Below are 140,668 nucleotides of genomic sequence, written 5' to 3' on the forward strand. Positions count from 1 at the left end.
TGTAAAAAATATAGTGATTAGTAAACTGATTAGCTTCACATGTTGTTAATGTGGTAACACCTTACACTTAATATCAGTTTGTCCTTGAATTCTTTGGTACTTTATAGAATTTTTATACCTTCAAAAACATTGGTATTTTGTCAGTGATGAACACGTGAAATGTAAGTTTTATATGTTATTATTGACGACTTTATGTGGTGCTACTTAAAAATGAATAAGCACACATTAATTTGAATGCACTTTGCTTTATTCTACAGTTACTTTGGAGACAAAGGAGAACCAATAGAGAAGATCCCAAAGGTCTTAGGTGGCCGTCTGTGAGTTTCACTCCTCATCTAGCCCTTTCTGTGATGAAGAATGATAAGAAAGCAAACAATGAGAGACAGATTAGTGACTGAGGACTAACAACACTCAAATGTGTCGGACAATAAGTACACCAGTAGTTGCTGCCTTAAAACTAATATTCCCATCGATCCATTCATTCGCTTCCGCTTATCCTGTATCAAGGTCGCGGGGGGCTGGAGCCCACCCCAGCTGTCTCATGGTGAGAGGCGAGGTACACTGGTACAGGTTGCCAGTCTGTCACAGAGCTAACACATAGACACAGACGACCATTCACACTTACATTCACTCCCGCATTCACACCTATGGGTAATTTAGAGTTTCCAATTAACCTGCCCCACTAACTGCATGTCTTTGGATGGTGGGAGGAAGCCAGAGAACCGGGAGAGAACCCACGCAAGCACAGGGAGAACATGCAAACTCCACACAGAAAGACACCGGCGTGATGGTGGAATTAAACTCAGGACCTTCTTGCTGTGAGGCAACAGTGCTAACCACTGTTATATTAAAATACATATTAGCTGAATAGAAAAGACTTTTAGTCACTGAGAAGCATAGGCTTCCATAGTTGAGTGTAGCTGATGAGCGTCTCTACTTATCATTTCATTCTATGCTAATATTTATAACCTGCCTAGCTAAAAAGTTACAGCTAAGCCAAAAATGTGTTTTTATCTCTACTTTTATCGTAGATATCATTTTACTCAAAAGACATTTATTTTATTTTCATGTTTAAATTCTAAATACCAGCAATGATCTTACATTCAACAAATTCACTGAAAATACTGCAAGTAGCAACAACAGTGAGAGCTGGGCTTAAAATTCAGTTATGACACTGATGAAGATTAAGTATTGCTTTGTCTGCCGATGTTCTTGAGTTTGGGATATTTGGGGCACTTTTGGGAAATTTGTAAAATCCTCCACCCGTCAAATACATCTTAACCTTCCTTATTCTGTTATTCTTTGTTATATAATATTATACATTATATATAATAGTCCTCAATTCATCATATCAGTGTCTACCTCAAGAAGAATTTATTGTTTTGACATTTAAACTGATATTTTATTCAACTATTCTAATCTACAAGATTAATATTTCGATTTCAGAATATTATTGATTTTTTTTCAAGAATGTATTCTCTGCAAATGAAAATGGTCAATGTTATTAAATCATAGGGGTGGGGGGGGGGAAATCGATACTGTGTAGTATCGTGATATTTTGTTTGCTAATAATGTATCGATACAGGGACAGCAGAAATCGATATTTTGTTACAAAAATAGGTTTTTGTGCTCTGACTTCAGAGCATGTTGATCCTTTTTCTGAGCAAGAATCCTGACATTCCTTCACTGTCCAAATGTGTTTAAGTTTTTTTTGGCAGCAATAAACATGACAGTTTACTTATTTTAATTTAAGACATGTTTTATTTTAATTAAGTTTAAAACTTTTTTATTTAATGTAAAATTATATTTTGTTTTAATTTACTTTCAAATTCTTCAGTTGCTGAATGGGCTGCATAGTTTTCATAAATTGCATAGTTCAGAATAGCTATAATTGTACCAGATGGTTGCATTCAGTTAAGTTGGACTAGACTGTAATACAAACCGTTCAGTTTGTCAACAATAAAACTGACTGAAATGATAGAAAGACTGAGTGCGAGACTTTGATATTAGATAAAATGAATATTGATAAAGTTTACCTTTATGTACCGAATCTGAATATCGCAAAATATTTTTAAAAATTGCAATAATATCGTATCGTGCGTTAAGTATTGTGATAATATCGTATCGTGGGATGTATGGTGATTCCCACCTCTATTAAATCACACTGCAAAATCTAACCAATAAGGCAAAGCTTGAGAATAAATAAGTAAAATAAGCAAATAACATAAATCAGCAGGACTCTCTATGATGACATCACAACATTGATCGCTGTCCAGTGCACTGATATCAGAGAATAACAACCACTTGGCAAAAACAACATCAGAGCGTGGGTCAGGATTCTGTTATTGCATCATGTCGGCTTGGACAAAATCAACACGAATGTTTCATGAGACCAGAAATGTAGCTGAAAAATCTTGAAAAGCTTGTCCACATTTAAGGCTCAAGGCGTGTCTTTAACTCACTGAGTTAGCTAATTCCAAATCTGAATTATGATGCTATAACTGGAAATTTAGATGTTTTTGTTTGTTTTGTTGTTGTTGTTTTTTTAATTTGTTGTTTTTTAAGAAGGTAGAAATATGGCTAAGTAAAGCAACACAGACAATATGTTAGCAAGCTTCATTCACTGCATAAGAGGACAAATTAGTATCTGTCCAAAAGCTGGAAATATATAAACACACAAATTAATCACGAGGTCTTTAAAAAGAACTATACATATATTTAGTGGATGGCAGGAGATAGCTTAAAGCTGTTTGTTACATCCAACCTCTGCCCTTTTTATGACTCATATCTGTTATATTTTTTATTTTTTAGCCTCGTAAAAAACAAACATGTAAAACTACATATTTTTAGTGAAAACTGTCACCTGAATGAGACAAATGAAGAAGGCTTCTGTGAGATGATAAAATAATAATAATACTAATAAAATAAACTTGCACCACTAACCAACCTCTAATGTAAATGCCACTAAAACAAACCATACAACTCAAAATAAATGGATTTTTAAAGCATCGCTTCGAATGTGTTTATTGTGTCCTTTTTTAATGAGCCATTTTACAAATTGCAGAATAAAAACAACTTGAAATTAATCGTGTTGAACTGATAATGACGCGGTGAGTTATCATGAACATCATAACAGGGGTTGAAAACTAGAGAAGCCGCTTACCTTAGAGCCCACGTCACGACTCTTGGCACGCAGCTTGTTGACCTGAGACTCAGCAATATCAGCTCTCTCTTCAGCCTCGTCCAGCTCGTGCTGCAGTTTACGGAACTTGCTCAGGTGAGTATTGGCCTGCTCTTCCTACAGGATTAAAAAACAACACAGTCCACAATATTAAGAGGCATGGGGGAGTCGACGTTTCTTGAAGCCACACATCGTAAAATAAAAGGTGTCGGCACAGATGTAGCCAAAATGTTTGTGTTGCAGCAAAAATATGATATGGTATGTATCGAACAGCTATGTTTAAAACTGCAAAAACTTAAAGTATATGTATGGGAAGGAATATTTAGGTTAAAAGAAAGAGGAAAAATCAAAGTTAGAGACAACTTTGTTAGGAATAAACTCACAGCCTCCTCTGCAGCTCTCTTGTAGGCTTTGACTTTGAGCTGGAGTTTGTCAACCAGATCCTGCAGACGCAGAATATTCTTGCGGTCCTCCTCAGTCTGAGTACGCCATGGAGACAGATGAGAGAAAATAATGAACCTTTGTAATATTTCCGAAAACTCTGTGGGAATTATTTTGTTAATCTGTGTATAAAGGGGCAGGATAAGAGGACTCCTATGACTGAAAATGTATGTTTGCCTAAGATAAAGCAGCACGTCTAATATTTTATGTGAAGTAACAGGAACACAGACCCCTTTACTCATATCACACAACTATACATTAAATGTGCTATTAACTTCCTGTTGCTGAAACTGAAACACAGTAAAGGTAAAAATGTGAAGATATTAAATTCTTTAATAAGAGTCACACCCTGGACTTGCTGCTGACGTTAAGGAAACTTGAATCAATGTCCAAAATTAACTATAGCAGGTTTTCATTTGTGTAGATTTCACAATAATAATAATTGATTTGAGAAATTACTGACTGAGTCAATTATCTTAAAGTATATGAATATATATGAATATTAATTATTTAAGTACTCAAAATGTCTAAAAAAAAAGACCTGGTATGTGAGCTCCTTAATGCGTCGCTCGTATTTACGGATTCCCTTCACTGCCTCGCTGCTTTTCTTCTGCTCCGACTCCACCTCATTCTCAAGCTCCCTCACCTGAAAAGATGCAAAAATCATTTTCTACAAAGACTCTGGTCCACCACAAATTTTAAAGCTGCTTACATTAAGTATAAACATTTATTACAATTTTAGTAAAAACACATCAACTAAAAGACAGTAAACTAAATTAAGTTAAAAAAAATACCTGTGATTTTTCACATTTGTGTACTTGTGATTCTTACCCTGGCCTCGAGCTTCTGCACCTGCTTCTTGCCTCCCTTCATGGCGATCTGCTCAGCTTCATCCAGGCGGTGCTGCAGGTCTTTGATGGTTTGCTCCATGTTCTTCTTCATTCGCTCCAGATGAGCGCTGGTGTCCTGCTCCTTCTTCAGCTCCTCTGCCATCATGGCAGCATCAGTGATGGCCTTCTTGGCCTTCTCCTCTGCATTCCTGCACTCCTGCACTGCCTCCTCCACTTCAGTTTGAAGCTGGGATGTATCAGCCTCCAGCTTCTTCTTTTGGTTTATCAGGCCGGTGTTCTGTATATTATTAAGGTATGCAATGCAAGAATATGAGAAAAAGTGTCCATCTGCACTTTAGAAAAAGTATTCATACATCTGCATGGTTGCAGTAAACAGAACTCACCTGTGAGTGCAGTAGCTGCACTCGCTCACTGACATCCAGCAGCTCTTGCTCTGCAAGTTTGCGGCTTCTCTCCGTTTGCTCCAGAGCTGCTCTCAGCTCCTCCAGTTCAGCCTGAAGAAGGTTGTTGCGTCGCTCAACAATGGCAATGTTCTCTTTAAGGTCATCATTGGCCCGAACAGAGTCATCCAGCTGAATTTGGCAATCCTAGATGAGATAACATTATTCACATTAAAATTTATACCCAGTTTGAATGTAAAACATCTGAAAATTCCTTCACTTTTTTTAGTTTACCTTCATATGTGCATGGACGGCCTTAAGCTGTTTCTGGGCCTCGGCTGCCTGCCTGTTGGCCTGGCTTAGCTGGATCTCCATTTCATTCAGGTCTCCTTCCATTTTCTTCTTCAGCCGCAGAGCCTCATTCCTGCTGCGACACTCAGCTTCAAGAGAGCTCTGCAGGGTGTCGATGGTCCTCTGCAGGTTTCTTTTGCACTGCTCCATCTCTTCATCCTTCTCGGCCAGTTTGCGTTCAATATCAGCTTTAATTTGATTGAACTCAAGCTGGGCTCTTAGAATCTTACCCTCTTCATGCTCAAGAGAGGCCTAGTGGGCAAGAAGTTGCAGAATTACACATAATGGCAGTTAGTTTTACTTAAAAATGTCTTATTAATTATTCGGAGCGTGTACCTCAGCTTCCTCGAGAGCAGACTGAATCTCACTCTTCTCCTGTTCCAGTTGTTTCCGTAACTTTTCCAGTTCATGGATACTTTTGCCACTCTCACCAAGTTGCTCAGTGATGTCAGAAATCTCCTCTATGGGATGTCAAACACTGCGATTAGGATGACTTTAAAGTTTAATGCTGTGTCTACAGATCTTGTGCACAAACACCACCAGCAGACCCTACCCTGTAAATTCTTGTTCTCTCTCTTCATGGTCTCCAGATGATCCAGAGCTTCCTCATATGAGTTCTTCAGTTTGAAAAGCTCAGTGCTCAGAGCCCTTGCTTCCTTTTGGGAGCTCTCCAGCTCGCACTGAGACTCCTCATACTTCTGCTTCCACTCAGAAAGAACCTGCAGTGTAACAAAGGCCAACAATAAGTCTGTGTTTGCCAGATTGATTATTCCAATGGACTTATTCCAATATTAGAAATAGTGCTGAAGGAAAGACAGCATTTATAACATTCACATTCACTCTTAACAATTGTGCTCAGAAGGGGGCAGCCTGTTGTGGATTTTTAAAACTACCACACGCTGCATGTGTGTTTATATTCTGCTTAAATAACCCCTGTGGGTGCTGAGATTGTTTCTAGTGTAAGGCTTTAGAAGCCACCTTGCATATTGATACTTTTGTCACAAACACTTCAGTGTGTTTCACCTTGTCAAAGTTTCTTTGTTTCTTGTCCAGAGCAGCGGCAGCAGCATTAGACCTCTCTACATCCACCATGAGATCTTCAATCTCATTCTGCAGCCTGTGTTTGGTCTTCTCCAGAGAGGAACATTTAGCATTCACTGCTTCAACAGCCTCCTCAGCCTCCTGCAGACGCTGAGCCAGCTTTTTCCTTAAGAAATCATCATTCAGAGCTGTTTAATTAAAATGCAGCTGTGTGGTGGATAACTAAACTGTGAATTCAACTGCTACAAGTAGCTGCTTGGTCATCCAACAGACAAACTTTTTGTTCGTCTTACATTTTAGTAGGAACATAATACAAACAAAAAGCTGATCTGATAGACGAACGGTAAAGTTTCTTTAGGATAATAAACCATCTATTTAAATTTCAGACTCTTACTTGGCCTCTTCTAGTTCTTCGGTCCTCTGGATGGCATCAGTTTCATACTTTGCCCTCCACTGAGCCACCTCAGTGTTGGCTTTGGACATGCCACGCTGTAGTTCAGCTTTAGCCTCCTGCTCCTCCTCATACTGCTCCCTGAGCAGGTCACAGTCATGGCGAGCAGACTGCACTGCATGGGCCAGAGCACTTTTTGCCTGTTAAAAGAAAGTTATATGAAGAGGTGACACTTTTTAGGAAATAACCGTCTGGTGCTGTCAGCCGGCAGCACCAGACGGCACCAGTGAAACTTTATTTCACCTTGGTCTCCTCTTCCAGTTGTCTCTTTAGATCCTCAATCTGCTGAGTGTAGGACATTTTCCCTCTTGTGAGTTGAGACACCAAGGAATCCTTATCCTCCAGCTGCCTCGAGAGCTCACCTAATGTTATGGTAAATGTAGATTGTTATTGTTAAGACCCAAAGAACACAAAAATCCTTGTCTGATTTCAGAATAACAATTGAGTTTTTCAGGTTTAAACACTTTTATACAAAATTGAAGTGGATAGTGTTTTCTATCATACAAACCAAGTACATGTAGGTTGTAGTAAAGGAAAAATATACCATTTTCTGTTTGAAGTTTTGCTTTCTGCATGTTGAAGTCACTGATGCAGCGCTGAGCCTCTTCAAACTTTGTCTTGTACTCATTCATTTGATCTTCCAGAGTCCTGCATGCTTTCTCTAGATTAGTCTGAAATTCAACACAAATGTTCAATATGCATGTATTAAATCTATGTCAACATGGCTATGTTAACATTGGAGAAAAAAAATTACCAAATAATGTGATTTTAGCACACCTTTGTCTTCACAATATGTTCCATATTGGAGACCACATCATCCAGCTCTAGTCTGAGCTCACTCTTCTCCTTCTCCAGTTTCTGCTTGACTCTCTGCAGGTTGTCAATCTGCTCTCCCAGCTCAGCAACACTGTCGGCTTGTTTCTTCCTGAGTGTGGCAGTAGTGGCTTCGTGGTGCAGAGTGGCCTCTTCGAGGTCTCTGCGCAGTTTCTGGAACTCGGCCTCCCTCTTCTTGTTCATCTCAATCTGGGCAGCTGTGGCTCCTCCAGCCTCCTCCAACCTCTCACTGATCTCCTCCAGCTCTCTGGCCAGGTCAGCTCTCTGCTTCTCCACCTTGGCTCGAGCAGCTCTCTCTGCTTCGAGCTCTTCCTCCAGCTCCTCAATACGGGCCTAGATCACAGCCAAAATCACTGTTAAAGACTTTCTCACTAATAAGTGTTAAACTAGTTTTGATAGCATCACATATTAGTAAGTCATTACCTGAAGCTCTTTCAGTTTCTTTTGAAGCTGAATGGCAATGGCCTGCTCATCTTCAATTTTATTATTAAGCTGGCTGAGCTCAAAGTCCTTCCTGTGGGGAAGAAGGAAGGGCCACTTATAGCACTACTTATATAGCTTTACTTAATTTGTTTGGAACTTTTAGGATGTGAACGTGCTTACTTTTTCAAATGCTCCTCAAGTTGTTGCTTGTCATTCTCAAGGTCCATGAGACTCTCTTGGGTCAGTTTCAGGTCTCCTTCCAGCTTTCGCTTTGCTCTTTCAAGATCCATCCTAATCTTCTTTTCTTGTTCCAGAGAACCCTCAAGCTGAATGTTATTAGAAAGAAGCAAACTAATGTCTCCATAATACAAAGGAAAATGGTTCACCAATCAAAAAGTTAAGCTAAAGTGGATAAGTTCATTATAATTCTTACATCATCCACTTGCTGCTCCAGCTTAGCCTTGGCCTTGGTCAGAGTGTTGACTTTGTCTTCCTCACTCTGCAGGTCATCCAGAGTTTGCTGATGAGCTTCCTGTAAAGCTTTCTTTTCCTTGGTCAGCTTGGCAATGATCTCATCTAAAGCAGCCATCTCTTCAACAAGGTTCTTGACCTGTTGCAGGTAAATGATGGTATTACAAATTCTGTGCACAGCTTAGACACATGACTCTTTTTCATACCCTTGTTGTCAGAAATAGAAATATCAAATTAGTCATACCTTGTTCTCAGTGGCATGCTTCTCTTTCTCCACTTTAGCTAGAGTTAACTCTAAGTCATCGATGTCTTTCTTCAGCTCGGTGCACTCGTCCTCCAGCTTCCTCTTCTTAGCAGTCAGTTCTGCATTCATCTCCTCCTCATCCTCCAGCCTCTCAGAGAGCTCTTTGGCTTTTGCTTCCATCTGAATTTTGTGTTTGATCAGCCCCTCACATCTTTCCTCGGCATCTGCAAGATTATCTTGCTCCTAATATTTGATGATATTCATTAGCGTATAAGATACAATATCCCTGGTTGAGTGTATAAGGAATATTGTGATTAGACTTACAGCCTGAACTTGGAGCTGCAGGTCATTCTTCTCTTGGAGAAGAGTCACCATTTTCTCCTCTAGTTCCTTTCTTCGAGCTTCAGATTTTGCATAAGCTTCTTTGAGTTTTAGGAATTCTTCCTTCATGTTGGCCATCTCCTTTTCTGCCTCAGCAGATCTCAGCAGAGGTTTGATCTTGAAGAAAAGCTTCATCCAGGGCCAATTCTTAACCCCCATGAAGGCACGTATGTTCCACTGGATCACAAGAAGTGCATCCCTGTCAAAGATCAACCATTAGTACAACCATACTCATTATGATCAATAACAGTTTTTTTGCTCCTTTCAGCTTATTTATATTTAAGTCTGTCTGACCTCCTTTCAACAATCTTCTGGAATTCCACTCTTGCGAGCAGACCTCTTGATCGAGCCTGGATTCCCGTGATTATGAGGGATAAACGGTCATCTCTCATCTCTTCAAGTTGGCCAAGAAGACCAGCTTTAAAGAATACCTTTAAGAAGCACGAATGACATTAATATATTAGTGTTGAAGAGTTGAATTACTTTTACTTTTTACCAGATATTTCAAAATCTATCAGATAGATAGATAGATGTGTTTCTGACTTTTTTGATACCTTAGTGTGACCAAACTTATACTGGTTGTGATCAATATCCAAAGACCCAAGAAGTTTCTCTGCTCCTTTCTTGCTGTCGATGAACTGGCCCTCAGGGATAGCAGCAGGATTCAGGATGCGATATCTGTAAAATCACAGGTGTAAGTGTCTAGGAGCTTAGTATTACAATTTTTGAAGGAATTGTATAATATGTGATCCTTTTCTTCTTTAAATAAACATCAGTTAACCCAAAAGCTCGTCATAGACACCTCAGCTTCACTACTGGAACTTCAACATTATGCACTCCACACTGTATATAAATGCCACTTGTTTTGCACATATTCAACTCTGTATATTTTATATATTCTATTATTATTATTATTATTATTATTTTATTTTATTTTTTTACTATTTAATTTGTAAAAATGTGTATATACACACACACACACACACACACACACACACACACACACACACACACACACGTAGGAAAATATTTAGTATACACATCCAGAAATGCATACACTATTATATATTGTACATATATTTATTAGTTTCAGGTTGGCCATTCTTGTATTTTGCTCGTTTGTGTTGTTGTGTTTGCACATCTCTGTTGCTTGTGGGGCTCGCACACAAGAATTTCACTCGCATGTGCTGTGCCAGTGTGCCTGCACATGTGATGTGACAATAAAAAGTGATTTGATTTGATTTGAAGCTCTTTGAGATTAAAATCTCTCTTTGAAGAGACACATGACCAAGAAGTGGAATGTAATACCTCTGCTTGAAATCTCCATAGAGGATCCTGTTGGGGAAACCCTTTCTGCAGATCCTGATGCCTTCCAGCACACCGTTACAGCGCAGCTGGTGCATCACCAGAGGGTTCTCCATGGCCCCTGGAGTCTTGGTCTCGTTGGGGATGATGCAGCGTACAAAGTGAGGGTGAGTTGACCTCAAGTTGGTCATCAGCTTGTTCAGGTTCTCCTGATAGCACATCATAGAGAAAAGAATTGCCATTGTCCTTCAAAATACATTACAATTCGAAATGACTTTTAAGGTCCTAAATTCAGGAATAATGTTTCTATTAACCAATCTATAACATGTACAGTTATACTGATATTACCCTGTGCAAAGCTGATACAGTTTGGAAGGAAGAACCTTTCTTCTTGGTTCCACCTTTGCCCTTCCCACCAGATTCAGCTGTAAGATACAGTTGTTATTTGTGGGAAAGTGGGCAGGGGAAGGTTGGGCCAGTAGCTTATTACATGATGCTTTAATAATCACTTGTAAACTAAGATGCTAGTAATTTTTTAAAACCTACCCGAGTCAGCTCCTGCATAATTTGCAAAGAGAGTTGCAAGAAGTTTGACGGTCGACTTTTGGTACAATGCCACAACAGTCTCATTCAGAGGATCCTTGTTCTTCACCAACCAGTTGTTGATATTATAATCAACAGTTCCAGCGTAGTGAACCAGGGCAAAGTGAGCCTCTGGTTTTCCTTTGACAACTCTGGGCTTCTGGAAGTTGCTGGATTTTCCCAGGTGGTTGTCATAGAGCTTAGCTTTAAAGGTGGCATCACTGGCTTTGGGGAACATGCACTCCTCTTCAAGGATGGACATGATACCCATGGGCTAAAGGACAGAAAGTATAAGTGTTTGTTAAAGACTATATTTGCATTAGTTTTAGCTGAACATGTAATTGTACAGTGTTTCACCTTTTCAATCAGGTCGATACAGGCCTGCAGATCCATGCCAAAGTCAATGAAAGTCCATTCAATGCCCTCTTTCTTGTACTCTTCCTGCTCCAGTACAAACATGTGGTGGTTGAAAAACTGTTGCAGTTTTTCGTTGGTGAAGTTGATGCACAGCTGCTCAAAGGTGTTGAACTGTAAATAAAGTGACAACAGTATACTTGTTGTTATTACTAGTGTTTGTCCTGTCTGTGTTATTTCTTTTGTTGTTGTTGTTGTTGTTGAATTGAGGATTCTTACATCAAAGATCTCAAATCCAGCAATGTCAAGCACACCAATGAAGTACTGGCGGGGCTGTTTGGTGTCCAGGGACTGGTTAATCCTCACCACCATCCACAGAAACATCTTCTCATACACTGCTTTAGCCAGTGCACCCATAGCATAGTACACCTAATGCAGAAATCCCCCTGTAGCTTTAGAATTTACAGATAAACCCATAATGTAAACCTTATTCAGCTGTTGATCATCTTATTACCTGCTGTACATTTTGTCCTTTGGTGACCCACTCGTTTCCTACTTTGACTCTTGGGTGACAGAGACCTTTGATGAGGTCAGCAGAGTTCAGGCCCATCAGATAAGCGGATTTGTCCGCATCTGAAGAAAAAACATGCAAATTTAATTCTTTCAATGTAAGCATCAGATACAGACACGTTTAACTTTCAGGCTTTGAAAGAGCTCCTCTCACCTTCTGTGCCATCAGCCTCTGCCTGCTCTTCACGCTGCTTGTTCTTGAATTTCATGTTCCCATAGTGCATGATGGCACCAGTCAGCTTGTAAATGCTATTCTTTTCTTCTTGAGTAAAGCCCAGCACATCAAAGGCATCCTAAATTAGAAAAGGGGTGTTTCTTACTTATTTTTACATAGTATCAGAGTGTACAGTGTAGAGTTACAGGGAAGATCCAGGGATAACATGGTATTTGCTCTCTGAGCCTTCAAAATCCTGCATTAAACTCGGACTGTCATCTGACATCAGATATTTAATCCAGTCTGTTCAAGTTGTATTCGCTCACATTTCATGATTCAATGACACTCTGTTATAAATACTCCTAAAAGAAATGTAAAGTTAAAGCTGACATCTGGAGTGAAAATTTTTTGTGTGTTATTTGAATTTACAGCCTGTGAGGTTTAAATGTAGAATACCCAAAGTATTAATTGAACTAATATGACTTAATAGCGGCACAGGTGCAGATTATTGTTGCATTTCTACTCACATCAGTGGCCATTAGCTCTTCAGCATCATTGATTGAGGCTACTGTTGTCTCTCCTTGAGAGATGAAGGCATAATCATAAGGGTTGTTGGTGATGAGCAGCATCTCTGAAAGGAGAACCAAAGTTGGATTTTTCATTTTAGTTCTACAGGAGTGTTGTTGCTGGTTCTCGAAACTCAGGTTTTTATTTACCGAGAAGCTCGGGCTTCCTTTGAGACAAGATCTGATAGAAGATGTGATAATCTCTCTCAGCCTTGAGCTGAAAGGTGACACGGGACTTTTCCAGCAGATCTGTAAACATGTTTGCATTATGTAGATAGCTGATCATTGCGAACATAGAAATAAATTGGATGAAAGCACAGGAAAGGGACTTACATGTCTCTATGTCAGCAGAGGCCAACTTCCCACTGGCTGCAAAGTGAATTCGGATAAATTTACCCTGCAATGTACGAAGGAAAAAAAACATTAAGAGCCTTGGGCAGTGTCAGAATATTACTGTATACCTGGAGTATTTAGGAACCACATTATACTTTCAGAAGTATGACAACTTCACCAAGCTGTGAAACATGGTAACTGCAGGTAGTGACGGAAGTGTAACTAGTAAAGTGATAAAGGTGAGCCGCCCCACATAGATTTCAATCCTGAAAATCTGGGATAAGGGTAACACTCCAAGCATGAGTTTCTTTCTGCCTGATTACTGACTAGTCTAAACTCAAGACAAATAGATACAGTACAAGCCTAAGCATAAAAAAACAATCAAATGAGTTACTGTTATCAACAAAACTTTACAAATCTGGAGGAGTTGTCATTCCTGATGGTTTTGGCATTCCCAAAGGCCTCTAATGCCGGGTTAGCCTGGATGATTTGATCCTCCAGAGTACCCTAAGAAAAAAAAAGCAAAACCTTTATTCAAAACACTTACACTGCAGGAAAAGCTCTACATCCTGTAAATTGAAGATTCAAACCTTCTTCTCAGAGCCTGTATCCTTTTTCCCACTTCCAGCTGCAATGCTGGCAAAGTACTGGATGACTCTCTTGGTGTTGACAGTTTTCCCAGCACCAGATTCTCCACTGAAAACACAAATAGAATGATCAAACAAACAGGACACATTATTCTTCTGGCTGTTCCCTGCACGTCCAGTATATCCACCATCCCTCCTGCGCACATGTTCAAACCATCTTAGTCTCGCCTCTTTAACTTTGTCTCCAAGCTGCTTAGCTTGAGCTGTGCTCATTTCTAATCTCGGCCATCCTGGTCATTCCCAAAGAAAATCTTCGCATTGTCAACTCTGCCACCTAAAACTATTCACCATACCATACATCATAGCAGGTCCTTTTCATCCATCCTTTTCACTCTTGCTGCAATCCTTCTGTCACAAATCGCCCCTGGCTCTTGTCTCCACCCACCCTGCCTGCACTCTGTTGTTCGCCTCTCCTGTACACAAAAACATTGCTTTGGATGGTTGACCCCAGGTATTTAAATTCATCTGCCTTCGCTATCTCTTCTCCTTGCATGTTCACCTTTCCGCCTGTCTCGCTCTCATTCACCCACACCTCTCCAGACTTTCTTCCAAAGGCTCCCACTTTCACTACAGATGACAGTGTTGCCTGCAAACGTTACAGTCAGCCTGTCCCTCACCAAAGCAAGCCAGAATGGACTCAGACCCTATTCCCGTTGCCTCGCCTAGAACTCAAGTAGACAATCCAGTCATCTCTATAATAAGCCACCCTCTCTCACTGTACTTGATTTGTCTATGGCAACAAGTGAAAAGCGCTATATGAGTTCATTAGAATATGTAATACGTATTAACTGTTTTAGAGATATTAGCGACATTTTAAAGCCTTCTTTTGAATTTCTTCCCTATTAAATTAATGAAATGATGCCAACATTAAACCTTTCCAATATACCATACTAAGATCTTCTGTTCAAGGACTTCATTTACATACTAAACTGACAAAGCACCACTTAAGCTAATATTCCTGTGGTTAAGTAGACCATCGAGCATGTCAGCAAAAACTGAAAGGTTTCCAGATGCCACTTAGTACAATTCTCACTGTATGATTTACTGTAATTACCAAGATCAAACATACAGAGTCAAAATGAATGACTTACGTGATGAGAATTGACTGATTTTCTCTGTCTGTAAAAGAGCAGGACATATAAGTATTTTAGGACAACTCTTACTACAAAATCTTATTTTAATTTCAACATGCTTCAACAATGGAAGGTAAATTACCAGTTAGCATGTACTGATAGGCATTGTCAGAGATGGAGAAGATATGAGGAGGAGCTTCACTCCTCTTCTTTCCTCTGTAGGCAACGACCACCTCCTGGTTGTAGACTGGCAGCCACTTGTAGGGATTGACAGTCACACAGAACAACCCAGAGTAGGTCTGATAGTTGGTGAAAAGAGAAGAGCAAAGTGTTAAACACGTAGAATTTGTGGGAGGGCAGTTAGTGTGTTGTGCTGTCAGCTCACGTAGATCATCCACGCTGCGTAACGCTCTTTGAGGTTATACAGCACAGCTGGTTCATGGAGGAAGGTGAACATCGCCATGTCTTCAATTTTATCGAACTTTGGCGGGTTCTGAGGGTGCACATCGCACTCCTTCACTGTGACAGTCTGCAAAAAAGGACACAGTAGGTCTTAATATGGACTTATTTCCAAAATATTGTAGGAAGGAGATCTATCAGTCTAGGATGAATTATGCCAAACAGTTTGAGAGGAAAAGAAGAAAAGCACAAAACGAAGAAAAGCATGTATAACCCAGTTAAGTCGGTTCGGTGAACAGGAGTACACTGGAGGACTGCTGTACCTTTGACAAACATAATTAATTATGGCTATCCACTTTGATGTGACAGTACAAAATTGGCTTGTTAAAAAGGTTGCAAAAGTACCCATTCATTACATAAATGCACTCATGGTTGGACTGGCTCTTGTCTAGTCTTATTGTTGACTCAAAGCTTTATCCGTTTCATGTCTTAGAGTTAACCAGCTAGTCTGGAAGTTCTTAATGCAGATCCTCGCAGCTGCAAGGCTACAGTGTGAACTTGTTGGAGTCTTTTAAATCCACTTTGTATAAGAACCTTAACATTTAAGGAAAAAATAAATATTTTACATATTTTCTTTGTGTGTGTGTGTTTTAGCCAAACAGAGGCTGTAAAATAGTAAATGTCTTATATAACACTTTTTTACTTCAGCATTCAAAGCCTCATTCACCGATTAATACAAGCACTTTTTCTACACCCAAGAAAAATCTAACTTTCACACACATCCATACTCCTGTGAACACATCAGAGAGCAGCTTGGCGTTCAGTATGCCCAGGGATATTTAGGCATGCATACTGGAGACTGGAGCAGCCAGGGACCAAAAGCCAACCTTCCAATTAGTAGATGACCTGCCCTACCTCCTGAGCTACAGCCACTGTATGCTGATATTGCATCTCAAAATATAGAAGAAATTATGTAAAGCTGTACCTTTTACTACTTGGTCCTAAAAATGGTACACATAATTACCTTGAGGTGTCAAAGTTTATCCTAAGTGGAAAAAGGTTGATTGAAATATATTTTTATTGTACTCTTGCTTCTGAGTGTGTTTGACAAAATAAACAAAATTCAGCTGTTGAGCTCAGCTGTGTCATGGAGAAAAAGACTGTTCTGGTTGTATCTATACTACATTTGTTAGAGGAAAAATAAGTTCACACCATTTTGGTCTTAGTTAGGAAACCAGCTGTATGAAGAGCAGCTGTGCCAACAAATCACTCACCTTCCCTTTCTCAGTCTGAGCAGTGACTTTGTCCCCATCACGGCTGGTGATCGAAGCCTTCACATATTCATCACTGGGGTCAGGAACAAAACACTCCTTCTTCATGTCAAACGGGCGAGTCTGGGCCTCCAGACGCTCCCTGTCTGACTTCCTCAGGTAAGGGGCCGCTGCCCCAAATTCTTTCATGGCAGCATCACCCATTTTTCACCTTGTGTACAACAAAAAGGAACAAATTACTTATGCTGCAGATAAAGATTTTTCTTTTCCTAAAATTTTTACATAACGTTATATTTCCATTTTTCTCCAGTGTCCATTTGGACACACGCTTACCTTTATCCTTACTGAGAAGACTGAGGTGTACTGGTCCTGAGGAAAGATATAATGGAAAATGGTGAGACTGGTCTGCAGCACAGATAAGCCTATAGCATCAAGATCTAATTTCTCTGTTTGTGAGCACCCGTCCTCACGCCTTACCTTGAGATAGAACGGTGACCTGTTGGAGTTTCACCATGAGTTCTCCTTATAAGCAAAGCCCCTCTGCCAAATATGGAGGAGGGCTTTAAGGCCCTGGAATGTTTTTGTGTCTGGTTGGGCTGGGAGTTAGTGAAGGGAGGTGGTTAATGAGTGGTGGAGGGTAATATAGAAATCAGCGGGATAGAGTCTTATCAGTGATGGAGTCTCCCAACGAGGCCATATTAGGAGCTCCGTGCATGCAGTGCCGTGATTAATCATAGGTATCCTCAAGCAGCCAGGGGACCACAATTCAATCTTTAAATAGACATGGGGAGGAATTCCTCTGTCATCATCCCTTAAGTGTGCTTGTGTTGCAGGAACAATACATGTCGTACCGAACAGAGGCATCCTCATTTAAGACAGGCAGAACTAGCACAGGGTGAAGAATGTTTAAATGTATTTAAATGATGTGTCAATTACACAGATCCTGCAGGGGTCTAAAAACTCTTACCAAAAATGTATTTTATTAAAACCTTAAGATGTGTATATATTCATCATAGGACAGATACTAACAAAAAGCTGTTCTTTCTGCACATCACTGTTATACATGGTGATTAAATAAAATTAGATAAAAAATACAAAGATCAAGAAATCTTTATTAAGGCCCTGCCCACACATACATGAGATTTTCAAAAAAAATTTGTCCTGTCATCAACTTTTCTAGAATATTTTAGACTTTTTGGATGAACTCTTGTACTTGGCGTGCTCTTAGTAGTGCTATTCTTTTTTTTTTTTTTTTAAATAAAAAAGGAATTAGAAAACCCCCCCTGTTTTAAAACCCCCTATGTATGTCTGTGGAAGTGTAGTGTAAGACAAGTAGATGACAACACTGAATTTATCTTTTTTTTTTTTTTTGCTAAAATTCAGAGTGGAGTTGATTTAAGTGAGTTATTATGTATCAGTTTTGTTTGTTTGTGTATTCTTTGAATAATTTAATCTGATATGATCAGAAATAAGTGAGTTACAGATTGAAACGTAAGTAAGTCAGCTTGAAACCCAAGGTAGTTGTAGTGTCTAAAACCCAACTATAAACTAGGTGTGAAAAAAATAAAAATAATAATAAGTAGTAATAGTAACTAATAATAATAACTTTAACAATGAAAACTAACTGAAGCAAAATTTTGTACTTACGAAATATAGGTAATTTAGCAATTTAAAACAATTATTGTGTAGTTTGTAGTATCTGCTATAAAACTAGCAAAACAAATATGTGATGCAGCCAGAAGTAGTTTTTATGTTTTATCTATTTTTCTAAAGATTGTGCAAATTTACAAAAACACCCTTAGATAACAATAATTACGAAACCCACCAAAAACAAACGCTAACTGCAATAAAAACTAAAAACTGAAACAACAGTGGAAACAGAAATGAGAAAAAATGAAAATAACCCCAAATAAAGCCTTAGTGAAAAATGTGTAACCATGTAATCCCTGCTTAGAGCAAAAAAGCATCCTTTGAATATTTTCCCATCCCAAGGATGTTGCTGAAACACAAAAGACGGCGCACAACGTATCTGGGGAGATATTTTAGAGAAGTACGTTATGTATGGTTCTCAATTACTCTAGGAGCTTAGGGAAAGGCATCGTATTGTGTGTAGTTATCACAGAATGAGCTTTGTGGTAACAAAAACAGACATCACATACTGAGTAAGTCGGTCTAAATAAAGAGCATAAGCATTTGAGCTCAACTAGGCAACAAGGGCGGAGTAACACAGACAGAGGTCTGCCACAGGTGACATGCTTGAGATTCATTGAAAGGCAATGATGACACCACACCAGAGGGCTCAGCATCGCACTGAATCGGTCGTGTTGTGCAAAGGTTACTGTAAAAGGCACCTCCCATTATCAGGCAGCAGCTAGCAAAAGCTGGCCCCATGGTTACAGCCCCGTTTAAATGGCATTGTAACTTTGAGGACAAAGATAACTGTGTGAAATTCCTGCCGAGAATGCGGCACTTTGATCGAGAAGAACAGCCACGGCTTTCAGGGTGCTGCTATTGCTTGCAGCCAGGAACAACTGTAGCAGATGATGGTCTCACACTGATCTCAGTCTCACATAAATCTCCTGAGAGTGACAGATATTATCCCACAGCCTATCAAGTGAGAATGGCCCTGCTTCTTTGTGGAGTCGGAGCTTAACTGCCTTCAACATTGTAGCACGATTTACTTTAGGTCATAATAATGATATGATATGTACAATAACAAAGAAAAAAAGAATGCATTAAAACTCTGTTAAGTATAAGACCTGCTGATATATAGTCCCATTAAATGTCATCTGTATAACTTTAACAATATAATACTGTTTAATAATGTGCAACTTACACACATGCATACATTATGCATAGCACTCATCACAGCCAGCCACTAGCACCAGTAATAACAGCTCCTTGAAAGGTTAAGAGATAAAAGGAGGGTCAACAGCTGCTGACAAGAGCTGAGATTATTTCCATTCTGATAACTTCCCCGGCCCTCTTATTGACAGCTGGCATCAGCTGGAAGTGAGCGATTCCATGCCCTGCTAAAGAGCAAGTGGAGATAACATCAACCTAAAGGTCAAACGTCACTGAAATATTTCTTTATGTCACAACAAATACACATTGTCACCACATACACTTAATTAAATACAAGGTTGGCCTTGGGCCCAGAGGACGTCCACACGACAGGCAGCTATTGTTACAAACTGTATCAGTGAGTATTATGATTTTTTAAAAGAAAAAAGCCCACTTACATAAAAACAATGTTTTTAATGTGCTTTACTCTGTATTTCACTGTAGAGTATTTATAAAAGTGCTGTGTAAATAAAGTTATCACTGCCATTGTGGATTAGTTTTGCAGTCTGTCTAGATCTGGAACCAGGAATGTTTGGAAGAATTTCAACAATGAAAGATCAGATGAAATTAGAAGATTAAAAAATGAGAAGATTCTATTGAGAACTTCAAGGTACAGTCTAATATATGGCTTCATATGTGGTCTAATTACAGAAGCAGGGAATTGCTGTGTCATTCATGGCTTGTTTTATTCACTCGAGCGTGAGCGCCGATATCTTGTTAATGACACTGATAATCTTCAGCGCATGCTGTGCTGTATGTGGTGTGAGCAGAGGTGTGAATGTGCTTTCATTAGCTCATAGACAAACTTCTGTACCTGTGAGCCCAAACAAGGAGTTAAAGATATGGGATGTAATAAGAGAAGACAAAGGGCTCCCTAAATTTCACACAAAGGGATTCTGGGGCCTCCCTCTCCTCCCTCCTCCTCTCCTGCCTCATATCAATATTTAGTCTCCAGCGGAAACAACAACCACTAAGACCTGACAGCAGCACCAAGGCAAAGCTCTAGACAGGTAAGATTAGCAGTTTCTGTAAATGATAAAAGCAATGGTGCCTCTACACCATTGCAACTATTAGGGATCAGAAACAGCTGCATTTTCAAATATTATGTTCAAGACACTGTAAAAAAAAATACATTAATTGATTAAAAAGTAAATAAACCAACAGAGTCGAACCTGCTAGATTAAGCATGAAGATCCTGACATGCAGTTTGTATTGCATCCCATTGTGTTTATCTTTCTGTCGATGTTTGCTTGTTAATCCTCTGGAATTCTCCCCAGGCCTTTGGAACAGACAGACCTGGGCAAGGATTCACTGACCAGCTGCAAGTGATTACAGGCAGTATTACAGTAGGTCCAAGTATGAGCACTGGTTTATGTTTGACCTTGAGGTCCAGGCTCTTGGGCTTTCTTGACCTCTATTTTAAGAACATGAATTTTGTTTTTTCTCTCGCCTCTTTTATTTATCATCACTATCTCACTATTTAACTTTTCTATTCTTTCCTACTTCTTCACTCGACTTCTAATTTTCCCATTTAGGCCTAGAGCTTGATATATGCCAGTGCTTTGGATTTTACACCATAGCACATGTGTTAGCGTGACATAAAGCTTTCCAGTAAAGAACTACAGACCTACATTACTTGCTTTTAATGCTATTGCAATAGCCAATATTTTGCGAGTGTAGACAACTGCTGTTTCCTTGTTTTCACAGCGCTGACAGAATCTGTTCTGAAGCCTCTCCTTATCGCATTTTATTAAAAGTGATTATTGTTTATGGTGTATTCCCCTCAGCATGGTCTGGTCACTTTCACTATTATAGATTTAACTGAACACTTGTCTGCATTTGTAATTGTACACTGGTGTGCTCTAATCCAGTGTACAATTACAAATGCAGACAACAAAGCTGAGAAGTCGAGATTAACCCATCCCCAACCACACCCAGGTGCTTTCAGCTGTTGGACTGACCCGAAGCAATTCTCCCATTTATCATTTATCATATATCTATCTACAGTAGCTTGTGAAGCCTTGTGGATGGGCCTGTGTCTAGAATCCAACTGGGATGTGTCATGAAACCTAAATGTGTTAACTACCAGCCACTATCCCATACCTGACTCATGGTTTATGTTATAATCTACTTCTAAGATACTTATTTACTGTAAATGCAAGTGAAGGGAGGACGCCTTCAAATGTATTTGACATCAATATTTTTTAGCATCTAGAACATTGTAGCTGCATTTTCACCATTAATAGGTATATCTACAATTTTATGTTTTTAACTACCAGTTAATGTACTACTGCATTATATTGCATGTGTTAGAGGTCATTCAAGTCTTGTACAATTTGTCATGAACCCACTTTGAGAAAAACAGAACGAATACAATGTTGTGCAACAGCTTAATGAGATTTTATTAGCACTGCAGGCTGTAAATAGTGATAGTTGAGGGGATCTATAACACACAGCAGACAAAGGGGTTTCTGTTGACTCCAAAGCTTCACTCCTCATCAAACCCTTTCTGTAGCAGCCGGGGGAGGTTGGAAAAGAAGAAGAGAAACAGCTGTCAGGGCTCCAGATTAGTGCAGCTTTAGTGCAACAAAGCAACTATATATATATATAATTACAAAGTGATATCAACTGACAGAACACATACTCTATCTGTGCTAAAGAACGAACAGCAGAGCAGCAAAAGAGTTAAATGCAGCCACTAGAGGGCAGCACGTGTCAGGGTCAGATGCTGCAAAGTGCATGTGTCAAACCTTGGATCCGACATCGCGGCTCTTGGCACGAAGCTTGTTGACCTGAGACTCAGCGATGTCAGCTCTCTCTTCAGCCTCCTCCAGCTCATGCTGCATCTTGCGGAACTTGCCAAGATGAACATTGGCCTGTTCTTCCTGTTAAGGTTAATGAAACAAACCTGAGTATTTGGAGACAGAAGACGACACCACGTGTAGACTTCACCTCAAACATTACCACACTTACAGCCTCCTCTGCAGATCTTTTGTAGGCTTTAACTTTCAGCTGCAGCTTGTCCACTAGATCTTGAAGCCGCACGATGTTCTTGCGATCTTCTTCAGTCTGTGGAAATGAGAAACAAGGTTACACATTTGGCCTGTGAATGACTGGCAACCTGTTTAGGGTTTACTCTGTAAGGGCTCTGTCAATCACTCCCATAACCCTAAAGCAGATAAGTAGTGAAGAAAATAAATGGATGGATGGTTTCAAACTTACAAAAAATGCTTAATTCAACCTGGGAAAAGGATGCTGATAGTTTCCACAAACCTGGTAGGTGAGTTCCTTGATGCGACGTTCATATTTACGCACCCCCTTCACAGCATCACTGCTTTTCTTCTGCTCCATTTCCACCTCATTTTCAAGCTCCCTTACCTGGTTGGGGACATGAAATACAGATAACTCTCCAAAGAATTTCTTTCAAGAATTGAAAAATTTAATTTCCCAGAAATAACACAGATATGTAAAAGAAGTGCTCACCCTGGCCTCGAGCTTCTGCACCTGCTTCTTGCCTCCCTTCATGGCGATCTGCTCAGCTTCATCCAGGCGGTGCTGCAGGTCTTTGATGGTTTGCTCCATGTTCTTCTTCATTCGCTCCAGATGAGCGCTGGTGTCCTGCTCCTTCTTCAGCTCCTCTGCCATCATGGCAGCATCAGTGATGGCCTTCTTGGCCTTCTCCTCTGCATTCCTGCACTCCTGCACTGCCTCCTCCACTTCAGTTTGAAGCTGGGATGTATCAGCCTCCAGCTTCTTCTTTTGGTTTATCAGGCTGGTGTTCTGCATACAATAAACAAAGACAAATGATGTCGTATGATATGCAGTACCTTTGGTCAGCAATTTAATATGAACCTTTCTGTCTGTGTCACCTGTGAGTGCAGTAGCTGCACCCTCTCTGTAACATCCAGCAGCTCTTGCTCTGCAAGTTTGCGGCTTCTCTCTGTTTGCTCCAGAGCTGCTCTCAGCTCCTCCACTTCAGCCTGAAGCAGGGTGTTGCGTCGCTCAACAATGACAATGTTTTCCTTCATATCATCACTGGCTCGCAGAGAGTCGTCCAGCTGAAGTTGTGTGTCCTAGAAAAATGTTTGATCCTCTGGTTATAAATAATCCATTACAGAAATAGAAACATGAGAAATAATTACTTTTTAGTTTACCTTCAGATGGGCATGGACGGCCTTAAGTTGTTTCTGGGCCTCGGCTGCCTGCCTGTTGGCCTGGCTTAGCTGGATCTCCATCTCATTCAGGTCTCCTTCCATTTTCTTCTTCAGCCGCAGAGCCTCATTCCTGCTGCGAGTCTCAGCTTCAAGAGAGCTCTGCAGGGTGTCGATGGTCCTCTGGAGGTTTCTCTTGCTCTGCTCCATCTCTTCATCCTTCTCGGCCAGTTTACGCTCCATGTCAGCCTTGATTTGGTTGAACTCAAGCTGAGCTCTTAGAATCTTGCCCTCCTCGTGCTCAAGAGAACCCTAAGACGGTCGTGAAATCACATTTTGAACTGTTCTTTTTAAAGTTATAAATATATATACATAAGAGACTGGAGGATATTAGGTTTTAGTCGCACCTCTGCTTCCTCAAGGGCAGACTGAATCTCACTCTTTTCTTGCTCCAGCTGCTTACGGACCTTCTCCAACTCATGAATGGTTTTTCCCCCCTCACCAAGTTGCTCAGTGAGGTCAGAGATTTCCTCTGTGTATGAAAGTAGTTGTGTTCAGTGTACTTTTCTTTTGTACCTGTATGTGTGTGTGTGCATGTGTTGTGAATGTGCGTTCAGTTACCCTGAAGATTCTTGTTCTCTCTCTTCATGGTCTCCAAATGTTCAAGAGACTCTTCATAAGAGTTCTTCAGTTTGAAGAGCTCAGTGCTGAGAGACCTGGCCTCCTTCTGGGAGCTCTCCAGCTCACACTGACACTCCTCAAACTTCTGTTTCCACTCAGAAAGAATCTGAGATAGACATTGAGATAGAAATGGTATGAATTTAGGCTTAAATCACTGACCTCTCCATAGTTTCCCCTGTATCTGCACTGTAACAACTCTTTGACAAAGCAAGAGGTAGTTATTTGTCACAGACATGCCAGGTTTATAGTTCAACATGAAGAACAGAAAGCATGATTTTAATGATTAATGTGTTTGCAGTAGTTTAACGATAAAATATGAAAAATACTTTGTCAAAGTTTCTTTGCTTCTTGTCCAGAGCAGCGGCAGCAGCATTAGACCTCTCTACATCCACCATGAGATCTTCAATCTCATTCTGCAGCCTGTGTTTGGTCTTCTCCAGAGAGGAGCATTTAGCATTCACTGCTTCAACAGCCTCCTCAGCGTCCTGCAGACGCTGAGCCAGCTTCTTTCTAAAAGTGAAACACAACTGTTTTTATATTTTGGGCCATTATTTAGTTATTGAACATTTGTACTCTGTAGCCTTCTATAGATATAAAAATCTATCGAAGGCTTGCAGACGTACGTATGTTTATGCTTGCTTCCAATTACATATTAGAAGCTTGTTTTATTTTGTTTTTGCCTGAAAGGGAGCTTCAGGAACAACACTTTCCTTTCAGAAAATGTTAGATTTTACATTTGTTCAGGTGACCACAAGAAGTCAACTATGTACGCGGCATTTTTTAACTTTCGAATATAACCAACTAGTATTGTTGTTTTTCTGTCATTCTGGGCCAACGACACCCAGCAAAGGACACCACGTGCACTGTGGACATTGGGGTGTATGCTCATTACTTGAACTCCTTGATCAAAACGGCTCAAATCAAAACATTGAAGACGTAATTATCGTCATCACAGCTGTCGCCACTCAGCAAAATCTTCTGCACCAGCGTTGGTATTGGAGAAAAAAAAAAAGCTACAAAAAAATTCCAACTGTTTTCAAAGTTTCCTCCAGAAGGTCTCGCCTTATCACGTATACCTTCTCTACCTATCATCTGGAAATCTCAGAGCTTCTGTACTGATACATTATTGAAATGGCACTGAAGATCAAACACTCGTGTCTTCAACCCATCCATGGTACCCGCGCAGCAGGTTGTAAAAATTGGGACGTGCACAACATGCCATGCCACCATTTGATAGCAAAAAAGGTATAAAAAGGCCTTAAAGCAGGTGGTCCTATCTTTACTGTTCTTCTTTTGAGCTCTTTATCATATTTCACAGTTTAGATTAATATTCTTGTTTGTATTTAACTTACTTGGCCTCTTCTAGTTCTTCAGTCCTCTGGATGGCATCAGTTTCATACTTGGTTCTCCACTGAGCCACCTCAGAGTTGGCCTTGGACATGCCACGCTGCAGTTCAGCTTTAGCTTCCTGCTCCTCCTCATACTGCTCCCTGAGCAGGTCACAGTCATGGCGAGAAGACTGCACTGCATGGGCTAATGCATTCTTGGCCTGGATGGATATATATATATATAATATGTGTATAATGGGGGCAATTATCTTGCAGCTTGGGTTTTTATTTTTAATTTATTTGGATCTATACTAGTTTTGCATACCTTTATTTCCTCTTCTAGCTGTCTCTTTATATCTTCAAGTTGTTGGTTATAGGAATTCTTTCCTCTAGTCAGCTGAGAAACGAGAGATTCTTTCTCTTCCATCTGTCTTAAAAGCTCATCTGCAGAGGTTCAAGTTCATTATATTCCATTGTTTTGTATTAAATGCGTATGACATTTTAAGTGAACACAGGATAATACAAACCATTCTCTGCTTGAAGCTTGGCTTTCTGAGTGGTTAAGTCACTAAGGGATCGTTGATATTCATCACACTTGGTCCTGTATTCATTCATTTGATCCTCCAAAGTTCTGCAGGTCTTTTCCAGTGTAGTCTAAATATAACAGTTCACAGACAGTCTAGATGTTAATCTGTTATTTGAAGTGACCAACCACATTTTTAAACTTACCTTAGACTTTACAGTTTGTTCCATATTGGAGACCACATCATCCAGCTCCAGTCTGAGCTCACTCTTCTCCTTCTCCAGTTTCTGCTTGACTCTCTGCAGGTTGTCAATCTGCTCTCCCAGCTCAGCAACACTGTCGGCTTGTTTCTTCCTGAGTGTGGCAGTAGTGGCTTCGTGGTGCAGAGTGGCCTCTTCGAGGTCTCTGCGCAGTTTCTGGAACTCGGCCTCCCTCTTCTTGTTCATCTCAATCTGGGCAGCTGTGGCTCCTCCAGCCTCCTCCAACCTCTCACTGATCTCCTCCAGCTCTCTGGCCAGGTCAGCTCTCTGCTTCTCCACCTTGGCTCGAGCAGCTCTCTCTGCTTCGAGCTCTTCCTCCAGCTCCTCTACACGAGCCTGGTGTGAGAATAACATGTTGAAATGAGTCAGTACTTTAAAAAATACAGTTAAGACAAAAAACAGTGCACATTTTGTCACCTGTAGCTCTTTCAGTTTCTTTTGCAGTTGAATAATGATGGCCTGTTCATCTTCAACTTTGCTGTTCAGCTGGCTGATTTCAAAGTCTTTCCTGCAGCATTTTTTCTTGTCAGTGTTAGGCAACAAAACAGTGTACATGGTATTCAGTGATGATACTGACTGAACAATGTTGAGATGAATGCTTACTTTTTCAGACGCTCCTCCAGCTGTTGCTTGTCATTTTCAAGATCCATCACAGACTCCTGGGTCAACTTTAGATCTCCCTCTAGCTTCCTCTTAGCTCTCTCGAGGTCCATTCGAATCTTTTTCTCTTGCTCAAGAGATCCTTCAAGCTTATGGCAAAACGAAATATTATTGCATTTCTGAATAGCTTAATCCCCAATATAGTGTCATCTAAGTAGCATAATTTCAAAAAGTTTATATTTTACATCATCCACTTGCTGCTCCAGCTTAGCCTTGGCCTTGGTCAGAGTGTTGACTTTGTCTTCCTCACTTTGCAGGTCATCCAGAGTTTGCTGATGAGCTTCCTGTAAAGCTTTCTTTTCCTTGGTCAGCTTGGCAATGATCTCATCTAAAGCAGCCATCTCTTCAACAAGGTTCTTGACCTGTTGCAGGTAAATGATGGTATTACAAATTCTGTGCACAGCTTAGACACATGACTCTTTTTCATACCCTTGTTGTCAGAAATAGAAATATCAAATTAGTCATACCTTGTTCTCAGTGGCATGCTTCTCTTTCTCCACTTTAGCTAGAGTTAACTCTAAGTCATCGATGTCTTTCTTCAGCTCGGTGCACTCGTCCTCCAGCTTCCTCTTCTTAGCAGTCAGTTCTGCATTCATCTCCTCCTCATCCTCCAGCCTCTCTGTCAGCTCTTTGATTTTGGCTTCCAGCTGAATCTTGCTCTTGATCAGCCCCTCACATCTTTCTTCAGCATCACATAGATTGTCTTGTTCCTACCAAATAGAATTCTTGTTAGTGCTCACTTTAATGACACATTTAAAGCAATATATAACTATGGTGTCATTCTTACTGCTTGAACTTGGAGCTGCAGGTCATTCTTCTCTTGGAGAAGAGTCACCATTTTCTCCTCTAGTTCCTTTCTTCGAGCTTCAGATTTTGCATAAGCTTCTTTGAGTTTTAGGAATTCTTCCTTCATGTTGGCCATCTCCTTTTCTGCCTCAGCAGATCTCAGCAGAGGTTTGATCTTGAAGAAAAGCTTCATCCAGGGCCAATTCTTAACCCCCATGAAGGCACGTATGTTCCACTGGATTACTAATAAAGCATCTCTAGAAGTTTTTTCAAGTAAATTAGGGATTCAGTTAAGCATAAAATCACAAAACAATAACTACTGAATGTTTAATGACCAGTATCACGTGGCTGTAGAAGATACCTGCGTTCCACCATCTTCTGATACTCAATGCGAGACAAAAGACCACGGGATCTGGCTTGAATCGCTGTGATGATTTTGGAAAGACGCTCATCTCTCATCTCCTCAAGCAGACCCAGCAAGCCAGCCTTGAAGAACACCTAACAACAGCAATGGGTTTTAAGGTTGCAAAATTCTGTTTTTATTTTTGGACATTTTTACTGATATGAGTAACACCTGAGAAGATACCTTTGTATGCCCAAACTTGTATTGGTTGTGATCAATATCCAAAGACCCAAGAAGTTTCTCTGCTCCTTTCCTACTGTCTATGAACTGGCCTTCGGGAATGGCAGCAGGATTCAGGATGCGATATCTAGAAAATGATGTAAACTTGTGCTTATAGTGCAGTGGAAATGCTATCAAAGTTTTGAGATACCCCTACTGAAAGTAGAATGAAGCACACGAGTGTTTTTCATATTCTCTAGTCTAAGGTGTCTAATATATCAGATTTCTTCTTGTATAAAAATATTTTACTGCATAATTAGTAAAAGCAAAAACTTCAATACTCTGAACTCATGTAATTTCATAATAGAATGTCTGATTCTTTCTGAATTGGTGTGAGAGTCAACAAGAGGTCTTTAAACATGTCTGAAAAACAGAATGTGAATTTCTTAATGTATTAGGTAAATTTACTACTTTCAAATATTTTTAAGTATGAAAATCTGTGCTTTTAATGTACTCATATACTTTTCAACTTTTTATTCTTTTTGAAAACTTGACGACATGATGATTATTGCTCATTTGGAAGCATTTTTCTTTATAGTTTTTCAAGAAATTGAGTACGGGTTTGCACTAAAGAGCTTAAAGCTAGCAACTTAGGTAACTCACCTAGCTTCTCCAAACTAAATGAGTTTTTCAATTTTTCAATCTTCAAAGACTTACCATGGATATTTTAGAAATACATCTGTAAAGATTGTGGCTCATTGGGGTTGGTTTAAATTACAAATGAAACGTACTTTAATGTGAAAAAAAATTCATCTAACCAGTTACTCATGAGCTCCTATCAGTCAAAGCCTATATGGTGCCCTTTCCAACAATCTTTTACAGTTTTGTTTTGGGATTTTTTTTTTGTTAATTTAGGCTGCATATCACAATATCTGTCAATGTAAATATTTTTGCAGTAAAATATTTTACACAAGCACTAGTATTGTTCTTGACAGCACTAACAAGATCCCATTTCATATATTAGACATTTTAGACAGTATGAAAAATTGTTTGTTTTTCTTGTGGTCTGGGTATCTCGCATGTGGGAGCATTTCCAACCTGTGATCTTAATGAGGTAATACCTCTGCTTGAAATCTCCATAGAGGATCCTGTTGGGGAAACCCTTTCTGCAGATCCTGATGCCTTCCAGCACACCGTTACAGCGCAGCTGGTGCATCACCAGAGGGTTCTCCATGGCCCCTGGAGTCTTGGTCTCGTTGGGGATGATGCAGCGTACAAAGTGAGGGTGAGTCGACCTCAAGTTGGTCATCAGCTTGTTCAGGTTCTCCTTTAATGAGGTAAAACAGATATTTAGAAATACTAATGATAGTTGCATGTAAAAACCATTTAGTCCAAGAAATCTAAAACATAAGCAGTACCCTGTGAAGAGCAGACACTGTCTGAAAGGAGGATCCTTTTTTCTTCTTCTCTTTTTTTCCCTCGACAGCTTCAGACATAGCTGTTGAGAAAATATGTGTTGTTAGTACTAGACAAGAAACCCTACAAATATCTTCAAACTAGATATTCAGCCAGGTGTACCTGAGTCAGCTCCTGCATAATTTGCAAACAGAGTTGCAAGAAGTTTGAGGGTAGACTTTTGGTACAATGCCACAACAGTCTCATTCAGAGGATCCTTGTTCTTCACCAACCAGTTGTTGATATTATAATCAACAGTTCCAGCGTAGTGAACCAGGGCAAAGTGAGCCTCTGGTTTTCCTTTGACAACTCTGGGCTTCTGGAAGTTGCTGGATTTTCCCAGGTGGTTGTCATAGAGCTTAGCTTTAAAGGTGGCATCACTGGCTTTGGGGAACATGCACTCCTCTTCAAGGATGGACATGATACCCATGGGCTGCAATTTATGAGTGAAAGGGCAAAATATGAGTTTTGTTTTTTTTTTTAAATACCATATTTGAGCTGAACATGTAATAGTTCAGGGTCTCACCTTTTCAATCAGGTCGATACAGGCCTGCAGATCCATGCCAAAGTCAATGAAAGTCCATTCGATGCCCTCTTTCTTGTACTCTTCCTGCTCCAGTACAAACATGTGGTGGTTGAAAAACTGTTGCAGTTTTTCATTGGTGAAGTTGATGCACATCTGCTCAAAGGTGTTGAACTGTAAAGAAAGAAAGAAAGAAAATGTATTCAATTTTAATCATTCTGTACATATTATGTTGGGAGAGATGCAGTTTACTGTGATTACTCACATCAAAGATTTCAAATCCGGCAATGTCCAGCACCCCTATGAAGTACTGGCGAGGCTGCCTGGTCTCCAGTGACTGGTTGATTCGCATTACCATCCACAGGAACATCCTCTCATAAACAGCTTTTGATAGAGCACCAACAGCATAGTTCACCTGTGGAATGGGAACACAAGGACCATACAAGAAGCCACAAAGCAAGGAGGGTGTATTCCTCATTTTTGAATCTAAATCTAACCATTTAAAGATAACTGTATTGAAATATGCCTTCTCTTATTCTCTGACCTGGGCCACATTTTGTCCTTTGGTGACCCACTCGTTTCCTACTTTGACTCTTGGGTGACAGAGACCTTTGATGAGGTCGGCAGAGTTCAGGCCCATCAGATATGCAACTTTGTCAGCATCTGAAGAAAAAATAGAATACTTTGATTGGTTTGATTCTGTGCCAAAGTGCCAAACAGAACCACACTGTACCTTCAGTGCCATCAGCCTCTGCCTGCTCCTCTCGCTGCTTCTGCTTGAATTTCATGTTACCATAGTGCATGATGGCACCAGTCAGCTTGTACACAGAGTTCTTTTCCTCTTGCGTAAAGCCCAATACATCAAAGGCACTCTGTAGAACAGCATACAATAATGTCTCAACATCCTTAAAGTGAAAATATCACTTTAAGTAATCGGTCCAAAACTTCTACGGTGCTCTATAAGACCAACACCTGGACTTATTAAATGAGAGGTTATAAAATAGCAATAAGTGAGAGCCTGACATCTGTTGCCATGAGTTCCTCAGCGTCATCAATGGAGGCCACTTGGGTTTCCCCCTGTGAGATGAAGGCATAGTCATAGGGATTATTGGTGATCAGCAGCATCTCTGGAAGACACATGAATGAATGAAAAAAGGTGATAAAGGTGGGCATGTGACAATATAGAACCTATGTTTTATATTTTTTTATACCGTTCCATGCACTAACCCAAGATTTCAGGCTTTTTGTTGGACAGAATCTGGTAGAAGATGTGGTAATCTCTCTCTGCCTTGAGCTGGAAGATCACACGAGACTTCTCCAGAAGGTCTGACAAACGTGAAGTAGAAGGTATTTGTGTTAAATATACTGTGTGACTGTTTGACAAAATAAATATTATATAAGTGTTGAAAGAATGTTTGTTCTTACATGTTTCGATATCAGCAGAGGCTACTTTTCCCCTGGTATCAAAGTGAATTCGGATAAATTTACCCTGAAAAGATAATATTTGCATTTAAAAACCTTCCTCTTACTGACTAATTCCATAGAAACATAATATTCACAATACTCATGTTTCAGTTTTAAAATATTTGCCACTCACAAATCTGGAGGAGTTGTCATTCCTAATGGTCTTGGCATTGCCAAAGGCCTCCAGAGCAGGGTTAGCCTGGATAATTTGATCCTCCAGGGTGCCCTGTCATAAAGGAACACTGTGGTTGTTAAATGTGTGAATATTTAGAGGTTATCTCTTTTTTCTTTTTCTTTTTCTTTTAATTAAGAATCTCTGCTAGCAGATTATATGAAATCAGGAGAAACGTTTGTAGTCTTTGCAGGTCTTAAGCCATCATCATTGATGAGAAGCAATCCAAGCCTGTCACCCTGGTTAAAAGTGAAAAATTCTTTTGGTTAGTGTCAATTAGAATATCTATTTCTCTACTTGTTGTCCATGGTTACCCTGAAGAACAATTTTAAAAAGCCTAACATGTTTTGATAACATAGTGTTTGAGGTACTTTGCATTTGCATTGATGAGCTCTTGGACCTAAGACAGAGTTTACTGCTTACCTTGTCCTTGACATTTGTGTCCTTCTTAACACTTCCAGCCGCAATACTTGCAAAATACTGGATTACTCGCTTTGTGTTGACGGTCTTTCCTGCACCAGATTCTCCACTGTAATTGCAAAGTCACTCATCAATACGTAAATGCACCATATTGTAGAATAATGTTGTGTTGTGTATCCAAGACTTTACATACGTGATCAGAATTGACTGATTTTCACGGTCTGCAAAAAAGTACGTTTGCAAAGGTTATGTCAGTATATGTCCCAAAACTTAAACCAAACTGTATCTATTAATATCCATCTGTACCTGCCAGCATGTACTGGTAGGCATTGTCAGAGATGGAGAAGATATGAGGAGGTGCTTCACTCCTCTTCTTTCCTCTGTAGGCAAGAACCACCTCCTGATTGTAGACTGGCAGCCATTTGTAGGGGTTGACAGTCACGCAGAACAACCCAGAGTAGGTCTGAGAATATAAAGAAAACCATTGCTGTTAAGGCATAAATGCATTTCTATTTCTAATTTAAAACTTTTTGTTTGGATTTGCTTCAGGCTTTGGACATGCCGCTCATTTGATGGTAACTCCTAGAACATTGTTGTGTCTAGATTCAAGATTCAAGGTCTTTATTGTCAATGCAGTGTACTAAAATGCCACTTCACCCCAAGCCCCCCGTGGTGCATTTATAAGAATATAAAAAACATATCTAAAAACAGATATGAGACTAGAAATTACAAATAAGTAATAACTCACTAAATTTGGGTAAAGTTAAGAGATAAAAAGTACTATTACTAACTATATCTATGCACAATAAACAAAGACAGGACAGAGGCAATATGAAGTGGCCATGTGCAATTATAGTAAAGTGAGATGATTGTGCAGTAGGAATGAATACCAGGTTCAAGTTATGAGTCAGGATATTGTACACAAGACAGGACGAAGACGTGCAAGATGCAAAATGTGCAAATATAGTATAGTTTAGATGTGTTCAGTAACTATGTGACTGAGGTGTGCAAATAAGCGTATTGTTCCTAGTTTGTAGTAGATTTGTGGAAGTTTTTGAGTTTTTTGGTGAGTATTGTAAGGTGTTTTTAAAAGTGTTTGTGTTTATCAGTCCTTTGGTGGTAGTGAGTTGAGGGCTTTGACTGCTTGGGGGGGAAAGCTCTTGCTTCTATGTTAACATTTTAAGTACATTCCTAGTTAATGGAATACAGTATTTGCTAAAGTTAGAAAAAATGAAGCTTCTGAATATTTCTGCCAGCCCCCAATATCAAGCTTAACCACAGTTCATAGGTCATCTTCGTGCCAACGTTCCCCAGCCGATCGCTTATTGCTTCCCTACAGTTCTTACACATCTGCTATCCTCTTTGCAACCCACTTATATGCAATCTCTTCAGTTTCATGCTGTGTCTGATTTAATCAATGCCATCTCATTCCTGTTCTTTTCAGAACATTTTGCTGCTCCTCATCTGGTGAAAGCACCAGATGTAAATGACTGCAAATAGGTTTTACCAGGTTTTCCTTGTTTTTGACTTGCTAACTACTCACATAGATCATCCATGCTGCATAACGCTCTTTGAGATTAAACAGCACAGCTGGTTCATGGAGGAAGGTCAGCATGGCCATGTCTTCAATCTTGTCAAACTTTGGAGGATTTTGTTGCAGAATCTGCGAGTCTTTGACAGTCACAGTCTGGAAGGAAGAAAATAGAATGTGTTTTGATGATTTGGGTTATGAAACCAAACATTAACCTCCTGTTGTCTGTGTTACCTGCTTGTTCTGCCCTGTTATTGTCAGCATTACTTGTGTAGTGTTACAGTGCATACCACAGGCTGTCATTGCCAGATGGCAGCAATACCTCGCTTCATCACTCAGCTGCTCTGTGCTGTGAGCGGAGACTTTAATTGCACTAGTAGACAGGCTTCCATTTGAACTTGTCCTGACACTCACTTAAGGACAACACTTTAAATCATTCATAGATTTACACTCAGATTATCACTTTCTCCCAGACATGCACTCATATGCACTCACATCTAATGTGTTTCCTGTGCTGCTCTAACTGACCTGGTTACTGGAGTGGCTCCAGTTCATCAAAATCACCTGATAGATTTAGTTTTATGGTACAGAGTGGTGTACTGAACGACCAAGTGGACCAGGCAATCGATTGCCTACCACTACAGTATGTAAGGTAGGCTAAGTAAGATTATATTTGACTTAACCGCAATCTCACTGTGCAAACAAAATGCTAAAAACAGCAACGAACTAACCTTCCCATTCTGGGTCTCTACAGTGACCTTGTCTCCATCTCGGCTGGTGATGGTTGCCTTCACAAACTCTTCTACTGGATCAGGGACAAAGCATTCCTTCTTAATGTCAAAAGGACGCGTCGAGGCCTCCATACGTTCCTTCTCCGACTTCCTTAGGTACTGGGCAGCCGCCCCAAACACAGACATCTCTGCATCCCCCATCACAGCACTAATATACATGCAAAGAGTTGGTTCAGAGCTTGATACTTTTTCTTTCTTTTCTTTAAAAATTTACTGCACTCCATACTTATGCAAATGAAAATCTAACTTATTTTCTTTGTCCAAACCATATATAGAATTTCCACTGATGGAAATATATAATTGCCATATAATTGACTCTGTAATATAAGTTGTTATAAAAAGAAAGATCATTTACCAGTGGGTTCAGCTCAGATGACAAGTGAGCTCAGACTTCACTGTATGAAATGATGATTCACCTGCAGTAACCAGAGAAAAAGAGTGTTTAATGAGATTCTGCAACATCCTTTTGGGTCATGTAAATGGACTGGATCTTATGAAGTGCTTTTCTACAATACTTAAGCACTTAAAGTGCTGAATACAACGTGTCTCAGTCACCCAAGTATTTTTTCTACATCTTAGTGCTTTCTATCTAACATTCACACTCAGATGGGAGCAACTCGGGGTTTAGTCTCTTGCCCACTTTGGCATGTAGCAGCCAGGGATCGAACCAGTAACCTTCTAGATTAGTAGATAACCTACCACAGAGGTGGGACCAAGTCATTGTTTTGCAAGTCTCAAGTAAGTCTCAAGTCTTTATCCTCAAGTCTCAAGTCAAGTCTCAAGTAATGTCAGGCAAGTCAGAGTCGAGTCTCAAGTCACTGGTGTAAAAGTCCAAGTCAAGTCACAAGTCTGAAACTTTGAATTTCAAGTCCTTTCGAGTCTTTAAAAAAAAAAAAAAATAACGAAAAAATAATGTTGCAGTTATGCTAAATGTAAATATTAGACCATGTAATTTTAAAATCTGTGTTTTTCTCAACACATGACAAAATAGTGAACTTAGAAAATATACACAAATTGTGAAATTGCACCTCTTTAAAATGCAGCTCAATTAAAGCTAGCTCCAAGAATAATTTTCACCGACAGTTCTGAGATAAGCTGCATGTTATTCTTGGATGCGGTTGTAGGACCGGCTTTAAAATCGCATGACAAAAATATCATACATAAATAAATGATATTTTTTTAAAAAATATCATTTAAAAAAAAAAACTGCATCACCAACGTAGCCTGGACAACATTTGCTAGTTAGATGAAGTCAGCTATCTCATCGTAGCATATTTATATGCATATTTATAATCATACGGTTCTTGGAGTGAGTGCATACACTCATGAAGTTTAGTAACTTCAGGTCACTGCAACAAGCCCAGGTACAGTTTACCGACGGATGGGTGCAGGACCTTGAAATGCACCGTGTAGAACGAAAGACCATCGTACGTATCATAAGTTTACCAGTCTCACAAATCGTCATCATAAATACACATTCCTTAACCGTTTATTAATAGGACCTTTGAGCTCAATGGTAATTAATTAGCAGTGGAAATAATTTCTGGTAGCGTCACAGAAATGTAGCAGTGACAATAATACTGTATGCTGTAATCGTACTGGGCAATTAGTGATACAAAAAACCTGTTTTATCCTGTGAATAAAAGTATATGTTTTTGTCAATGTACCATAATAACAGAAGCGAAACGCAATATTGTGTCAGGACAATTCACTATTTATGCACAATAAATAAAGGAGCATAGCGCGACAATTTCTGTTCAGCGCCAGACTTGCTTGTAACCTATATCACCAATTATGTTATGAAAAATGACGCATTAACTACAACAGCAGACTGACCTTTGTGGAAATGCTTGGAGCAGACTAACCTGTGAGCTGGAGGGTTCTGGGACGTTATATTTGATCTTTGAATGGCTGCAATCCAGGCCATCCGTCACGTCTTTGTTACTTCGGAAACATGGCTCGAACAATTTCTCCTCAATGACGTAATCCGATAACAACCGATCTCTTTACCCGTCGGCTTCCCGTGGCTGTCATGCGACCGGCTATTTGCAGTTAGTAATACAACAGCTTCTTGACATTTTTGTGTTTCTATTTATGGCTGTGTGACTGATTTTAATTGAAAGCCTGCATGCGCTAGTACCGCTTGCCACGAGTTCCCAGAATCCTTTGCGGTTCTACCCGTGAATGACGTCACATTTTCAATCTCTATATAATATGCATGTTAAATTTTATATTTGGGGTAAAATATCAAGTCTTTTCAAGTAAACCGGTTCAAGTCCAATTCAAGTCCCAAGTCATTGGTGTAAAAGTCCAAGTCAAGTCACAAGTCTTAGAACATTTTTTCAAGTCAAGTCTAAAGTCATAAAATTAATGACTCGAGTCTGACTCGAGTCCAAGTCATGTGACTCGAGTCCACACCTCTGACCTACCACAGCCATACAAAGTACACCAGTCCAGTGTTAGCTAAGTGTTAAATAGGACCAGGAGACCTTATAACACCACATTTAAACCTGTTTAGTTTAGACAATGGGAAAATAAACTATGATAACAGCATGCAAAGTATAACCAGACTTACAGAGGCCAGGTGAAGAGAAAGCAGCTGGTAGACCTGCAGGCAAAGCTGGGATCAAATATATAACCCCAGATAACCCTACCTTACAAGGCCAAGGGCACCACCCTGACCTGATAACACACACACACACTTGGTAACCACCATCATTTTCATCACTTATGACAGGGCTCTCCATGGTCATGAGATGATGTCTGGCTGCCCTCTCTGCTTGTTTGTCTCCACCTCTCATGTCCAAATAATGTGATTTTTGGGAACACCGCCAGGAACTTTCTGCAGCATAACTCATCTGTGACTCACCCAAACATAGCTTCTCTATCTCTAATTCTGCCACACTTTTTTCCTGTCATCTCTTGCACTGAATTCTTCTTCCAAGTGGGGACTGGTCATGGATGGAAACCAGATTCCATTTACTGCCTGGGCAGAAGGGGAGAAAAGGACAGAATGACACTTGAAAGGCACAAATTGCCACCTTATTTACTTATAGTCTACAATGACTCAGTCATTTTTGCCATGGGCAGTGCACTTCCATAGCTTGGACTTTTCTCCTTGTCAGCAGTCCAACTTTCAGCAGCCCACAGAGCAGATGGAATCTTAGCAAAACATTATACAGTTTTCACCCAGTTAGGCACAGTTTGCAGGTTGTCTTAAACACATGTTTGTGTTACACACGAGACACAATAATAAAGGAAGTTTAAAAATACATCACAGATGTCATTTCTAAAATACAACTCAGACCCGTTCACACTTGTCGCGAATGATGTTCATAAAGACTCGTTACAGCTGATGCACTTCAGAGTGCACAGCTCTGCACACAAGGTTGATACCAGCGACTGAAAACAATCTAAGGGAAAGTAATTTCAGATTAAATGTGGGCCAATAACCATGTTAAGCTGAAATAGTTTCACATGGAATGACAGGCAATTTGAAAACAGACCTGCTATAGTATGAGACTAATATATGTCGGACTTTCAGATACTCAGGAAAGTGTGTCCTTTCACATTTTTCTCAAATTTGTTCATGTTTTAGCTTTTAGAATTATATTGGATCAGTAAAAAGTGAAATTGGATAGTATTAAGTCAATTAAAGATTGAGACATGCATTGCTAAAGACTTGAGCCACCCCGTTTGTTTTAACACTTTGCTTATTTTTTTGTTATTTTAAAGGCTCGTCGTGAGCAACAGGTTTTTAGGCTTTCTGGAGGTTTAGACTGCTTTGTTAGTTTTTTTCAGTCAAGTCATTGTAACAGACTATTTTCAAAGGAAAGTTATTTGTTGTTGTTGTTGTTGTTGTTAAGCCGCTGAAGACTGACCTATGAATCATTCAAAGCATACAAAAGGCACCTAGCTCAAGGTGATTTCCAGTGAGCTATTAGCTGATCCACTCTGCAGTCCCACCTGGAAAGTGTCCGATTGGTAACAGCTTCATTTTTCAGTCTGACAATGATCCCAAACACACTCCCAATGCAGTAAAAACATTGGATAGAAAAAACACGCAATGAACACTATCAGTCATAGATCGGCTTTAATCTTGTGCATGACACTGTATACATCTTTTTTGGTCTTTACATTTCCAACACAGCCCCGTGGGATTAAAAAGCTTTTCCAAGCCCTGAACATTCTGTTTTTTGTTTTGTGGAGTGTGGAGTGAATCTGGTTTTGACAGATACAACTGTTTCAAAAGATTTGTGAGATTGTGTGAGAACAATTAGAAGTTCATATAGTGCCAAATCACAACAGCAGTCAACTAAACATGCTTTATATTGTAAGGTAAAGACTTGACAAAGCCAATCAAAGGGGCACAGAGAGATTGATTTACAGCCTAAACTCCAGGAATTAAATGACCCCCTTTGATTCTAGGTGAGGTTGTTTTTCTGGGAAGAGGTTGGATTTAGTTTGGTGATTCAGTAGTGGTCAGTGTTTTGGAATGACTCACTGAACCAAAGCTTGTACTGATGGTGAACAATTGACAGACGACTTGGAGCCATGGGCTTCTAATACACTTTCTAATAACAGTTTTATTTTTTCAGTTATTATACAGGAAGTTCCACTTTTGATTTTACATGTGGTTGAATCTTCTTCACACTCACAGTTTGTAGATTATGAATCCTTATAGATGATGATTATACTGTAAAGAGAGAAAGCGGGAGCGAGAATGACATTTGTATATATGAAATTAAAACTTGAAAATATTTAGAATGTTTAAGCATGAGCAAAATTACATTCAAATAAAATTTTCAAATATGTCTAATTAAATTCTGAGTACACTGAAAGATGTTTGAACATTAACCTGTGACTGATAGTAATACTGAAATCATCCACAGGATAGCCTTCTGAACACTTGGATTTTAAAACTGCAATCCTGAAATGTTCTGTTTCTTAGTTTAATTTGAAAACATTTTGACACCTGGCCATATGCAAATCAATGCCAACAGAGGAGGCTAAGATAACCTTTATTAGTCCCACACGTGGGAAATTTGTTAAACTTTGCTATACTGCATCACCACCTCAAGGATTTTAGTTCCATTCTTATTGCAAGTACAAAAACATATTTCTGAGAGTATTGGTTGTATTAATGATATTGTGTCTGTCAGTTCAGGCAGGGTATTATTAGATGCTATTCTTGGTAGCAAATTCTTACACCCATCACACCTCACTGAAGTGATTTGTTGGTCTATTTAAAGCCTCTCACAGCTGCATTCATTCTATGAAATTCACCCCACCCCAAACTTCCTCTGCTGTAGTCAGACTGTTTTTGTAATCACCACAAACAGATCAAATGGATTTTACAAAGACAGACTTTCATTTTAAGTTTATGATTCAGTCACTATAGAGCAAAAATAGGTGATTTTTTTTTTTTTTTTTGAAGACACCCACCTGGCGACCTGTGCAGCTGCTTTGCGACTGAGTTGCCCAAAGCCTGAGAGTGACCAGTGAAATAATTCAATAGAATCACCGAGCATACACAGATATATCTTAATCACAAGGAGGTTGCTTCCTATTTTTGCTCAAATCACACTAACTGCAATCGTTCCCAGTCAAGCTTTGCAAGTATTACTTTTTAATTTATAAACTCCAGATCTGACAGATGCTGAAAAAAACAAGCAAAAAAAACTACCCCGACCCCCCCACCACATTAAAAACAATCACCAAAGCAGGGGACAACTACGCTCTCTTGACCTGTGTAGTGCACTCTATGTAGTATTTTGCATTGTAGTAACTGTAGACTGGGATTTCTAATCGATTTAAAGGTTTCAAGCGTATCTGAGACCAGAAGCTTTGAAGTTTTCCGACTCCCATTTTGCAATAGGAAAGGATATTGATTCATCCATTCTGGAGAGTGTCCTGTATATTTTAGACAGTAATTTGGGGGTTTTGAGATAAAGGAATTGTACCACATTTTCTTGTTTGCAATTTCACTTGATTAGGCTTAAATTTCGTTTTCAAAATAGATTTACTTTTTTGACATTCAACAAATCCAGTTTTGATAATCCATATTGTTTAACTAATGTATCAAATAGAATAAAGTCTATTCTGTAATTGGCTAATGGGTTCTGGGTCAAGACAGTTTAACTACAGCCAGCTTGAAGGCCTGTGGTACATAGCCGATCATTAGAGATAGGTTGATCATATTTAAGATCGAAGCATTAATTAATGGCAGGACTTCTTTGAGCAGTTTTGTACGAATGGGGTCTAAAAGACCCGTTGATGGTTTGGAAGAAGTAATTATTGAAGTTAACTCAGAAAGATCAATTGGAGAAAAAGACTAAATGAATATCAATGGTGCTGAAAGTAGCTGTAGATAATATTACATCTGTGAGATGATTATTAGTAATTTTTTCTCTAATGGTTAAAATTGTATTTTTGAAATTCATGAAGTCATTACTAGTTAATGTTGAAGGGATGGTTGGCTCAACAGAGCTCTGACTTTTTGTCAGCCTGGCTACAGTGCTGAAGAGAAACCGAGGGTTGTTCTTATTTTCTTCAATCAGTGATGAATAGTAAGATGTTCTGTCTTTGTGGAGGGCAGCAAACTATTTCTCCAGGCTAAATGATGATCTTCTAAATTTGTGATACACCATTTCCTTTCCAGATTACGAGTCATCTGCTTTAAGCTACGTGTTTGAAAATTATACCACAGAGTCAAGTACTTCTGATTTGAAGCCTTATTTTTCACAGGATCTAGTATTTAGAGTCATACGAGGTGTGGAGGCAAAGTTATAAGCAAGATAATCAACCTCTGTGGGAGTAGCATTCAGGTAGCTGCTCTGTGTTGGTACAGGGCATTGAAGATGATAAAAGTGAGTGGATTATATTCTTAAACTTAGTTACAGCGCTTTCAGAAAGGTATCTACTGTGATGAAGTCTACAGTCTGACATTAAAGACATTAAATTTAGTGACCTGCGATTGACGTAACCGAGTGTCATTACTGCCAACATGAATTATAATTTTATTGGAGGATGATTTTACAAAACCAGTTTGGTCAGGATATATTAAAAGGGGGTTATCTTCACTAATCTTTTTGAGAGAGCTTTGCAGATTATTTTAAGTGATATTGGGCGATAGCTGGTAGGAAATACAGGGTCTTCCTGGTTTTAGCAGGGGACAAATTTTGGTAGAATTCATATTTAGTGGTAGTGTGCCATTTTCCTTGATTTCCTGCAACATTCCATGGAATACTGGTGCCAGAATTGTCCAAAATTCTTTGTAGAAATCTGCTTGAAATCCATCTGGACCTGGAGCCTTATTATTGGGTAAACAGTGGCTTCCTGGAGTTTTCCTCATGTCAGTGGTAAATCCAGTGCTATTGCTTGACTGTCTAATAATTTCAGAAGGTTTATGTCAAGAAACATCAAGAAACTGATCAATTTCGTCATTGGATGGGTTTACAGAAGTGAATATAAAGTCTTGTAAAAGTCTCTGAAGGTGTTATTTATTCTTTTAGGGTCATATACTGTGTTCCCAGATAAGTCCTTGGTCGTTTTTTCTTTCTTTATTTTCACTTTCTCTGGTTCACTTAAGATCAACCTGATTTATTACCATGTTCAAATATTTGCAAGAAAAGATTTCATATTAAAATTTTCTGTTAATAATTTTATTTAATTCTAGATTTGCTGTATGTATTTTGTTCAGCATTTCCTGTCACAGGCAGGAGACAGACTTCTTCTAAGGATTTGATGATTTCTTCTAATTCCTGAATACATTTGTTTACTCTTTTCTTTTTATCTCATGAGAATGAAATTGTTTTACCTCTCATCACAGCTTTCCCTGCTTCCCAGAGAACAGATGCTGATGTTCCAGGCACATCTTCACCGTCTAAGCCCAAAAATATTCCTGACAACTCTGTCAGGACCTCCTGCCTTTAGCCTCACTAAAACAAAGCTGACACATCCACAGGATTCAAAGAACGAATGAATGAGTGAATGAATCTTTAAATTTGTCTGCTTGATATACTCAGCTAATCATATGCACATCAACCGTTCAAGAGCAGTTATTTCAACTCACGAGGACAATGCCTGGCTTTAGACTGCCACATTCATGTCACTTCTAGTTCCTATGAAGTAATCACAAGGTTAGGGTTCAAATCCCTTACAGACCACAGAAAAAATTCTTTTTCCACTTGACTGTACTCTAAATGATAAATATCGCCATGAATTTGTTACAAATATAACATGGAAACTTAAATTTTATGGAAACTTCTTTTTAGCGTTATTCTAATTTCTTAAAGGATATTTGCCTTTTTCCAAGCCGCCGTTTATGGTCAAATGTAATAACTCATTATGGTTATTTTTCATTGCATTTTCACTGTGTAACAATTGATTGTTTGTATCTTCCTTTAAATGCCAATTTACATAAATATATGTAAGAATGTATTCTTAATGACTTGTAAATTATGAAAAAGTGAGAAAAAGTAAGGCAAACACTAGTTCAACTTCAGCTGATATCTCTTGAAAACAAAATACAGATTTTCCAAAACCTCTATGTTTTATGTTGAACACATTCTGTTGATGGCATCAGTCAGATTTGAAACACTGAAAAAATCAACCAAAATCTGCAGTCTGGCTTTGTGAAGTCGTTGCTGTTTAAGTTGACTAGTTCAAGATTAGTTGCTGACTTTTTAATAATAGCACTGTGAATGCAGAATGGTGGAGTCATTTTGGTATATGTCAGTTTCTGTGCACCTTGCACCTTTGAAATCCTACTGCAGGAATGAACACCTGAATGTAGAAGATCCTCTACTACTATAATCATCATCATTAATAAATGTAAACTAAATCTGTTATATTGAAAATATGGTGGTAATTACTAGCAGTCTTCTACTCTGTTGGTGTTCTTTTAAGTACTTTCTAACCACCACACACATTCACACTCTGATGGATCCACTGGGGACAGTATGGCATTCAATTTCCTTAGCCAAAGACATTTTGACATGTGGACTGAAGAAGCTGAAGAGTGAACCACCTACCTTCCAACTGGTGGAACCCACCCGAGCCACAACCGCTCGCTGAGCTTGCTGAAGGTTAGCAAGAGATTGTGGGTTGGGTTAAAACGTGAACTTGAGAGTGAACTTAAACAACTACTTCTTACTAGCTTACAACTGCTTCCTTCTCTCACTTCAACCTGGTTGCGGCAGATGGCCGCCCCTCCCTGAGCCTGGTTCTGTCGGAGGTTTCTTCCTGTTAAAAGTTTAAAAGTTTTTCCTTCCCACTGTCACCAAAGTGCTTGCTCATAGGGGGTCATGTGATTGTTGGGTTTTTCTCTGTGTGTATTATTGTAGGGTCTACCTTACAATATAAAGCCCCTTGAGGTGACTGTTATTGTGGTTTGGGGCTGTATAAATAAAATTGAATTGAATTGAATTACAACTAAGGTATGCTGAAAAGCATACAACAGCATTAGCACGCAACACAGAGAACCTTGAAGCAGATGGACTACAGCAGCTGAAGGCCACAATAGAAGATTGGAGAAAAATTGCAAGAAATGATTTGTTTCAATATCTGCTGCAGCACTCAGAGTGTTGGGTCAGAACTTGGTGTGACCAACATGAAAGCAGAGCTTCCTCATATCAATGGTTCAGGCTGCTGATGGGGTAACACACCATGTCACAAAGACCAAATCATCTTAGACTGTTTACTTGAACATGACAGTGAGTTCACTCCACTCAAATATCCTCCACAGTCACCAGATCTCAATCCAATAGAGCACCTTTGGCATGTGACATCAGAATGTACCAAAACATCTGAGGAATGTTTCCAGCAACTCTTTGAATTCATGCCATAATCAATTAAAGTAGTTCTGAAGTCAAAAGAGAGTCCAACCTAGTACTATCAATATATAACCAATGAATTGACAGGTGAGTGTATACCAGGGGTGGGCAACTCCAGGCCTCGAGGGCCGGTGTCCCTGCAGGTTTTAGATGTGTCCTTGAACCAACACAGCTGATTTAAATGGCTAAATTAGCTCCTGAAGTTCTCCAGAGGCCTGGTAACGAACTAATCATGTGATTCAGGTGTGTTGACCCAAGGTGAGATCTAAAACCTGCAGGACAGCGGCCCTCGGAGCCTGGAATTGCCCACCCCTGGTGTATACAATAATTTAATTGTTTATTAACAGTAATTGTTTATTACAATTTATTTCACTATTAATGTACCATGTATTAACAGTGTTAACAAACAGAACATACTCACATCATCATGTTCATTAAATCCTTTAGTGACCCCTCATGAATGATGCTATCACTCAGAACATTTATTTACTCCTCTGAAGTGAACCATTCAGAGTCAAGCATACTTTTTTAGTTACTAGTATACTAAGTTTAAAGTAGCCTATCAATAGAATGTAGCGCTCACCTTTGTCCTGTCATTGTTTATGTATTAAGCATGTGTGCACTTTAATAACTGCCGGTGTGATAGATTAATAATAGACCTTTTATTTGCTACCTTGCCTGACCCCGCTGCTTTCCACTGCATGAGCAGACTGGATGAACTGTTAGAGCCTGTGTACTGTCCACACTATCAGTAGCATTCTCCACCTGATAGCAGGTGGAGAGATAAAGGCTTGCTTTTACAAGAACAGATCTGAGCCATGCACAGAAGATATAGTCATAGAAGAAAAAATATCCACCACAACTACACGGAGAGGCTAAAGCGGTTATTGTCAGGCTGGTATAATGTTACTTTTTGAACTACAAAGGACAATACAAAATGAGTTTAGTTAGTAAAAAAATAAAGTAAAAAACATAAAATTATATGTTAAAGTATGAAAGAGGACTCCAGCATGTCTGACCCTGTCTGTCCTTTCTGGCTTTCCAGTTTGGAACATTTTCAGCAGCAGGACAGGGCAGAGGAGATCAGGTCAGCAGCTGTTTGTGTTGCCAGTCAGTCTTTAAGGGGGATTAGAGGCGAGATCCCACAGCTGACAGCTTCGATGACTGCCACACAGATAGCCAACCCTTTAATGGATCCGGAAGTGGGAGAGGCAGCACAGCATTACTAGCTTTCTATCACATCAAAGAGAAATTCAGAGTCACACAGTACAGAACAAGCTTGACAGATGTAGGAAGCGAAAGGTTTCAAAGATTCTGGAAAGAAAATTACCTAGAGATGTGTCCAGAGACACCATAACAATGGCCAAAACACTTGTGAATGACTTAGCCAAGTTGGGAAATGTAGTTCCAATGAAAACAATCACTCCAACCTTGCAGAGGGATGGAGTGCGAGGTTGCACTTCACTTGGCTGCTGGTTTAGCTCACTGGGATGAGCGGGTGACCATATGCTGCCTTGCAGAGAGCAGCCGGCCTAGGTTTGGTTCCAACCTGTTGCCGTTTGCAGCATATCTTCCCTTTCTCTCTCCCTCTGTTTTCCTGAGAAGAGGGAGCATAATCTCATCAAGGTGCAAGGAATCGTGAAGAAGAAAGCTATGTGAAGATTTTGAAAGAAAACCCCAAGCAGTCAGCAGGATAACTGGGTCTGGGTCATAATTTTGTCCAACATGCTGACCCATAATGCTCCCTTTGAAGAACTATTTTCATAAGTTAACATTATTAACTGGGAGCTTACTTGAAGACATATAAGAGACAAGTGTCAGTTGACTATTTTTTTATTTATTTTTTTTGCTGGATAACAATTATTATAAGTTCAATCAGAAAGATCTGTGGTCACACATCTGTCTGCTTTCCAGGTTTTTGGTGGCTAATTTAAGTTTTACATCACTTTCCCACTCTGTCAAGCTCACTGTGGACATCACTGGTCTAGTCCAATCATCTTTCTCCCTGCGTTCTCAAGGCCAATCAGCCTCCACTCCCCATACTTTAAATCTGTCATTCTGCCTTGCAGATGCCTTCATGCAACCCACCTCCTCCCCATCTCCTCCTTACCTTACAAGTTACTCAGGCTCCATCCAAGCCTCCATCTTCATCTCCACCACCAGCATCTAGACTCCACTGGGTCCTGCTCTAACTCCTATCATTCTGCTGTGTTGGGCCGTCAGAGTTTAACTGCCAAATAGATTAATTGAAATCTGTATATCAATAAATCATGTTCAATTCTGTCTCCTTTTCAGGAGTGACTGTTGGCATCAGAGGGGTACTGAAACTTGTTTCTGCCACTGAACAAAGTTTTTTTTGACATGCATAACTCGAAATTTTGAAGGTATCTCTAAATCCCCCACTGTTCTGTCTGCTCTACAGTTGTACCTACATGATGCCTCCATTACTTTGTGTTGTCGACTCTGTGGTCTGCTACAGCTGAACACAGGATTGTCACACCAGAGGATCGCAGCAATGGCATCCTGGTAAACAGGAGCATGACTCATTGTCACAATGATATCACCAGATTTTGAAAAGCAACTACGAGTATTGAGATTGAAAAGGAAGAATGTGACCATTGACTTACTATGGTCTGACTGGTCTGATCACTGGTGTGTGCCTGCATGTAAATGTAAGTGTAAGTGTGTGTGTGTGTGTGTGTGTGTGTGTGTGTGTGTGTGTGTGTGTGTGTGTGTGTGTGTGTGTGTGTGTGTGTGTGTGTGTCATAGGGACATTTATAGTCATATTTTTTATAGTCATCCTTTGGGGGCACAAACCAAGTTTACTTGGTGATGGCTTGTTTGAGTTCAGGTTATGTTTAGGGTCCATACTGTCCATTACTTGTTACATGAAAGTGACTATGACTATTACACCGGTTGCAGTAAACTGTTATGTCTCAGCTGATCCACAGAGTGGCAGGGTTTTTGTTCACCCCCAATTCAAAAGCATACACTATACATATAAGTTCTAATATATTATATATAAATGTACCTGTCCACTGGTCGATCACATGAGCATGTGGAGGCAGGGAGTTCATAGCACAAGCATGCTCCCATCCTATTATAAGATTGTGCTTTGCATTATTAAATATAATGTGTTTTATTTATCCATTATATTTCTAAACATGAAGAAGTCACAAGCAAAGTGAGACCACACCACAGCACATGTTTAAACAAGGACATAAAAAAAAACATGTATGCATTATTGTAGGGTCTACCTTACAATATAAAGCCCCTTGAGGTGACTGTTGCTGTGCTTTGGCTATATAAATACACTGAACAAAAATATAAATGCAACACCTTTGTTACTGCTCCCATTCCCCATGGGATGGACGTAGAGACCTAAAATTCATTCCAGATACACAATATAACCATCCCTCCCAAACTGGTCACAAATCAGTCCAAATGTGTGGTAGTGGGCACATCTGCTATATTGAGATAATCCATCCCACCTCACAGGTGTGCCACATCAGGATGCTGATCTGACATCATGAGTAGTGCACAGGTGTACCTCAGACTGCCCACAACAAAAGGCCACCCTGGAATGTGCAGTTTTGTCTCACAGCAAAATGCCACAGATGCCACAAGCAATGAGGGAGCGTGCAATTGGCATGCTGACAGCAGGAATGTCAACCAGATCTGTCGCCCGTGCATTGAATGTTCATTTCTCAACCATAAGCCGTCTCCACAGGCGTTTCAGAGAATATGGCAGCACATCCAACCGGCCTCACAACCGCAGACCTCGTGTAACCACACCAGCCCAGGACCTCCACATCCAGCAGGTTCACCTCCAAGATCGTCTGAGACCAGCCACCCAGACAGCTGCTGGAACAATTGGTTTGCACAACCAAACAATTTCTGCACAAACTGTCAGAAACCGTCTCAGGGACGCTCAACTGCATGCCCGTCGTCCTCATCGGGGTCTTGACCTGACTCCAGCTCGTCGCCGTAACAGACTTGTGTGGGCAAATGCTCACATTCGATGGCGTCTGGCACGTTGGAGAGGTGTGCGCTTCACGGATGAATCATGGTTCACATTGTTCAGGGCAGATGGCAGCTGAGAATGTCCCAGTTCTTGCATGGCCAGCATACTCACCGGACATGTCACCCATTGAGCATGTTCGGGATGTGCTTGACCGGCGTATACGACAGCGTGTACCAGTTCCCACGAATATCCAACAACCTCGCACAGCCATTGAAGTGGAGTGGACCAACATTCCACAGGCCACAATTGACAATCTGATAGACTCCATGCGACCATGTGTTGCACTGCATGAGGCAAATGGTGGTCACACCAGATACTGACCGGTTCTGGGTCCTCAGACCCCCAATAGCGCAAAAAACTGCACATTCCAGGGTGGCCTTTTGTTGTGGGCAGTCTGAGGTACACCTGTGCACTACTCATGATGTCAGATCAGCATCCTGATGTGGCACACCTGTGAGGTGGGATGGATTATCTCAATATAGCAGATGTGCCCACTACCACACATTTGGACTGATTTGTGACCACTGTTTGGGAGGGATGGTTATATTGTGTATCTGGAATGAATTTTAGGTCTCTACATCCATCCCATGGGGAATGGGAGCAAAAACAAAAGTGTTGCGTTTATATTTTTGTTCAGTGTAGATGGACCATGACAATCTCAAAACAACATTTCTCCATATTTAATTTTAGGCTAATGTTGATTGTCCAATAATGCGTATTCAAATACAAATAGCCTTCAACAGATCGTTCTGCAGTCAAAACTCCAGTTCTCCAAACTGAATATTAAAAAAGCGTAGCTCTAACAACAAGATAATGGTTCTCATTGACTCTCAATAATCCACATTTTTTTAAGACGCGTGGGGTGGGGGATTCTTTCAAGTAAAAAAAAGCTTTTCCTGTAGATGTCAGCAGCACTACAATAATGAAATCCAAGCACAGAGGGTCTCTGTATTGCTCTTGGGAGTGCTGTTGCGCTACAGACAGCGCTACACTGAATCTTACAAACGCTGTTGTTTGCAATCATGTGGAAATCATCTGACGATGGTGGAGCTGCTCAGGATAGAAGTAACAATGCAGATGAATGGTCAAATAATAAGTTAAAGAAAGATGAACCTGATTTCATCATCATTTCAACTGCTGTAACAAAAGAATTTGCCACATCTCAGATAAAGTATTTTTCAATTATTCACTCATATTTGTTCATGCTGAATATGTACATTATTTGATTTGATTTTATTGATTGATTAGCATTCAAATTCAAATCTCAGTGAAAACAGTGAGAAAAAAAAAACAAAAAACAGTGAAAACAGAACAAAAATCTACCATAAAGAAAGAAAGCATGAGACAAGGCTAATCAAAAGGTATTGGTTGAAGCATTTGCTTATTACGCCAACCCTTTTCACAAAATATCTTTTTGTATGCAGCTCCTGTACACAGGGCTTGAAGAAAATAATAAAACAAAGCAAAAACAAAACAAAACAAACAAACAAACAAACAAACAAACAAAACAAAGAAAAAAAAAACTTTCCACCTTAGATAAGTAACTACATCAAAGTAAAGAATTAAGAGGTTGTTGTTTTTTTTTCTCCTTTTTGTTCTTTTCATTCTTGATTTATATATTTTTCTAATACTCTATTTTTAAACATGTTTTTAAACAAGGAAAATGAACTACACCTTTTTAAATCACTGTCATAACTATTTATTCACCCTATACTATAAAGACACATCTCCTGGATGCACTGGTACGCATCTTCAGTGATGTATCCTAGGGTCATCAGGTGTTTCGGGTCTCACAACATCATACACCCTCGCCCAGGCGACCCAGCCGGGGGTGATCAGGCCCCGACTTGCGTACCAGTAGCTACCCACGGATCAGCCCTCTTAATCCACAGCCACCTTGTGGCTTTCTCTGCCGCTTCACTCACAGCCTGGATGGCCCTCTTCTTGGCTGCCCCAGCCACGCCCAGCCGGCCTAGAACTTTGCAGAGTGATCATCCTGCAAAGCCCCTACAACCCACTTCTATGGGCTCATAGAAAGTCTTCCAGCCCCTTCCCCTGCACTCTTGCACTAGTTCCTGGTACTTTCCTCGTTTCCTTTCATTAGCCTCCTCAATCCGCTCTTCCCAGGGCACTGTGAGTTCCAGCATGATCAGCTGTTTTGAGGCCTCAGAAATAATTATCAAGTCTGGCCGGAGTGATGTTTCTGCAATGTTCTGAGGAAACTTTAGTTGTTTACCCAGGTCAGCCTGTAGCTGCCAATCAGAGGCTGTGTTGAGAAGGCCAGTTGTCAAATGTGGGCGCCCCTGGGGTTTCTCTCCAGCCTTAATAAAAGAGATTGCCTTCCTCGGAGCATGATGATGCTTGCTGATGCTGATTGCTGAGGCAATCTTTTCAGCAACTACTCTGAGCACCTGGTCGTGCCGCCAACGATACCGACCATCGGCCAGGGCCCTTGGGCAGCTGCTAAGGAGGTGTTCTAGGGTCCCTCTTCCAGAGCACAGGGGACAGGCAGGTGTCTCGCTCTTTCCCCACAAATGGAGGTTTGCTGGGCTTGGCAGAGTGTCGTATACTGCCTGCACTAGGAATCGGATCCGGTGGAAGTCTGCCTGCATGATGTTTGCCCAGGTGACCTTGCGCTGCAAGGTGCTCTCCCACCTTGTCCATGCTCCCTGCCGCTTAAGGCCTACAGCTCTGCTTACTCGCTCCTCCTCCACACCTGCTCGGACCTCTTCCTGGAGTAGCTGGTGTCTCTCCTTTCCCTGTGCCCTGCTGACCTGGGCCTTTGGGATGTACCCCAAGCCTGCTCCCCCTGTTGCTAAGACCCCCATTAGTGTTTTCTGCCTTAGGCGTGACTCCGCCACCTCAACTGCCTTCTCAGCCTTCCACTTTCTTCCTGTCCTTACCTCAATGCCTGCTGATGCCACCTTGCAGTCTTTAGAATCTCTGTACTGTAGGGCTTCTCGTGTGCGAGCCACCTTGAACTCTTCTGTGAGACCACTGAAGGGTAACTGCACGCTGTTGCTTGTCCCATACAAGGCAGCGCTGGTGAGACTGCGGGGAAGTCCCAGCCACTTACGAAGAAAGCCACTGATCTTTCTTTCAAGGGATTCCACAGTAGTTATTGGAACTGTATAGACAAGCAAGGGCCACAGGATTCGGGGCAGGATGGAATGCTGGTAGATCCAGGCTTTAAATCTTCCAGGCAAGCCGGACTTATCCACCTTAATAAGCCACGCTCCCAGCTCCTCATTTGCCTTCTGGATAGCAGTAGAGCCTTTCAGGCTGGAGTCAAAGAGTTTCCCCAAGCTCTTAACTGGTTGTTCCGTTATGGATGGAATAATGGTTCCTGAAATTGAGAACCGGAACTTGTCCGTCACCTTGCCCTTCTTCAGTACCATCGATCTTGACTTGGAAGGTTTAAAACTCATCCTTGCCCATGAGATGAGTCTCTCAAGACCTTGCAAGATCCACCTACACCTGGGAACTGATGATGTTGTAATGGTGAGGTCATCCATATAGGCTCTGATAGGGGGCTGACGAACACCTGACCTTGTTAACGGCCCTCTGCACTCCACCTCCGCAGCCTTTACCACCATGTTCATTGCCAGGGCAAAGAGCGTAACTGAGATGGTACAGCCTGTTATTATACCTTTTTGGAGTCGGTGCCAGTCTGAAGTAACTGCCCTAGAAGTGACCCTAAGCCTGAAATTGGCGTAATAGTCCAGGATTAGGTCCTTGATCTTGCTGGGGACGTGGTGGAGGTGCAAAGCATGCTCAACCAGTTTGTGTGGGATCGACCCATACGCATTAGTTAGGTCCAGCCACAATACAGCTAGGTCGCCTCTGTTCTCATGTGCTTCTCTTATAAGGTGTGTAACTACACCAGTGTGCTCTAGGCAACCAGGAACTCCTGGGATTCCCCCCTTCTGAACTGATGGATCAATGTAATTGTTTCTAAGGAGAAACTCGGTCAATCTCCGGGAGACAACGCTAAAAAACACCTTCCCCTCCACGCTCAATAGCGAGATACTCCGAAACTGGTTTATGTTTTTCGAATCCTCCTCTTTGGGAATCCAGACTCCCTCTGCGCACCTCCACTGATCAGCAACTCTCCCTCTCCGCCATATCACCTTTAAGATCTTCCACAGGTGGCGGAGCAGCTCTGGGCAGCGCTTATAGACAAGGTAGGGTACGCCACTGGGACCTGGGGAGGATGCTGAGCGGGCTGCTTTGATGACCTCACACACCTCCTTCAAACTTGGCTCCGTCAACTTGAACTCTACTGATGGTGGGGCAGGGTTGATGAGAGCTTTGTTTGGTCCCAAGTCTTGTTCCCTCAATGGGTCACTCGTGGTCTCATGAAGGAAGTTATTCACCTCCTCTGCTGAGCACTCCAACTGCCCGCTTCGCTTGACCCCAAGCAATTGTTTGGAAAATCGAAAGGGATCAGCAATGAAAGCTGCACGTTTCCTGGCTCTCTCTCTTCCTCGCCTCCTGTGCCATTCTGCTCTACGGAGGGTAATCAGCTTCTTCCGCAAGATGTTATGCAGCTCCTCTAAAGCTTGCTTCTCCTCCGCATCAGCGTTCTTGAACTGCTTCTTAAGGCTCCTAAGCTCCTGGCGTAGTTGATGAATCTTCATGGCCCTGCGGTTCATGGTGTAAGGGGTCTTGTTGTTACACTTCTCGATCAGGCCGAACCTTTCTGAGGCGTAGCTGACTATGATGGTGGTCATTGTTTTAAGCCTGCTGTCGGCACCTCTTTTGGCCACAGCTTGTATGATGTTGGAGACATCCTCATCAAACTTCTGCCACTCGCTCTGGCTGCTGGCTGGGGGCCACTTAATCCGCTGTTGTGGAACTACACTGCTTGGATTGGAAGAGTCCTGTGCATGGAGGGACTGGGCTCTGTGGGGTGCCTCCTGGCCGGGCTCCTCCTGCGTCTCACCAGGTTCAGGACCTGTGCGTTGCACCTCACTCTGCCGCTCCAAACATTTCATTCTAGCCTGATGGACCTTTAGGCCACGCTGGTTCTTGCACAGCTTGCCGCAGATACATGTCTTACTCGTAGTCCTTTCCATTGCATTAGTCGTTAACCTGTTCATTGTAAATAATTCGTATCCTTCCAGTCCCATTTCACTAACTTTCTCATTATCGAGCCATGTTTCTGATATTGCAATTATATTAAACTTTTTTAACTTACTTAAACATTCTGTAATTTTAGAAAAATTTTTATACAGGCTTCTACTATTGAAAAGTATGACCGACAATGCATTTGCCATTTTAATATTCACATTGAATTGGTCATCTGTATAGTACTCACAAGTATTATTGGTGTTATTGTAGAAGTGGGTATCTGGGTCAATGCTACTTTCAGGGTCATTCATGTTGTGCTCTGCATAGTTAAACGTTTTGAAGTTCGTTTTCTCAGCGTGTGTGGCAAAATAACCACCTTGACAGTCCTTTTCATAATCAAAGTCTTCCTCTTCAATATCTCCGAATGGAAACCTATAATCTGTGTCCAAACTTGTCATTTATGTGTTTTTGTTGTTGTTGTTTCCATTGTTTTTGAGCCATAAGGCCAGAAATACTTTCCATACCCATTGTTCATTATCCAATCGTCACTTTTCCAATAGATTCCATAGCAGATTCCTGATTATTTATATTGCTCTAAGTCTTTGAGTTCTCTTATCATCACAACTTTCACTTCTTCGGGATTGCCATTTAGTCTTATCATTACTTTGCAGTTCCTCGTCCATGTCGCTTGTATCTTATTTTGTTTTCTCAGGATGCGTGCCTGTCTTGCAATTTCAGCAGTCTTTTTCGTTAAATGTTCATTTAAATACACACCAGTCCCTTTTAGCTTCTTACCCTGTTTCAGTAACTCAATCTTTGTTTTGCGACTCACAAACCGAAGAATGATTGCTGGCTTTGTTTTACTGTCTTTTCTGGGGAGCGTGTGGCATGCTGCAATATGATGGCTCTGAATACTTACATTCTTCATTTGAAGGAATTTTATCACTTGCTGTTCAAGCGTTTGCTGCTCCTCTACCGGGGCATCTTCACCGTCTTTACCTCCGCCAGCTGTTACTCTGGCGTAGGTTCGGTGTTGCGTCTCCAGACCACTTATGATTAAATCATCCATTCTTGTGTATTGTTCAAGGTCCTCGATTCGCCGTTCCAAGTCGTCTATTTTCTTGTCCTTGTCCTTTATGAGGTTTTTTAGTTGTTTTATTTCATCCATTAGGTCATGTAGCATACCTTGTTGTTTAGCCACTTTGCTCAGTTCATCAGACATGAAATTAAGCGATTTCCTAATCTCCTCCAACTCCTCTTCAACTCCTGGGTTTGCTTTTTTAGGTGGCATTTTGAAAATGATGAGATTGGTATTTCCTTTTAGCCAAAATATTGAACAGTGCAGAGAGATGCGGCAGTCTGTGTAAAATTATACACCTGTAAATCAGACGGTGTTACAGTGTAACAACACATAACACAGAAACACACACACTAATAGAGACATTAGTTTAGGTAATACAATGAGAGTAAATAAAAATACTGAACATATTTCAGTGGCTGATTGAGTTCTCATCATTTTTTTCATGCTTACAAAAACTATAAAACTATAGTTTTATATATAGTTGAAGCTTTCTATTTTAATTGTTTATCCATTCATCGGAGCTTATCCACTATTCATTGCTTCTAGCAGACTAATCTTAATGATGCATTGGTGTTGTCTTGACATAGGCTGTCCAGCTTCATTGGAGGATTGCACTGGACCATTGGTTCAGTACAGGAGGCAGGACTGACAGTAGGCACCAATCTTGAACAAGGGCTTAAAAAAGAACATGCTGAAAGAGTTACAGTGACATAAAAAGACAGAGGGGGAATACTGTGGCCTGTAACGATACTCCTAGAACACAAACACGTTTTGTAACTTACTCAGCACACTAAACATAGTCTTGGTCAGGTATCAAAAAGTGTGATTCAGATCCTTTCATGTCATGGATTTCCTCAACAAAGCCTGCTCATAAGATGCTGGTTACAGTTATGTAATGTATTTCCCAAAATATTGAATTTATCAGAACTAATTTTCTATGAAGTCTACATTGAAGACAAAGCTATTGACTGTAAGTAATTAATGCAACAACACTGAGACTGCTAAGCAGGAAAGATCTAGTGCTGCTTAAAATGAAAGTGAAGTTTACAGAATGGCATACAGTTGATATGTAGTATGAATATAACTGAAAATTAATCTGACTAAAAAGCAAAACAGCTATATATTTAAAAAGTAAACAAAAACAAAGACTTAATAACAACCAATGCAGATGAAATTATAAGAAAAAAATAAGAAAAACTGGACTTATTTAGAGCATGCTAAAACAGCACAACAGTACAACGTAACAACAACAACAACAATAACAATAATAATAATAATAATAGTGCCATTTATTGGTATGATGTAAGAGCCACTAAGAGTTGAAGGATCACTGTGTATAACAGAAATTGTTACAGAGAGAGCTCTGTGGACTTTAAGTGACTGGGTGCTGAGAGGACAGAAGTGCCTTGGTCAATTTGGCTCAATTAAAGAAACTAAATGAAACAGAATGACAGCAGACCGCGGAGAGCAAGAAAGGACAGCAAGTGATTGACAGAGACAGACTTCTACAGCAGCTGAGCCTCAGCTCAGATACAGTACAAAGGTTATAGCTATTAATACACCAGGACACATACAAACACACACATAATGTGACACATTTAATTTAATTGATGTCACTTCTGGTTCATGACGCTGCTCAAGTCAGCATTGCTCAGTTTACTCTCACCCTTTAACTTTGCTTTGCATTAATGTGAATAATCTGAAACCCCATGATATCCATTTTACTGTCAAGGAATCCATGTCAGTGGTTCGACCTTCAGCTACTCCAATATGAGCAATGTGACACGGGTAAGAGCACACTATGTACATATTGGGTGGTTGTGAATGACAAGAGCACTGAGGGAGAAGCTACTGTTACACTGAAGATAGCAGAAGAGTATTCTGGAGCTACAACTATGGGATGTCTCTGAGTGTCACAGCTGGGTTGACACTGCATTTTTGAAGAATCAGTGCAGGCGTGACCAGTGACAAACGCACAGTCTCACAGTCGCATGGCAGGAAACCAGGAAGGAGAGAACTTCTTCAACAGAAGCTCACTCAGCTCTGAACTAAAGCTGTGAATGGAGAACAGCAAACTTCCCTGACTCAGTAGAAGTGCCTGCTGGACTGAAGAATTTTAGGGCTGGATTTCATGGGTTGTCAAACGCCAATTGTCAATTCATTCATACATACCCCTGGAAGTAAATACTAACGTCACAGCAGCTAACATTAGTGGACTTTTATCACACCCCTAAGCAACAGTGGATTTCTGGAGGATCAATCATCATTAATAATCATGCTCCAATGGATCTAATCTTTGAAAACTGCAGTTTGTTTCCCTAAATTCAGTGACTTTATTGTGCATTTGCATTTGTCTGGTCATTGCTACTATCTCCTGGACTACATAAGATGGTGAATTCTTCTTGTTTCTTCTTGAATTCTTCTGCAAATGTAATGTGTGGTTAGCGTTACATGCATTCTGTAGAGGATTACAGATTCATCACATGAAACAGTGAACACTGTTGGGTCTGAGGTGGATAATCTGCACAAACACAGCGAGCAGCAGGTGGCTTTTGTATATTGTTTGAAATTCAGTCAGCATTTTGGTCCAAATGTTCCTCAGCACAGTCCTTGTAGTCCTGACAGACCTGGCAGCCAGGTTTATGGGTACCACCTTGTTCCGGCGGCACTTCCACCTGTTGTTGTCAGCACTGGTGATGTTCGGTCCCATGCTGAGTCTTTGGGTGTCTCACCACAGCATCTTTGCCAAGAAGAATCACTTCCTCTACAGGTGAGACTGCTTCCTGTTACACTTCCTGTCAACTTTGTTCTGTCCTGATATTTAATATTTCATATTCAGTCGATATAATTTCTTCTTCCATCACGTCCTGTCTCCACTGCTCTCATCTCTGTTCTCCTTCTTCCAGGATGTTCTTGCACTCTGGTTGGGGTTGGACCTGCATCTTTGTTGGCTCTTTTGTTTTCCTCCTCTCCTTTTCCGTCCGTCGTTCCCTGTCTCTCTCCATCCGCCACCTCTCACGGCTTGCGGTGGCCGGTGGACTATGGCTTGGTTTTTGCAAACTCTTGGACCTCCTGGAGAATGCCACAGGAAGCTGCTATGAACCTTTAGAAGCTGGAACAGTGGTCACAAATGGCCAGACTCTGCTGGTGCTGCGAGAGGGGGAGAGCAAGTCTGAGTGTCTGAAAGCTGGAATGCTGTGGAGGGGATATGAGGTTTCTGAAGACATTTTCCTTCTCTGCCTTTGCTGCCTGCTGCTGGTAGAGGAAACAGCTGTGTTTGGACCTTATTTGAGCCTTGGGGGAATCTCAGATGCCCCACTGAGAATCCTCTTTCTGTTCTGTGTTCTTCTGCTCTGGCTCTGGATCTTCTTGTTGCTCTGTCTCTTAGCTTACTTTCCTCAGTTCCCCACCCAGCTGCTGGGGGGTGCTCTTGGCTGTCTCAGCTGGAGAGGACTATATCAGGGCTGGTACCGCCTGGGGCCCAGCTGGTACTGCCCCGGGAGGCCTGGTTTGGGACTACTTAACATAAAGGCTGTTGGTAATGACGTGGAGGATGCACAACTGAAACAACCAAATCACGATCACTGCAATTAACTTAAAAAACAAACAAACAAACATTTGAGAACTAACTGTAAAATAAATTGAATTCCAAACAAACAGATGTACAGTGTGGGTTATCAGACCTCTTAATTCTTTCATGTCAAATATGTTTATTTACCTTTTCTGTTACATACAACCGATGATTCACATCTGCTCTTCCTTTGAAAGCTAGAATTGTGTGACAGCCAAATCAACCCAGCACTGGAAAGACAAATGGAGAACACAGAAGCAGATTTACAGAGACATTAATTTGGTCGAGTTTGCTCACTTTCTGTTTTGTCCAGATTTTTTGCTGTGGACTTCAAGGCAATGAAGAAGTGCCAAAAGCTACAGTCCTGTCACTTGTAGCCAGAGGTGGCAAAATATAGACATTCTGTTCTAAAGCAGAAGTGCAGTTCTTTATCATAGCGAGACTATCTCTGCACTCTGTTACATATTCCATATGTACGGGGTATGACCCCCATTGGCCGCGGCGTTACACCCCGTACATATGGAATATGTAATGAAGTGGAGAGATAGTCTCTCACTCAGAGATGTTACAATGTAACCGTACAATAGTTGCATTAAAAAAATACTCCAGTAAAAGTTGAAGAGTAGTGATTAAACTTCTTTACTCAAGTACAAGAGAAAAAGAAAGTGAAAAGCAGCTCCTTGAAGGACAATTCTACTAACCATTTTTATGCATAGATAACTGGACCTGCCGCTATATTAATATAATATTAAAATGATATTAGTACATGAGAATACACATATTAGTCAAATCTAAATTCTAATGAATGCACCCAGCTTGAATCTGTTGTTTAGGACACAATAAGTAAAATATTTTTTTCTTTTAAAGAATGTAAAGTGAGATTTGGCAAGTGGGGGAACACTAAGATCTGTTGTACTGGCTCAACGTGGGGAAAATGCTAACACTCACAATAATTTCGAATGTAAGCTTGAGCATTAGTAGACAAATTGTGATCAGCTTAGCTGCTGCTCTTTGTGGATTTAAACGACTGACTTCAACATGTGTTTCACAGCCATCTCGGTGGAGTTTCATTTCTTACACTAACAGTATACTGGATGTTGCCTTTATACTAGACAGGTGGATGAATTCATTCAGTGAATGAATCTAAGCATCATCAGCTTAAATGCAAATCCATCATCTACACTACATGTAACCTAACACTGACAACTACAGCCACTGAGTATCAGGCTAACACAGTGTTTTACTGTAAATTCACCAGATTGATGCAAGCTAACCTGTTTATCCTGCACATAACTACCCTGAATGTTCATGAAACATTTGATGAACACATAATTAGTGCATGGTACAGTAGTACCATTTGCTCCAGTTCTTCTTGTTCTTGTCCCCACGCTTTGTCAGATGCTGACCAAGTCTGTAGGGGCTACTTTGGGGTTTAAAGTTAAAAAACCAGGCTGTGAGACCACGCGTGGAAATATCATAAACAAACATAAAGTACCTGCAAAGCTGTGTGCCATGGGTCCTTGATGTCATATATACTGTTTTGTATATTTTGTTTTTCAGGACATTTCACAGTATAAAAAATAAATATTTTATCAAAATACATCATATACTGATAAAATATGGGATTCAAAATGATAAAATCACAGATAACCTTTGAATATTATTTTGTGTGCAGTTTGTTACAGAATGTGTCGCTAGACAAAGCTCCAGCTGACTTTTTTTTTTTCGGGGAGATAAAAGAAAGAGCGTTAACTTCACTCAGAGATGGAGAAAGATGTAAGAAAAGAAAGGACAGGAGAGGAAGACGAGAGGTTATGTTTAAGGGTAAGAACTGCTCAGTGAAACATGGTAAATTCCAGTCTGTGTTTTTGGTGATGTTTGTCGAGCTGATAGAAATGTTGTAGAAAAATTATGTTGTGTAGAAATGTTACACTCTTTGTGCTCATTTCTCTTTAGCGCAAGCTAGATCCTGACTACAATATCACTGGTGTCGCCCACTTTTATACTTTTATACTTTAATAATCGCTATAAATGATACAGTTGAACCTAAAGTAAGGAGCCTGTTTTGAAGACGTAAGGAGTAGGTAGTATAGATATTTGTGTTAAAATGTAGGGAGTAAAAGTGTAAAGAATTTTTAAAAAAAATGAAAAAAATGAATACTCAAATGAAGTACAGATACCTGAAAATTCTACTTAAGTAGAGGAACAAAGTATTTGTAGGCTACTTGTTTGTTATTTTTAACAAGTAGAATAGTATAAACATGAACAGTAGCAGTAAATCAGACCAGATGACCAAGCAAACTTTAAACCAAGCCATTTTTACAGGGAATGTTTTTCACTGGAAGAAAGTCTAGTCTCACTAACATCTGGCTGTTAGTGAGAGTTCATAGTTCATAGTTCCGAATTCCATGACTTTATTTCTCCTGCTGACAGTTTTTTTTTTATCTTGTGCTCATTTAATAGATATAACTTCTATTTGATTTTAACTTGTGCTAATGCATGATCACTTTATCTAAAATATATTTAATAGTCTTTGATGGGAGTGAAAAAGGGAAAGAACTGTCAAAATAACTTGACTTGGTGTGAAGGCTTAAATACAACATTCAGACTGTTGGAGGTCAAAACAAGCTTACGTGAGGCAATTTAAAGTCAAAGCTCAGTATAACCAAAGCCAAAGGAATCAGGCAGGTGAACAAAAAACGATGGCACAAAGCATCGTCTGGAATAGGGTTACGGGGCTCCGTAGGCCTTGGGAGAGAGCTCCGGGGAAAGAATCTGGTGATCAGGCCTTGGCCCTTAGGGTGTAACCGGTTTCTGCTTCACTCTGCTCTAACAGGCCAGCCCAAATAAACTGCTCCACTCTGCATAGGGGTGCAGGGTGGATAAAGAAATCACAATTTTTATTCAGAGTGCCAGTAGATTTTCTTTGTGTACAGGCTGTAATCACCTGCTCTGGTGTTTACTGCTCTTTGTAGGTTTATGTATATGTATCTGTTTAAAATTATACTAAGGCTTAGGATTCACCCCTATTCATTGTTAGAGGTGTGTAAAATTCTTACACTTGCTCGCTGATAATTTCGCAATTAGCCCTTCAAAAATGGTTAATACTGGGTCAAAAAACAAGACAGAAGAGAGAGATTAAGGCGATTGAGGCCTCCAGCTGTGGATCCAAAACAAATGGCAACCTCGGGAGCCAACTCTTATATTCCTCTAGTTAAGTTTCCTTCCTTGTACAGAGGGTACATTTCTTTTCTACTTTTTTCTAACTGGCCCACCTTGTGTGACTCACAGGTGTCCTGACATATGTAAGATTTATTTATATTATGCTTTTCAAGAACAAAATGCACCTATACAGTTCATGGATGTAGCAACCCAGCAAACTACTATTTATTGATGACTTATCACACCACCCTCTAGTCCAAATACGGTTACCAACACTACTGTAGCCATATTGGTAACATTATGACTTAAAGTGAGTAATATCGATGTTTCTTCGCCCATCTTCTGTATACAATAAATAGTTTAAGAAGACAACTGAATGTTTTCTTAACTTATAACAGCATTTTTATTATTGCTGTATATTTTAATACTTTCCTTCCAGTATTGGCTGTAAAGACAAACTCAAGAGACATTTTTCCACCTTAATTCATTTTATTGATAAAACATCTCCAGAAAGAAAATATATACAAAACTTCAGCCATCAAAGAGCAGTTGATGGCTGCCTCGAAGTCTGACATCAAATCAGCCGTTAAAGTCCTCACACAGTTTTCACAGCACTCGAACATGTTGGGAGTTTGTCTCGTTCATCTAGCACATAGAAAGATTGTGAGCTTCTTGTTTGAAAAACAGATAACGTTTCCAATTGATGTGTTTTTCTGTAGGGTGTAAACTCAGTTTTCAACTCTTCCTAAATGAGTTCAATAATCTATCAGAAATTTTTCTAAAAGACAGGAATTCCTTCATTTAAAAAAAAAAAAAAAAAAAAAGATGAGAAGGATCGATGCTGTGTATGTACAAAGCAATTCTAATGATCATCCTGGACTCACAGGAAGTACATGACAAAAGACAATAAAGGCATGGTTTTCATTTTTGTTTGCAGATGTCAATCTCAACGTTGCTGAATGTGCATCTGCTGGTCATTCCATCACCAAATAACTACAGTTGGTTCCTCAGTGGCATAATTCAGTGGTGGTGGATGACACTCAAGTCTGCAGTACTACAGCTTCTGAGCGCTGGTCAGCTGCAGCACCTCAGATGGTATAAACTACAGAGCACTGAATAATGACTGACCTGCTGTTTGTTGCTAACATGCTAACTGTTACAGCCAAGTCTGTGAATATTTTAGGTGTTTAAAGAGGAACGTGTTTGTATTATCAGTCTTAGTGAGAACTGACACAGGAAATGAAAGCTGGCCACTAGAAGGTGTCAGTGTGTTGTTAAGATTTTGGGGATAAAAAACCAAAAACGTTTTTTAAAAATGAAAAATTTCAGGGGGGGTGGGGGACATTATCAAGAGAATGAGGGGATGGGGGAGTCAACAGAGTCCAGAGCCTCCCAGTGACAATTCATCATGGCATCATAGAGCTCCTCACTGCGCTGCATGAAATCTTTGTTCCACAGGTCGACGTCACACTCGGGAATGGGCTCTAGAAAAAAGAAACCACAATGCAAATCCCCACTCTGTGAGTGTCTCCGACATTTCTCTGGATAGATTTTTTCCCCTAATGTTATGTGACTCAGCCTTACCTTCTGCATTATCCTCATCTAGGTCTTCAGCCTCCACATGGCTCTGCTGCAGAATGACATCAGGGATTAGAACTACTTTCGCAAACATGGAAATAAATCTGAAAACTGCCTGGATGTGATAATACATGGCACTAATTAACACAATATAAACACGGACAATGTGTCAGCTGTGCTATGTGTACTGGGTGTATACAGTGAACATGTTTCAGTGAACATTTTCACTTGGCAGTGACAACAGTTTGCAGTCAGTTAACTCAGCAGTGTCACTTGTCCTGTCTACACTGAAGCTGCTTTGTTCAATTGGCCCATTCTGGGTAAAGAGAGCTGGTGTTTGGATGAATTACTTGTGAGCATTCTATATAACATGATAAATGATGTAAATGAGAATCTTAAACTTTTGGAAGGAAGCCGATTGTTCTTTAGCAAAGGTTAGCAGTTTCTCACGCTAAAAGTCATTTTGCTAAGCTTTGCTAACTTCCTGAAATGTCAGGGTTCCTTTAAGCACTGGTGTGAAAGTGTTCCCCTTACCTCTACGGCTCCTGACATGTCTGTGGACATTGGTGGCATCCCCATGGGAGGTGGTGGCATCATGTGACCTGGTGGTGGGTATCCATAGGCTCCGTAACCGTAGTTGTAGCCACTGTTGTAGCCGCTGCCATAGCCGCTGTTGTAGCCGGTACTGTTGTAGCCACCATACTGGTCGTAGCCCCCCCACTGAGAATAGTAACCCTGGCTTCCACCACTATGGCTGCCATAGTAACCAGACTGAGTCTGGTTGTAGTTGCTCTGGTAATTCTGGCCCTGGCCCCCGTGGTAGCTGCTCATCTTCTGGCTGTAAAACAACAAAAAGAACAATTTTTGGTTTGTTTGAAGGTTATCTGATGAAAGATCTTCATGAATGAACATGTCTCAGAGGAGCCTGGATGGATTTAAAGGTGTAGACATATGCTGAAACAGTAAACTGGACTATACTTTTGTTACAGACAAATCAAATATAAATCAGTCATATGGTAATGGTAGAAAGTACACCTAAGTAAGCTTTTGGATATCTATATAATAAACCTAACCGGGTCCTTAGCAGGTGTTAAAGTTTAGGTAAACACTACATCAAACCAGTAACACATGGCATACTGCATCATGTCAGTTAGCAAAAACAGAGCCAAAATACTGGTGGTGGTCAGAGGGCCCGGTGGCGCCAGTGTCCGGCAGCCTCGCCTCTGTCAGTACGTCCCAGGGCAGCTGTGGCTACAATGTAGCTGCCATCACCAGTGTGTGAATGTGTGTGTGAATGGGTGGATGACTGAATGTAGTGTGAAGCACTTTGGGGTCCTTAGGAACTAGAAAAGCGCTATACAAATACAGGCCATTTACCAAAATGCAGGTCTGGACTTTGACTGGTCCCCTCCTGGGAAGATGTCTTGAATATTTTAAACTTGTGAATAATCTTTGTCACTGGAGAATGACTGACTTCAGAATGTTTTGAAGTGGCCTTCTAACCTTTCCCAGACTGATGCGCAACAATAACTGCTTCCCTAAGACCTTCTTAGCTTTGTGTTAAAACACACATGAACTCTCCAGACCAGCAAACTGCCAAAACATCTGCTTTTACAGAGGTGGTCACACTTAACTACATCTATTTGATTATTATCATAGTTCTTTGTAAATTATGAGAGTATAATATATTGTTGGTCATCTCAGGTTGCATTTACTCATTTTAAGACTTGCTATTATGTTATTATGTCCTAAATCTTGAAATTGAAAGAGGGTCTACTTTCATTTTACATGACTGTATTTTTCCAGTCAGGCTGACTTTGAGGCAGATTGAATTTTAAAGTGTGAATTTTAGTTCAGTCTTTTGGTTACTAAAAGACTATCAAATAAGACCTGATAATAATAAAAACCCCAGGTTTCTCTTTCTCTTGTCCTGCTAGCCCTCAGTGAAGCCTTCACCAGCACTGACCCTGTGCTACAATCATCCTAGGCTCTGGTCACTCACCTCTTTTCCCTCTCTATGGTTATAAAGCACTCTGCATTTAACAATTGGTCATTATTAAACTCTGACTCTCTTATTCAGAGTGTTTTTTATCCCACCTCCCACTGCTTTTCTCTGTCCTCTCAGTCTAACCGACTGTAGTAGATGGCCCTCCCTGAGCTTGGTTCTGCCAGAGTTCTCCTTCCTGTTAAAAAGGTTTTTTTTCCTTTCCATCATCAAGTGCTTGCTCATAGGCCATCACATGAATGTTGGGGTGTTCCTCTCCATTATTGTAGAATCTTTGCCTACCAATATACAATCACTTGTGGTGAGTTTTGTTGTGGTTTGGCGCCAAGTAAATAAAACTGAGTTCAGGTGAATCCAAATTCCTCTGTCCTATTTTCTTTGGCACTTTCTGTATTCTATTCTCTCTTATCCTTGTCTGGGTCTTACCTCTTTGCAACAGCAATACTGAGCCTGAGTGGCTTTCCTCCCAGCATTGTACCCTGGCACTCCTCGATCGCCTTCTTCTGCTCGCTCTCCTCTCCAAACTTGACAAAGCCATAGCCTCTGCAAGTCAGAGAACAGTTACGCCTCCTTTGCACCGCCAACGCACACTCCATACTTGGCATTTAATAGCCACTTATAATGAGAAACAGAATATAATGGGTATTATTATGGTAGAACTGAAACTTGTTGTTTTACTTTTAACATGAGGTAGCATCACTTGAATTGTGAGTTGCTCTTGCTTAGCCTATATGGGGAAAACAATAGTTTTAGCATTAAGACGGCAAGAAAACATTTCTTCAGCCTTTTTTTTTTTCGAAAATAGATGAAGATGCACTGATGGTCAACGTCCATAGCACTGCTATCCAAATCATTATTATAGCACAGAAAACAGAAAAAAAAAATTACAGTATACTCTTACAACATTCATACAAGAAGGCAATACATCATACTATAGGAAGAAATACAAAATTCACAGTCAAACAGAATAATACTGCTGCCGCTGTCACGTGCACCTCAATGAGCTGACGTACCTTGAGTATCCATACTGGTCGGTGACTACTTTGGCTCCTTTGCATGAAGGGTACTTCTTAAAAACTTGATGCAGCTGGAAGTCATCTATCTCAGAAGCCAAGTCGCCCACGAAAACTGAGAACTCTGGCCTGAGAGAAGCAAGATCAAATATTCTTACTCAGTATGATAGACTGATATACTGATATGTTGACTGCTTTAGCCCACATGCCACTTAATAAGGACTGTTATGCAAGTTATCCTTCGTATTTAAACAGGAAGTGTATTGGAAGCTGGATAATTTACGGAACAACTTTGTTCAGTTTTAGATCATAAAATTGTAATTGCCCATTTCCTGACCCCCTCCCATGATGCATGTCACCCTCAGCTTTCACTGTTTATACAATGAGGGCCAGAAGTTTATGGACAACATTTCTTTGGTCACGTTGCTTCTACACATCACCACAGTGGATTTTAAATTAAGCAATCAAAATGTGATTGACGTGGAGGCTTTCAGCTTTAATTCGAGGTGTTCAAGTGAAGTGTTGTGTTAATCGCTTATGAATTACAACCATTTTACTATATACCTATAGTATCAATTTTAAAATCCTAGATGACTTCCTTCTTGAGTTATTGCATTCACCAGATTTTTTGACCTCAAGGTCAAGGTCAGAGGGCTTAATTTGAAACTCCTACGGTGCTTCGTTCTCAGGGTGGGTGGCCCATGTTGCCCGCCCACCCACCTGGCAAGGTGATGGCAACACCCCAGCAGCCTTTTATGGCTGAGGGTAAAACAAAATAAATCAATAGAAAACTGTTATTGTCCAAAAATGTATGGACCTGTATGCCACTGCTGCATGTCATTAACTTCTATCTTCTCTCTGTTCTCATTTATTTTTTGCCCCGATTGCCGTCCGTTGTTTTCGTTCCTCTTTTCTGTGCCGTCTCTTCCTCCAGCTAGGCAAGTTAGCTGGAGGAACTAAATTCTACAGAAAACTGCCTCCAAAAGTTTGGCGTTATGTAGCAAACAAAGACTGAATGGAAGTAAAGCCTTACCCTGCTTCTGGCCGTTTCCCATAGGTGGCATAGTTTAGCTTAAACTTCCGGGGCTGCACAAAGGAAGAGAAAGAACACACACTAAGCTAGGCAGACACACCAAAGACATGTAGTATAGCACTGATATTGCTGGAAATAAAAAGTGGAGTTACTATGGTTGTTATTTGGGTTTACATACCTCCACCACCCAGACCAGCCTTTAGCCCATTCCTCAGTTAGTTCCTACCAGAGACTCTATTCACCAGCTTCAAACAAAGTACATTCATGTACAAGCCTCTTAGCCACCTTCAGCAGCAGATACAGCCCAGTGAACAGGGGAGCCCAGTAGCTTGGCCAGCCCACGGGGCCAAAAGCATTTCAAACCAAGGAGCAAGCAGCTAAAGCTCACAACTTCCCAAACCACTTGGAACTGAAATTTGAAAGATGGGATGCCTTTTTTTGTCTTGCATCACCAGACTTAACTGGACCAGCCGTCTCTGCAGTTAGTATGAGACAGCTGCACTTAACATGATGTTTAACTAGTTTTGCTTCTTGATAAAACTGGTTTAAACTGACAGGGAAATCCTCACAGTGACAGCACTAAGAGCAACAAAAATCTGGTGTGTTCACAGAGACAATAACAACAGGATGTTAAACTGACTCCTAAGCACCTAACACTGTGTTTCTGTCCTAACAAAGCAGGACCAAGACTAGTTGAGCTCCACTATCCACAGATCAACAGTTAAGTACTGTTTGATAATTCTACTGAAAAAGGAAGGCGGTATTACATGTCAACAATATTTTTGTATTTATGATGAAATAATAATGATGAATAATATATGTGAGTAAATATCAACTGCACTACAGAACTGACCGGGTTTGATCCAGGAACCAGTTTCCCGTTGAGTCTCTGGACACACCGCTCCACACTCGCTTCATCTGCCAGCTCCACAAAACAGTATCCTGCTGAACCGCTGCACAAGAGAACAGAACCGGTAGCTACTTTTAGTGTTGAACGAGAAAGAGGCGGGAAAAACGCAGACAGATCAGGCATAACATTATGACCACTAACATATGAAGTGAATAGCACTCATTATCTTTTCATCATGGCACCTGTTGGTGGGTGATATATTAGGGAGCCACTGAACATTTTGTCCTCAAAGTTGATGTGTTACAAGCAGGAGAAATGGGCAACGCTTAGAAATTGAGAGAGTGGAGTAATGCTTTGTGCGATATTCTTCGGGGAAACTTTGGGTCCTGCCATCCATGTGAATGTCTCTTTGACACTTGCCGCCTATCTAATGAGTGCTGCAGACCGTGTGCAACCTTTCATGGTAACTCTTTTTCCTGATGGCTGTGTGGCTATTTCAGGAGGATAATGCGCCCTGATAACAGGAACACAGCAATGAATTTGAGGTGTTCACTTGGCTCCCAAATTCCCCAGATGTCAATCCAATCAAGCATCTGTGGGATGTGCTGGACAAACAAGTCTAAGTTCTGCAAGTTGTGAGGTGTGGCCTCCATCATTTAAAGGATCTGTTGGTAACATCTTGGTGCAGATACCACAGCAGAACTTCAGTGGTCTAGCGGAGTTAATACATATACATTTAGGCTGATGCATATATCCTACCCTGTTATCCTGTGAGTGATGATCTTGACCCCAAATGGAGACTCTCCCATAGCACTAAAGGCCTGTTTGATGAAGTTCTCATCCATATATGGGTCGAGCTACACACAAATACAAAGAAACATCATATGCACCACATTAGGTTCTGTGCAATATAATACAATGCATGTTTATGATTTACTGTATGTTATTACGCAGTAATACAGTACAATGCAACAAAGCATGGCTCTTTGTTCTAAGGCTACGTTCACACTTTAGGTGAAAGCGCATCAAATGCGACTTTTTTGACCCTATGCGACATACCATGACCCACCGATCATGGTATGACAGTGTGAACAGCACAAATCCAATATTATCAAATCCGATCTGGGTCACTCTCGTATGTGGTGCTGAATCCGATACATATCTGATGTTTTAGAAAGCGACTGCTGTTTGAACGGTCATGTCGCATTAAATCCATCTTTTACGTCACTGACACAAGACAGACGCCAATTATCAGCGCCAGAGAAGACATGTGAACGCTTCCTGCCCATCCAGTGTAGAGGTCAGTGAAACTGTTGGGAAGACAACGTGAACATTTTATTTGTATAATCTGCAGATTCTGATAGAAATCTGCAACTATCCTTTGAAGCACCGCTCCTCTAAAACAGCGATAAGGATCATTATTAGGCCAAGTGTAAATAACAAAATAACTTTATAACTTAAAGCAAAATTGGGAAACGTAAAGCCGGAAACAAGTCTTTACATTAAGGGCCATCAGTCAAACAATACTGTTGCTCTGGGTCTAAACAGAGCGCGTTGTGTGTGACGTCTTCTTTTGCGCACGCGGGCCGCTTTGAGGGTTAACACTAGAGCGCGTTTGCTGTCACTTTTTATTTGTAGTGTGAACAAGCAGACAAAAAAAATCAGATTTGATCAAAAAATCGGAATTGAGCATCAAGACCTGCAGTGTGAACGTAGCCTAACTGATACTTGTTTCTACTACAGAAGCTACTACAGAATATTTAGTAAAAATAACCAAACGCACACAAATTAAACCTCATTTTAGCATTCCTATGTAATTAAGCGGTTTCGAAATCACATGAGAAAATGCACAACTAACATGACTGACAAAAAGCGACACATTTGGGATTTTGATGTCGCCCAAACCCAAGGCAAAAGTCACAACGCACAACCAATAAAACTGATTAAACTTCCTATAATTTATAATCTTGATAATCTCTTTCTGCTATTTGCACTTTTTTTTTACTGTAAATTTCCGAGTTAATTTGTAAATTTTTGTAGTAACCTGTAAATTGTAAATACTGTAAAACCTTTTTCTGTCATTTAATGGTCGGGCATTGCACAGCTACAAGCATTTCACCCCCATGTCATACTGTGTATGGTTGTGTGTGTGTGTGTGACAAATAAAATTTGAATTTGATCGATCATCTGTGTGTCTTTAGCACAGGCACAGCGCGCCTCCAGACCGAGGTTGTTTTTTTTGTTTGGTTTTTTTTTTCAAACTAAAAAAAAAAATAAAATTGTCCTTTCGCTTAACCCTATACCAACTTTGAGTTTAGAGAATAATTTTGTGTGTGGCACTTTTTACGGCTTAATCTGTTAATCTTTGTTGGCGTTATATTTAAACTTTAATGATTAGCTCGCATCACTTGCTAAAGCTCGCCACAATACGAGGAGGAGCCTGGCCACAGACAATAACATTAGAGTTGTTTGATGACTTATCGTCGTTAATCGTTAATATGTGGTATTATTGAATTATGTTACACCAAATCTTTTCAAACTGTGTACACTGGAAGACAGTTTAGTCCAACATTTTACAAGTAGTAGGTTACCATAACTCAACCTAGCTAGCAGTCGCCACACATAGCTAAGCTAAGATCACACACAGAAACATGGATTTCAAACATACATCACCCATCCAGAGACTCGTCTGTCTGTTGAACATCATGGATGCGAGATAAGATGGTAAGAGTATATATTCGTGGTACAAAAAGCAAATGTTTTGTTTAAAGTTATCTACACGGTCACACTGGACACGTCCATTCGTTGTTCCACTTCCGCCTTAGCCAGCAGACGTGTGCTCCGGTCTTTTCAAATTAAAAGTCTCACTCGAAACTATTGTAGCTGGCGTAGACCATAGGTCGAAATAGTCAGAATTGGGAAATAAGTCAAATTAATAATCACACAAATACATGTGCCTTGATTAATTTATATTGACATTTGGTAGCATTTCGAGGTCTACAAGGTGAAAATAAATATATCAAGGCGTCGGACATGTGTGATATGGACGCATTGCGCAGGCCAAAAGTTGGTCCTCATAAAAAAATATTGTCACACTTTCCTCGCTGGAATATTTTATATTTTATTTCCACAACTGTATTTATTACAAATCCGTCCGAGTTAACTTGACATGCAGCTTAAAAATAACCAGGTTCCACCGAGATTTGAACTCGGATCGCTGGATTCAGAGTCCAGAGTGCTAACCATTACACCATGGAACCACCACGCCTGAAACCACCGATGTATTCAAACACTTTGTCTTCTATCTGAATTTCTTATGTTATTAAGACTCTACAAAAGTGCTATTTTTATATCATGCTTGAACCGTTTCAGTGCTACCATGTGTCTGCTACAGTAATATCAAAGACTACGCAGCCCATTCCTTCATGCACACATATGCTTTATTGAGAATTCACAGCAAAAGAATGATTAATCACTCACAGAGCAAACCACCTGACAGTAACCCTCACTCCATAGCCTTTAAATAGCACACCAACTTTCATTAATTGCTTCTGATTTAGTTGTCCACTACCCTTTCATGTAAAAAGCCCCAGACGACACTGGAATAAATATGCCACCCAGCTTCCAAATTCAAAGAAACAGTTTATTATTATTGCCCTTATGTGCTGGTTAGAGGCAGAGTGAGTGGTCAGGTTAACCACACAACTGATTTGACCTCTGTATGGCTGGAACCAGAACGATTTAAACAGGTGTCAGAGTCCTATAGAAGACACAGTATTTAAAACCAGTAAACTGAAGTGACTATCAACTCATTGCTACCCCACTCCAATAATAAGTCATTTGTTATTAGTTTTATTTTGAATAAAATGTGAATCCCCTGTCCGAACCAAATGCAAATTGAGCCTACTCTTGTTAGAAAGGCAGGGACAGCCAGATAACCACACAGAATAAAACAAAACAAATTCAAGATGAGTAGGCTCTGTCTATATTGTATTCAAATTCCCACCCCTGGTCGGAAGTGTGAACACTGGTTTACATGCATTTCATCTGAAGCATTGCAGCTGAATACGTCACATCAGAATGGAAGGACTCTGGTAAATTTCCAAAAGTTACACCATTTGGTAACATTTGGTCAACTGATTATCGTTTCTAAAAGTGTCCGACAGGAGCAGGACATTGCGACTACTAAAGCACCCACTGTGCTCAAGGCTTAAGGAACTGAATACACCATTTAAGCAAAAGTTACAGGTGTCTATGAGCATGGTAGCCCTGTTTAATGTCTAATAATTGTATCCTACAGATTCACTGTAGATTGATTTTCCTAATGAAAACCTGCTGCCTACAAGTGTGTGAGGAGAAGGCAACAAAGGTCTGTAACTGACTTCTATCTTAATAATATTTTCTCATATTTTTCTTATTTAATTCAAAACTTTTCTTGTAGAACCAACAAACTAATGGATATAGCATCACTTGAAGACATTTTCACACATGAAGCTCCAGGGTTTTCTGGTTCCAAACAAACAACATATCATCACAACTGGTTCACATTCAGTCAAGGCCAAGATATCTGGGAATTTACTTTCCATTTTCTAACCATTTGGGAAGGGAAAAAGATTTAACGCTTGAGTAAATTTAAAAAATAAAAATAAAATAAAAAATCTACTGCAGACTTTATGCAGAAAAAATCTTCACCTCAGAAAATCAGCTCAGGATATTTTCCACAGTTGTACGTTCTTATATGTAGCACACATGTGTTCTTGTGTTAAAATGACTTTAGATTTCTTGCAGCTCCTTATGGAGCCACCAGCTTAGAAAACAGTTCTCACACAAAAGCACAAAGTAAGGCAATGTACAGCACTCACAAAAACACAAACACAAAGAAACATTACCCAAGTACTTGAAAAGTCTCTAATCCCTCTTAAACTGCCTACAGAGAATGACGCTTGGTATATCAACCGATGTTAGCATAGAAACATTCATTGACAGTCTAGTTTAGTGCAGATCAAACACACTCAAATCAGGTACAATGGAAATTTGTCACACTGTATATTTTACACTTAGCAAACCCAACATCTAACAGCCTTCAAACAGCTGCAGTACCATCAGTCTGTAACAGACCAATCCCACCATTGAACTTTTGGAACAACCAAAAAGGTCCCAAGTCAAACTAAAGGAACAGGTCACTCACAAGCTCAAGACACATCCTTGACTTCGTATTTCGCTGGGATTTTTCACAATGTAGCATTATTTCACAGTGAAACAGTCCAGCTTCAGGGGTTATAGAAATATCAGACAGACGGTACAGAAAGATTTCAGAGCAGTAAGCAGGAAGAGGTTCAACATTTTCAGTATGATGAAGTACTAAGAGAATTAAAAGGCTAATCAAAATTCAAAACCATGCACATGGAGTCAGTGTACAGTTTAGCATCCACCAAATCTGGCACCGGCATTTCAGCAGTTTTTCCCGTCAATTAATTTTCCAAGTGTGTAGACTGCACAGTAGCAGAAATTGTTTTCAAACTGGAGACAATATACATCAGTCCATCTCAGGTTGTTTTACATACATCTGTGAAATACATTTCTCTATGAAAGGTTTTTTAGAAAACTTACATTTAGCTGATGGCAACATGACACCACTGAAACACACGATTGATTTTCTTGTGACGTTCTGCTTTTAAATTGATGTCAATGATTTTGACTGAGCTTATGTGGTGGGACTTATACACTGCTCTCGGCAGAGGTGAGATCCCCTTGCTGTATAATCTGTAGTCTTTAGCTTTGATGTTCTGCTCATGTATGTAAAACGGTGGAGGCGACGCTGTGTGAAGTAGCTGAGAAGGTGCTGACTGACGTCACGCTAAGTCTGACTCATGTATTTGCAGGAATCTGAAGAGGAATGCAGAAATATAGGAACTTTTGCATTATTTTAGCTGATTAAAGCTCCCATCACTGAAAGAGAAAGGAAGGACATCATGTGGTGTGGGAAAAAGTCCCTTTACTGTACACATTTAAAAATAATAATCCAATTTAAATCTGGTATGGTTGTTCAATCTTGCAGTCATATCAGACTCCCATACTCTCTGGGAGTTCATATTTGGACTTCACAGAGAGCAAACATCACAACCTGTGTCGAAACGACCAAACCTTCATGCAGCTCTCAGGATGAATAGAAACAGGCCGTGAGTCACAACTCGCAGACTAAAAAGCAGCTTTCAGTGTCCAAGCCCAAAGGTGGTCTATCAGGTCAGGAGCATGCTACATCATCAATTTGTATTTGTCCCAGGATCAGACCGCAAATAGCCTTTTGATTTTTATAGGAGTAGAAGCAGACATTTTGGACTACATCTTGTGAAATACATGTGCTGACTGACTCGTGACTGAATATATTTTACAGTGTAGCTGAGATAGGCTGCAGCCCTCCCACGACCCTGACAAGGATAAGCGGAAGAGGATGGATGGATGGGTGTATATATTACAAGAGACCCTGGACTACAGTTTGATAGACCTGCAGCTCAAGTGTGATCAAGAACAGCAAAGTAAACTATTACACCAAGTGAACTGTGATGTGTTCATATAACATAGGGTAGTTAACCCCATATTACAGTGGAAGTTTATGATATGAAGACATATGGAGTGTATTTGCCCAGTCTCAAATAATACTACTATGGTACTATTAGTACTACTACTACTACTACTAATAATAATAATAATAATAATACTAATAATAATAATAATGATAATGAGGGGGATTACTCAATCTTGATGAGTATTCTAGTGTGCTTGCCTGTAACATGTTCTTTTCTTATTCTTGTTTTCTCTTCTGATTGTTGTGATAAAGACGATGAACACCAGAGATGTCCCTCTGTGGGTTTTGTTGCAGTGTTCAGTGTTGTGCTCCTCAGTTTGGGGGGTGGGGGGTTGTTTTCCACTGTATGTCCTTGTATGCAAGTTCCTGACAAAAGGAAGACATGTCGGTTCTCCACGCTGCAAGAAAGTATGCTTTCAGAGGAGTGAGTATTCAGAGCCATTGTGCCAGCTGTTGCAGTTTCCAGTCATAGCCAATTTGGCTCCACAGTCCTGCTCTTTTGTCCATGCTGGTAATTGTGACTCCAGTGCAACTTGATGGTAGATGTTTGGTGTCCCATGATGATGAAATCATGCAGGCCTGATTATGTTTCCAGCCCACTCTTGCTGGCTGCTGTGTCACCCTAATCAAACCACCTATGGCCCTGTCTCCGTGTGTTTCACTGCTTGTCATTGTCTGTGTTACCTCGTAGTCTTTTCAGTAAGGCCTCGTGATCTATACCTACACTGGCCACCAGTCCTCCTTCATTTTCTGGAGCTCCTCTGTAGTCGATGTTCTCTCCCTTTAGAGTTGTCATTTGGCCCCCTACAATCACAGTGATTACATGATTGAAATGGTCATTGGACAACAATACAGCTGCATTTAGTATTTCATTTCTTTTGAAGTATCTGTTTAGGTGTAGTTAAGCCAACATGCAGCCTAAGGTAATAACTGTTACTTTCATTAAGGAGGCTGCATGATTGGTTCAGTTTGCTGTTTGGATTGTCCAAAATATTATGGACAGTTATATAAAAATAGGATAATGTATTAAATCTTTTCAAATGAAACTGGAACCAGAAGCTTCTTGACGAGGACTCGTGCTTATTGTGTAGTGATCTTTTTAGCCTCGTCTGAGACGTACCATCTCACAATGCTCTTGTTAATTTAATGAAGTGGGAAAACAGGACAGGCTGGAAAAAAATCTTTGCTACGTTACCCAGTTCAGTCAGTAGTGCAGCACCAGCACAGATGTCCCACTTCTTAATAACGGTGGTGTGGACGTAAACATCTGCCTCCTCTGTAAGGCTTGTCTCACTTGAATGTGTGTCCAGCAGTGACAGGACTTTGTATCCTGAGAAAGACAGAAATATTAAACCATGTTAGCATCCTCATCCGCCATAGCTGAGGTATGACATCTTGTACTAATGTTTGAAAGCAGGAAAAAAGGAAAATTTTTAAAATTTAAAAACATTAGAAAAAAAAAGCAACAATAAAAACACACTGTGCAGTGTATTTTCTTAAATTATAGAAACTAACTAACTGACTGCAACACAAAGTCTTTGTGTGAATGGAAAATGGATTTGAAAACTAGACATTTAAGTGCAATTAAAGCCTTTGACTTTTAAATATTAAATAAATGTAAAGGACCACTCACCTGCTCCACCTGCTTCTATGATTGTTGTGCTGTTTCCAAAAGCATTCCGAATACGATTTTTAACTTTTCCAGAGTGAGAACGTGATACTATCACTTTCTTAGGGCTGGCGTTGTAGGATGAGCGGCGATTCACATTTGATCCATGACCTACGACCGCCCAGGCTGAAGGAATGATGAAAAGTACACAGAGAGACGGAAGAAGCTGTAAATGTCTCTTTTTCAGAGAGAGAAAAAGTCTTTTACAGTTAAAATAAATGAATAAATGTTTGCAAAAAACCCCAAATACATTTAAAGCAATTTGGCCCAAAGTTACACATGTTTTTTTGTATATGTTCAACTTTTCCAAGTGATTGACAAATGCCAATATGCAGGTGTGTGCAGTGTAATAGTGGCGCTCTGAATACAAATAAACACAATAAGTCTTCTGGATTATTTTGGCTTTAAAATGGTGTATGCTGCTCATTGCATTAGCAGCTGGTGAATGTTTAGAACATAAAGAGGGAGATCTGTTTTTAGGAGCTGAGACACGAGGCTTCAAAATGCAGAGCAAGAAGCTTTTTTTTTTTTTTTTTTTAAACGTACAATGTATGCACAAAGTGTATCGGGTGTTCGGTGCCTCACAGCAAAATAGCCAAACTATTAACGAAGGTGACGCCTCACAGACATCCATCAGATAGAGCTGCCTGTGCCTTCAACTGTCAGTCCAAGCAGCCATGCCCCTAATAACAGTAGTCCTTAAGAAAATCCAGAGGTAAGTTGTAAACATATTCAACCCTGTACAGCTGCTGAAGTGAGAAATATCCACTGACAGCACAACAGGTTTTTATACCAGCCTATTAAAAATTCTTTATGGCCAAATTGGGCATTGTAACAGGGAAGTCTACAGAGAATGTGATACTTTTAGAGCCAGCCTCTATTGGCCAAGCTCCAAAGGAAGAGGAACGAATGGTTTCCGGCACTTGACATTTGATTAACTGTGTAGCACCAGAATTTGCTGCTTCTGCACCGTAACACAGCAATTGTGACGCAGTTGTGCTTTACAGTTTACTTATTTACCAAGATGACTTCCCAAATGGGAAGACCAATAACTTAGAAAAAGAAAACGCCCCTGAAAACTCACCAAGTGATGGACTTGGCCAATCACCCAAGAAGCTGACTTCGCTCAACAATGACCTTATATTATTGGACTGGATGTGTAACAATAAAATGTGGAGCCTTGTTTAATGTGAAAGCGGTTGAAGCACTTAACCTTACCAGTGAAGCCAGCAAATGGCTGGTGTACAACTCCAATCACAGGTTTACCATCTACAGCCACACACACCATGGTGGTCACATATTTCACCAGATTCTCTGTGGACAGATGAGCAAAGAGGCAGAAGGCAGAATGAGGATAAGACAGAAACGGATAAAAAGACATCTTAATCTAGAATAAAATGCATGAATCACAACAATAATTTATGCTGTTGTTAAAACCCAAAGGGTCCCGTGGCAGTTTAAATGTTTAAGCTTGATATACAAGCGTTTGAAAATGACTCTCTCTGGCTTTACTTTTTCCACAGAAATGTTCCTTAATAACACAGTTATGGATCCCAGCACAATACAAGTATCACTTTCATATTACATTTGCATGGCACTGAAAGCCTTTCCGCAGCCTCACATGCTACTTCTTAAGAAATCAACATGCTTCAGTTTAGAACACGTCACTGTGGCCGGTGGAAACGTTGGACGTCGGCGACTCATTGTCAGTCACCTAAATCAACTAATCATCTCTAAACACACTTCTGCTTTAATTACCGCCCACTGCACGCTTTTCAAGCGTACAGCAACCAGCATACTAATTTTAAACTAAAGTAGGTCATGTGCACAGCCTGTCACCCACAGAGACTCAGTATGCGCATACATAAGGACACGTTCACAGAGTCAGTCTCACAAATACACATCAGCACCCAGTGTGTTCCTCCATCTGGGAGGCTGCCAACGAAACAGGCCAACATTTAAACTGTTACCCGGGTACATCATGAGAAAGAATGCTAATGACATGATATATTTTACAAATAAATTATTATTCAATTTTAATCTCATTTTAATATAAATTAATAATTTATATTAAACCGAGAATGCAGCGGAGTTTCTCCTGCTCTATATTAATAAAGAGGTCAATTGTTGTTATATAACACTGTTTTATATAACAATACTGACTGTAAAGACATTTTATCAGGATATATTTTTCTTTATTTAACAAATAATGAGCTTTAGAATAAACCAAAACATCTCAGTTGTGCAATTCTGAGCATGTTCAATGGCCTTGTGTCGAGGAAACAAACAGATCTTTACTGAACTTGTGTAACTGGATTTCTTTTAATCAATTTCCAACAAATGATTTTATACAGTATTGTGCAAAAGACTTGAGCAATCCCTTATTTATTTGTCTTATGTTCTCTTGTCCACACCATGCCAAAATACACCACGTTTCCATCTAACAGCACTTTCAGAATCACCTTTTTGGTGCAGAAATACTATTTAATGCCTATGAAAATATATTTATTATTTTTGCAGATTCAATTCAAGAAATGGGAATTAATTACATGTTTTCGAGACAGGGTTACTGCACCGAGCGCTCCAATTACCATGGACTACTGTTGCCTTCCCCCTCCACATCTTCTCGAGCCTTTCTCTCAGTATTTCTCGAGCGTCTCGTGTTCCTTCTTCCTGATGTTGCTGTCATTAAGTATTGCTACATCTATCACTACAGCCGTCTTCCTCTGCTTGTCCACCACTACTATGTCCGGTCGGTTAGCCAATCCGTATCTGGAAGTCCCACAGGATCTTAGCTCGGCCATGCTCAACCACCCTAGAGTGCGTGTCCCATTTTGAATAGAATAAACAGACACACACAAACCCTCTATAGTCTATTCTATCTTTTGTTTTGAAAATGGTAGATTTGACATCATCAAACATCATACACAAAATAAGAAAAACCTCACTGAGAGCACACAAGCTGCCACACTATTAGTTGAATATACCATTCTCCTGTGGAACTTCAAATATGATATCAGTATGAGATGAGGCTGGCTGAGCGTCAGTGATATGCACACCTGTGTATTCCTGTGTCGCGTCTAGGGGATCGATCCACACAGTAATGCTCTCGACTGGAATGTCACTGCTCCCCTTAAACTTCTCACTTATTGCACCTGGAATGTTCTGGCTCCATTGTATTGAATTATCCTCCATGTTGTCGTGTTCTTCACTGTTCACCTAAAAACAAACACACAGAGAGGGAGATTAGTCCCAGTTTGTGATTTAGCTCCCAGATTTGTGGAGCCGCTTATAAATGAGAGCCCTCACCTGCCAACAAATACAAGGCAAGATAATTTGTGTTTTCCCAGGAGATTTCAAGGCAGCATGCAGAAGTAAAGAAATCTGGGCTCACCGTAACTTCAGGGAATGTGTTCTTCAGTAGGTAAAACATCTTTCTGTGAGACTGCAGGTCGCCCATAGTGAGTGGATCGTTAGCTCCTTCCTTTGTTTTGCCCTTTGATTTCTCCTGCAGGACATTTTCTTCACGCACCTGCTTTACCTAGAGAGATTTACAAAGCTCACATTTTCACCAGCTAATGATGGCTGTGTGTGGCTTACTTTTCTCTATAAATTCATTCATTATCCAGTTTATTCTACACTTTGCAGATGGTTTGCTTGATATCTGTGAAGGAGTCGTTTAGAAAGGTTTTTTTCTTTTGAAACATAAAAACATCAATATTTAACTACAATCAGAGATTGACACAAATTTGTCAGTGGCAAGAAATTTTATTTTCAGTCATATGGGGCTTAAATAAAATTGAACTCTTACCTCTTTGCCACCTAGTTCTGCTGCCTCCATTGAGACAGCCAACAGGTCCCTCAAGTCCACTGTTCTTCTCTGCCTGCATGGATAAATGGACAAAACAAGAATCGTTAGCTTCCCAATGAACTTTTCGTCACAGCTAACCTGCTGAAACTGTATGAGCCTTATCAGGTTTTATATGATGCTAGAATTTCAAACTCAATAATATTTAGTAGTACTTTTGATACTATGGGGAAAGCTTTGAGCTCATCTTGAAGTAATAGCAGTAATGACAAGTACGTCATTTCTTGACAAAGTAAACTTGTTAACTTTTATCAAATTTTCCCAGTTACACGTTAGTTTTACTCAGCTACGTATTTAGGATCACGTTTGGAGGTTTTAATCATTTCATTACAGATCATGACAGTAAATTATATTTTAGAACCTACTAATAAACAAAGGGTACAGCAAACAATACAATACCTAACACATCCAAATAATTTAATTATTATAAAAGAGCAGCACTATGAAAATATTAAAAATGAACTTTGGATAAAGTGAGCTTATGCCAAAATAAAAACAACTGAAAAAAGAAGAAGAAAAAAGTTCACACTGCTCTGCCTCAGTCGCAGCTCTTCAGGCCTCAAACAGTCTGATTTGACTGCTCCGTTCTGGATTTCACTCTTTGGTCCTCCACACAGCGAGCATTGTGTCCACTCTGCCACAGCTCAATATGCAAACCATTCAGCCTGCAATATTTATTGATCTTTTATCCAACTACAGTCTGGTAGCCATTACCTTAATGACAATGATTAATGTTGCTATTGGGTGATCGCTAATAAAAATTCACACGCACACCAGCCAGGTTGACATTTCTGGTAACTATTTAATAATTCAATGTTGTTGAAATGGGAGCTTGAATGACCTCTGACATTCCGTCATTTTCAGTCCAGTATTTGAACCTGATCATTGTGAGATGAATATATTTCTTTCTTAAACCACTTAACACTGACATATAAATCATTCACACATAAAAAAGGCATCCAGCTCAAGTGATGAGCCAGCGTTCTGCCTACACATGAAAGACAACTTAGCAAAGAGCCAATTTTAAGTTCTATTTAAGCACTTTATTAGCAGCAGTATAATAAAGTTTACTCCAATTTCTTTAGTTGAAGTTACAAAAATACCCAAGATAACAGGTTGAAAGGCATCGGATAATAAAATGCTTATCAGCTTTTAGCTGAAAACTTGGACTATCTCTGCATGGTACGAAGTGCATCCTTAGCAAAATAATGTTGAGGAATCTAAACAAGTAGAGGACAAAAGAAAAAGTGGGCCTAAAAAATAAAGATAAGCAGTATCTTAAACGCTTTCATTTTTCAGCAATGAAAAAGATCCCAAAGACTCTGCAAACGTAGTAAAAGAGTACCCGGATAGAAAAATGGACAAATGAACATCATCAATCATGGATTGGCATCCTTAGAGCTGGGACTTAAACATTATTGACTCAGGGTGGGATGATTTTGACAAGAGAACGGAACAAAACGCAGCCAACATCCAAAGAACTTTGAATGTCCTTCGACTACTTAAAGAAATTATAGGAAAGATTACCTAAGAGAGCTCAGCCTTTCAAACTTCTTGAAATTACACAAACACGTTTGTGTTGTATGCTTGAATGTTTCAATAAATTGCTGCAGCTATTTAACATTTTTTTAGTAAGAAATGAAGGCTGGATCAAGACTTTTGCGCAGTACTGAATGTTATTCTTCATTTGCTGGCTGGTCTTGTCAATAAAGAACTAGAAAAGGGATGACATAGCTTCATCTTAGCCTTGTGATTATAGGTGTGGGTATTTAGCCAAAGATTTGGAGATTTTAAAATGGGCTGAGGCAGTGTTTAGTTTCAAACAGTGTCACAGAACTACATCAAGGCTAATCCTAGGCATTTTTTAAACAAAACATACCAGTGCTATCACAGTATTCACAAAACCCACACTGATTACAACCCTCTTAACTAAAGCCAGTTCTCTCTCTCTATTTTTTTTCCCCTAAACTACACAGAGTCGTTTAGAAAGGCATATTCATTCTGCAGGACAACAAAGCCAACTGCACAGGCAAAATCATTCAGAGTCAAGTTCAGAACAAAGAGCCCTGCCACATGTTGCATGTGCCTCACAAAGCCCTGCATCTTAGTGGGGCTGCATGAAGTGACAGCCTTGAGAAGAACTAAATCCATTGAAACTGTGGCAAGTTATTTCCTTAACTTATTGAAAAATAAAGACACTTATACTTTAATTTTACTGCCTGAAACTGTCAAGTGTTACATGTAAATGTAAGAGTGATATGAGCCTGTGTTTCAGATTACCTGGTGACAGTGAGGTACCAACTGCTATCTGTTCTCAGAGTGGATGTTAGTGAGCTCTCCCTGTATGCTGCCAACGGGGAAGACCAACCAGATTAACCTGTCACATATGTGCACCTTCTTCATTCTGACCAGATTTCAGCTCAACCATGAAGATTAACATCAGAGTTTGAGTTACAATTACATCAATAAATCTGAGATCATCTGCCAGAAGGTGTTAATAGGTTCCTTTCTAAGAAACCTTACAGGTAGTTTCTTTGTGAGGGAACGGTACATAAAACCACTGACACCTGCAGATGCCATGTATGATGTATTGTGCACGGTGCAGACATGTGATGGGTTAATCTGGTTGGACTGCCCCGCTGGCAGCATACCAGGAGCGGACTAACATCCGCTCCGAGTACAGATAGTATAAAGCAGGGGTCCCCAATCCCAGTCCGCGAGGGCCGGTGTCCCTGCAGGTTTTAGATCTCACCCTGGGTCAACACACCTGAATCACATGATAAGTTCATTACCAAGCCTCTGGAGAACTTCAAGACATGTTGAGAAGGTCATTTATCCATTTAAATCAGCTGTGATGGATCAAGGACACATCTAAAACCTGCAGGGACACCGGCCCTCGTGGACTGGGATTGGGCACCCCTGGTATAAAGTGTATGCTGCAGTTGTAGGGCTCACTAACAGCAGATCCCATAAAAATGTGTGCGAATAAGAACGTCAGGGAGAGAAATTACGAACACGCATCAGCACAGTTCTTTGGCGTCATACTGTCACCAGATAAACTCGCGCGCTTCATCTATTAACAAAGAATTGTGTCAGCTGACAAGAAAATAAATGCATTTTAGAGACATGTACATGAGAATAAAACCACAGACAGACACTCTACGAGCAGTGACAAGTTTTATCACGTTTTACCACTTACTGTGTTGAGAGGGGAGTCTGGGACCTGAAGGCAGCCAGGCGGCTGGAGATGACCCCGGAATACAGGTGGTAGATGACACCGACTCCAAGGAGACAGAACACCGCCACACCGAGCGGTGACAACCGGATACCCATCGGAGCCATGGCTACACGGAGAGCCTTTTCGGGTTTTTTAGCCGGAAAATGATTACTCAAATCCAAAATAAAAGCACATAAGTGCTTACAGGAGCTAGCTGACGTGGCTGTCCCCCGCCGCCAGTCACGAAAACCTAGATCCGCGTTGCCTCACAACTGCCAGCTAATCTTCTGATAAACACGTCGACTGTGCTAAAACAAAGCTAGGAAACAAGCTGTCAAATAACCCAACACACTGGCTATTTTTTAGCAGCTGACTAGCCGTTTAGCATCGTCCGACATGTCTGAGAGAATTCACCCAAAAACGAGGCCACCGCTCCCGTTTAGAACGACATTCCGATTCTTGGACAGCTCCCCCGCTCCTGGTTCTCGCTGTTAACTAACTGAAACGAGCCAAGTGTTCACAGCAGAACAAACACACCTCTGTTCACTCATTTTCCCTATGCACCTACAGATGTCGCGACTGCTCACTTCCCTTCCGGGTTATTGCTGCTTTCGTCACTGCTGTCAGTTCTTCTGCGTCTTGACTTTTTATTTTTTAAAATTGCCGTTAAACTTCCAGATAGCACTTATTTTTATTACTACTAAAATTCTTCCATTTAGAAAAAATACATTAGGATGATTAAAAAAAACTTACTATAGCCAATAAATATTAGATAAGCTTTGGAAACCGATCTTTACCTAACAAAAAATCATATTTTGTCACAAAACTGTTCATGATTTATGAAAATTATTAGTTTTTAATATTTTTACTAAAATTGGGTTCTTTTTATCGTAATGCTATCCTAATTTGACTTCTTATGCATATTAGCGAGTTATAAATGCATAATATTGACTTTGCAAGCATATAGCTTTTAGGCTTGCAAAGTCTCTAATAAGTGACTTCCTTATTTCTTTTCTTTTTTAGGAGAAACTGGTTCCCTTTCTAGTTAAAGGTGAATGACATGCACTAAAAACAATATCTTCAGTAGACAAATTCACAAGTTTTATGTAACACTACACATACTGTGCACTGACAGTGACGGATGCGCCTACAGTATGTGCAAACCTCCCGTTTATTTTAATAAACGAATGAAAAAATAAACATGTTTATTATTTATCTATACTAATTTATTTTACGAATCCAGATTACTATCAAAGTTGGCTAGTTGCTAGATTTATGTGGCCACAGAACAGTTTCCACTTTGCCTCAGTCAATTTTATTAACACAGCAGTGCTTTTGGATCATATTCCTATATGGCTTCTTCTTTGCTTTAATCAGTATATTTTGGTGTTCACAGTTCTGGGATTACTCCCGAGTCCATGCACTAATCACACACACAAATTTCAGCCTAATTGTTGCGCACAGAGATTTCTCCAGATTCTGGTATATTATGCACCGATATGAAATTTTTTTTTCAGTCATCACAATTTTACATTGAGGAAATGATTCTGAAATCATTCTATAATTTGTAAACAGTGTTCTTCCGACTGGTGAACCTCTATCCCATTCTTACTTCTAAGAAACAGATTCACTAAGATGCTCTCATTATTGTTTCTGACCTGTTAGTTGTATCTAGCGACCATCAAATTCAAACTGAGCTAATATTTCCCATGAAATGATACACGTACTGAGACTAAAATATGGGTTTACGTCATTTTCAAATCATTGCTTGCTGTTTTTATTTACATTACACAGAAGATGTATGAAGATCATCATGAAAATCATAAGTGAGAATCTCTGACTTTTGGATTTTAAAGTTCTGCACATGCTGAAATTGAACTTCTTGGCATCAAAAACAATGACATTATAGATTTATTATTATTTCATATAATGCCTCATTTGAACATGTACACCAAACCACCCCATAATAAGCAGCTGTACAGAATCAGTAAAAAGATATAAATATCTAAAAAACTTGATACGAAGGACCACAAACATAGAGGGACGGCAGCATCAATGCAGCCACAAGTATCTCTTGTCTCTGTTGTTTTGCCATCTGGCACAGATCTTACAGCCTCAAAGTCTTTTTGCTGTCTGCTGATAGTCTGCACATCTCCTCAGCCTCACCAGACCTGGGACTACACAGACATCCTTCGATGTCTGTGGTTCTTCTTAATCACTTTCCCTCTCTTCCTTGCTCTGTTGGCATTTTAACAGAAATGTGGTAACACTTCAGGTCCTCTTCAGACACCAAGTCGGGTGCACGGCTCATGAGGTCATGACCGCGGAATGACTTGGGGAAGGCGATTACGTCGCGGATGCTGGGAGCTCCGACTATTATTGAGACCAGTCGATCCAAACCTAGAAAAGGATAAAGAAATAAAGAGACAACTTGATCAATATACTGTTCAATATTGCACAATTTACTCTGAATTCACTGTTCAATTGTCCATGCAGGCTTCGCAATACATGCATTTTATACTAAGGACCTGGCAGAAAAAAGCTTGATCGTGTTCAGTCGAATGGTACAGACAGATACAGCTGAAATGGGCTAATAGTAAGAGTCAGACAAGTTCAGCACTGCTGCGCATTTGTCAAGTCACATCTTCCAAACCCAAATCATTTTGCACAATAACTGACTTGCTCACAGTTACTGAAACTCCATTCAGGCCCGGTGCTGCTCTGCTCTGAACATCTTATTCAGGTGTCACTGTGTGCCAGCTAATGACACAAACAGTGACAGTGTTGCCACCCTGTGGTCAAACCAGAAAGTACAGCTTTCAACTTTATCATTTCTATTCACACACTTCACACAAAACAAATACCAAACAAAGAACCACAAGACTCACAAACTACAGAGCAGTTTGGATTGTGTCTCTGCAGCATGTCTTTTGTCCTGTGTCCCTCCCCTCACCTCCAACCAGTCACAGCAGATGACCGCCCCTCCCTGAGCTTGGTTCTGCTAGATGTGTCTTCCTGTTAAAAAGGAGCTTTTCCTTCCCTCTGTCACCAAGTGCTTGCTCAAAGGACATTTCAAGATTGTTGGGTTCTCTCTGTATTATTTTTTAGAGAGTATTTACAATATTAGGTGCCTTAAGGTGCCTGATGCTGGGATATGGCACAAAATATATAATAACAAAATTGGACCCCCCCCCAAAAAAAACAAAAAAAAAAAAACAAAACAAACACACACAGTTACTCCAGCCTTAAATTATTCATTCACAAACTCGGATGCACAAATTGACCAGAAATTTTAATAAAAGTACCATCCAACTGTAAGTGTCTCTCCTTCTCTGTTCAGCGTACCAAAATGTTAACTCTAAGTTTGAACAACAAACATTCTGAGAAATCTCATACAGTTATGAGCTAAAACATAAAAATCCCACAAATGAATTATAAACTGATCCATCCTTATTGTCTTGGTCCAGCACTGTAAATAATTATGTGGACTTTAGCTGCTGGCGTTGTAGCACGAGACAGTGGTTTGTGGGCTGAAGAATGACCTGCCTAATGAATGGCATGGGAACACTAATAATTACCCAGTTAGTGCTATAGTGGGGATTTATATACAACTAATGGAGAAACATGTGTAACTAAAATCAAGCATGTTGCCATGGATATGTGTTAGTGCTAAGAGCAATTCAAGAAAATACACTGATCTCTTTTCAGTGGTTAGGGAAACTGGACCGCCTACAAACAGTATTTAGAGTGAAAGCAATGATATCAGGTTGATACCGTGTGGTTAGTAAAAACCCAGTGTATGCACACATGTAAGTCATATACGAGCTCAGTGATAAATCGAGCAGAGTTGAGCTCACCCAGAGCAATGCCTCCATGAGGCGGCGCTCCTGAATCCAAGGCCTCGAGGAGGTGGGAGAGAAGTCCGGGGTCCTCCTGAAACACAAAAACAGTTGGAAACAGTTAGTGTTAACACTGAAACGTCCCACTCTTTCATAAGTGAAAGACTGAACTGCACCAAGATGGAGGAAGCCACTGACCTTAAGGACATTCTTCAGTACATAAAACTGCTCTGAGGCTTTGTGGATGCGAATGGAGCCTCCTCCGATCTCACAGCCATTTAACACCAGGTCATAGTGCTGACCACGAACCTGTGAAATACAGAATTTACAAACAGACGATACATCCTGCATTTTTCTACATAATTAAAAATAACTAATAAAGTACTACACGAGTACCTTATGTGGATCAGTATAGAGTAACCGTGTGTCCTCTGGCACTGGTGCAGTAAATGGATGATGAGCTGATTCCAGCTCCTCTGGATCATCTTCTTTGGGCAAGAAGAGAGGAAAGTCCACGACCCACAGGAAGTGGAAGGCTGAGGGGTCACGCACGACCACACCATGAGACTCCAGGAGCTTTGCACACTGCAGGCGAAGATGACCCAGCAATGGGCACTGAGAGCAGAAAAGAGAGTCAGATGAAGGGAGCGTTTGTATCAGCTCTGTGCTTCTTTGTTTGACAGCCGACTCAAACCAAGCCTCTTACAACAGTGTGGTGGGAGCCTGCTGCAATCAGAAGCAGGTCTCCTGGCTTGGCTTCAGTCCACTTCAGCAGCTCGTCTGTGACAGACGAAGACAGCAGCTTCTTCAGGGGAGACTTCAATGTCCCGTCTGCTCTGACCAGCACCAGGCTCAGCTCCTTAACGCACGAGGAGAAAACACAACTTGTGACTTTCTACTAGTGTTTGTAACACACAAGTGTTTGTAACACACAAGTGTTTGTAACACACAAGTGTTTATCTCAGAACAACGTGAGGCGTAAAAGAAAGAAAAGGATAAGAGACCTACCTGTCCAAACTGAGTCTTGGCTATTTGTTTCAGTTCTTCCAAATCCTTCCCAGTGAAAAGTTTCTGTTACAAGAAAGAAAACATAATGTGAGACACACAAATTCACATATGAGAGTTGTCAGCTTCTCTTGTGGCACAAAAACACATCTTCTGTTCTACATTTTCAGCATTCTCTGCCACAGGAAATGGTTCTGTTCTTACTGCTCCACTGGGGACACAGACGGCCCGAACGGAGCCTCCTGGTTGGCCAAGAGCTGATTGGAGGAATTCAATTTCCGTGGAAAGGAAGATCTGACTGAGGTCTATTAGCTGCACAAATAGACAAATAAAATAAAAAAATCATATAATTCACTCATGTTGTACATTAAACAAAAGAGTAAAAGATGTAGCATGTTCAGTAAGGACATAGTTTCAGTTAGGACCCCAAGAAATCAAACACCTTCATGTTGAATCTGGTGTCGGGTTTGTCCACACCGTAGTCCCTCATGGCCTCTTCATATGTCAGAGTTTGGAAAGGAGCCTTAAGAGGACCACGTTCTGCAGGCCAAGAGTACTGCAGCAAACCCTCCACCAGTGACATGATACCTGCCTGGTCCACAAAAGACATCTCTATGTCCACCTGGGAGAAACGACAAGAGGATTTTCAGAATTCAGACAACATGACATGATCCAACATGTCACATGTATGTGACAACAGGCCGGTCTATGGGCCAGACTAATCGGACTATATGTACTCAGATTACAGGAGAGACACATGGTACTCACACAATCCTGAATTGAAATCTGTGATAAAATATCACAGGAGCAAAGATGGCACCAATATGTGTTTGCAAATCTTATTTTGGTGCAAAATCAGCAAACCTTTTAAATTACGCACATCATTGTTTGCAATGTTTTCACTCACAGCTGTAAAAGAATTCCAGCAGCAGCAGGATCCAAACAAAAAGGAGCTTTGGAATCAACTTGAAACATCGAGACAGGCTCGATCAAGATTTACAGTAAATTATATTGTGTGCTTTACATCTGGGAAGTGAGCTGCCATGTAAAAAGTACAGTTTAATTATTCTGTATTAGTTTTTTTAATTCGTCCTTTAAGTACTTTATTATTACATTTCTTAGCATTTTAAATTATTATTTTTTAGCAGTTTTATGCAACAGTGGGGTGATAAAATATCAAATCTTTAGCAGTACCTTTATATATAACTTTTGTGGATTTAAAAAAAAATCCATAATGCTTAGGCTCAGCAGAGGACAAAAATATCCAATTTGTCACAGTAGTTTGAGAAGGAGAATCCTGGACTACATGCACGAACGGCACGCAATTAGATTTGAAGCATAACATTTTGATACAGGTTAGGATTCCTGTTTTTCACACAAGTGGCCTGGATTCAACACCCAGTATGCTCACCTGTACTTCAGGCAGGTGAGCTACACTACACAGTTTAATTAGCTGTTGAATGCACCAGTCAGCTGATAAAATATTAAAACTAACAGGTGGTCTACACACACAAGTGGTACGAAATCGCCCATATGGAAAAGATATATATATAAATCTTATAAAGTTTGTATCTGTCTTGTGTGAAACTTGTATGAAAAGCATATAAGTGTGAAAACAGATATAAGATCCCTTGAAAAATTATATAATGAAACTTGTATGTTTTGGATACTTACTAAAACAATGTATGAAAGTAATGCGAAAGTGGCCACTTTCATGAGTAAATCATGTAAGCCTTATATGATTTACTCATGAAAGTGGCCACTTTCATGAGTAATCACATATAAGTTTTTACTATTTCTTTTCCGTATGGGCGGGTTTGAAGTCAGACATTTTATTTCAGAAACTGAACAAACTTCTAGTGGTTAAGATTCCAGATTTTCACACAGGCAGCTGAGGTTTGACTCCCAGTATAGGAAAGGGCAGTTTAATCATATACTCAAAGCTAACAGGACATCAGTCGTTTTCTCTTTTTCACGAATCTGTCATTTGTTTTGATTTGTTGCTCATACCGCAGTTGGCTCTGAGCTCTGGATAGCTTTTGCAACTTCTCCTGTTAGTTTTTTTTTTTTTTAAATGTCCATGTTCAGCTGTGTCTGTGAGTGTGCACACAACTATTTGCCTGCACTGCTGCGCGTGTGCTGCATATGTCACACATGCATGAAGAGGACTACTTGTAAATAGATATATGGGAGGTTGGCCAGCAATTTCAAATATCTCATGTCTGAAACAGACTGAAAAATGTATTTTTCTTTTTTTAAACTGTGGCGCTTCAAACTTGTGTGTATTCCATCTCACCTGGGTGAATTCAGGCTGCCTGTCTGGTTTGGAGCCTTCGTCTCTGTAGCACCGGGCTATCTGAAAGTACCTGCCACAGAGGAGACAGAAGACAGAGGTTGTTGGCCATTAACAGCAGGTTCTGACTCTAACGTGGTGGACTTCTAAAAATTCTGTTATGTGTGCAAAGCTGTCAGCAGTGGAAATCAGTCAGGTCTAAGTGCTTTATTTCAGTATGGGAGTGCAATCATCCTTTGGTTCTTCTCCCCGGTATATAGGCAGTGACATAAGATTAATACCCCTAGGCTTTTTTCTCTTTTATCCAAGTACATGTTTCACACACAGAGTACGAATCTCCAGTATTTGCTCCATGCCTAGTCATCACATTTTAGGCTGGTATAGCAAACTTGCTTTAACCTCCTAGGACCTGGCGTCCACATATGTGGACATCATATTTTGGGTTATTTAGAACAAAATACTCAATTTTGCTCTACAAGGGCCTGATATCCACTTACGAGGACATTATACTGCTACTGTTCTATCGAATTTTAAACGAATATCCTCATATGTGGCTCTCATTTTTCTTAGAAACAAAAATCAGGTTAAAAAACAAAACAACAACTGGTAATTGTTTGTTTTTACATTCATCAGGTCCCAATCAGCCCAAATATCAAAGAGAAATTAAAAACGCATGCCATGAAAGAGTTTGGGTCTTAGGAGGTTAAAATGGTTTCTTATTAGCTGATGGTGGTCAGAAGTTTGCAGACGCTCATCGTGAACATAAACGTGACAGTAATTTTAAATAACCTCTTTGAACTGTTTTTTCCCAGGGTGGAATGATACACGTGCTTTATGTACAGCATACATCTTTAATAACAAATATAACTTGACTATTATTTCTCTAATGTCCCTTACAATGCTTTGCCTCGACGAGACGCTTTGAGTAGCCGTCAACAAGCTTGTGGCATAATTCTCGATGGATATTTGACCACCACTTCTTGGTAGAATTTTTAGAGTTCATTTAAATTGGTTGGTTTCCTGGTCCCAGCCTTTATGTGTAACCAACAAATTTTCAACTAGGTTGAGGTTGCAGTATTGGGAAGACCGTTTCAACTGTCCAGCTGTGGATTTGTTGAAAAATTTGGAAGTAGTCCTCCTATATTATTCTCTCTATTTTGGGCAATTTACCCATATCACTGGTGGCAAAACATCCCCAAAGCTTGATGCTACCACCACCATGCTTGACGGTTGGTATGGTCCTCTTAGATTTGAAAGTCTCATCTTAATCCTCCAAACATACCCCTTGTAATTGTGGCCTAATAGCTCAATCTTTGTCTCGTCCAACCATAAAACCTCTTCACTTTCTGGGTCAGCACCCTCTCAGTCCATGTAATATAAAACTTGTTTCACTTGGGAAAGTGGCACTAATGTTCAAGTTCATGGCAGTCTTAAGCCCTGTGCTTCCTGGGTTGTTTCCTGAATAACCTAATCAATTTCCTCTCCTCTGAGGGAGAAATTGGTCTTCTTCCAGACAATCCAAACAATTTGCATTTACATGCAGTTGTTTGAATTTATTATCTTGCAGTATTCAGTTGTTTAGAAAGGTCTCCAACAGACCTTCCCAGTTTGTATACATCTACAGGTCTCCTTCCAAGACCTTAAGTGAGTTCTTTCCCCATTCTTGAGTGCTGGTCAGTCCAATGAATGCTGTCAAAAAATCATTTTTATACTGGCAAAAAGGGCAAAATCATGATCACTAACCAGTAGTTAAAAGACACTGTAGAACCTTGTACATACATACATTAAAGACGCATGTATGTACATCATCATTAAAAGCCCCAAATTACCATGACATTCATGCTCCCGACGAGTGGATGAAAACTTCTGACCAGAACTGTATGCTCACTATTCGTTCCCTTTTAACTCTGTTTTCGATCTGGACCAGTGCAGCGTTTAAAAACAACAAACATCTTTCTGTTAAATAGCAGATTGTGGAGCCTGCACCCACCTGTCTACACCAGCCACCATGAGAAGCTGCTTAAACTGCTGTGGACTCTGGGGTAAAGAGTAAAATAATCCTGGCTCTCTGGAGGGAACCACAAACTCTTTGGCTCCCTAAAACACAAACACTCATTAAGTTCATTAAAATATCAGATATGAAACCATAACATGTAAGCCAAATTATGTTTTTGCTGTTATATTTATATTTAATAGAACCAAAGAATTTTTTAGAAACTGTTCTTATAGACCATTAAAGGTGGATTGTTGTGCAAGTTTCTGCTCTTTAACCTGGTAAACATGTAAAAATGTCTACAAATGTCTTACCCCTGGTGTCCTTTTGAACAGAGTGGGAGTTTCCACATCCACAAAGCCTATTCATTACAGCAAAACAACAACAACAGCAAAAAGCATATGAAAATCAGAGCTTGCTACAGCAAGAACAGATTAGTTCCTGCACCTGGTTTCCTCTTACAGGCAACAACATCAGTGACAGTCCTGTGACCTTTTATGTCTGGGCAAATTAAAGACAGAACACAAACATGGCTGTCCATACCGTGCACATTACAGAGATACTCCCTCATCTTCATCACCAGCTGGGATCTCAGTCTTAGGTTCTTCTGCATCTGTGATGACCTCAGGTCCAGGTAGCGATACTGCATCCGCAATGACTCAGACTTCTGGTGAGTAAAAAATTTTTTTATTATTACAGCGTGCTCAATAGTCCACGTCCATGTAACGTTAAGTTACTTACTTTGACAAAGTCTTTTATCTCAAACGGCAGCTTCTGGCACACATTGAAGACCTCCACATTCTCTGCCAAGACTTCGATCTCTCCTGTCGGCATCTCCTGGTTTAAACACACGATTCAAAACAGAATTAGGCGACTAATCACCAAAAGTCTCATTATATTGCTACAGAAAGCAATTTAAGATTGATGAAATGGTATCAATTCACCAGATTATTTAGGACAGACAGTCACTCCTTGGAAAAGAAAGTTTCTGATCCCTGTCCTTTACTATGTTCATTAAAGGACAGAACATTATTATGCTATTTGATAAATATAGTGAAACATATTGATGAGAGAGTGTTGGTACTTTTTTTCCCCTTCCACGTTTAAAACCAGGCACTCAGTATATTAAGCACAGTGTGACTGGATGCTGTAGTAATTAGGATTCCTGGCCCATGTGGGTTAAACTCAAAGTACAGGAACTAGACTTTCCTCACCACCCCCTGCAGGTGGGTGGTGTTTCACTGCACCTTCAGAAGCACGTACAGACCTTGTTCTCCTGCCCCACTGGTCGGTTTCTGACTGTTCCTGTAACCTTGATGACAGACTCGGGCGTCAGATTGCACAACGTGGCTTTCAAAGTACTTGGAGACTTAAAACAGAGGAAACAAACTATTTAGTTCTGTATTTTACAGCACAGCGTTCATTGGTAATGTTAGTGTATTTTGCTGTTTTCTTCCATACTTCCTGATGAATTAGAATTTGTGTCAAGCCGCTGAAGTCTCGCAGGATGACGAACAGGTCCTGCCTGTAGGGGGCAGAGACACATACTGTTTCTCAAATTTATATGAGACCCTTTGAAGAATGATGAAAGAACTTTTTTTAAGATGGTCTTAGTTCTCTTGGCTTTCTTGAGATCTTTCAGAGTTTTACTTAAATTTTTTTTGGCCTTTTTCTGCTTGTACTCGATAGAGTACAGTGAAGAGTGACGGAGAGAGAGGGGAACACGTGTGGCAAAGGGTTGCGGGTCGGATTCAAACCTGTGCTGGCCACTCTCAGACATACGGCCTGCTCATCCCAGTGAGCTAAACCAGCACCCAGAGGTTTTCTTAAGACGTTTGCTGCTTTTTCACTCATTTCCAGTCCAGTCCTTGCACCTGACCATTTTCAGCTGGTTGTCATGAAGCCATTCTTAAGCAAGGGAAACGGGGAGAAAAGGCTGGGGAACGCCAAATTACACAAGAACCGGCAAAGGTCTTATAGAGCGATTAACCCAAATTGGACACTTTCGGTTTTGGAGGTCAGGAGAGAGGTACAACAGTGGGTTACTACAGCCATCTGTAAAACACACTGGGGGCTCAGTCATATCAATCAACCAGTGGCTGACTACCTGAGATACTGGACCCAGCCACACAGAGTGACTTTCTTCCCCGCATCATCTGATCGCAGTTCTCCACAGGTGTGACTCCTGAACGACAGACTGCTGGGACCTGATCGTAAGATGGATTTGGGACACAAGTCACAAGTTACACTTTGATACTCATTTTAAGTACTTACTGAAACTGAAGTGAATTTCTGCCGCATTAACAGATATGCAGAAATGTATAGAATTACAGTTTTTACAGAGACGGAAGAACAAATGTTTTACAAAATAATAAGTGTCCAAAAGTCTTAGATAATACAAGCAAACACGTCTCCTACAAAGTGGAAGATTCTAAAGGATTCTAATGAAACATGAATGATGTGGACAAGCTGGACTCAACTGAGAATCCTGTCCAATAACTACAAATGTAGACAGGCGAAGACCAGTAGAAGACCAGTAGAAGAAGTAGTGGCATTGGGCGCACGCACGTCACGTCAGTGTACAGGCTGGAGTACAGCCAGCTGATGAGTACCTGTGGAGGGCGGAGCAGCCCCGCAGAGTCCGTATGAGCAGCTCAGATGTCTGAGCTGAGGTCTCCACAGCAGCCGACCTTGACTGGGAGTCGAAGCTGAGCTCTGATACCAGACAGCATGAGCTCTGAGTCCTGTGAACACACTCCGCAGCACCAGCCTGCCTTTTGTTGCCATTTCTTTCAAAACACAGAGTGAAGCTCAGGCTGAGGAGAGCATGTTATTCAGAGCCGTGTCTGTCGCACTCCTCTCCCTCAGAGTAACAGGCTTGCAGAGTCCTTAAGGTTGTAATGTGAGCATTATGAAGCTCCACGGCAGTGAGAGCAGGTGAGCTGCCGTTACTCTTCCTGGATCCGGATAAGACTCGTGAGAAGTTTTCACGACTGCCTGCTCATGAGGATGGGCTGCTGTGCATCTGTTCAGTCTCATCCAGTCATGTGGCAATCGGCGCATTTTTACCGGACGTGACGTCACGTTGCTAGACGAGAACAGTCAACCTGCGACATGATCGATCTAACTCGCGAGTTAAAAGTCCACACGCTTTCAAGATTTCATCAATCTCCGATTCTTTTTCTAGAGACAACGCAACTTTTAGTTTAGTTTTTCAAGGATGTTATTTAGTCTGTTGCCAGATTATTTATACGCAGCATTAGAATTACAAAACCAACCCCAAGTTTGTTCTCTTCTTAACTCGTTAAATTTGTTTAAGAAAATAAACCACAGAAAACATATATTATAAAGAGTGGTGTCAAACTCGTGTCACATCGTGGGCCACACACAGCCCACTTATGATCGAGTGGGCTGTGTGCCGCATGACTGGATGAGACATGACAGCCCACTCAATCATAAGTGGGCTGTGTGTGCAGTGAAACTCCACAATAAATGTGTAAAATGACAGAAATTTGTGATAGTTTGTGATAGTTCATTGCACTGAGTTCTAACAGTGCAATGACACAACTGTTTTAAAGCATCTTCCTAACTGCTTATCTGAGATGAGATATATCTCCCCTTGTGGTTTGTTTTCCGCTTCTCCTTGTATATGTGGCCTTAATGTATTATTGCATTCTGTTCATTAATTCTGTCTCTACAGATGTCTGTATCGAATGTCTCTGTATTTTCCATTTATATTAATTTTTACAGTTCCCTTAGGCAGTTCATTGTATCATTTTAAATTTATACAACACTAATTTCTATATTTTCATTTGTACTTTAAGTATTATGACAGTGCTATTATATTTCCCCATTTAAAAGCTTATCATGATCATGGCCAAATCTTCAAATTATCAGGTCAGTATATGTAAAAAGTAATCCCTTTAAGCCCCAAGTTCAGGCGTCACATTTTCCAAACAGCCGGTTTTCTGGTCTTGACAGAGAGACGCTGTCACTACTGTGGTCATCTCAGGCACACAGCCTCACCCATGTGCAGTGGAGAGGAGCTTTTTCCTTTTTCTTTGAAAGGATTGTATGTATGTTCCCACTTAGCCTGTTTGGTGCCCTGGGCGAACACCCACTCTCTGTTAATTCTTGATATTTATAGTGATCTGTACATCCATCCATCCATTCGCTTCCGCTTATCCTTTTCAGGGTCGCGGGGGGTGCTGGAGCCAATCCCAGCTGTCATAGGGCGAGAGGTGGGGTACACCCTGGACAGGTCGCCAGTCTGTCGCAGGGCCAACACACAAGGACAGACAACCATTCATACTCACATTCACTCGTACATTCACACCTAGTGGCAATTTGGATTATCCAATTAACCTATTCCCACAAGCTGCATGTCTTTGGACGGTGGGAGGAAGCCGGAGTACCCGGAGGGAACCCACACAAACACGGGGAGAACATGCAAACTCCACATAGAAAGACCCCGGCCTGATGGTGGAATTGAACTCAGGACCTTCTTGCTGTGCGGCAACAGTGCTAACCACCGTGCCACCGTGCACTAATACAGGGAGTGCAGAATTATTAGGCAAATGAGTATTTTGTCCACATCAACCTCTTCATGCATGTTGTCTTACTCCAAGCTGTATAGGCTCGAAAGCCTACTACCAATTAAGCATATTAGGTGATGTGCATCTCTGTAATGAGAAGGGGTGTGGTCTAATGACATCAACACCCTATATCAGGTGTGCATAATTATTAGGCAACGTCCTTTCCTTTGGCAAAATGGGTCAAAAGAAGGACTTGACAGGCTCAGAAAAGTCAAAAATAGTGAGATATCTTGCAGAGGGATGCAGCAGTCTCAAAATTGCAAAGATTCTGAAGCGTGATCATCGAACAATCAAGCGTTTCATTCAAAATAGTCAACAGGGTCGCAAGAAGCGTGTGGAAAAACCAAGGCGCAAAATAACTGCCCATGAACTGAGAAAAGTCAAGCGTGCAGCTGCCAAGATGCCACTTGCCACCAGTTTGGCCATATTTCAGAGCTGCAACATCACTGGAGTGCCCAAAAGCACAAGGTGTGTAATACTCAGAGACATGGCCAAGGTAAGAAAGGCTGAAAGACGAGCACCACTGAACAAGACACACAAGCTGAAACGTCAAGACTGGGCCAAGAAATATCTCAAGACTGGTTTTTCTAAGGTTTTATGGACTGATGAAATGAGAGTGAGTCTTGATGGGCCAGATGGATGGGCCCGTGGCTGGATTGGTAAAGGGCAGAGAGCTCCAGTCCCACTCAGACGCCAGAACTGGTTTGGGCTGGTATCATCAAAGATGAGCTTGTGGGGCCTTTTCGGGTTGAGGATGGAGTCAAGCTCAACTCCCAGTCCTACTGCCAGTTTCTGGAAGACACCTTCTTCAAGCAGTGGTACAGGAAGAAGTCTGCATCCTTCAAGAAAAACATGATTTTCATGCAGGACAATGCTCCATCACACGCGTCCAAGTACTCCACAGCGTGGCTGGCAAGAAAGGGTATAAAAGAAGAAAAACTAATGACATGGCCACCTTGTTCACCTGATCTGAACCCCGTTGAGAACCTGTGGTCCATCATCAAATGTGAGATTTACAAGGAGGGAAAACAGTACACCTCTCTGAACAGTGTCTGGGAGGCTGTGGTTGCTGCTGCACGCAATGTTGATGGTGAACAGATCAAAACACTGACAGGATCCATGGATGGCAGGCTTTTGAGTGTCCTTGCAAAGAAAGGTGGCTATATTGGTCGCTGATTTGGTTTTGGTTTGTTTTTGAATGTCAGAAACGTATATTTGTGAATGTGGAGATGTTATATTGGTTTCACTGGTAAAAAAAAATTGAAATGGGTATATATTTGTTTTTTGTTAAGTTGCCTAATAATTATGCACAATAATAGTCACCTGCACACACAGATATCCCCCTAAAATAGCTAAAACTAAAAACAAACTAAAAACTACTTCCAAAAACATTCAGCTTTGATATTAATGAGTTTTTTGGGTTCATTGAGAACATGGTTGTTGTTCAATAATAAAATTGTTCCTCAAAAATACAACTTGCCTAATAATTCTGCACTCCCTGAATTTGCACTAATGTCATTTTTTTTACTAGCAATGCTCCAAAGCTGTTCTGTGGATGTCGGCAACCAAATACCCTCTGATGTCTGTGTACGAGGAAACGGCCCAATCCGTTTGTGTGTAATGAACACAAATGTTGCTCTGTACGTAATCTATATTAAACCAGAGGCATGTTGATAAATATATATATATATATATATATATATATATACATATACATAAGTAAGACGAGGGCTTGGTCTCTCCAAAGTTTCCTTTCTTTGTTTCTTCACGTTTCTGTGAGCAAAGAGAATTTTTGGATAAGAAGCTGCTGGGAAATCAAGCCCTCTGATCTTTGAGACCAGCCAGTGTTGCTGCCTCTCCAGTCTATATGACGCATCTTTTAAGCTGGTGTGATCACTCTGCTGCCCTCTACTGTTAGGAGTGGGATCAGCATGGAGACGCATTAATTAGCGCTCAGCAGTATAACTTACTAGCACTATTATTGAAGGTCTTATTAGTATGAATGACCATATTCTTGACATTGGGAAGCGTGGGCTGCAGGGTTGAGAATGAATACACGATCAGTGTAGGATCAAACCTGACCAACGCTGCTTTGACTTTTTGTGTTTATTTTTTTAAAGAGATGAAATGTAGAGTTTGATGTATTTTGCACATGTTCTTCTGAAAGGTGAACCTAAGGACTTTTCTGTACACACCATCTTATTTTAATACCAACACCATTCCTTTGACGTTGATTTTTCTTTTTTTCGAACTGCTGTTCGATACTGTTGCCTCTGACTGACAGATGTGTAGAGATGAATTGTAGTTGTGGGGCTGCTCTCCCCGACACTCCCTGCAGATTTTTGTTTAAGGTGAATTGTTTTTGTCCATTGAGTTTGTCCAAACACAGCTTTAGGACCTGCTCTGTTTAATCTGGCTCTCAGTGCCATTTCTTTTCTGTTAAAATGCTTCATGTTTGTTTTTTTGGACTTTATGCCTGTCATTGCCTTGCCTATTTTACCAAAAATAATGTTAATCAAATAATAATGGGTGTAGTTTGTAAGGTCAAGAGCAGACAAAGAATGTATTGAAAAAGCTGTTACAATCAGTTTCTTTGAAAAGTCTCATTTATTTGTACATTTTGGCGACAAAGCATCACGTGACTGAACTGACTGAGGACGATGAGAACATGGACGATGCGACAGCTCCCCAAAAATGAAGCCAAAACGTCTCTATCGCCCCCTGGTGTCTGGCTGCAGTATAGGTCATAAACCCCGCCTCCTCCATGTTAGCGGATGGGACTAGGGTCAGACTAAAATAAATTAATTCTCCTTAGATAACTTTTTTCCAAAGATTCTTTCTTTTGTTTTCAATAGCTCTCATCACGCTGACGCAACAAAATCAATGTTTGTTCTTCAACATAATTCAAGGGTTAATTTCCAAAACTTGCTTATGATCTTCAATTTGTAGCAGATCCACTATCACATAGCAGCTGGAGCAGTCTCCAATGGAGGTCAGTCCACTGCTGCCACCTGTGGCCAAATACCATAGCCTACTACTAGATTAACTTGTGACACATCTGCACCTGCTGCTATGATCACATTGAGTAGAGGCTGAGTGGCTGCACTTACCCCTGGTACATCCAAATCTACCCACAAACATGTTGACAGATGCAATCCCAGCAATGTGGATTGTCAACACTAAAAACAATCAGTAAGCAAAGACAACAGGGATAAATTTTTTCTGTTTATTTACCACCCACAACATTTGTAGTCGCCTTCTGCACAGGGAAAGTCCACACACACACTGTGTGGTACCACTTTCCACAGAAGGTGCATTCAATCTGCAAGATTGAATGAGATTGTCAGAGTCATTGTCTGACTGTTTATTACTAATCACCTGCTGTACATTCACAGTAACTGCCATCTCCTTACAAATGTTTATTAGATTGACCACACTTATGCAGACTGTATATCACAACCAACTCTGAAATGTTCGTTTGCAGAGGGAAGACACAGGCAGACTATGCTAACGACATGTGATGTTACAACACTGGTGAAATATTAGTGTGTCATATATTTGTTCACGACATTTTTCTTATGGGCAAAAGTATTGATATCAGGATGGTGATTCTTATGACTATGTGTATGTCATTTGGCATTTTGTACAAATGTAGGCTGATAATAAATACATGATATCATTTCATTCATTTCAATGGTTTATTTGCATGACGCACAAACACACAGTTGAAAGGTACAAATGTATTGTGCATGAAACGAATTCAAACGTGCTGCAGATGTGTGTCACAGGTTGATCTGGCTGTAGGCTGTGGCATTTGGCCAGATGTGGCGCTGGTTGATTCGACTCAATGTTAGTGCACAAAGTAAACTGCTCGCTTTAGTTGTGCAGCAAAAACGCTGAAACCGGAGAAATACAACGTGCCAGGGGAACGATGACGACGACAAGTCTCCCGATCGTTTACTCTTGCTGTCCTGTGAACAACAACGGCGTGGTACTTGTTTGCTGTTTTCGCGATCGCGTCGCGCATGAGGATATCACCAGGTAAACTCGCCACATTTTTAAACATTTTGTTGTTCAACAGCATCAAGACTGACGGAGTGTGTTTGAGATAACCTCACAAGTGTCACAGATGACACATTTGGCATTTTTTTGCTGGTTTGTCGGTAGTAGCTCCTGAAACGCAAGTCTGCCACACATCTGTTCGACCAACGACAGTTGATCTAAACGCCAGTAGATCTGGAACACCGGTCGTCACGGCAACGCTACAAGTGCGTTTCTCAGCATGGGCCCGAAAAAAGCTCTGTCAGCCGAGGAAGGTGACGATATTAAGAAGTCGCTGGAGTTTATGACAGAGGAGATTTCTACTGTCAAACTGCAGCAGAAAGCCATCCTGGACCTGGTCGAGGAAGTTAAGGCTCTCCGCATCCAGAACGCCGAGAAGGATCGGCGGCTGGCGTACCTGGAGAACAGAGTGGCGGATTTGGAGCAGGACACCCGGATGAACGATGTTATCATCACGGGGCTTCGCATCAAACCCCGGTCATACGCCCGGGCGGTCGCCGCTGACAATGTAGGAGGGCCAGGAGAGGAAGATGTCAACTCCACGGAGCATCAAGTGGCTACCTTTCTACGGTCCAAAGGTGTGGAAGTGGATTATAACAACATTGAGGCTTGCCACCCTCTACCCCGAAAAAATGACAGTGACAAACCAGCCATCATTGTGAGATTTGCAAACAGAAAACAGCACTGTTAAAACAAGGAAAGAAACTGAAAGGATCCGATGTCTTCATGAACGAACATCTGATAAAAAGAAATGCGGACATTGCCAGGAAAGCACGTTACTTGAGGAAACAGGGAAAAATTCAAAATACATGGACCACCAACTGCAAAGTATTCATTAAACTCAATGGAACACCGGAACAAGCCAAAGTGTTGGTCATCAGAAATATGGAGGAGCTGGACAAATACTGAGGTCAACTTACTCTGGAGGTATGAATACACATGTGACGTGACACACAACACAACACATGGCACAGTCCAAAAGAACTTCATCTGCATCCGGCAACAATATCAACATAACTCATTGGAATTCTCTTTATGATGATCTGGAACTGAGAACATTTCGATACACAGACCATAATGTTCTAGACTTAGAAAAGTATAGACCCGGAAAATAATTTCTTCTACAACATTAGCAGTAACTGCTGCTACTTCACCGATGAACAGTTTAAGCACACCATCAACACAAAAAATAAATGATCAATAATCCATTTTAATAGCAGAAGTCTGTATGCCAACTTCAACAATATAAAGGAATATCTCAATGAGTTGACAAATCCATTTGGAATTATTGCCATTTCTGAAACATGGATCAAATCGGAGAAAGGAATGGACTTTGGACAGGAGGGATATGAAGTGAATTTTGTAAATAGAAGGAACAAGAGTGGAGGGGGAGTAGCTGTGTATGTGGATAAAAACCTAAACTACAAGGTGGTAGAAAGTATGACAACTGTAATTGATAATTTACTAGAATGTATAACAATTGAAATTTATAAGGAAAAAGAGAAAAATGTAATAATTAGCTGTATATATAGAACACCTGGCTCTAGTATTCAAGTATTTAATGACTTCATAGAGGAAATATTTTCTAAAACAAATCAAAAAGTTATGTTTATCTGTGGTGATTTTAATATTGACCTGTTGAATCCGAAAAAGCATAAAATGACAGACGAATTCCTAAACACTATGTACAGTTTGAGTTTACATCCTAAAATAACCAGGCCTAGCAGAATTACACCACATTGTGCCACCTTACTTGACAATATTTTCACTAACAATATGGAAAACAACATTGTGAGCGGAATATTAATTAATGACATCAGTGATCACCTACCAGTTTTTGCAGTTTATGACACTAATTATAAGAAAAATCAGCATGAAGAACAACTGAGATACAGACGTGTAAGGACAGAAGAAACTATGAATGCATTTAAGAACGATCTATTAAATCAGGACTGGGACAATGTGTACAAAGAAGCTGATATTGATATTGCATATGGCATATTTTTAAGAATATTCATGGAGTTGTACGATAAAAACTGTCCAACAATAAAATACAACAGAAAGCACAAATATTCAGATAGACCATGGCTCACTAAGGGTTTACAAAATGCATGTAAAAAGAAAAATACACTCTATAGGGAATTCCTGAAACAAAGAACAAAAGATGCTGAAAATAAATATAAAAAATACAAAAATAAGTTGACCAAGATTAATATTGAACAACAATAAACATAATATGAAGGGAATATGGGATGTTTTAAACAGTATCATTAAAAATAATTCTGGACAACAAAGTTATCCTAAATACTTTATCGACAATGGCAATATTATGGAAAACACTGCTGATAAGGTCAACAGCTTTAATCATTATTTTGTAAATATTGGACCAAAACTGGCAGAACAAATTCCTGAGTCACTGCCATCAGTAGACTGTAGTTAAAACCTGATTGATAGGAACCCTAACTCAATGTTCCTCACATCAGTGGAGGAAAAAGAAATAATTGACATTGTACACATGTGTAAATATAAAACATCTACTGATTGTAATGATATTGACATGAAAATCGTCAAGAAGGTCATTGAAGGAATTGTAGGACCTCTAATATATATTTGCAACTTATCATTTCAGACGGGAAAAGTGCCAAACAAAATGAAAATAGCTAAAGTTGTGCCGCTGTATAAAACCGGGGACAGACGCCACTTCACAAATTACAGGCCTGTTTCTTTACTACCACAATTCTCCAAAATCCTAGAAAACCTGTTTAATAAACGATTAGACAAATTCTTAGATAAATATAAATTACTCTCTGACAGTCAATATGGATTCAGATCAAAAAGATCAACATCTCTGGCATTAATCGAATCAATTGACGAGATTACAAATGCTATAGATCAGAAACAGTATGCAGCTGGAGTATTTCTGGATCTCAAGAAAGCATTCGACACAATCAATCATAACATATTAATTAATAAACTGGAACGGTACGGGATCGGGGGGGGGGGGGGGGGGGGGGGTTGTACTGCAATGGGTGAAAAATTATTTAAGTGACAGGAAACAATTTGTGAAGCTGGGTGTCCATTCCTCATCATGCTTGGACATTGCTTGTGGTGTTCCACAAGGCTCTGTACTGGGTCCAAATTTATTTATTATTTATATAAATGATATTTGTAAGGCATCTGATATATTAAAATTAGTATTATTTGCAGATGACACAAATATTTTTTGTTCTGGGGGGAATCTAAAAGAGCTGCTGGATAATTAAAAAATGGTTTAACAGGAACAAACTATCGCTAAATCTAAGTAAAACTAAAATTATCTTATTTGGGAATTCCCTTAGAAATGCACAAGTGCAGATTCGTTTAGATGGTGTGGAAATTGAAAGAGTACTTGAACATAAGTTTCTTGGTGTGATTATAGATGATAAATTAAACTGGAAGTTAGGGCTGGGCGATATATCGAGTTTTTAAAAATATCGATATATTTTCATACAAGATATAAGATGTGACAATATCGTTTATATCGATATATAGTCTATGTTACGTTATAATTATACTTGTGGAGCCGCAGGTTTGCCTCTCTTTCGTCCACTTTTGTCTCTACGCAACCTTACTTGGCCTCGCCTCTCCTTCACTGAACACAACTCCCCCTCCCCCATAGCTTCACCTGCAGGCAATGACAAGATTAAAGCGGAAAATCTCCGTTAGCGAGTTACCGTGCGTGGGGCTGGACGGCGTCAACGTGTTAGCGAGCTAACCGCGCTAACGACATGCAGCCTAGAGGGGCTGCACGGCTGCACCACTTGATGGATTGTCGGAGGATTACGGCTACCGGGGAGGAGCCTCGCGGAGTGATACGTACTGTGTGTGTATAAGGACCACAAATGGCCCCTGTTCAGAGACGTGGTGCAGCTGTGAAATCTGTCTCTTTGTTACTATGCTCAGCGTCTATTAGTTTACATTTTGACTGCACAATTGTGAGCTTTTTGTTATGCACAAAAACAACATTGTTTTCTTTTATTTATGGACCATGATTATTTAATAAATGCTGATAATTTATTTTTGAGTAATTTCTTCATGTACATCTACGCTGTATGTAAATAAAAGTGCCCGTGTGACATCTGGGACACAGTGTGACTAGGAACACTCTTTTTGTTCTTAACTTATGGCTTTTAAAAAAAAAAAAAAAAAAAAAAAAATCGAGATATATATCTTATATCGCCATCCAGCTAAAAAATATCGAGATATGAATTTTGGGTCATATCGCCCAGCCCTACGAAGTCTCATATAAATCATATACATAACAAAATTTCAAGAAGTGTCTCAATCTTGAGATAAGTAAAACACATTCTGGACCACAAATCACTCCACATTCTCTATTGTTCCCTGATTGGACCGTATTTGAATTACTGTGCAGAGGTTTGGAACAATACTTACAAATGTTCGCTATCATCAATCTTTATATTAAAAAAAAAAGGGCCATAAGGATAATCCATAAAACTGGTTACAGAGATCATACAAATCCACTATTCTTAAAATCAAAAATTCTAACATTCACAGATCTGGTTCATTTTCTCACTGCACAAATTATATATAAAGCAATAAATAACCTGCTTCCTGACAATATTCTAAAAATGTTTTCTAAAAGGGAACGGGGATACAATTTCAGGGGGGAATTAAATTTAAAACATCCTCGTATCCATACAACATTAAAAAGTTTTGCATCTCTGTGTGTGGAGTGAAGCTGTGGAACAGACTAAGTAAAGATATGAAGCAATGTCAGAGCATGGCGCAGTTTAAAAAGCGGATTAAGGATATGGTTTTTACAGGGTACAGGGAAAAGGTAGAGATTTGATAGGGTGTTCTTGTCTAATATTTTCATGTGTGTGCGGGTGCACGGGTATGTTGGTATGGGTGGGTGGGTGTGTGTGTGTGTGTGTGTGTGTGTGTGTGTGTGTGTATATATATATATATGTTGTGTATCCTTGAGGTGTTAGAAAATGTGTATATGTGTATACGTATGTATGTATATATATATATATATATATATATATATATATATATATATATATATATATATATATATATATATATAGATATATATATATATATATATATATATATATATATATATAAAAAACATTACACATAACATATAATGTAATTGCAAGGAGGTATTTCTCTAGTCTATTGATACTAGATAGTGGAAAAGGGGTGGGATTAAACAAGCTTATGCTTCTTCCTGCTCCTTTTTGAACATGAACGTTATTTGGAGTTGTGGTTGGTCGTTTTCCTTTTGTTTTGCTTTGTTCATTTGTCTCTTTTAATTGTATTTTGTTGTACTTTTTCAACATGTTCAAAATAAATATTCAATCAATCAATCAAACGTTGCCTAGCAACCGGGCTGCCTAGCAACCGGGCTGCCTAGCAACCGGGCTAGACAGTTGGAAACGTTTCATACAGCTTTGTTTGACAGAAATGAAGGACAAAATCTTTTGTTCATTTGTTTGTTTGTTTCTACATGAGCTTTAATTTGATAAGTATCTGAGGCTGACTGTGAAATCATGATTATTGGGCTTCACTTCTGAATGTTAACTAGAAAAGAGTAATAATTAAGCAGAACCCCTTCAAACTCACTTAAAAGTATGTGAAGAGAAGATTCCCCCTGGTGGAAAAAACAAAAAACAAACAAAAAAAACAACAACAATTAGGGAACAGTAAAATCCAATCTCTACAGCCTTAAACAACAAATAATAGTAATAAAATAATATCTAAACCACAGAGAAGAGTATACACTAGAGCAGGAGTGTCGAACTCCAGACCTTGAGGGCCGGTGTCCTGCAAGTTTTAAATATCACCCTGGGTCAACACACCTGAAACAAATGATTAGTTCATTACCACAGTGTAAAATCTAATTAGTTCCCAGAACTCAAAAGAATTGAGGAAACTCGTTGCCTCAAAAAACTAAGTAAAGCTTACTTAAGATGACTGTTAGGACAACTTATACAGTGCAAGTCTACAGTATTAAGAATAACTTGATATTTCTGTCTGTACAATACTAATTGTTTACCTACTGACAAACATTTCAAGTTCAACTAAATGAAAAAACAATTTGTGGTAACCTGAATATGATTAAAAATGATTAACAACACTTTTTGTAATGATGTTAAAATCAGCCCAACTTTTATTTTCAAACACAAAGTATAACAGCCAACATACTGGACACTGTTCTGCTGAACAACAAACAATTATATTGCCATCACTGTTATACTCTTACGATGAAACAAAGTCTCAGATGTAATTATTCTGAAAATAAGTTTAGGCCTACCACAACTTTGTTTTGTACTTACATTACTTATATAATCAAAATGAAATACTTGTTGTTCTGTCACAAGTGCAGTCTCTAATTTAAACAACACATTCTTTTTGCATTCCAACACATGAGCTGGAATGTTGTAATATTTTAAGGATGGCTTGTTTCCAGTCCAGGCATTACTGCCTGAATGACTATCATGGATCGAGGTGATCCAAATGTAGGTGCAGAAGAAAGTCTTTAACTTCCCTTAAGTACAGTGCCAGTGGATGTGGGTTGGAGATGCAATGAGCTTGAACCTGCAGGCGACCATCTTCACTCACCACACCATCTGTGACGAAGCACTCATCTCTCCTGGTGTCCTGCAAGCAAACAATCATATTTTTTTGGACATGAACTTAATTGCTTTCTTAAAACATTTTTTTCTGCATTTGGTATAAAACAGACTCCAATTTAGACAATCTCAGGCTCCCTCCCCACCGGAGAGGTGACATTCAATGTCCCAATTGTCAGTCTGGATAGCCGTGACCCCCACCCAACATACAATAATGTCATGAAAGCATCATTTTAAAAAGGGCTATGCAAACATGGCCAATAACTTTCATTCTAATGATGTGCAAAATGATTTGGGCACAAAACAAATTTTGCTGTTAGAAAACTTGCAGACTTCACTATATACAGTGTAGACCCTCTAAACTAAGTTTGGGGGATGTGATCTTTCAAGAAATGCAGACCAAACTGTTGTTGTTTGTTTACTTACACAGCATGTCTTGTAGAATTAACTGGAGTCACCAGCAACAGCATAGTGCAGTCATATCTCAAGTCTAATAACAGAAGACAGGAAAAGATCAGTGAAGAAACAACTTCCCCAAACCAAAGCACAAATAAAACAATAAGTAAAACAGGCTGATCTAAAGTATGATTAAAGTTCAGCCTGATTGATATAAATGTCACTGACAGTTGCTAATATATTGGAAAACCAAAATACTTACCACTGAGTTGATGTCTTTCTGTCCAACAACAGGAGTGCTGGTCCCGAGCCTCAAAGACAGTAAGAAGCAAGCAGAGGGAGAAAAAACAGAACTTTTTTTCAGAAACCAAATTGATCCTTAATGGCTGTGCAATAATTGTAACATAGAGTCTACTTATGTTGTTAAATAAAGGCTAGATTTGACATTAATAGATGTCACAGATGGTCAAAAGCTGCCACAAAGCATGAAAAAAATTTTCACACGTGAAGTCAAAACTTTCTGGGAAGTTGAGTATATTGGATGTTTAATGGTAGAAACAGACTTTTTAGACTTCTAGAGACTGACTGATGTTAGTTTAAATCAAATCTGAATCCGATGTGCTTATCTTTCTAGTTGTGGTCTGCACAGATGTCAGGTTTTTAAAACGCCAGACCCGACGACAGCGCCTAAGGTGGTGCTGGACCGAGGGAACCGCCAGCTCTCCCTCAGAGATGGAGAGGAGGGGGGGTTGATACCTGTTGTGATATTTTGATACCATGGTAGCATTTACAGGATATTGTTTTATAGTGATATTATACAGGAAAACTGTTACTCAATAAGGCCCATTTACTAGTTGTTTTTCTCTTTCTCTGTGACCCAAGAATTGATGTGTAAGACTCACAGGCTGGTACCCCAAGGTCGAAAATACCACAGAGACGAGACCACTCCCTTACTCCCATCCTCCCTTCCTTATCCTTTAGAAAAGAGCTTGTTAAAGGCCAGGTGGTTTGTTTCAGAATTCACTAATGAAAGAACTCTGTATTCTATGTCTAGGAGTGTATTTTGCTGGGATGATCATAAATTGTAGCTGAACTGATAAACTACACAAAGGATACTTCTTTGCTCAGAAGGCAGGAAGACGTTTCCTTATTTGGTCTGTACCGGTTTGAACTGAGAACCTGCTGACACACGAACCTTTTTTCCCTCTATATAAACTGTTGTATACTGAATAAACCTTTGAGTTGATTTTGGAAGAGCAACCTGAAGCAGTTTCTGTATCATTTTGTTCTCCTAACTGCTCCCGACATCGTAACTAACCCAGCTGAACGGCATACCTGAGCGTTACTTTGAATAATTAGGAATCTTATAAGGAAAGGACAAAACTCTGCTTATCGGTGCTCACGCCTTGGAGGAAACCCGATCCACGGAGAAACCCGGGACGGAGATTTCTTTCAATTTGGTGTCAGAAGTGGGATCGGCTGACGAAGGTAAATACACGTCTTTAATATTTATATGGGACTGTATTATACCTCTCTCAGTGATTGATCTATAATGAAACGGGATATGCTGACGAAGTTTCACTTAGTGATCCAGAGAGATACACTGACGACTTCCTTAGTCCCCGAATAAAGTAAATTAAAAGCAGAAAGACACAGGAAGTTGCCTGTTGTATTGCAAGAAGTTGCTCGTTAAGTGAGAAATTGCTCACCCAAACAAAAATTGCTAGCAATAAATTTAAAGTAACCTCAGCTGTGCTGCAGCAAAATACTAACATAAATCCTTCCAGCGTGTAAACCCCTCTGGAAATCACTGAACATGGGTCAGAATAATTCAAAGACCACAGACAGGTCCGATAAAAAATCGAAATTACCTGTAAAACCAAAAAAAATAAAATATAAAGCTACAAATAACGGCTCAGTACGACTCCCACTTCCGGTTACGTGTAACCCACGTCCGCGAATCGGTGAAGACTTCCATGATTACGTATCCAGAACATGTGGAAGTGCTTATGTGACTGACTTTGTTTACAACTTAAGAACTGTAAGTTCAATGCATTTTAATTTATTTCCGGAGCCTTATCCCGAACGATTATCGCCAGAAAACAGGTCAGTAGAAATGTTGAATATCATTTGTGATAAGAAAAGTAGTCTGCTTAAACAGTCCTGTAGAAAATATATGATAGAATGCCGCGACGTGATACATCGAATGTTACCACTATGGAAAAAGGGACCGGAACCAGGTGTAGATGCTTTAACATAAAATAAAACTAGTGCAGGCTCTAGCATAGAAAATAAATCTACCGCAGGAAAAGCTAGTCTTGCATGCTCAGCCGTTCAGCCTACAGCCCCACACCCTTACGATGAGACCGAATTAATAGTCGCTGTAGCAGCTGCACGTAAACAATGTCAGCATTCTGATCCAACCAGCTTAAAAGAAAGTGACAAAAAACCTGAATCACATGCAACGGATCTTAGCCACCTAATTGAACAAGATCAGGAAAAACAATATATACGCCGCGAGGAAGAATTAGCAGAACATAGAAAAAGAGAAAAACTTTTGAAAGAAGAATGTGAGGAACTTATGAAAAACAATTTAGACGACTATGAAGAAAAACTTTTGCATCAGGCAGTGTCCACGATAGACACCCACATGAAACGCCACGATATCGTAGCTAGAGGTTTAGAGGTAGCTAAAGAAATACCTGTTACCCGAACTTTAATAAAGACTTATCTAAAAGGAAAAAAGGAAAAACAAAGCCAGAATGACAAAGGTCCTTACGCCAACACTCGCGGTAATAAACAAACAGAACCAAAATCTAGTGACGTCAATGACACTTACCCCTTTATGATAATAGGAGATCAGTGTTGTATTCAGCCCCCTAAAATCTCAGAATTAGTGGTAACTATTAAAGAGCTTCCCGATCCTCTTAAAAATCCTACAGCCTTTGTCTCTGCATTACAGAGAAGTACCAGATATCACCATTTGGGTGGTCCAGATTACAGGTACATATTGTGTCAATGCATTCCTGGAGTAACCGAGTCACAACTCATAAGAGAAATAGGTGAATTAGACCCAAAGCATGATAAAGCATCCACAACTGCAGAGTTTTTGTGGGTAAATAATGACAAAATCACAGATTTCTTTAAGAATCTAAAGAAATTCCTGCTAACAATGTCCAGAGACAAAATTGACTTAAATGCAGTAACTATGTGTAAACAGAAGCCTGATGAATCTATCCTAGTATTCATAAAACGCTTTATGCACTGTTGGACTAACGAGGCATGCATGCCAGAGGATGGTAATGATCAGATTTTCATTACTACCTTTTTGAACAATATCCACCCTGAATGCTCTCAGTTGCTAAAAGTGACAGCTACTGATAATCTCTACGAACTGAGTAAAGATGCTTTCTTAAAGCTTGTACAACTGAAGGCCAGTGCAGACCTTTTTCCTACTACCACAAAAGCTAAAAGTGTTAAGATGATGTTGAATTTTGATGTTGAAGGCTCAGAAGAAAGTGAGAAACTAATGTATGCAGGATCACCCGCTCCAGCACAGCAAGGAAGTTTCAGAGGACAGAAATATAAGAGTAGAGATGTGTGTTTTTGCTGTGGAAAGATAGGACATTGGTCCAGGGAGTGTCGATTTGCAGCTTCCAACAGGGCACACGCGCCTCGACCACAGAACGCAGTACAAGTTCCTGCCACTAGGTGTCAGCGGAGCTCTTCCAGTCAAGGTAACTGGCAACCACAAGAAGCACGCAATAATGGCCCCACATTTAGGCAGCAGCCTTACAACCCGCATTATAACCCACAAGATAGACAAGCTAGAGGTGCAAATTTAGTTCAGTTTTCCAGTAGCCGCAGAAACCCAGAGCATGAATCAGAATGGGAAAGGGTGCGTTACAATTCTCACCATGATCTTTTCCCATCACCTGATAATCCCTGGCTGGACCGCCAATAGGGAGGCCCAGGTGAGGATGAGGGACAGCAGTGTGAAGCACTACACACGATGCTGCATTTGCAACTGTCCCCTAACACAGAGCACTTGCCCATGCTACAGGTAGAAATAGATGGTAAGAAATACCCATTTTTAGTGGATAGTGGAGCCACTAAAAGTTCACTGTCTGGAAAATTTTATAATGGGCCTGTTTCCTCTGTGTGCATCAACACTATGGGAATTAATGGAACTGTAGTGCAATGCCCCAAAACTCATTCTCTAAAGACACGTTGGGGCCCAAAACCAGATGAAATCACATATCATCCATTTGTAATTATTCCAAACTCGCCTGTGAATTTATTAGGCAGGGATTTAATGGCAAAAATGAATTTGTGTATTTCATTTAACACAAAGGGTGAAATGTTTGCTGATACTGATAACAGTTATGTGTTCTCTGCCCTATGCACCAACATTATGGAGAAGGAACAGCCTCTGTGTCAGCTGGACGCCTCAGCAGAGAATGAACTCAACACCTTTTTGTCTGGTATTCCACGTCACACACTGTGCCAAAAACGTGTACAAAAACCACTGCCAGGTAATCCCATATCTGGGAGCCACACTTTTGTTTCTCTCACACTGTTTAACAACATGATAACTGCTCACACCAGTGAAGGTCAAACAGTGGTTTTGTCACATAACTCAGACATAGGTTATGACATAACTACACCATGTCGACACATAGATCTAACCTACCCTATCCACTGTACTATTTCTGCAGTTACGTTGCCAGCTGAATACCAGAATATGACATTATGGTCTAAAGGTGAGAATGATGTAGGATTTATTGACTGCACACCTTATCACGCACAGCTAAAAAACAACAAGCCAGTATATGTCAAGCAATATCCCATTTCTGCCGAAAAAGCCTCAGCCCTAGATGTCATCATAGGAGATTTATTGACTACAGGAGTAATAAAGCCCACAGTATCTCCATATAATACTCCTGTCAATCCTGTGCCAAAGCCTAACAAACCTGGCGTATGGGGTTTTACACAAGACTTAAGACAAATTAATGCAGTCATTATGCCTCTGCCACCTCTGGTTCCAGACGTCCCCAGCATATTGACATCTATTCCATCCACAGCCACACATTTTACCGTGGTGGATTTGTGTTCCGCCTTTTTCTCAGTACCTGTGCATGAAGACACACAGCCGTTATTTGCATTCACACATAGAAATAAGCAGTACACTTGGACTCGTCTGCCTCAAGGCATGGTAGATAGCCCTGCTGCTTTCTCAATGGTGATCCGTGCTACCCTGGACAGCTTTACTCCTCCTGAGGGCTGTACTCTGATCCAGTATGTGGACGACCTCCTCCTCTGTGCTCCGAGTGAGGAATTATGTCAAACTGCTACACACATGCTTCTCCAGCACCTCCAAAAGACTGGCCACAAAGCATCAGCAAAGAAAATGCAGTACTGTCAGACTTCTGTTCAATATTTGGGATTCACACTGTCTCACAGAAAACGTTCCATGACTGCAGACAGGGTCAAAGCTGTGACCTCCGTCCCTCGGCCCACTACACAGAAGGAAATGTTGTCCTTCCTGGGCATGGTGAACTATTGCAGACAGTGGATACCAGACTGTTCTTTTCATGACCACATTCTGCGTGACTGTTGTAAAAAAGACAAGCCTCCTCGAATACTGTGGTCCACAGAAATGACTGCCTCTTTCAATGCATTAAAGGGAGCGCTGACCTCCGCCCCTTGTTTGGGTCTGCCTGACTACCACTTACCATTCCATCTGTATGTCACAGAGAACGGCACAACCTGCACAGGTGTACTGGCCCAAGAGCATGGCAGTGGCTACCGACCAGTAGCCTTCTATTCAAAGGTGCTGCCTGTAGTTGTTCAGGGAATGCCGGCCTGCCTAAGGGCAGTAGCAGCTTGCTCTATCATGATAAGGGACTGCGGGAAGCTTACACTCTCACATGACACTATTCTACACACCAATCACCAGGTCACGACCATTCTAGCAAACATAACTACACAACATATGACTGCACAACGTCGCTCAGGTTATGAAGCTACACTGACCTCCACAGCAAATCTCACTATAAAGGCGAGCAGCACACCCAATTCGCCAGCACATTTATTGATCCGTATGCTGTGTTCTTCTGACCGACAGGATGGCTCAGACAGGCTTGACGATCATGACTGCATGACACGTATACAGGAATCCACAGCACCACGTCCAGATTTAGAACAAACACCTATCCCAGACTCAGCCACGGTTTATGTGGACGGGTCCTGTTCAAGGCCGAATGACAACTCATTTCTTTGTGGCTATTCAGTGGTGACATTGCCTGACATCATACTAGAGGCTCACTCATTACCATTTCACTCAGCACAAAAAGCAGAGCTCATGGCTTTAATACGCGCCTGTGAGCTCCATTTGGATAAGCGTGTGACAATTTACACAGACAGCCGCTATGCGTTTGGTGTCGTACATGACTTTGGCACATTGTGGAGACAAAGAGGATTTAGATCTGCTGATGGAAAACCGATTGCTAATTCTGATCTTGTGCAGAGACTTTTGCAGGCTATACAGCTGCCATCGGCCGTTGCAGTTGTAAAAACGAAAGGACACAGTACAGCTGACACAGACGAAGCAACAGGTAATGCCTTAGCAGACGTGACAGCCAAGGCTGCAGCTGCATCACAGCTCCCACCTCCACAGGAAGTATTATCTGTGCCCCTACAGCTGCCACTTGTTACACTCCCAGACTATTTAGACACAAATGTTGATTTAAAATTCATACAAGAGCAAGCCTCTGCATGTGATTACACCTATTGGGAGAATAATGTCACCCCAGCCATAAACTGTTCAGACTGCTTCCATCAGGAAGGAGGTTCTGCAGCATCCGGTCCCGTACCAGCAGACTGAGAGACAGCTTCTTCCATCAGGCCATCAGACTGCTGAACACGTCATAGACACCTCAGCTTCACTACTGGAACTTCAACATTATGCACTCCACACTGTATATAAATGCCACTTGTTTTGCACATATTCAACTCTGTATATTTATATATTTTATTATTATTATTATTATTATTATTATTATTATTATTATTATTTTATTTTTATTTTTTTACTATTTAATTTGTAAAAATGTGTGCACACACACACACACACACACACACGTAGGAAAATATTTAGTATACACATCCAGAAATGCATACACTATTATATATTGTACATATATTTATTAGTTTCAGGTTGGCCATTCTTGTATTTTGCTCGTTTGTGTTGTTGTGTTTGCACATCTCTGTTGCTTGTGGGGCTCGCACACAAGAATTTCACTCGCATGTGCTGTGCCAGTGTGCCTGCACATGTGATGTGACAATAAAAAGTGATTTGATTTGATTTGATTAATGACTGTACCTTAGATGACAGGGATGGCCTATATAAAAATCTTGAGGGTTTGATTGCCCTCCCATCTTCCCTGCTGCCAGTCCTTGTCCGACATTTTCACGGTGTGAGTCATGTCGGACGAAGAGGGGTAATAGGGGCAATAAAATCAAGATTTGTAATTGAGAAAACATTGCATGCAGTAAAAAGCATATTAGCAACCTGTCTAACATGTGCACGAACTAATGTAGGAAAACCAAAAGCAAAACATCAGCATTTACCACAACCAGATTTTCCATTTCATACATTACAAATTGATTTTACACATATGCCAGCACAAGGAAGCATCAAGTACTTACTGGTAATAGTGGATCAATTTAGTAAATGGGTAGAAGCTTATCCAACCTCAAAAGAAACTGCACAAGTAGTCTGTCAAAAGTTGTGCAATGAAATAATACCCAGATTTGGAATACCTCACCAGATTAACAGTGATAGAGGACCCTCATTTACATCAGAAGTAATTCAAAAGTGTGCCAAAACCTTAGGAATAGACTGGAAATATCATGTGCCATACCACCCTCAGAGTTCAGGAGTTGTAGAAAGAATGAATAGGACCATAAAAAAATCGCCTGACTAAAGCAATGATAGAAACAGGAATGACCTGGGTCAAATTACTTCCTCAAATCCTCTGCGAGATTAGAATGACTCCATCCGCAGCAACCAAATTATCTCCATTTGAAATAATCATGGGAAGACCATTTCCAACACCATAGTCAGCTTCCAGAGGGGCACCGCTATTGGAAGGGGATATAGATACTGCATTGTCCGACTATGTCCACAATCTGGTAGAAACACTGAATAATAACTATCAGAAAGTTTGTCTTTCTCAGCCTCTCCCCTCCACAGATCCAACCCACAAGTGGAGACCAGGGGATGCGGTGTTGGTGAAGTCGCTAAAACCAAGGACACTCGGGGAGGCCGCGTTTTCCAGCCCCCAGACTGTACTGGCAGTGACGAGAACCAGCATCCTTACGGACGGACAACCTCAGTGGATACACGCCAGCAGGGTTAAGACCAGCCCAATCAGACCACCTCAGGCGTCGGATCAAGCAGACGACTACTCAGGCGGGCCAGCGCCGAGAACCAGAACAAATAAATACACACGGGTAGATGACATCTCGGGCGAGCCAGCGCCCGGATCCAATCCACCTACACACACGCAATCACTGATTAACACACAACGTCTGAAAGAGCCACAGCAAGGTACTCGAACATCCAGCAGGAATAGAAAGCCAAAAGTACCACATGATGTCTAACCTGATAAAGCTAGACTCATTCCATCCTGATAATGGAGAAAATGAAATGCCCATTGTCATCACACGGCGCTTATTCAATGTCTCTCGAACCTGGGACCAGGCCAGAAGACGACTGGAGAACTGTTTTTCATATATATTTAGGTTATTTATCATATCTATCGCATTAACCTTAGGATTTTTCTTTGCTATTTTGTATTGTAAACTGCAACCATGTTCACATTTCTGCAGGTCATATTTTGCTGACGATACCTCATGCTCTATTTTGCAAGACACCTACTTAATACGCTCTTCACGTTCCCTAAAATCAGTAAATGGCAACATAGACGCCACTAATAAACCATTTTATGCGCCCTCTAGAGCAGGAGTTAACTCCTGGTATGAAAATGCTAGAACAGCTGCTCGTGATTTAGGAAACAGTAATTGTTATGTCTGTTCAAAGGGTAATCCAGAACAGGTTATAGTGGGATACCCAATCTCAGGTTTTCCCCTGACAAAGATGCTATTCAATAATGATAAAAAGGGGCCCTTAACAGCAATCATGATGGAAGTGCGAGCAGAACTAAGTCCTTTAGATTGTTTACTCATATACGCAGGACAAGTCTCTGGTACAGATGTCAGAATGATTGACAACACTTCCTACCCTTGCATGAAGCGCCCCGAAGACCGGACTGAACCTCTTTCGCCCCCAAAACAGATGCGCCATCACCCATATCTCGATGATATGCATACACCGACCAAAGCTTAAAAACATAACTTATGACGCACAAAACTATACATTTTTTTCTGACTTTCCAGGAGCACGCTGTACCGAAACATGGTTATCAGCGAGTATTGACAGGACAGAAGATAGAGATATGTTTTCTTATATACAGGCATATGTTAGTAAGTATTCAGTAAAAATCTTGTATGCCCCCAACGCACTGAACGACTCATATTGGGGAGGCATATTAAAAGGCTATACAGCTTCGCGCCTGACCAGACCAATCCCACATGCTTATTGGATGTGCAATAATACCCTTAGAGTGGCTTTACCTGTTAATTGGACCGGTACCTGTGGTCTAGTAACTTTAGCTCAAGAACTACTAATACAACAAACCTCGGATTTGCCTGTATCCAGCAGACGTACAAAACGCTCCACTTACTCACATAACATTTACATAGATGCTATAGGAGTTCCACGCGGGATACCAAAGGAATTAAAGGCACAAGGAGAAATATCAGCAGGGTTTGCCTCAATACTACCTTGGATACAGGTAAACAAAAATGTAGCCTGGATCAATTATGTTTATTACCATCAGCAAAGACATACTAATTTGACCAATACGGCCCTTAAGGCCCTAGGAGAACAGATGTCTGCTACCTCTTTAATGACCATGCAAAATAGGATGGCCTTAGACATGCTGTTAGCTGAGAAAGGAGGTGTTTGCGCGATGTTTGGAGATGTTTGCTGTACTTTCATTCCCAATAATACCGCCCCTAATGGTTCATTCACACAAGCTATGAATAAACTTGAAGCATTACAGATAGAACTAAGAGCCAATGCAGGTCACGGTCAGTGGCTAGACAAGTGGCTGCAGGACACGTTTGGAAAATGGAAGGAACTAATTGTAGCTTTTGTAACCATTGTAGCATGTATTATTTTGTTTTTGATGATTATTGTCTGTTGTGTGATACCCTGTGTACGTTCAATGATAACCCGTATAGCTACTAGTACAGCTACTACTGATCGTGGCTCAAGAGTTGGGAGTTCGCCTTGTAATCGGAAGGTTGCCGGTTCGAGCAACAGTCTTGGACAGTCTCGGTCGTTGTGTCCTTGGGCAAGACACTTCACCCGTTGCCTACTGGTGGTGGTCAGAGGGCCCGGTGGCGCCAGTGTCCGGCAGCCTCGCCTCTGTCAGTGCGCCCCAGGGTGGCTGTGGCTACAATGTAGCTTGCCATCACCAGTGTGTGAATGTGTGTGTGAATGGGTGGATGACTGGATATGTAAAGCGCTTTGGGGTCCTTAGGGACTAGTAAAGCGCTATATAAATACAGGCCATTTACCATTTACTTCAATGTATTTGCAATTGGCACAAATTGACCCGGATTATGTGTCAGATGTCATCAATGATGATCCTGATGTATGTATTGAGCATTAGATTGGGAATTACTCGATTGTCCAAGAAGAGAATGAAGTTTTCTTCCTTTTCTTTTTTCTTTTTCCTTTTTTTTTTTAAAATTTTGATATTAAGCTTGCTCGAAGGACCAGTTACATTTATGATTTGTTTCACATTTATGATTTGTCTTTATATTATGTTATTACATTCTGTCTTTATACTATGTTATCATTTCATGATAAAAGGGGGGAACTGTTGTGATATTTTGATACCATGGTAGCATTTACAGGATATTGTTTTATAGTGATATTATACAGGAAAACTGTTACTCAATAAGGCCCATTTACTAGTTGTTTTTCTCTTTCTCTGTGACCCAAGAATTGATGTGTAAGACTCACAGGCTGGTACCCCAAGGTCGAAAATACCACAGAGACGAGACCACTTCCTTACTCCCATCCTCCCTTCCTTATCCTTTAGAAAAGAGCTTGTTAAAGGCCAGGTGGTTTGTTTCAGAATTCACTAATGAAAGAACTCTGTATTCTATGTCTAGGAGTGTATTTTGCTGGGATGATCATAAATTGTAGCTGAACTGATAAACTACACAAAGGATACTTCTTTGCTCAGAAGGCAGGAAGACGTTTCCTTATTTGGTCTGTACCGGTTTGAACTGAGAACATGCTGACACACGAACCTTTTTCCTCTATATAAGCTGTTGTATACTTAATAAACCTTTGAGTTGATTTTGGAAGAGCAACCTGAAGCAGTTTCTGTATCATTTTGTTCACCTAACTGCTCCCGACGTCGTAACTAACCCAGCTGAACGGCATACCTGAGCGTTACTTTGAATAATTAGGAATCTTATAAGGAAAGGACAAAACTCTGCTTATCGGTGCTCACGCCTTGGAGGAAACCCGATCCACGGAGAAACCCGGGACGGAGATTTCTTTCAATACCCCAGCAATGCCTCGAAGGGCGAGAGTCCAGTTGCTGATGACGTGCTTGCGTTGTGGGCATACTCCACCCAGGCCAACTGCTCGCTCCAGGTCGCTTGGTTCGATGATGCGACGCAACGCAACATGGCCTCCAGCTCTTGATTGGCCCTTTCGGTCTGACCATTAGTTTGGGGGTGGAACCCGGAGGACAAACTGACCTGAGCTCCCAATTCTGCACAGAACTCCTTCCAAACCCGTGAGGTGAACTGAGGGCGACGGTCGGAAACGATGTCCTGGGGTATGCCGTGGAGCCGAAACACATGCTGCGTCAGTAACTGGGCCGTCTCCAAGGCAGAAGGGAGCTTGGGCAGAGCAATGAAGTGGGCGGCCTTGGAAAAACGGTCAATAATGGTTAGAATGGAGGTGTTACTTGAAGAGGGAGGCAAGCCGGTGACGAAGTCCAGGGCGATGTGCGACCACGGGCGTTTTGGAGTGGGTAACGGTCGCAGGAGGCCAGAAGCAGGTGAGTTGGAGGTTTTGTTCCGTGCGCACACCGGGCATGCCGCAACATAGTTCTGGACATCGAGAACAAGAGAGGGCCACCAAAACAAACGTCGTAGAAAGGAGACAGTGCGATTTTTACCTGGGTGGCACGAAAACTTGGCAGTATGTGCCCAGTGAATGACCTGACTATGCGCTGTGGCCGGAACATAAAGTTTCCCTTTCGGGCCCGTGCCAGGGTCGGGCTCCTGTCGCTGGGCGTCCCTGACCACCTTTTCAATCTCCCATGTCAGTGCACCCACGATGCAGGTGGGGGGCAGGATGGGTTTTTCCTTCTCGTCCTCATTGGTCACGGGTGCGAACTGGCGCGACAACTCGTCTGGCTGGTGTGTTCACACCGAACGCGATGGACGCGAATAAAACGCCCCAAACGCCCCTAATTTGATGCGTGTACATTCGCGTCTCAACGCGTGTCCAAGAAAAATCCATCGCGCGTCAACCGGAAATGTGGGAGGAATGTGGGAGGGAGTTGTGCCAGACCGGTATCTTTGCAAGATGGCAGCTATCGAGCTAGCGCTTGAAGAGAGAGTCTCCCTTCTCTATGTACTGTGGAGAGCAGAGCAGCAGCGTAAAAGACGTCCTCGCCGTACCTGGGTCCATCAGGTCCTCCAGAGGCATGAGCAGTTTGGTGAGTTTCACCACTTGCTCCAGGAGCTAGGAAACACTACAACAAGTACAACATATTCTTCAGTTTTAATATGTGACCATACTGTGCAGACTGCTGATGAGTTACACGGTTACATTTCATTAATCATTGTTAAACTAAAGTGGTAAGCAGTTACTTTATCCTTTCACTTAAAATTTCCAGGAAAAACACTACCTTGGCTACTTTTGTGCTTACATTTGATCTATGCTGGGTCACTACTTTTGCACTATAATGCTGCTGCTGACACCTTGGTTCACACTGACAACTAGAAAAAAGCTGATAGGAAAAGAAGGATGGAAAATGCCTGGAATTTAGTTACAGTTGCAGTTTGGATGCTTGCCTCCAAACTGCAAGCATCAATAAAATGTTACAGTATTGTTTTCTAGATCTGTGCATATATCCTTATTGGTAGTTTTCTCGAAATAGAAGATCTTCATTTAAAAAAAAACAAACTCTGATAACATTGCTGAAGCTAGCGCCCACCCCTACTGCACGTACTGCAAATATAAAACTGATATATACTTACATCATGAAGCAGTTGATGTCTGGTTTCCGACAAATACAGTAAAGAGGTGCGTTCTCCCCCTCCATACCAGTGTTCTCAGGCACTGGTACATGGTCAGTGTCAGACACTTCACTGTCCTACAACATACCACATAGGACCACATTAGAAATGACATGAATGTAGACATGCTAATTATACCTGGCTAAATGGATGCAGTAACAAAATGTTACTTAACTACTCTAGTTATTAGTTTCCAGATGTGTGCAGTTGCTCCAGTCTTACTGACAGTATACTGTTTCAAACACCAGTGCCAACATTTTATTTTTTAAATCTTAGTATGATTCTGCACCAAGACTTGTGGCCTGTTGCTCGGTAACTTATTGTCTGACTACATTAACTACAGTTCATAAACATCATTCATTTTCTCCTACTTATTTTATTCAGGTTGTATTCCAGCTGTCATAGGGCAAAAGTACACCCTGGACAGGTCGCCAGTCTGTTGGAGGGTTATTAGAGAGACTCAGACAACCACTCACACCAACAGCAACTAACCTAACCCCGCGCATGTCTTTGGAGTTCAACACCAGTCTGGCCGAATCACAGATAAGCAGGGTGTCTGTGCTGCAGAGCACAGCTGTGTCAGAGACTCTCGACATCAATGTAGCGTTAAGGATGCGGAGCGATGGGTGCACTAACACAATGTAAATATTAAAGTTCTCGCCATTGTCAATATGCTGTTGCGCCCTTGTTCGTATTATTGCAACCATATCTCTAGTCTAGCTTACCCTAAAAGTTTGGAGAGAATTGGTCTGTTAATAAACGCGATCGATTGTTTGGGACTGCTCTAGCCATCACGTCGCATAAACAACTCTACTTCCGGTGGGAAAACTAATTAAGGGTAAAGTCGCACTAATAACACCTACCACTCACGTTCATAAGCATACACTATGATCACTTCCGCGCAGTAACGTTGTAATAAATATAATCCCCGGTAAAGTCAATTAGCGAACACTACTGGCATGTAATGCCAATGGCGACCATTTCACAAACTGTAGAAAATGCTCAAAATGTTGTCGGCACCAAAAGTGAAGGGCTGACAGTTGTGTTTATATACGAACCGTAAGCGCTAATGTTGGTTAGCATCAGCTAAAGCGAGGAAGTTTGACACTTGCAGAGACAGTGAACGCAGAGAGAGCTTAAAAACGCATTGTGGGGTTTTTTTTTTGTTTAGTCTTTGCTTCGTTGCGTTGATTTGGGATTTGATTTTTTTTTTTTTTTTTGCATTAAGACGTTGCACACAAAATTACAGATATAACGGTGACTTAGCTGCTCGTTGGATAAACCCATGGACCTTAGAAAAGATCAACACTACTCGGATGTAAGCACCCGTGTATAACACAATAGGCAAAATTACGCTTGCTAACCTTTCCACATCACAGGCTTCACATTAAATAAACATTTTTTCAAATACTCACCATGATCTGAGACCGTTTAAATATTTTGTTACTCTGAAAATATGGCAGTATGAAGCTAAACCTTTAGCTTGACGGCTAAAGCAATGCTAAGATTTACACGGAAACGATCAGCGGACATCGTCAAAGTACTATTGGTCTACATTCTTCTTCTATGGTAGCAGACTGGGCAGAGTAACAGCCAACTTTAAACTGCGCCATCTGTTGGCACATATTACAGTAGAAAACATTATTGCGACAACACGTTTTTTGGGGAAAATAACAGAGATTGAAACTTTATTGATAATTTGTCCAAGTTGAAAAATGCCCTCCTCCAAAAATATCACGTGACAACCTCATTGCCTTACAGAATTATGACGTCACACACGTAGAATCTTACCACCATTCTTTCCTTTGATCCGTTGACCCTTAAAACCTATAAATAGGGGTGAAGAGCAACGACTTTTAGTCCGTTTCTCGCAGCCTTGATGTGTGCAGCATTGAACCGTTCGCCAGAAAAGCCTTTTGAAATATTTGGATCCTTTGCAGTTGTAACTGTATCCAGACCCAACATGTCTCAAACAAATCCAAAGGGACAAGAAGTTGACCCATACGCTCTTCCCTGGGATGAGCCACTAGACTCTTCCCTTTCCTCTCTTCCTTGGTGTGACCAAGTGGAACTAGAGGAAAAGCGTTTGGAAGAAATGGAGGATGAAGCGCTCAGAAACACAGAGAAGATTAAGTTCTTGATGGAGGAAAATGAGCGAAAGAGCGCTGAACTAAAAAAGTTGTCATACCAGCTTCAAGAAAAGGAAGCTATAATTGAGGAGAAACAACAAGATCTCCATGACATGGACAAAAAGAACCAGGAGCTCCAAGGAAAGCTTGATGAAGCCCTGCAACAAAATAAAAAACTTGTCCAAGAGAAGAAACAAGATGGCATGAAGAAGAGAGGGCTGCACAGCAATCTCCAAGAAATGGAGCTAATGTACAGTGTAGACAAAAAAAGGCTTGATCGCACACTGCAAGAAAATGAAAAGCTTCTCAAAGAGAAAAGGCAAAAGGAGTTAAAAGAGAAAGAAATGCATTCCAAGCTTCAGAGCATCAAGCAACACATTGAAAGCTTGCAAGGAAAGCTTGATCAAGCTCTGCGACAAAATAGAAAACTCCTCCAAGAGAAGATGCAAGACAGCACGAAGAAGAGAGGGCTGCACTCCAAGCTCCGAGACATGGAGCTAATGTACAGTGTAGACAAAAAAAGGCTTGATCGCACAGAGCAAGCAAATGAGAAGCTTCTCCAAGAGAAAAGGGAACAAGAAATCAAACAAAAAGAAATGGATTCCAATCTTCAGAGCATCAAGCAACAAAATGAAAGCTTGCAAGGAAAGCTTGATGAAGCTCTGCGACAGAATAAAGAAATCCTTCAAGAGAAAGAGCAGCTGGACAGAAAGCAGGGAGACATGGAGTGCCAACTCCAGCTCATGGAGGGAAACGACAGGATGCTGCAGGTAAAGTTCGAAGAGACACTGCACAAATATCAAGACCTGCTTCAAGAGAGAGAACAGCTGGTCAGTAAGCAGAGAGAAGAAAAACTTCTTCTCCAGGAGTTTGAGAAACAGGAGGCAACATCTAAAGTGCTGAAAGAAAGGTTGGAAGAAAAACAAGCTGAAATAGAAGAAGTGGAGAAAAAATGCAACAAGCTGCAGAAGCAAAACACCGAAACAATCGAGGAGCTGAAAATCCTCATCCTCGAGAAAAAGGTGCTCGTGGAAGAGCAGCTGAAGAAAAAGAAAAAACGCTTCTGCTTCTTCTGGAGGAAGAACACTCCTTCTTCCACTACTGCCAATGTCACCTCTTCTTCCCCCACCTCTGCTCCAGCTTAATTCCCCCCCCCCTCCCCTTAACTACTAACACCTCCCCCATCTCCCTCCCCTCTTTTCACAATCACCCCCCAACCAGTCCCGACAGTTGACTGCCCCCTCTAGAGCCTGGTTCTGTCATAGGTTTCTTCCTTTAAAGGGAGTTTTTCCTATCCACTGTCGCCTAGTGCTTGCTCAGAGGGGATTGTTGGGGTTTTCTCTCCTCTCTCCCTTTACTTTCCATCCCACCCACCCCCACCTTTTCTTTTTTCTTAATAATTGAACAATAAAAACAATTGGCCGCTAATTAAATGTGTCAAATCAATGTCTTTATTCAAGAATACAAGAAATGGGTAATAGCTGCACGTGTGTTTGTGTGTGTGCATAATATGCATACTTTACGTGTTGGATCCAAATCCCACAAGGAATTAAATAAAACAAGAAGACAAACAAAAACAAATATTTCTCTCCCTTCCCAGGTCAGGAATCAGGATGAGGAAGAAATGAGGTCAGATCAGTGCAGGTTTTTGCACTACTGACATAAAGTTTCTGCTGATTAAAAAAAGTATGTCGATATTTCTGAAATACATTTGCAAACAAATAACTTTGACAACTTGTGTTTTTTCATAAAAGAAAAAAGAAAAATCAGAGAGCAGAGCTGGTAAAACAGCTTAGCTCCGCAGGTTACAGGAGATCAGATGCCAAATACTTTTCATGACAGTCTTCGTTATTGCATAAATCTCCCCTTTTATCATTGATCAGTAAATCACTGCATATACATTCATCTAACCGTTATAATTTCATGAGTAAAGACTCTCAGATGACTGAATGGCGGTTTTAGTAAATGTTGAACTTTATTGTGATTTCTATTTTTAGAATCAATAGCACACATTTTGATTTCGTTTTGCAAGCTGCTGATTTCACACAGATCCACTGCCCAAACGTGCCTTTGAGTTTTTCATCATTTAACAAGAATAGGCTCAGGCAATCATTGTGGAATTAGGCTTTGGGAAGGTCTGGGGACAGGTATGATGGTGGTGGTTTTAAAGCACTGTGGCACAACAGCTTGACTCAGGGAGATGTTAAAGATGCCCGCTAGGACATCAGTCAGCTGGTCAGCACGGGCTCCGAGCACGCGTCCAGGTATATTGTCTGGTCCAGCAGCTTTGTGTGGGTTGACTTTAGTGAGAGTCCTTCTCACACTGGCCGTGGACAGGGACAGCACTTGGTTGTCTGGCAAGGGGGTGGCCCTCTATAGTCCGTCTTGCGTCCCATTTAAGCAAGTGCGTGTTCACACTGCCCCTGGATGTCCTGGCCTCTGAGGTTAAGGTGTACGGCTCCTGGTTGTCAACTGACCAATTTATCATGGCAAAGCCTGTGGTGGACAAAAGATAAGAGGCTGATTATAAAAATGATCCATGCACGCCTTATGACCTACAGCATGTACAGTTAACACAGCTAAATGGCTGTGAAATTGTAAAATTACTTTTGAAATAAAGCTATTCAAAGTCAATTAACTGTGACTATAATAATAGCAATGTTAGCCAGCAAACAAAACGTTAGCACTAATTAAAATAAGCTGCTAGGTGATGTTACTGTTTCAAGTTCTCTCATTGTTTGACATGTAGGGCAGATATTTTGGTGACACTGAGATCAGCCAGACACTAAACAGCAGTGTAATATCAACGCTAGATTAGATGTTTTCTAATCCGATAAAATGACATTATTCCTGTTTATAGAAGATGTTTGTCGTCTGTTTGTTTGACTGACAGGAACAGGAAATAGTGGTTGGAAATTACTGTTGGTGTTACATGAGGGTAAAGAAGGGCTTTAAGCACCTGGGTAAAAACTGGACCCTAGACACCAACTACAGGCGCTCAATCCCACCTGCAGAGCGCCTGTCCGTCTGCCTGAGGTTAGTAAAACTATTTAATACGGTAGTCCTTTATTGATATCTGTGCTAATATGCTAATCCATCCAGTTATACACTGCTAACATGGATGTGCTATGCTAACAGTGAATGCTGTCGGTGTTTACTGAAAGCAAACTGTGGTACAGAGACGACTCTTTATAATATTTCTAGTGATACTCAGAAGGTCTCATCAAGTCCCGATTTAATTCGATTTATGCTGTTATCAGTGTTTGCATGATAGCATGGCTGTGGTGTCACATCAATGTATGCGCTCGGTGTTTGCTGATATCAAACTGTAGCATTAGGACCACTGAGTTAACCTTTGTAGTGATACTCACTCCTTTTTATTTAGACCTGGTTTAATTCTGGGATAGTTGAATATTTGTATATAATCCCTGCAGCTGTCAGACTCTATAGCAGGGGTCACAGCCTTTATTAAAACAGAGTTAGATAAAACTGTGAACAGTTTGGTTCATCTCTAGTTACATGGTTCTATCTTGATAAGCTGTCTTATCACAGATTAATTTTTCAAAAATATTAATGATTTAAGCAAGGAAAGGGCTACACGTCAACATACATGTCAACATTTCTATTAATGTCTCACTTCATTCCTACCTGATTGACATGTTTAGGAATTATGAGTGATTGGCTCACTGTAGTTGTGAAAGTTGCTACCAATCAAATTATGATATGTTAAAGTTAAAACAAAACACAACTGTTTTAGATATTATCTAATATACATTTTCTAATTATCCTTATAATTACAAAAGGTTTTATGTAAGATTCATGTTTTGTGATTTAAATCTGACATCACAAAAGTATTTTGGAATTTGAATAATGTATTTTGTAACTGCAGTACACATAATACTGATTTTGAACAATTTTGTCCAGGTTCCTTGTCACCGGGGACTCCTTCAGGACCATCGTGTTCAGTTTCATAGTCGGTGTGTCCACGGTGAGCCAGATCACCCCCCAGGCAGCGACGTCCATCTGGGACTGTCTAGTGGACGACTTCATGGCTGTGCCTTCACCTGGAGACTGGCGCTCCATCACAGAGGGATTCCAGGAGCGCTGGAACTTTCCTCTGTGCTGTGCAGCTCTGGATGGGAAGCACGTCCAGACAAAGGCACCCCATATATCATATAGGAGACACACACATTGATATACACTAAATATTTATTTCATTTCTTTTTTGTGGTGCCCAAATTGATGCACCTGCTTGATTTTGTTTAAACAATTATTGCACACTTTCTGTAAATCCAGTAAACTTCTTTTCACTTCTCAAATATCACTGTGTGTGTCTCCTGTATGATATTTAACTGACATTTTTTATTGTAACAACCAACAATTTATACAGGAAAATAATGTCTATTAACAAGGTTGCCCAAACTTTTGCATCCCACTGTATCAGTATATTTTGTCATTAGTATAATATGAAATAAATTCTACATGTGTCAAGTCGTGTGCCAACATTTGCTGTGTAGTAGAACTGAGACATTAGTCATTATAAACATTTATTTGAAATAATATTAAAAGTCTCAAACAGAAAAACATTAAACATAAATATATAAAATATAAGAATTTACAGAGAGACAGGAATAAAAAGGACCAGCTGCTGTCCAGAGCAGGAACAAGGCTGAGGAGGAAATGCTCCATTGGAGACTGGTGTGGCCTCTTCAGGGACTCCACGATGGCCAGCTCCACCGCCGATGGACCGTTCTGGGACCCGTCCCTCATCTGCCTCGGAGCCGTCCTCCTCTGTGGGCCTGTAAAACAGCACAAAACACAAAGAAATGAGAAGGCTGCTACTAGATTTTAGTTTCAACATTGAAAAAAACAAAACAAACAATAACAGGATATAATCAGATTGGTTGTAGATATTTAGTAAAGGTGATCACAAGGGAATCCCACCGACTAAAAAGGTATCAGTGCTTGCTGTACATATCTGTGGGTGCAGCAGCAGGAGCTCAGGGACTGGGGAGCCAGGAGAAGCAACAGGGGATGCTCTGCTGCAGAATCAGTTGGTTCTATCAATACAGTATTAAATGTTAACAGGTTGGATATAATAATCGTAGAGTAGACAGTGGTCCCTCATTTATTGCAGGGGTTCTCAGAATAACTAGCCCCTGGTCACAGTTCTCACAATTGATTCTCAAAGTGCAAACCTTTGTAGATTGCAAAACGTAAAAGTATTATTATGCCGCGGTTTGTCTTCATCTGCCCGCCACTTTCGTGCGCCTTTTTCCCTCACGGTGCAGGTGTCTATTTCCGAATGAGGGTCGTAGTTATGGGTGTTTTTGTGCTGTTTTTTCTATTGGACGCGATGGTTATCAAAACCAAACGTGATAAATTTGGCAAGCGCAGGAGACACGGCACGGAGCAGATTTGTCAATCAGGCTGCAGAATGCAATGCTGTACTGTGCAATAAAAAATCAGCGAAAAAGCAAAGTAGTGACGGATGAACAGCGGGACCACTGTGTGCTGTTTATTAATAAACAATAAAATATATTCCTAAATGACAACATGCATAAAAGCAGAACGGTATTTGTACGTCAGTGGGAAAATAGCGGTGGCTTGCTAGCTTTTGTGCGGCTTCCCCGGGTCAGTGAAAACTTTCAAAAGAGAAATGAATGAACTTACCAGGTTGCCCGATCTCTTCACATATCTTCCTCCAAGCTCGGTCCTTTTTATTCCTGTCTCGGTACTGAAAGCAGCTGGTGTTGTACGGCTCCGGGTTGTTTGCTACCGCATTGATTAGCCTTCCCCTCCATTGAAGTATGAAAGGCTTTGGCTGGATCTGCCCCTTTGACCTAGGTAACAGCCACGTCACCAGGCTCCTGATTGGTTGTCACGGCGCGATTTGACGCTGGAGTTCAGATTTTTCCAACTCGAGCGGTAGACGCGAAACGCGCGTATGCACAAAATGCAACACAAAAACTCACGCGCGTGGTTTTATTCGCAAGTCAAACGCGCCAGACGCGCTACACTGCCGCGCGTTTCACGCGTTTTGGCGTTTTGGCGACGCAAATCTGCTTCCGAATTTTCGCGGGACCCGCAATCGCGCGTCATCGCGCCTTTCCATTGACTTTACATGTAAACCTGACGCTCTATTCGCGTCCATCGCGTTCGGTGTGAACACACCGTTAGTGTTCCTAGAACCGGGCCTGTAAGTAATGGAGAAGTGAAAACGAGTAAAACAGTAAACAGTAAAAGTAAAACACAAAACAGCAAACAGCATAACAGTAAAAGAAGAACTGACTGCTTACAGTTAGTGCGGGAGCAGCAGCTTTGCTCATGCGCGGTTCATTTGCAGTTTGGACGCATAGGTGTGAACATCTCCTGCAGCTGGGGGAGGACTATCCTCCGCCCGTGAGCGCTTTAGCACGGGTGAGGTGCCCACAGCCGCACCGCTGCTTGTTGAGAGTAAGAGCAACACGCCCTTTCACGTCAAAAAGTCGTCATAAATAAGTCTCCAATAACACCAGAAAAAGTCGCCAGATTTGTCGCTAGTCACTTTTTAGAAAAAAAAGTCGCTAAGGGGTCTGAAAACTCGCTAAATATAGCGACAAAGTCGCTAAGTTGGCAACACTGCGCACGCCAAGGGGCTGCGAGACATTTTTACAGCCGTATTTAGCACATGACTATGAAAGGCGGAAGAGGAAGTAGTTCCTTTGAATATAGACAATCCGAATGTTATAGTTTCTTTCCACTGTGTTCCTGTTAATGATAAACTACAAATTTACTCTAAATTACTAAAATATTGATATTTTAATGTGAGAATCGATTCTAGAACACAAATGATCGATCCGCACATCACTACAAAATAACCAGCTTCACTCATTCCATTTCAAACAGGACAGTGGCAACAACAGTAGGCTATGGCCAATGTTAAGTTTTAGATTTTAAATAGGCTGTATACATTTCAGTGGGAGCAATAGGACAGTCAAATGTCGCTGATTTTACTACAGAGTGGGACGGATTGTAGGGTAGCTAACATTGTCGCAAAACACGTTTTCAACACTGCAGGTTACCTGGGTGTAATGTTTTTCAGCTAAAAAGAAACATGGTCTGACTCCTACCTAACTATATAAAGAGTAACTGAAGGTTAAATGCAGTTAACATGTCCTGTTTTAAGCCAGGCACTCACACCTCCGCTCCGCTGTGTCTCAGCCACCATTGCTCTGGCAGCAACGGCACTAGAGCCAGAGCAGGGGAGAGGCGAGCTGGAACAAACCATTTTGGGAGAGAGGGGGGGGGGGTGGTATCTATACTTTTGTTGTTAAAATGTTACGTCTCAACCAAGTACTGTATGCTTTTTATATTTTTAGTAGTGTGTCACACAAACAGCAAATATTATCAAAAAAAGTAAGAAATCTTTGGGGGTGCTTTGATTCATTTTGGCACCCCCAAAAATGGGCTAAAATCGCCCCTGCTACCAACTATACTTATGTGTTTCCTCAGTGGCTTTAGATGGTCAGATTCTGTGTTTTTACATACATAGGCTGTGTCCCAATTAAGAGACTGCACGCTTGAAGTACGCGCACTACACGTACTACGTACGGTGCGTACTATAAGTACGAGAAGTGCGGAAGTGAGAGGCTTGTGATATGGGACGGTATACGCTTCGTCGCGCTGTTCAGGTTGCCTAGCAACCATGATACTAACCGCTAGACACATTACATACAGCTTTGTTTGACAGAAATGAAGGAGAAAAATGTTTTGTTGGTCATTCATTTTTGTCATGACATCACTTTAGTTGAGTATCTGAGGCTGAGACCACGGGACTGTAAAACATGACTGTTGGGCTTCATTTCTGTGCTGAACAGTCATATAAGATTAGTTAGTAAATAACAATTAGTTAATGTTGTTCATGAGACTACATTGCCACAGTGAGTTGACTTTAAATATAATATGGCCAATATTATAGTATTGTCAGATTATTAGAGCGAGAGAGAGAGAGAGAGAGAGAGAGAGAGAGAGAGAGAACTTTGGAATTTGTATGTGCTTCGCAGTTATTTATTCACTTCACATAAAATGTAATAAATAAACTAAAATACAAAAACCAACTATTTACATTTCAACTTTTAACTATTTAAATTTTCAGCTTTCTCCTTTTAAACAAATTTAAAGTGAAACAACACAAAACACTGCAATGCAGAGTGAAGCGGGGAAAAAAAAGTGTGTGTGTGTGTGAGTGAGTAAAATAAAAAAAATAAAAAATAAAATAAAAAGCACGGCTCCCAATAAGGAGTCGGCTCGCGTTGTGCACTTCAAAGAGCCAGCTGATGGGTCTGTCTAGCACAGCCCCTCAGACCATTCTATTACAACAGCAAAAGCAAGACAAGTCACCAGAGCTCTTTGTGTTACTCGTGCACGAGGGAGAAAACAGTGACAGCGCCGTTCCTTCGCTTGACCCGAGTTGCTCTCGTCTGCTCCCTCATAATACTGGTCTTTATTGAGTTTACATGAATATGCATAGGTTCATTAACATATGACGTCTTACATAGATATACATGTAACCAAAGAGTACCGTCTGTGTGTGTGTGTGTGTGTGTGTGTGTGTGTGTGTGTGTGTGTGTGTGTGTGTGTGTGTGTGTGTGTGTGTGTGTGTGTTTCAAGATGTGACCCCATAAACGACTTCCCTAAACCTGCTGGCCTGGAAGTCCAGCAGTTGATCTAAACAAAAGGCACTTATACTAAAACAGACAGATGTGTTTATCAAACCATAAAACAATAAAATAAGGTACGACCTCTCTCATGACCCCAGGATCTGTGTGTGCATGCCAGTACACTCTGGAAGGCACACAGTCTTTACAGACTGCTAAGGATCAAACCTCTATCATTATGCGATTATAAAACTAAGCATATGAGTAAATATTTCTAAGCATAAATGACAATCATTAATATAAACCTGACACCGGCTCTAAGAGCCATTTCGTTCATGACCGACACATCACTAAGGGAAATGAACAAGAAGCTCAAAAACTAATGGCATGAAAATAATTTACCAGAACAGCTGTAAATAATCCCCCAAACTAAAAATTCTAATAATAAACAAAGGCTCAGAAGCCTGGAACCATGACAGCAAAACTTAATAAAGGATTGTTTAACTTGGCTTGGTTACACAGATATGTGATTACCTGAAGAATAGTTTAAAAAGAACACACGCAAACACACACATATGGAATAAGTGCAATAGTTGACTCACCAACCCACAGAAGGAGAAGGAGGAACAGATGAGCCATTGCTGTCATTCAGCTTGCAGTGAATGCTGTGCTGGGACCTTTTTAAACCTCTTCTCACTGTGCTGGTGGCCATGGAGCCACCAATCACAGAGAATAATTTTATCAACAAACCCCCATTGGCTGTAACGGTCTTCATGCAAATATACAATCTTTTTTTTTTTTTTATTAAGAAAAATGTTTTGCTTCTCATTAATTTCTTTTTCTTCCATGTACTGACAAAGGGAAAGACCCTACAGTATAAGGAGAAGTTATTTTTTTAATACAATTTGACCACAGCTGGACTGGCCATCAGGTGTACAGGGTGCACTGAAAAAGAGAACGTGTTGGATTTACTTAATTCAGTACTGTACATTGGTTGCACACAATTTTTTTGCTTTGGGTGAAACGTAAACAACTGTGTTATATCGAAACAACTTATTCATATTCATAAACCTGTGCATTTTGGGTTTATAAAACGTGATTGAAACATGTTTAGATGAAGCAAGTTAAGCTCTTGGAATATTTCAATCATTCACAATTTTGTCATTTTATTCCAACACTAATTCAGTAACTTTTACCCAATTCTACTTGGTCACTTAAACACTGCATGTTGTCTTCATATTACATAATATTCAGCAAAGTCTAGATTTTGGTTAACATACAAAATTCAATGGATTTACAGGTTGCAGGAGGGCTGGGGCATAAGCAGAAGTTATAGGGTACACCCTGGTTAGGGTGCCAGTCTATCACATAAGCTGTGTCCCAAAACGTCGGCTGCATCCTCCGGAGGCCGCATTTGAAGGCCGATTGCGTCACAGCCAGTAGTGATAGGTCGGTCGCGAACGAAATGGCTCTTAGAGCCAGGTCTTTGACGTGAACGACGCGAACCTACCTCTCTCTCTTGCACTTTTTTTCCGCTTCACTCCGCACGCGAGCCTTGTGCTTTACGCCAGGGCTCTAGAGTGTGACCAAATTTTTCAGTGGTGCGCCTAAAAAAAAAAAATATTTTTTCGGGTAACAAAAAAAAAAAAACCAATCTCTGCAACTCTCCGTGTGGTCAACAACAGACACACATTATGCCCCTATCGTGGACTAAACCAATCAGAGATAGTCAGGGGCGGGACCTCTCTGATTGGCCGTGGTCCAGTTGAAAGTGCAGGTGGAAGAGAGAGAGGTGAGTAGCTTGAATAAAGCGATATCAATTCATTAACGGATTCCACACAAAGACGTAAACACAGAGCGGACCCGACGCATCAGAATCAGCTTAGTCTTTCTCGGCTTTCTCACCCCACGGCCTGAACACGGACACGCTGTCGGAGCTTAGCGATTCTGATGCTTCGGGTCCACTCTGTGTTTACATCTTGTTTGCGCTAGAATAAAATACAAACAAACACTGAAACTAATGAAAAATTACACATGATATATGAACTGTGGAAACTAACTGAACAATAAAACTCAGAATAAACAAATGAAAACATTATATGAAAGGTATAAACTGATTTGCATCTTATTGATTTGCAGGCTCACTTTGCTCCAGGACTTGACGACTGGCCCAACCCGTACAGTCTTTGTCTCTTAATACCGAATGTTGAAAACTGATACTCATGGACACCTTATTTCAGTCTCTTTACTTTGCATAACAGACCCAAAGCATTACATTAACATGATGTTGTCTAGTGGACCAGCACGTCCATTACATGTTTTGCCGTTATTGCTGTTTGCCGACTTATTCATCTTAGAGCAGTTTGTGTGTGTTTAATAACTCCACAACATTAATAGATGATTCCTTTGCTCTAAACTGAAGATTTGTTTATTTTGGGTTTTGCACATTTTGTTTCTGAATAATTGTTTGATTTGTAAATTCTTATTTCTGTGTTATGTAGAGAAATGACACTCTACATATTTGAAAACACAGACTTTGACCATCTGCATCCACTGAGGAAACACAGCACTACGATCGGGGCGATCGTAGCTCAAGAGTTAGGAGTTCGCCTTGTAATCGAAAGGTTGCCGGTTCGAGCCCCGGCTTGGACAGTCTCGGTCGTTGTGTCCTTGGGCAAGACACTTCACCCGTTGCCTACTGGTGGCAGAGGGCCCGGTGGCGCCAGTGTCCGGCAGCCTCGCCTCTGTCAGTTCGCCCCAGGGTGGCTGTGGCTACAATGTAGCTGCCATCACCAGTGTGTGAATGGGTGGATGACTGGATATGTAAAGCGCTTTGGGGTCCTTAGGGACTAGAAAAGCACTATACAAATACAGGCCATTTACCATTTCACTACAAGCACAAAAGTAGATTTGGTGGAAATTTCAAACAGGACTGCCTCATAGTGTGTGACTGTGTTGACTATAGCTAAGGACATTAGTGCTAAGTCATGATTTTCTCAGGATGTTGCTGCTCGCTGACTTCAGCTTACAACAAATTCCACTTCTGCTCACCCAGCATTTGTTTCATGTAAAGTACATTTATGCTTTTGATCTGTATTTAATGTTTTTAATTGAATGTCCTCCTCTTCTGTATGTGTGGATGTGGATCAGTGGACCACATCCACAAATGGCAAATCTGTGAGGAACAGAGACGGTCAGCCACCAGTCAGTCAGAAGTTTTTCTCTTTGACGAAAAAGAAAATCAGTTGATTTCAACATGCCACAGAAGACACTCCATCACACTAATGCAGGGACCCATAATAAGACATCAGTCCTCTGAGATCTGAGAGGAGACTGTTTGTATGAAGTAAACCATGAGAAACAAAGTTTATCTGGACATACTGACATACAAAAAGCTTAACAAACACCACAAACTGACAACTGACCACAGAGCATATAATTAAAGTCTTTTTGTTGGCTCTGTTGGGCATTTATAAAGAGACCATGCCTGGTAAGATAACGCAACATTTATGCAGCACTGTTAGCGAAGCCATGCTGAAACCAAACCCAAATTTCATTGCAAAGTGTTTATGACAAAGGATTTAGCTGATGCTGCGGGCAATAGGCTGTTTACCCTTAACTTGAACTTTTACAGCCCTATGCCCCTAGTAGGTCTCTGAGGTCGAGTAGTCAGGGCCTACTTGTCATTCAGTATACGAGACTGAAAACTAGGGGCGATAGAGCTTTTGCTACTGTGGCCGCCAGACTGTGGAATTCTCTTCCTCAGGACTTACGATCCGCTGATTCATTGATTACTTTTAAAAAATAGCTAAAAACACATCTTTTTAAAATTGCTTTTTGCTAACTTTGTTTGTTTTGTTTTTATAATCTGTTATATCTTGTAAAGCACTTTGTGATTTCTATCTAGAAATGTGCTATATAAATAAAATTTTACTTACTTACTAACCAAAGTGAGAGGAGGTTTAGCTCTTTATCTCACACCTCGCTTACTGGTCCTCCTTCACCTTCCAGTAATCAGTATAATTTTTAAACCCAAATGGGTTGTTTCGGTTATTTGAAAATAGCATTTTCAGCAAACGCACCAGAAGTCTTTCAGGCCCTGGTCAATGACATCCTTTGTGACTTCATCATCCACATTTTCTTTATTTCAACAATATTCTTAACTTCTCCCAGTTGTCTTATACCTGTCAAGTCCTTCTCAAATGTCTCGTAGAAAAAAACATCTCAATTTAAAAGGTGAGAAATGTGAATTTCATGTTGATTCAGTGTCATTCCTGGGCTTTATAGTTGAAAAAGGTCATTTAAAAGCACACTCAGTCAAAGTGGTTGAATGGCCAGTTCCCTCAAACAGGAAGCAGCTTGAACAATTGCTGTTTTGCTGACTTTTACTACCTTTTATGATTTCAGGAAAATAGCTCTATTGTTATCAAATTCAAATTTTATTTGTCACACACACACACACACACACACACACACACACACACACACACACACACACACACACACACACACAGTATGACATGAGGTGAAATGCTTGTAGCTGTGCAATGCCCGACCATTAAATGACAGTGGTTTTACAGTATTTACAATTTACAGGTTATTACAAGATTTACAGATTTAACTTAGAAATGTGCAAATAGCAGAAAGATTATAAATTATAGGAAGTGTGCATGAAGAAAAACCAGAGTGCGTGTGGTGATGTGATGTGTGTGAGAGTCCAGTCTTATAGTGACGTGTGTGGGAGAGTCCAGTCCTACACCTGGTTCAGGGCCCGAATAGCCTGGGGGAAGAAGCTCCTCCTCATTCTCTCTGTTTTGGCCTTAAGGGAGCGGAAGCGCTTCCCAGACCTCAACAGTGAGAAGAGTCCATTGTTGGGATGGGAGAGGTCCATCATAATCTTCCTAGCTTTGGTCTTGCACCGCTTGGTGTAGATGGACAGCAGGTCAGGGAGCTCTGATTGAATGATGCGTTCGGCCAAGCGCACCACTCTTTGCAGATCTCGTCTGTCCTGCTTGGTGCTGTTCCCAAACCAGGTGCAGATGTTTCCCGTCAGGACGCTCTCGATGGTGCAGGAGTAGAAGTTCTTGAGCACGTTCAGTGGCAGATGGAAGTCTCTAAGTCTTCTGAGGAAGAAGAGAAGCTGACGGGCTTTCTTAACCAGGGTGTTGATGTGACAGGACCATGACAGGTTCTGAGTGATGTGGACATCCAGGTATCGGAAACTGTCCACTCTCTCCACTGGCGTGCCACTGATGAGGGGCTTGTAATTCCTCGCCTTATATTTCCTCCTGTAGTGTCAGTACACTGATTAGGGCTTATACAGAGTCAGACTGATACACACGGTAGCTTGTATCAGTGTGTACACAAAGCTTAAGAGTGTTCAGTCTATAACGGAATTGTTTGTTGGGCAGAAACCAGAGCGTGACGAGTGGGGCAGTGGGCTGGAGGCCATGCAGTGTGCTCTGCAGCTGGAGAAGAAAGTCAACCAGGCTCTGCTGGACCTGCACAAGCTGGCTTCTCAGCATTATGACCCTCATGTAAGCGGGAGTAGGAGGGAAGAGTTTGGGGTTAAAGACTGAACTAGTTCATGCAGTATATGTTTGACAAATCATCAAATGTTAACTATAATTTGTGTGCGTTTTCCCAGCTGTGTGACTTCCTGGAGAGCCACTACCTGGATGAGCAGGTGAAGTCCATCAAGAAGCTGGGTGACCACATCACTAACCTCACCCGCATGGATGCCCACACAAACAAGATGGCAGAGTACCTGTTTGACAAGCAAGTCTGGGTGACAAGAGCTAAATACTGAGACCTAGAAGTGAGCCTGGAGTCAAAATTATAACAACACAGGCTTTGAAGTAAACTCACTTCTGCTCCACCTGTTTCACTGAGAACAATTTCTTTCCTGACTTAAAGGTGGCGTCAGTTCTTGTATGTTGTGGTGTTTTTGTGTGAAATGTCACATGGAGGGATGGATGTTATAAGGTCATGGCTCTGCTTGTAAGCTGTCTGACTTTTGGAAATGTTTCTGATCTGCTAATCTGAATAAACAATTTAAGCTAGATCTTTGGTCTGTCTGCATCTGTAACTCATTTTACTGATTAGTTCAAGCAGTCGGTCTAAAGACTAAATAAATCACTGCTTCATTACCTTGTTGAATTTGTGAGATTATGGTGTTGACATGTTCTCTCAAAAGGTGTATGAGTTAATCTTTGTACACATTGGTACCAAATACAAACAAGGCCATATCAGATGTAAATGTTACTGGATATCTTTTGGAGTTCTCCCCAGTGAAGTATCAACTTGACCTACACTTCTGATGCTGTGATTCATACATCATATCATACATCAATCATATCATGCTACACTACATTTGTATTTTGTCATTTTTTTCAGGAATTAAATAAACTCAAAGATTTGTGTTGGAGATTATGTATTGGAATTTCAGGAGCAAGACCACACCTCCAAACACACTCCTTCCGGCTGTCATCTATATAGGTTCCCCTAGTTCTGCAAGCTGATCATTCTCGTTTACGTGCCCAACCCTCCCTCCCTCCTTTTCCATTCTTCAACTTCTTCACTTCTATTTAGTACATGGGGATCTGCCAGGCCCAGGAGCCACCGCCAGTCCCCTTCGAGGCCTTCCCCAAACCGCAGCTCAATTCATGTCAAAGCATTCACTTTTACCTACTAAACTGCTTAAAAAACTTAAAATGAGGACATGGGCCCAGCTAGTGAAGTCATTTTATTCACTAGTATTAATGTTATTTACAAATAAAATTACATCACAAAGAAATCATCTCTCACTCTTCTCTTGAAAATCCAGGTGTTTGCTCAGTTTTATATCCATGTTTTGGAAAGAATCCATGATTAAAATTTTCACCAAAATGTCTCAACAGCCACATCTGCAGGCTGGAGGTCTCAATTCAATTCAATTTAACCAATTGCCACGACTGGTTGGAGGTGACGGGAGGAAATCGGGACACGACACACTGTGGAAGCGAGCCAGATATTATACATAACTAACAATTAAATATCGAGAGATGTATAAACACTAGTGACTAAAAAGGCTGACTGGAAGAAGAAACACTCAGTGCATCATGAGAATACCCCAGCTGCCTAAACCTATTGCAACGTAACTGAGTATTCTGTCCCTCGGATTGTTTCTGAGGTATGTTATAGGTCGTAGTCATTATTGCTGTAAGTAACTGAATAGATGTGTCAACAAATATGTTTATTCCTGGCCTGCTCATGGCAAAAGCCTGCCAACTAGTGGGTCAACAGCAGAAACTCCTAGTAAGGGGAGAGAAGGAGAGTTTTGCTCCGAGCACTTAGCAAGGAAGGTCCGGTGCTTTTTTTTTTTTTTTTTTTTTTAATAAAAGAAGGAGTCAGAGTTTCTTTTTATTATTATTGTCAAACATTTATCACATTTTTGTGGAGCTGAATGTGTTTGAAAACCCTTTCACTTATTTACTGCCTCATATATCAACTACTACGCCTGCTGCACCCTCTCATCTTTGATGTTTGTTTTAAGGACAGAAACCATTGAAATGAACATAAACTTAAAATGCAACAGAAGTATCATGTCAGTGGCTGCCTTATCTGTATGTTTAGGATCATTATCCTCCTGCATTGACTAAACCTGAAGGACTGTTTGTTTACTTCAGTGAGAACTCTGACATTTCTAAAGTGAAATTTATTTATATAGAATAAAGGGTTAAGAAGCTTAAAAGTTGATGTAAGAACTACATTTACAAAAGGGTTCAACACAGTATCGCTCACAAACCAGTCCTCCTCCTGGAATGAAACTTGACAGGCTCCATTCACTGCAGAAACACATGATGTTGAGATCAGAGCTCAGACTAGTTTCAGTTATAAGGAAGAGAAACTCACACAGTCACTGAAATGGCAGAGAAAGGAGTTCAGCTCGACCTAGAAACCTTCTCTTGTTCCATCTGTTTGGATGTGCTGAAGGTGCTTTGTTTCTCTGACAATTCATGCTTCTGTTGCTCTTGAGATGGCATAATCTTTTTACAAGAATGAAAGTATGCTCTCTCTTTCTCCCGCTGTCAAAGCTGTTTCCTGTTAAAAGGGAGTTTTTCCTTCTCACTGTTGCCAAGTACTTGCTCTTAGGCTATATTAACTATTATAGTCACTCAGTCAGAGTCCTGGAAGGGACAGAAGTTGAGGGTTGTTACATTTTGAGCTTGTCCACTCTTTTACAATTCAGTTAAGTTGCATTTGGATTTTAAAGGTTCTGTTCAGATTTCCTGGGGGAATTTTAATCTAGCTCCATGATATAACTAAAGATTTGCAACCTCTCATTTCAAGCAGCTGCCTTTCTGCTGGGACCTTTTTACATAATCCTACTCCAATTAGGAAGTATTATTAGAAGACACAGGATGCATTTCCAATGCAATGCAGCTGATACCCAGTTATAAGATAAGATAACCTTTATTAGTCCCACACGTGGGAAATTTGTTTTGTCACAGCAGGAAGTGGACAGTGCAAAAGTTATGAGGCAATAAAAAATACAGTACACAACTGTACAGAATAGAATAAAATACTATATACAGTAGAATAAAA

General features: G+C 40.6%; 8 protein-coding genes, 1 non-coding gene and 2 pseudogenes across 10 annotated transcripts; 4 read left to right on the forward strand and 7 right to left on the reverse strand.

Moving 5' to 3' along the window:
* Positions 1-2,640: 2,640 nt before the first annotated feature.
* LOC147331917 (myosin-7-like) lies at positions 2,641-21,640 on the reverse strand. Its single transcript, XM_086290479.1, has 39 exons — positions 16,781-21,640; positions 16,637-16,672; positions 16,307-16,514; positions 15,019-15,162; positions 14,776-14,932; positions 14,652-14,679; positions 13,504-13,609; positions 13,328-13,420; positions 12,914-12,977; positions 12,731-12,829; positions 12,542-12,645; positions 12,015-12,153; positions 11,805-11,923; positions 11,570-11,719; positions 11,294-11,464; positions 10,901-11,210; positions 10,703-10,779; positions 10,358-10,563; positions 9,604-9,727; positions 9,344-9,480; positions 8,993-9,248; positions 8,669-8,911; positions 8,387-8,563; positions 8,134-8,279; positions 7,954-8,044; positions 7,474-7,863; positions 7,241-7,367; positions 6,940-7,058; positions 6,640-6,836; positions 6,228-6,411; positions 5,758-5,923; positions 5,541-5,665; positions 5,148-5,456; positions 4,857-5,060; positions 4,454-4,750; positions 4,164-4,268; positions 3,565-3,660; positions 3,164-3,298; positions 2,641-2,658 (listed from the first exon to the last, which is right to left on the reverse strand). The coding sequence occupies exons 3-39, from the start codon at positions 16,505-16,507 to the stop codon at positions 2,641-2,643; spliced, it is 5,814 nt and encodes a 1,937-aa protein (XP_086146605.1). The 5' UTR covers positions 16,508-16,514; positions 16,637-16,672; positions 16,781-21,640.
* Positions 21,641-21,891: 251 nt separating this feature from the next.
* On the reverse strand, positions 21,892-37,122 carry LOC147331918 (myosin-7-like). The gene is made up of 38 exons (XM_086290480.1): positions 37,030-37,122; positions 34,810-34,870; positions 34,395-34,602; positions 33,676-33,819; positions 32,439-32,595; positions 32,326-32,353; positions 32,136-32,241; positions 31,674-31,766; positions 31,502-31,565; positions 31,304-31,402; positions 31,100-31,203; positions 30,810-30,948; positions 30,621-30,739; positions 30,342-30,491; positions 30,080-30,250; positions 29,677-29,986; positions 29,517-29,596; positions 29,220-29,425; positions 28,123-28,246; positions 27,898-28,034; positions 27,538-27,793; positions 27,218-27,460; positions 26,936-27,112; positions 26,694-26,839; positions 26,508-26,598; positions 26,037-26,426; positions 25,835-25,961; positions 25,633-25,751; positions 25,332-25,528; positions 24,306-24,489; positions 23,920-24,085; positions 23,706-23,830; positions 23,302-23,610; positions 23,017-23,220; positions 22,631-22,927; positions 22,421-22,525; positions 22,121-22,216; positions 21,892-22,032 (listed from the first exon to the last, which is right to left on the reverse strand). The coding sequence occupies exons 3-38, from the start codon at positions 34,593-34,595 to the stop codon at positions 21,892-21,894; spliced, it is 5,805 nt and encodes a 1,934-aa protein (XP_086146606.1). The 5' UTR covers positions 34,596-34,602; positions 34,810-34,870; positions 37,030-37,122.
* Positions 37,123-50,047: 12,925 nt separating this feature from the next.
* Positions 50,048-53,392, reverse strand: LOC147331919 (uncharacterized; annotated as a pseudogene).
* Positions 53,393-56,628: 3,236 nt separating this feature from the next.
* On the forward strand, positions 56,629-58,524 carry LOC147331920 (fat storage-inducing transmembrane protein 1-like). Its single transcript, XM_086288255.1, has 2 exons — positions 56,629-57,238; positions 57,375-58,524. The coding sequence occupies exons 1-2, from the start codon at positions 57,060-57,062 to the stop codon at positions 58,060-58,062; spliced, it is 867 nt and encodes a 288-aa protein (XP_086144381.1). The 5' UTR covers positions 56,629-57,059; the 3' UTR covers positions 58,063-58,524.
* Positions 58,525-61,670: 3,146 nt separating this feature from the next.
* On the reverse strand, positions 61,671-70,527 carry LOC147331921 (tRNA selenocysteine 1-associated protein 1-like). Of its 2 annotated transcripts, none has more exons than XM_086288254.1 (9): positions 70,349-70,527; positions 68,440-68,537; positions 67,684-67,783; positions 66,831-66,883; positions 65,798-65,926; positions 65,211-65,327; positions 63,314-63,617; positions 62,786-62,828; positions 61,671-62,685 (listed from the first exon to the last, which is right to left on the reverse strand). In XM_086288254.1, the coding sequence occupies exons 1-9, from the start codon at positions 70,385-70,387 to the stop codon at positions 62,549-62,551; spliced, it is 1,020 nt and encodes a 339-aa protein (XP_086144380.1). In that variant the 5' UTR covers positions 70,388-70,527; the 3' UTR covers positions 61,671-62,548. The 2 variants fall into 2 exon arrangements, with proteins under 2 accessions (XP_086144380.1, XP_086144379.1); XM_086288253.1 differs by having other exon boundaries at positions 62,786-62,831.
* A 260-nt stretch (positions 70,528-70,787) lies between these two features.
* Positions 70,788-83,630, reverse strand: LOC147331922 (inositol monophosphatase 3-like). Its single transcript, XM_086288252.1, has 8 exons — positions 83,003-83,630; positions 79,747-79,819; positions 79,330-79,476; positions 78,995-79,154; positions 77,154-77,249; positions 75,900-76,061; positions 75,462-75,596; positions 70,788-75,070 (listed from the first exon to the last, which is right to left on the reverse strand). The coding sequence occupies exons 1-8, from the start codon at positions 83,143-83,145 to the stop codon at positions 74,925-74,927; spliced, it is 1,062 nt and encodes a 353-aa protein (XP_086144378.1). The 5' UTR covers positions 83,146-83,630; the 3' UTR covers positions 70,788-74,924.
* On the reverse strand, positions 70,869-70,940 carry trnaq-cug (transfer RNA glutamine (anticodon CUG)). Its single transcript has one exon. It is a non-coding gene; the product is annotated as a tRNA-Gln (tRNA).
* A 752-nt stretch (positions 83,631-84,382) lies between the features above and the next one.
* On the reverse strand, positions 84,383-95,194 carry LOC147331924 (aspartate--tRNA ligase, mitochondrial-like). Its single transcript, XM_086288256.1, has 17 exons — positions 94,763-95,194; positions 94,258-94,357; positions 93,612-93,675; positions 93,418-93,519; positions 92,892-92,987; positions 92,694-92,817; positions 92,465-92,511; positions 92,148-92,254; positions 90,161-90,230; positions 88,307-88,486; positions 88,069-88,176; positions 87,868-87,930; positions 87,566-87,718; positions 87,256-87,474; positions 87,058-87,168; positions 86,878-86,953; positions 84,383-85,420 (listed from the first exon to the last, which is right to left on the reverse strand). The coding sequence occupies exons 1-17, from the start codon at positions 94,935-94,937 to the stop codon at positions 85,236-85,238; spliced, it is 1,980 nt and encodes a 659-aa protein (XP_086144382.1). The 5' UTR covers positions 94,938-95,194; the 3' UTR covers positions 84,383-85,235.
* A 5,833-nt stretch (positions 95,195-101,027) lies between these two features.
* Positions 101,028-101,829, forward strand: LOC147331925 (uncharacterized; annotated as a pseudogene).
* A 20,405-nt stretch (positions 101,830-122,234) lies between these two features.
* LOC147331926 (uncharacterized) lies at positions 122,235-124,904 on the forward strand. The gene has a single exon (XM_086288257.1). The coding sequence runs from the start codon at positions 123,194-123,196 to the stop codon at positions 124,586-124,588; it is 1,395 nt and encodes a 464-aa protein (XP_086144383.1). The 5' UTR covers positions 122,235-123,193; the 3' UTR covers positions 124,589-124,904.
* A 12,592-nt stretch (positions 124,905-137,496) lies between these two features.
* LOC147331927 (ferritin, middle subunit-like) lies at positions 137,497-137,984 on the forward strand. Its single transcript, XM_086288258.1, has 2 exons — positions 137,497-137,619; positions 137,730-137,984. Exons 1-2 carry the CDS (start codon positions 137,533-137,535, stop codon positions 137,889-137,891), a joined length of 249 nt encoding a protein of 82 aa, XP_086144384.1. The 5' UTR covers positions 137,497-137,532; the 3' UTR covers positions 137,892-137,984.
* Positions 137,985-140,668: the final 2,684 nt, after the last annotated feature.

This window comes from Aulonocara sp. 'chitande type north' Nkhata Bay, linkage group LG4 (genome assembly GCF_057382095.1).
Source record: "Aulonocara sp. 'chitande type north' Nkhata Bay isolate Kocher_YH1m ecotype deep benthic linkage group LG4, A_spYH_male_GT1.1, whole genome shotgun sequence".
In the NCBI taxonomy this organism is placed as follows: Eukaryota; Metazoa; Chordata; class Actinopteri; order Cichliformes; family Cichlidae; genus Aulonocara; species Aulonocara sp. 'chitande type north' Nkhata Bay.

Bases quoted from the DNA above. Each gene is read 5' to 3' on its own strand.
- LOC147331927 (XM_086288258.1), top strand. From the start codon at position 137,533: ATGCAGTGTGCTCTGCAGCTGGAGAAGAAAGTCAACCAGGCTCTGCTG. The intron at 137,620-137,729 runs GTAAGCGGGAGT...GCGTTTTCCCAG, and splicing joins CTCAGCATTATGACCCTCAT to CTGTGTGACTTCCTGGAGAG.
- LOC147331922 (XM_086288252.1), bottom strand. From the start codon at position 83,145: ATGGCTCCGATGGGTATCCGGTTGTCACCGCTCGGTGTGGCGGTGTTC. The intron at 77,250-78,994 runs GTGTGCATATCA...ATCTGTCCACAG, and splicing joins CGCGACACAGGAATACACAG to AGAATCTGGTGAAATATGTG. The intron at 76,062-77,153 runs GTAAGGTTAAGT...TCATTCCTTCAG, and splicing joins GCCATTTGCTGGCTTCACTG to CCTGGGCGGTCGTAGGTCAT.
- LOC147331921 (XM_086288253.1), bottom strand. From the start codon at position 70,387: ATGATGTTCAACAGACAGACGAGTCTCTGGATGGGTGAT. The intron at 67,784-68,439 runs GTAGGATATATG...TCTCTTGTGCAG, and splicing joins ATCACTCACAGGATAACAGG to CGGTTCAGCAGGATACTGTT. The intron at 62,686-62,785 runs GTAAGGCTGAGT...TCTTTTTTCTAG, and splicing joins AGATGAGGATAATGCAGAAG to AGCCCATTCCCGAGTGTGAC.
- LOC147331924 (XM_086288256.1), bottom strand. From the start codon at position 94,937: ATGGCAACAAAAGGCAGGCTGGTGCTGCGGAGTGTGTTCACAGGACTC. The intron at 92,512-92,693 runs GTATGGACAGCC...TGTAATGAATAG, and splicing joins GTATCTCTGTAATGTGCACG to GCTTTGTGGATGTGGAAACT. The intron at 92,255-92,464 runs GTAAGACATTTG...TTTGTGTTTTAG, and splicing joins TGTTCAAAAGGACACCAGGG to GGAGCCAAAGAGTTTGTGGT.
- LOC147331917 (XM_086290479.1), bottom strand. From the start codon at position 16,507: ATGGGTGATGCTGCCATGAAAGAATTTGGGGCAGCGGCCCCTTACCTG. The intron at 15,163-16,306 runs GTGAGTGATTTG...CCTTTTTTGCAG, and splicing joins CTCAGACTGAGAAAGGGAAG to ACTGTCACAGTGAAGGAGTG. The intron at 8,912-8,992 runs GTAAGTCTAATC...ATCAAATATTAG, and splicing joins TGCAGCTCCAAGTTCAGGCT to GAGCAAGATAATCTTGCAGA.
- LOC147331926 (XM_086288257.1), top strand. From the start codon at position 123,194: ATGTGTGCAGCATTGAACCGTTCGCCAGAAAAGCCTTTTGAAATATTT.
- LOC147331918 (XM_086290480.1), bottom strand. From the start codon at position 34,595: ATGGGGGATGCAGAGATGTCTGTGTTTGGGGCGGCTGCCCAGTACCTA. The intron at 32,596-33,675 runs GTGAGTAGTTAG...TTATATTCTCAG, and splicing joins ATGCAGCATGGATGATCTAT to ACCTACTCTGGGTTGTTCTG. The intron at 30,251-30,341 runs GTGAGTAATCAC...CTTTCTTTACAG, and splicing joins CCGGATTTGAAATCTTTGAT to TTCAACACCTTTGAGCAGAT.
- LOC147331920 (XM_086288255.1), top strand. From the start codon at position 57,060: ATGTTCCTCAGCACAGTCCTTGTAGTCCTGACAGACCTGGCAGCCAGG. The intron at 57,239-57,374 runs GTGAGACTGCTT...TCCTTCTTCCAG, and splicing joins AAGAATCACTTCCTCTACAG to GATGTTCTTGCACTCTGGTT.